General features: G+C 28.8%; 5 protein-coding genes across 6 annotated transcripts; 3 read left to right on the plus strand and 2 right to left on the minus strand.

The window, feature by feature from the left end:
* Positions 1–1,414: 1,414 nt before the first annotated feature.
* Positions 1,415–6,785, plus strand: Ir8a (Ionotropic receptor 8a). Of its 2 annotated transcripts, XM_088184201.1 has the most exons (12): positions 1,415–1,574; positions 1,635–1,817; positions 1,880–2,088; positions 2,159–2,315; positions 2,386–2,505; positions 3,864–3,968; positions 4,038–4,137; positions 4,206–4,386; positions 4,456–4,639; positions 4,699–5,024; positions 5,442–5,677; positions 5,747–6,785. In XM_088184201.1, the coding sequence occupies exons 1-12, from the start codon at positions 1,536–1,538 to the stop codon at positions 6,025–6,027; spliced, it is 2,121 nt and encodes a 706-aa protein (XP_088040327.1). In that variant the 5' UTR covers positions 1,415–1,535; the 3' UTR covers positions 6,028–6,785. The 2 variants fall into 2 exon arrangements, with proteins under 2 accessions (XP_088040327.1, XP_088040328.1); XM_088184202.1 differs by lacking the exons at positions 1,880–2,088; positions 2,159–2,315; positions 2,386–2,505.
* On the minus strand, positions 6,617–10,869 carry LOC148236032 (complex I assembly factor Egm, mitochondrial-like). Its single transcript, XM_088184203.1, has 5 exons — positions 10,803–10,869; positions 9,818–10,652; positions 7,336–8,086; positions 7,175–7,246; positions 6,617–6,930 (listed from the first exon to the last, which is right to left on the minus strand). The coding sequence occupies exons 2-5, from the start codon at positions 10,647–10,649 to the stop codon at positions 6,717–6,719; spliced, it is 1,869 nt and encodes a 622-aa protein (XP_088040329.1). The 5' UTR covers positions 10,650–10,652; positions 10,803–10,869; the 3' UTR covers positions 6,617–6,716.
* Positions 10,870–11,425: 556 nt separating this feature from the next.
* Positions 11,426–12,756, plus strand: LOC148236033 (nitric oxide synthase-interacting protein homolog). The gene is made up of 4 exons (XM_088184204.1): positions 11,426–11,495; positions 11,648–11,784; positions 11,846–12,348; positions 12,418–12,756. Exons 2-4 carry the CDS (start codon positions 11,662–11,664, stop codon positions 12,662–12,664), a joined length of 873 nt encoding a protein of 290 aa, XP_088040330.1. The 5' UTR covers positions 11,426–11,495; positions 11,648–11,661; the 3' UTR covers positions 12,665–12,756.
* A 1,603-nt stretch (positions 12,757–14,359) lies between these two features.
* nompB (intraflagellar transport protein 88-like protein nompB) lies at positions 14,360–20,179 on the plus strand. Its single transcript, XM_088184567.1, has 18 exons — positions 14,360–14,629; positions 14,696–14,895; positions 15,284–15,518; positions 16,125–16,384; positions 16,449–16,558; positions 16,627–16,748; positions 16,946–17,085; positions 17,154–17,352; positions 17,749–17,941; positions 18,641–18,788; positions 18,856–18,967; positions 19,045–19,170; positions 19,227–19,335; positions 19,394–19,507; positions 19,573–19,656; positions 19,719–19,792; positions 19,868–19,918; positions 19,981–20,179. The coding sequence occupies exons 1-18, from the start codon at positions 14,450–14,452 to the stop codon at positions 20,041–20,043; spliced, it is 2,520 nt and encodes an 839-aa protein (XP_088040693.1). The 5' UTR covers positions 14,360–14,449; the 3' UTR covers positions 20,044–20,179.
* Positions 20,180–22,285: 2,106 nt separating this feature from the next.
* LOC148236035 (1-phosphatidylinositol 4,5-bisphosphate phosphodiesterase epsilon-1-like) lies at positions 22,286–110,839 on the minus strand. Its single transcript, XM_088184566.1, has 36 exons — positions 110,414–110,839; positions 79,732–79,803; positions 55,066–55,190; positions 53,644–53,766; positions 52,877–53,022; positions 40,900–41,073; positions 40,749–40,832; positions 39,831–40,677; positions 39,514–39,698; positions 37,293–37,518; positions 37,080–37,233; positions 35,182–35,308; positions 34,900–35,106; positions 33,929–34,082; positions 33,720–33,848; positions 33,511–33,626; positions 29,295–29,447; positions 29,102–29,224; positions 28,906–29,039; positions 28,225–28,445; positions 28,036–28,163; positions 27,792–27,975; positions 27,509–27,733; positions 27,255–27,436; positions 27,070–27,194; positions 26,688–27,007; positions 26,429–26,589; positions 26,175–26,366; positions 25,886–26,111; positions 25,512–25,808; positions 25,266–25,453; positions 24,907–25,207; positions 24,705–24,834; positions 24,562–24,640; positions 23,676–23,730; positions 22,286–23,607 (listed from the first exon to the last, which is right to left on the minus strand). The coding sequence occupies exons 2-36, from the start codon at positions 79,778–79,780 to the stop codon at positions 23,398–23,400; spliced, it is 6,480 nt and encodes a 2,159-aa protein (XP_088040692.1). The 5' UTR covers positions 79,781–79,803; positions 110,414–110,839; the 3' UTR covers positions 22,286–23,397.
* Between the last annotated feature and the right edge of the window lie 32,452 nt (positions 110,840–143,291).

Consider the following 143,291-nt stretch of genomic DNA (forward strand, 5'->3'; position numbering starts at 1 on the left):
CCACTATTAGGGCAAAAATATTTCTTAATGTTGGTTTTGTTTCGCTTCCGGGAACCAGGTAAGGTCCTCGTCCATTTGGTTCCGAGAACCCTCTTCCCAATTCCTGGGATAACAGATTCGAGCCACGGTCAGAAAGTTATCGGGAATGAAAGCAGTGAATAGTGCGTTACAGGTTTGTTACACATATGTTAGTAAAAATCCTGATAAATGTTAAAAATTACCATTGCTGAAGTAAGAAAACTAAGCGATTATTCGAGAAATTATTCGAATAAAAAACACTAAATGTTATTTTCTGCATGATCAAACCTGGAAAAGAGGGATATAAAAGAAACGTCTTTGGAATACAATAAAGCATTGAGCACGAGTCGCTATTTGAAACAATGTACGCTCCGAGTTTTTGATGTACAATTATTGAATTATAAATAAGTTTTAACTATAATATATTCAAAAACCATTAAAAAAACCTAATTTTATATTTAATTGTATTATTGTAATTTTTCAAAAATTCACAGAGGAGAAATATTTTTGGAGGGGAGGGGGGTAGAAGTACCAATATTATAAAATTATTATTATATATTATTTTTGACATAAAATATGTTTATTATAAAGATCTACACCAATGGACTATTTATGATTAAAGAATACTATATCATTTTTTTTAACCTATACCGTGGGAATCAAAACTTATGTTTAGGTTATGGAAAAAAAACCTACTGATTTAGAACATTGCCACGTGAGAGTCTTTAATGTAACATTGTCGTTATCGCTCTCTGTGATAATTTAATCAGAATGAAGATTTTTCCGATTTTTCTCATTTTCGTAATGAGTTTTTTCTATGCGAAATGTTCACTACGAATTGGTAATTAATACCTCATTTATTTACACAAGGATCAAGATCGTTAGTAACTCAATAATGTGTTTCAAATTATAGTTTTGCTGTCAGAATATGAACAACCAGAAATATCATCATGGTTCGGTGACGCGTTGAGAAATTATGAATTGAAGCATATTGGTGCAAATATTTCAGACGACTTTATACAATTTAATCGAGGAGAAGAAGAAGAGAGTTATAATAAGTGTAATTAAGTAGATCACAATATATTTATCACTAGTAGATTATTAATTTAATAATATTTTTAGTATGCTCTTCATTATCAAAAGGCGTTTCTTTATTATTTGACTTTACTTGGTCAGATTGGGAAACTGGTATAAATTTATTAAAACATTCTGGTATACCATACATTAAATCACAAGCAGGCGCCACAATTACAGTTCTAGAAGCTTTATTGGATGTGTTAGAAGCTAGAAATGCTTCTGATGCTGTGATTATCTTTCAAACTGAAACTGGTATTATAAAACATCACATTATGTACGAGATATTTAAAGTAATATATAAACATATTTTAGATTTAAATCAAGCTCTGTATAATATAATAAATAAAAGTATTTTGAGAATTTTGGTAATCGTCGGACTGACTGAAGAAAATAAGGATACAATAAGGAATTTAAGACCTATACCGGGACACTTTGTGATTATGGGAGAATCTAGTTTTGTTCAAGAATCATATAAAATTGTAAAACTGATTTTCATATTAATAAATTTAAAAAATATATTAATACAATGATAATTTTAGGCTAATAAGAGTGATCTATTGCATTTGTCGGATCGATGGGTATTAGCGTTCACAGATATGAATTATGAAAAGTTTGATACATCTATATTGCGACCGAATACAACGTTTTTGAGTATTACACAATCTACTGGCTGCCGCTTACAAGATTTACAAGACACCTGTTCTGTAGAGGGAGATTTTCATGTGAGTGTATTTTTATTTTAGTATATACATAATTAAAAATATAATATTGCAATCACTTACAGATACAATTTAATCTCATAAATAAAATGGTCGAACAAACTTTGGACAGTATGACTAAACTTATGAAAAATCAAGATTATAATCCAATTAGTTTTGACTGTACACAAAGCCTGGATTTAATATTAGATAATAGTTTTAAAAATGAGTTGATTCAAGAACTATCAGAAAAAACTATTTCGAATACATCTCTCTTTACATGGGATAGTGAAAGGTTTTATATATAGCTTTAATTAATTACATATACACATTTTTGTTGTATACATCATATAATTGATTTTTAGGAACGGTTTATATTTGAAAGGCTATTATAATGTACAATTTGGAAATAGCACTCACATTGAAGACATTGCTAAATGGTCAACCGGTCAGAAGTTTAATTTAGTACCAGGTGTTGATATGACGCCGATTAGAACTTTTTACAGAATAGGTGTGACTGAGGTATATATTGGCCATAAATAAACATATTATTACAATAATGATAAAACGTTTAGTGTGTTAATATTTTTAGTCATCAATGCCTTGGACTTACCCAAAGATTGATCCAGAAACTGGATTGCCAATGTTCACTGATAAAGGTGTACCGTTATATGAAGGATATTGTATTGATTTAATTCAGAAAATCGCAGAGGTACTATAAAAGCTAATAAATGTATCATGAAGGTTTTACTTATGATAACAAAAAAAGCTAGTGTGATTCTATATATATATATATATATATATTAACTTTATATTAAATATCTATTAGTTTTCATACCTGACTTCGTCCACGTCCTCATTTATATCATATCATCCAACACTCTGGACTATAGACAATGTTTTTTTGTTGAATTATTTTTATATGCTAGTATATATACAGCGACTTAAAATTGTCACTGTAACTTATTTATTGTCATGGTCAAGGCAAGGTGAATTTGGAATTAAAACCACTTGTAGCAAAAAGGTTAATCATTTGGATTTTATGTTCTCAATGTCTTCATAACATTGTCAATCAATTAGTAACAATTTAAAATACCTATAAGGCGAAGGGGGTGAAAATAAATATGTCTGAGAATCTAACTTGTCTAATTTTGATAAAATAAAAAATCGCGATAACAACCAATGGCGACATAAAACAATTCAACTGCATAAAGTATCGGCTGATCATGTGACAAAATTCTAGTCTTTTATTATTTATTTTACTTGTATGAGTTTGATATAATTTTATGGTTTGTATTTAAAGTAACATACAATATGTAGTAATGTTGAAGAGCACTTGTCAAATTTTAAAATAAGTGTCCTACAATTCTGCTATATGAAGACATCAAGGTAATATGTCAGTGGCAAAAATGTAGTTTCGAGACATTTGAAAATTTATCAGTATTTTAAAATTTATAGTAAAAAAATTATGATTGAAATGTTTAACATTAAAACACAAGAATTTGTTATTTAAGTACATATCTTTATATCTAATATTTTTTGCTTTTTGACAAAAAACATGTAGTTTTTTCCAAAACTAAATGTGAATCAATTTTGGTCATTTAAATATTTTTATTAAATTGAAAATACCATATTTCATTAAAAACAGCTAATGATATTTTTTATAAAAGACATACATGACATAACCTCAAATATTATATTTTCGGTATAATTCAAACAAATTCTTGGCTTACCTAATTCATCCATAGACTCATGCAATAATATTTTTTTTCTGAAATCATTATTTTCGGAGCTAATTTTATGACAAGGACATGTTAACTATTTTTAAACACGTAAATTACATATTTGGCTCTCATAGTAAGATTTAGTTAATAGGTTCTATATCTTCTAGTAATTTTCGAGCAATGCGAGTTTGAAAGAGTATACGAATTTTTTCGACAATAATGTCAGATAACATGTTTTTGCCTTAAGGTCTTCATATACTAAAGAAACCATAAAACATTGACTGTTATTTATCTACGAAGCTAAAATTATTTTTTTAACATTTTTATTATGTACTATATACTCTAGCTGATGAATTTTGACTATGAAATTGTTCCTCCGAGACACGGAACATTCGGAAAAAAACTACCAAATGGCACTTGGACAGGAATCATAGGCGATTTAATCAGGGGTGTAAGATGATTTGTATATTAAATTAAATATCATATAAATCATGTAGTCATTTAATCAAATAAAATTAAGGATACTGACATAGCAGTGGCTCCTACGTTTATGACTTCGGAACGAGAAGAAGTCATCGATTTTGTGGCACCGTATTTCGAGCAAACAGGAATAGCTATCAGTTAATTATATTTCAAGAATACGGTATTAAGGCAAAATGTATTTATTTATAAACATCTTAAATTTCAGTTATAAGAAAGCCAGTGCGTAAAACGTCATTATTTAAATTCATGACAGTCTTAAAAGTTGAAGTGTGGTTGAGTATTATTGCCGCTCTCATCATCACCGCTATTCTTTTATCAATATTGGACCGATATTCACCATATAGTGCCAGGAATTATAAGCAACTCTACTCAGAATCATCATGCAGGTATCATTTTTTTCTTTGATTTTAAAATCATATTCGATTGTAGGTTCATATATGATTTATGTCTTTCAGAGATTTTACTTTGAAAGAGTCATTTTGGTTTGCGCTGACTTCATTTACTCCACAAGGAGGGGGAGAAGCTCCGAAAGCACTATCTGGACGTACACTAGTTGCTGCTTATTGGTTATTTGTAGTGTTAATGCTAGCTACATTTACTGCTAATTTAGCAGCATTTCTTACGGTCGAGAGGATGCAGGTATTGTCAATAACGATTAAAAATCACATGAGTGTTATATTAAAATTTAAAAATTTTAGACTCCGGTCGCTTCACTAGAACAATTGGCAAGACAATCTCGTATTAATTATACTGTAGTCGAAGGGTCAACAGCACATCAGTATTTCATCAGCATGCAGAATGCCGAAAATATCTTATATAAAGTTTGGAAAGAAATAACACTGAACAGTTCATCAGACGAGACCATTTATCATGTTTGGGATTATCCTATAAAAGAGCAATATGGTAATATATTGATGGCTATTGACTCAGCAAAACCTGTGAAGACAGCCAGAGATGGGTTTGATAAAGTTAACGAGCATTTGAATGCAGATTTTGCTTTCATTCATGATGCAGGAGAAATCAAGTGATTTGAAAAATTATCAAAATAATTTTAATGAGGTTGAGTGCTAAATCATTGCGTTTTTTTTATTATTTACATATATGTAAAAAAAATTATTAGTATAGTTAAACCGAGCGTATATACTAAGTGGTCTATTTTTTTAATATGATTAATTATCATTTTAAAGCTTTCATATCAAACCATAAAATTGGGCATTGTCGGCTTAATTAACGGTTTATGATTTGAAATCAGTTTGTTCAAAAATTACATACATCAACCCACTATATCTTAGTAGTTAAAAAGTTAAACTTTGTTGTAGTGTAAAGCATATTATCAAGAAAATACTTGCATTGGTAAACTGCTAATGAGCTAATAAAAAATGCAATGACTTCACTCAACCTATTAACACTTTAAAAATAATTTATTATTGTGTAATTTCAGATATGAAATTAGCAGAAATTGCAATATTACCGAAGTAGGCGAACTATTTGGTGAGAGGCCTTATGGATTGGCAGTTCAGCAAGGTTCTAGAATTCAAGACGATCTGTCTAAAATTATTCTGGAATTGCAAAGAATACGTTATTTTGAATATCTTTCATCAAAATATTGGAATGAATCTGCAAAAGGTATTTGTCCTGATGGTGATGAGTCAGAAGGAATTACATTAGAGAGTCTTGGTAAAAATGAAAGCTATAATATAAATGTTATTGCAATTTATTGTTAATAATACATTAAAATAATTTTAGGCGGTGTCTTTATTGCTACACTGTTTGGCCTCGCCTTGGCTATGATCACACTTGTTTGGGAGATAATTTATTATAAACGGAAAGAAACCAAGGTTAACGCCCCATCCGGTTCACCAGGAAAGAAATCCAAATTGGAAAATATAGGTGACAAAAACGAAAAAAAAGATAATAAAGATTTGTTCAAAAGAAACATTACTATTGGAGACAAATTTAAACCTGTGACAGAGAAACATAAAGTATCTCATATTAACGTGGAGCCGAAAATGGTTTGGAATCCTTGAAATGATAACAGAGATAGTACATAAAATGTCCCAGTGCAAACATTGGTTTTTCACACTATTTATTTCAATTTGCAAATTAAATTTGGGCATTTATAAACAAACAATAAAAAGGGAAAAAATATCCTTAATGATATTTATTTTATTAAAAAATATCAACGAATCATATAGTAAGTACAAATAAACGTTTTCGTGAATGTTAGTTATTTAAAGATTTTGAGGCATATGTAAAAGATGGGATCAAAAACAATGTGCGTATTTTTGGCAAACTCTTCCTCAATGGTTTTTGCAAAACAATTTTTTAAGGTTCGCTTTGTATCAATACTTTGGTTGATTTAAAATATATTATCTGGAATACTAATGTGCTAATCTTGCTAAATCAGGTAAAACTTATAGCGACCTCAATTTCTACACATTGTAATTTATTTCAAGTTGACTGTTAAAAACTGAATAAAAGTAAATTTTTGAATGACACTGCTAGCGGATTATTTCTCAATAACGTTACACAATCTAAAGCACATCTTAGCACTATTAATTATTAATCACAATTATACGATTTATTAGGGTAGTTATAAAAACTCATTGGTATATATTTTTTCTAAAGGATGTTTTTATTTTAATGTATACTAATCAAATTATATTATATATCTTAAAATATCTAACAACTAGTTTTATTTAATTTTGTGATTAAATTAAAAGAAAACTTTCTCTAAGCTATGTTCGAAGCATACTCTTCCATAGTTGAAGATTTTCTCACCAACGTCTATTTGAACAGCATCACCATTAATATAAATGTCGTCATCAATATTGGTAGATATTCTTTTTATGTTAAGTTTAGTGTATAATGAAATATAGGTTGCGGCATTTATCTCGAATTCACTCAAATATAATCCAATGCAATAAGATCTAAAATAAATATAAATAATAATTATTCACATATATAAATAAATATTTTGAAGACACTGAAGTAGTATGGTTTATATAATGGCAAGATTTAGATAAATAGAATCCATTCTCATGAAATAGACGTTGGAAAAGTTGGAGGTAGTGCATTGAAGACGACATATAAACAATGAATGTGTCTGTTTAGAGATCTAGTTGTGAATAGGAGTGGATGAATAAAGCAAAAAATATATGTAAATCTGTATACCTAGACGCCCGCGAAAGACTAGCAAGGCTTGCGTATAAATTTGAAGTCACTTGCGCAAGTCGATGCATGCTTCTGTAAAGATAAAAATATGTGATGTTTATATATATACATATATATGTGTGTATAATATGTGCACAATAATTTGTTATAATGATGAGAACCTGTGTTCGAATAAAATTTCTGTCCCATGTCTCGTCAATAAAAGCTCACTGCAATATTTGAGTCTCATGATGCCATATTCCATATGTTTGGAACCTTGTTTAAGACTAGGATGGAAATATTCTTCCAAATATAAATTCAAATCTGAAAAGTCATTATCCTTCTTCCGGTTTTCAAACATCTTCTTTATAGCAAACACGGGAAAACTCAAGACATTTCTTGATTTCTGAATATCTAAACTAAAAAAGTGTGAAGTGTATTGGAGTCCAGAAAGCATGGCAAACACGTTTAGTTTGTCGGAAACTTCATCCTTGGTGTATAATTTTATGGCACATTCCATACATTTGGCTAGCTCTGGGCTTACACTGTGAGCTTCCATGCACGAGAGGATTTGGCTGATCGATGACAAAGTATTTTCAACAGAATAGGTTCTGCATAAGATAACTTCTAAATCAACATCGGGATTTTCATAGTTGTCGTATAGACCACACGTCATATATATCATGCTTTCCATCGCATACGCGTTCAATGCTGCCTTGGAGAGTTTATCTTGAAAGAGTGGAAGTTCAGAAATTGGTAGTCCATTGATGAACTTTCCTCTGGTGCATTCTACAGCTTCTGATATTGCATGTTTTAATAGACCAAGACAAGCAGCCGCTATGCCAAGTCTTTTATTATTTAAAGCATCTTGAAGTATTTTTTGTGATGTTTTTATCTGGTCAAAGTCGCCAAATTTTCGTCCTAGTACTCTGGCTAAAACATAATAAAGATATAATAAAAAAAACACAAACATACCTGATGTATTTTATAGTACATTTTTATACCGCACTGTAACCGAAGTTATATAAAAATAAAATAAAATCACATATTTTAATTTGATTACTGATTAAAATTTCTACAACTCTGTGTACAAAATAAATAAGATACTTCGTTTAGGAATTAGGTTGCCATTGCTAAAGACAAATTTATGTGTTGATTTTAATTTTGCAAAGATATGTCAGAACAATGTGCGAGATCGCAATGCATGAGCATATTCCATGTAACACAATGATCAGAATTTCACAGATATAGATAAAGAATGTTTGATGACCTTAGTATGGTCTAACATTTCTATGGGAACTCGATGAGTGTTTAAATCTAAATAATTAAATCTCCATATTATAATATGCTAAGCACTAATCGGTCATATAAAATCAGCATTTTTGATGCTTTATTAGAAGTATTGATTACATGAGAGTAAAAATTCAAATCGTAATTAAATAAAAATATCAAGATATTTGTTCAAAAATCTCGCCGAGTCGTTTTTAAAAAAAATAATAAAATGCTGAACAGTGAAGGATGTTGGGTACAAAAGTGGATTTCTCTGATCAGCACGATAGACCAGTCGTATTATTGGATGACATGGTTTCCAATCCCACATGAAACAGTTTTCATTTTCTATCATATTTGGGAGATTAGAATTAATGATTACATTAATATACAAGTATAATTCCGATCAATCATTACAGATTAGGTTTACCTAGATTTTTCTAATCTCATGATTGAATCTATTAATTGTAAGCTGTAATAATAGTTTATAATTATTAAGAGATGTCATTAATTTAGAGACTGATTAATTTAGTCTGGTGTCTCTCTATTTGTTTGTAAGTTTTTATTGTGTGTACCCTGCTGTAACGCATTGGGATAATGTCCGTCATGCAGTGGCGTAGCTATGGGAGGGCGGAGGGGGCGGGGCGCCCCGGGCGGCACTTGCTTGAGGGCGGCATATTCACGATGGAATCGTCTAGTGTGGTTCTTAACCCTGAATAAACTAAAATTTATGTAAATCTACGAATACCAAGAGCTTAACAATAATCAATTTATTATTTTAAGAAATGCTGATTTTATGACCCTGCAAAAAAATGTATGGGAGGGGTGCGGCAATTTTAAGGATTGCCCCGGGCGGCACATACCCTAGCTACGCCACTGCCGTCATGTTACAACAAAAGATTTACAATAAATAAATACATAGAGCATTCACGGTCAGTAGTGTTGTAGAGACCATCATAAGTCACAGAAAATATTTAATTATAAGAAGTTGTGCGACAATAATAAAACCAACAAAGAAGCCATAAAAGCTAATATATTGTTTTATCTATTATACATCAAAGAAACGGGATTGTTAGTTTAGCTCTAGAACGAATGGATTCATATAAGTGAATATTAATCCTAGCAATATGATGCCAAGGCATTTTTTGCACAAGCGCAGATATATTCATCTCACATTAATTGAAGAATTTATAAGCAAAAAAATGTTTCTTCAATGCAATTCGTCAACTATTCTTGGGCAAGTGAATTGTAAACAAGCTAAAAATCTGTGATAATAAACGCTTATATAATACTAATATAATATGTTATTATTAGTTAATAAAAATATAAAACTATAGTAGTAAAATTAAGCTGTGTTATAATGTGCGGTTTAAAAATGTATTGTCGATATATTACCTTCGGTATTCCTAAATTTCAAAATTGGGTTTTCGTGGGTGATATTTTGTTGATCAGGTAAAACCAAAAAAGGCTCAGCTACATCTTGAGTTACAGTGGCAAGTACTACTAAGTATCTGTTTTTCAAGTCTTTTTCCATAAATATTTTCTCACCGTCAAGAACCCATCCAGAATTTAGTGTGGATTTTGCTTTGCAAGTGATATCAGGCATTTCTGGTAAACGAGCTTCGGGTTCTGCCAAAACTATATTTACCGAATATTCACCAGATGTCAATTTTGGTAAGGTTTCGTCTAGCTCTTCTTCAGTCAAGCCATTTTTTAAACATTCAATACCACACCACTGGTTTATAACTTCCATTGCGACATCATATCTACTTCCGAGTACTTCTAAAATTCTACAACGCTCTGTTAGTAACAAAGCGAGACCGCCGTGCAGTTCACTAGCTGGCGCTCCGTATACACTAGTCTTCTTCAAGTAGTTGATGACGTCCTTATCAGAATGATTTTTATTGGAAATATATTTGCTCATGTTTTCAACATTAGTCGCTAAAGATTCTAGTTCAGTTTTATTCAGAAACTCCGGAAATGCTAATATATCCGAATTGACTCGTCCACAGAATATTTCTTTCATAAATGGTAGGATGGCAGGTTTTCGCCTCACTACTCTCGGCTCAGACTTTCTGATATCTTCTTCTAATGTTTGTTCCAATATTTGCGCTTCAGATTGTTGGGACGATTGAAATCGACAGGAAGGTAATACTTTTAAATAACTGTTGTACAAACTTCTTGTAAACATTTGTTTATACTGGACACACCTCGTTAAGTTATTCATCTTCTATTTGACAAAAAATAACCTAATATTAGATTAAAATAGTCAATAACGTGAATTGGTACGAAAATACCAAGGTATGCAATAAAAATTAATTCATTTTTATTTTTATAATATCAAAATTCATATAAAAAGCATGCACGTATACATAAATACCTGAAATATTGCTTCACTCGGCGAATAACCTATGTTATAAATGACATTTACGACTGCGAGAAAAATTGTTACCAGATTTAAAAATAAACGTTCGGGAATTTGAACCAAATATTATTTTAAATACTTTATAAAAATGCTAATAAATATATTGAGTGTTTTATAATTTATTTAAAGCTGTACTGCTATTTTTTAATAAATATAATAGAGTACTAATGGTAAATAAGGAACGAGAAATATAAAAATTCGTAATAAAAGTTACAAAACAGAGTAGAGCGTTTTATGTATAGTAAGATAATTAGAAGGAGTTGCAAAAGTTTATTTGTTTTGAGAAGAACAGGAGTGTCAGTTCAGCTCTTTCCAGGAAAAGAAGAAAGGGACAAAAGTTGGCCAGTCCGTGGTCATTTCTTTATTAGATAGGTAAATAAATACGGGAATATATTATACTTCTCGTCTATCTTTTTGAGTTGTGAAATGAAAAAAAAGTAAGCTTATTATTAAAAATAAAAATATTTACCAAAAAAGATACATGTAAATATCACAAAAAAATAATTGTTTTAAAATATAATATAAAATATATATTTGAATAAAATATTATATATAAGACTGGCCGGAAATGCGCGAACTATTGCAACCGTCGCCTTGTATTTTTAGGTCGGTGTGACGGATTGTTGTGTTTGACAGTTCCCTTGGAAGGTTTGTTGGTGGTTGTCATTTTATTTTCGCGTTTTCTTTTATCAATTTTACTTAAAATAATGATATTTATTTTCCATTAAATATATACTGTATGAGGATAAAATAATATAGTAATTAGATTGAATACAACAATTGCAAGTTTTTGATCTCAGATAAATTCACAAAAATGACTCGTCATGCGAGAAACTGTACCGCCGGCGCAGTTTATACATACCACGAAAAGAAAAAAGACGCTGCAGCTTCAGGTTATGGCACATATAGCACTCGTGTTGGAAAAGATTCCATAAAAGTATGTAAATTTTTATTACATATTACCTTATCGCATATGCCTAAATAAATACAAATTTTAGGGATTTGATTGTTGTAATCTAACACTGCAACCATGCAGAAATCCAGTCATAACCAAGGAGGGTTATCTTTTTGACAAAGAAGCTATATTACAGTATGTCATTACAAAAAAGAACGAATACAGCCGTCTTCTCAAAGAGTTTGAACGTCAAAAAAAACGGGATGACGAAGATATCGCCGAACTCATGGCGGCGGCTAAAAAAACCGAACTGAAAAAGTTCGTCGATGGAGAAAGAAACATTTCTAGCTCCGCTAAGCCATCGACTAGCGGAGAAAGTTCCGATTCAGTTTCAAACATGATCAGTGGAAAAGATAAACAGCTGCCGAGCTTTTGGATACCGTCGCAACTTCCCGACGCTAAAATTGCAAAGATGAAGAAGCCAGAATCAAAGATCATGTGTCCGATTACAGGCAAACCGTTGAAAATGAAGGATTTAATCATTGTGAAGTTTACACAAGTGAACGACCCCGATGATAAGAAATCGTTGATTGCTAAAGAATGCCGGTATTGTTTTGTTTAATTCAAATTATTAATTTACACAACTGAGATTTTATACATTCATAATTTTTCTAGGTATATGTGTCCCATTAGTCACGATATATTGAGTAATTCTGTGGCATGTGTTGTTCTAAAGCCGACTGGGGATGTTATAACATTAGAGTGTTATGAGAAAATTGTTAAAAAAGACATGAAGCATCCTTTGACCGGGGAAACTTTAACAGAAGATGATATCATTCCGTTAAATCGTGGTGGTACCGGTTTTGCTGCTACCAATAATGGCTTACAAGGCCGATTTGAAAGACCTGTTTTGCAAGCATAAACTTTACATGTAAAATTATATTAAATTTGATATTATTAATTTAATGTATGTGTGTATTTTTTGTAATTAAAAATATTAATTGATCATTAAAATTATATTTATTTATATAATTAATAGAAGCTTGAAAATACAAAGCTTTTAAATAGATTACATTGTCCTTATTTTTCAATATGTAAATATATTTCTTGAATTAATATGATTCATATTCTTCACTGTTAACAAATAAAATTTTAATTTGTCGCCTGAAAAAATCCTCAATAGGCCTAATAGTGACAATACAACACTGGAGTACTCCTTTGTGGACCAGAAATTGATATGATGTTGAGAGGTGAGCAAAGAAGTATAGGTAGAACTATTGGTAATACCACGGTAAGAAAACAGGCCTATCTCAATAAGCAACTAATGAGAAAACATGTTTATTAGAACTATTTAAAACTGCTTTCGAGGAAAATAGAAAACGTAACTTAGGACTACTTTCTAAGAAATATAGTAAACGTTGGCTTAATGAAAGAAATTTCAGCAAGTGATATGCTGCTGAGAGGTTTTCCTAGAAATCCCATCCCTCGCCTGTTAGGCGCCAGGGAAAACAAACATAGATAGATTAATAATGGTGATTACTTGAATTTTGGTCTCCAAATACTAACATAAACGAAGCGCGATAATGTTTCTCTCAACGCTGAAAACTATATAATATCTATCCGGTTGGACTGGTATGCTTGAATAATCCTATATATAATTATTCTGTACACTCCAAGGCAAGGAAAAATGCGTCATTAAATTAATTACTATAAATTTTAATGAAATCAAAATATTAAGAAAACAACCACTTAGTCCACAACTTTATCCCTCAAAGAAAATCTAGAAAAAACCGTCTCGAATCAATTCCGAAAGTATTTTTTAAAATATGTCATTTCAGTGAAATCATATTGGAAAGCATTAATACCGGTAGATATATATTTTTACCAGTGAAAATATAATTTGTCTGGCAGTTGCTAGTAAAATTATATGATTTCAACTTTTTCATACTCAACAATATTTATTTACATGCAATATATGTTACAGTAAATGTGTATTTTTCGGTAAAGATATATTTTCACTTGTGAAGTCCAAATAATTTTTAACCAGTAGATATTTAGTGAAAATTTAATTTAACTGATAGGCGCTAGTGAAATTATATGCTGCTCTAAAATGTATATGAAACTCAATTTTTACGGTTGCGAACCATATATTTGTAGTTCAAACCCAAACCTAACCTACACGAATTAACCAAATCTAAGCCAACTCAACTTTCAGCGGAAATAAACGGAAAAAGTACATACTCGCATATTGCTTCATAGCTTATCTGCACTTCGATATTACACTATGTTTTAAAAATATGATAGCTATCCTTAGTGATATTACTACGGACTTCTGATATGAGAGTATTGGTCAAAGTGTATTCAAACTGAATTTTGGTTAATAGGAGGGTGCAAAAACAATTTTCACTTATCAAAAGTTAAAAATTCATGTCAAAAGCAATAAAATCGTGATGACGACGGCGACATCAATTACAAATATTATTTTTTATTCATATCCATTCCTAATATTTATATTCACTGAAATCCTTAAATTAAAGAATCATAAATATACGATATTAAATCAATTATTATGAAATGGAAAAAGATTATGATGTGTACGTTTTAGTTACCATGGAAACAATAGTACTTAAAATATTATATACAAACAGTTAAGCATATGACGTTGCTTGCTATAACACGAAAGATCATACAATTTCATCAATAAAAAATGGTTTTTAAAAGCATCAATAAATCTTTGGATCATGATGACGACGATGATATCTACACCGGCTTCGACAATGTCCCGGCTGCTTTGGATACCAGAATGTTACAACAAGATGAAATGCTTCAAGAAGTATTACGCACAACTGCTATAGGAAGGAAAGGACCTACTAGATTGGGAACTGGGGTAATTTTGTATTTGATTACACAATAGTTATACAATGTAACATTATACTATATTTTTATTTTAAAGGGTTACCATCAGGGAATTGATGTTATTCGCTTAGGTACTGGAGGTCCTCCGGTAACGGGTCGTTTGGTGACTGGTAGATTAGGAACTGCTGCACAGGCTAACGCAGCTAGACCGATGACGGCTGTAAGAGCTGTTGGTTATAGTTCTTCACCTCAGAACAAATCTGTAGCGCCTCCTCTTCAACAGCTCAAAGAAGATAAGTATGTTAATTAGATTGTGAATCAAACGGAATACTTAAAATTAAAGCATGTTTAAAAGCACGCAAGTCATTTCAAAGAGTGTAGAAGGATGTTTGAAAGCAGTGAGAGTTTTGTAACAGATTTTCCATGACGATTGGGTTAGGCAAATCAGTTGAGAAACTGAATTTTTATATCCGCTGCACTAACAGACAAAGTCCCCAGGGACATAAAACATCTATTGACACCTTTAGACTTAAATTTTTCGAGGATTCATATTAAAAGCAAACAAAGATAGATGTTACAAATGTGTTGTACTTTTACTTAATTTAGGAATATTTAATGTTTTTATTTGGCTTGTATTAAGTTATAAACATTTTTGTGTTACTAAAAATCATGTTTTATTTTTAAGCATTGATGAAAATGTAAAACAAATGGAGGCAAAGATCATGGCGCTAGTCGAAGAGTCAAGTGCTTTGAGAATATCTCCCGATCCTGATGTTGTCAAGGGAACTAACAATATAGAATGTGATCCAGCTAAATCGCTTTCTAAAGCGCAAGAAGCTTCTGCTTTAGAACGACAGTTGATTAAATTGCAAGACAATGCAGGAGTCAGTGATTCTCATAATCTCGATATAACATTCTCTGTAAGAATAATTCGTTATTGTTAATTTTTTTAGAGTATAATTTAAATGAGCAATTTATAAAATAGCTGTTCCATAAAATAAATTGTTTGTGCATTCTTGTTGGACAGATTAGGTGTGAGCAAGCATTGGTCGAAACAGTGAACACCTTATGAATAACTTTCTGCAACGAATTCTTTTCCAAAGAAAAAATTCAAAGATTTACCTTACATGAATGCACAAATAATTCGTTTAATAGAACAAAGTATTTATTTAAATGCACATATCTCTCAAAATAATTCTCTGTTAAATAGCACCCCAATGCTGGTAATGGCACATCTTGTCGATATTTATTTAGGTTTAACATTACATAGAGTTTGAGAGAGGCACAATACTATACTAGCTGCCGAGAAGGCTGATGTTGTGTGTGTGCATACGGGATTGGAATGCAGTCAAATGCATTCATATGTAGGTCAGAATTGGTTACTCAAACAACTATTCTATGAAATTTGACGCCTTATTCTGTAGACGTATAGCACTAGCTTATATTGTATGCCACGTTTGGATAAAATATTTTTCGATTGATATGTTTCAATAATGCTAAATGTATTAAAAAAATTATTTTTATAGGTAATTCTAAATTTATCATGCGCTTATGAGCGAGCTGGCTTAGGAGGCGAAGCTTTACAGGCCTTGGCTGCCTTAACACGCGGTGGAGCTGGTAGTGGAATAGGGACAGGCAGTAACAATAGCTTGCTACCAGGACGGGCTATGGCATGCCCTAGATTGAACGCAGCAAACATTCATTTTGCACATGGAGAACATAGACGTGCCTTAAAATTGTATCGTATGGCTCTAGATAGGACGCCATCCTCTGAAAAAGATTTGAAGTAAGATTTGTATTTATGATCTATTATAATTTATAACTATTTCTATAACTGTCTATATATTTAGGTTAAAAATCATGCATAATATTGGATTGTTGTTGATAAGAATGGGTAAATTTAGAGATGCCGTTACAAACTTTCAACATATGATGCATGAAGGGCCCGATTTTAGAACTGGTATGTAATATATAATTTTTATAGAGATACATAATAAAGTTTGATATTAAACGATGTGATTTCATTAGGTTTACATCTCGTTCTTTGCCAAGTGGCGCTCTCTGATATTGAAGGCGCTAAAGCTGCTTTTCAGGCTTTAATTGAAGTTGAAATGGAAGAGGAGTTTGAAGAAAAACTAATTGTGCCTGAGGTTATATTATTATTTAGCATAGTACTCATTAATGAAACAATATGTATTTAATATGTACTATTTGTTTTATATGAGAAATAAATATCTGTTTGTTGATTTATAACTTTTATATAAAAAATACAGTTAATTTTGTAACTGGAATAATGTTAATATTTTAATAATAATTAATGTAATATTATACATGTTTATTTTAATAGGATGCTGATACTGAAAGTATGGTGTTCGCTGATGTGATTCGTGGCGACAAATTGAGTACTTGGGTGCAACAACAACGAGCAATTGCAGCACGCTGTGTGCTACGTGCCGCTCATGCAATATCTTTAAATGATCCAAATGGGTGAATTTTCCATTGTTAGAACAAAACTCAACTACTATGGAATTGAACTAATCGTATTCATATTTTAGCGTTGAATGGTGTGCTGAAGCATTGCGTGGATCTCCTTGTGCATTATTAGCAGGAACGTTAGAGGCTGCTGGGGCTCATGCCGCTCTTAAGGCAGGCCGTGCTGCGCCTGCTCGGCAAGCTCTCCGTCGACTTGCTGCTCGTCCCGATCGTGTATTACGTGCATTGGCTCATGCTAACTTAGCGTTTATTTCTTTTGTGGTAAGTCTTTGTCGGCAATGCTCATAGTTTTAGATTTGTACTCAATGAGATGGGACCCATTAGCGGAGATGGACATTCCTATAGAAAGTGCAAAAGACCTTTAATCTAGATATAAAATACTTGAAAAAGTGTAGAAATATCTTGATGTTTAGTTAAGATGACACGTAAAATATTAAGCAGGTGAGTAAATAACAATGTAATTTTGTATTTTTAATTACTCTATATCTAAATGTTATATTGTTGTATATGGTCTGAATTGCTGTATTGATGGTATATCGGAAAGCAAAAACAGTAGATAGTCGTTTATGCCCTAACATTGGCATGTCATCAAAATAAATAGAAGTATCATTATAGTGTTAATCAATTATTAATCAATGTATTTTATTTATAAAATAGGAAGGTGATGTAACATCAGCAGGAGAACTGTCTGAGCAAGCTTGTTCTGGTGGAGCTGGGGGTCCAGATGCTGCAGCATTGGTAACTAGAGCTTTGTGTGAAGGTCGTGCACAAAGATGGAGAGGTGCTCGCACATTGTTACGAGAAGCGTGTTCAGCTGCTCCGTCAGCTCGCGACCCTGCTTATAATCTTGGTAAATAATTATAGATTTAGTATCGTCTATAGTTAAACAATTTGACTCAAAGATAATTAAAGTAATATCAATATTAGTCTGGTACATTTTTAATAAATTCTTTGTATTATAGTATATGCAGATATATAGATCTACTATTACACATTTTCTTTTGAAAATTTTACTTCAAATGCAAATGTGCTTTAAAAAGACGTTATATCAAACTCAGGCAAATAGAAATAACTAGTTAGAGACCAAGGACGTCATTTGAAGGGGGGGAGGGAGGAAGATGAGGGCATTTGCTTTCCCTTGTATTTGAGCAGAAAAATGCATGCCATTTAATAAAATACTATGAATTACAATTAAATCTAAATAATAAAAAAAACGACCATTGACTGGCCAACTTTTGCCCCCCCCCCTCATGGAAGAAGATTAAATAACTTCCTTTCCTCCCCTGAAAAAGCTAAAATGAAGCTCCTGACAGAGATCAGAAATTTAGCCAAATGATTGACAATTACTTTAGAGTTTGGTTGCTTGAATAACTGGTTGTTATCTGAATTGTTTTTAATTTTAGTTTGATAAAAATAGGATATGTAAATTGAAGTTAGTTTCATATAAAAATATAAATGCTACAATTAAACATAGACATTTATGATTTATGTGTCCACAAATATTTTAATACATATCTACTTTATTAATCTAAAATTATTTTATATAAAGGATTGACTTGTGAAAAGCTTGGAGAACGAACAGAAGCAATAAATTCTTATGAAAGAGCGATACGAGCTACTCCCGGAGACCCTTGTGCACGAATAAGGCTTGCAGCATGTGCTCGAGCTGCTGGGCAAATGGATTCAGCTGCTCACTGGTATTTAACTGTGAAAAATATTTTACAATCGATATATTATTTTGTTAAGAAACATTTATAAATTTAGGTACCATCAAGTTTTGGCAGATATACCCAGCGATCCTAGCGTATTGGTAGAAATGGCTCGTATGTACGAAGAATCTGGTGATATAGCTATGGCTCAACAATGCTATATGGACGTTAGAATCATTTTTATCTATACTACATTTATTTATGAATCAGATTGATTTATTCTAATATTGATTATTGTACGCAGGCAGATGCAATATTTCCAGGAAACCCTGAAGTGCTAGGGTGGTTAGGATCTCATGCAAGATCATCGGGAGATCCTATTAAAGCTTTACAGTACTATAAAAGAGCAGCTGCTCTATCGCCTGGAAATGTGAGTTTTAGATATTGTATGTATGAATTATACATGTATTAAATAATGTGTTATAGGTGCATTGGGGTTTGGAAGAAGGCGCTTGTTTAAGAGCTGCAGGTCGCTATCACGAGGCTCTCAGTACATACAAGATTCTAAGAGATCGTTTTCCAGATAATATAGAATGTAAATTCTTATTCGTTATATAAATCTCTATATGTAAATTAAAAAATATATAATTTAGGTCTGAAATTAATTGTGAAGTTGTGTGGTGATCAGGGATTGAGAGAAACTGAAAAATGGACAGCCGAATTACAGAGAGTACAACGCCAACATAATGTATCAAATCATAGTTCTGGTAAATAATATTAATTTATTTAAAAACTGTTTCTTTAAAATAAGTGTTTAATTATGGTTTTATAGGTTCTCCAATGACAATCGGAAGCGGCGGATCTTCCAGAGGAAGCTTTTCACCTCCAGGCACTGCTGCGAGTGGTCCAGCTCAATGTATGTTTTATGTAACAAAGTTTGAATTTTATATAAATATATATATTGTGTTTTGGTTTTAGTTAAAGGTAATCAGTCATCATTAAGCAGATTATCTGGACAATGGAATGGTGGTCCAAATATGGCATCATCCTACGTGCGTATGGTTATTATAAAGTTTTTAATAAATTTAAGCTGTTTTTTTATGTATTATATATTTTTTCCACAATAGAGCTCTCCACCACCGCCTTCAGCTACTTCTGGAAGATCATTAAGAAGAATGGTATCATATTATTTTAATTAATTTTAAAATATTGTTTTTTTATAATACTTTTCTTTATTCAGATGACAAATTCTGGTAAGAAGGCATCTGAAGAAGATGAAGAATTACCATTACCGCCAGAATGAAATACTTATTAAGAAGTGCTGGCCCTTGAATGTTCAGCGCCTCAGGCAAAATAATAATTTGCGAATATTGTTTTTTGTTAAGCGCTTATAATTTTATTTAATGTACATTAAATAAAAAAAATTGTTTTTATCCCAATATGGCTTCTATTTAAAACACTTATTTAAACTAATAATACCGTAGGGTTATAATCTCTACCTTTTTAAAATCCGCTTTCAATTGTGGTGTAGCTATCGCAATGTATTCATGGTAAATATAAAAGTATATAAAATTAGTTTTAGTTTTTAATTTTCAATATTTAAATCTTTTTATTTTTATAGACAATAATGAAAAAATATTTACATATGATTAAATAATGTTTTTTTATTTATTATATAAAACATTTTTACATCTTGTCTATTTTTGTTTTGTAACGAGTTTGATATGTCTTGTTAAGTTATGTAATTTTTTTATCCAAGTTTTATTGTCCTTAACTTTCAGGTTTAATGAAACGCATAGATAGAAAACTGATACACTTATATATTTTTCTCGATTTCATACAATAATAAAATTAAAAATTAGCAACAACAAAACAAGGTATAAATATAATATGTTGTAATATAATACAAAAAATTATTACCTTGGTCCCCCTACTTACTTTTTTGTTGTCTCATTTTATGCTTTATTTAATCAATATACACAAAATATTTTTTTATGCTCATAGCATATAACAATGGCGGAAATTTAATAGGCCTGGTAAGAGGGTTTTTTTATTCAATATGTATGTATGTAAGAATTGATATAGTAGTATAAAGTACATGATAAATCTTAATAATCAATTTGTTCCAAAGCCTATGCTTAAATAATTCCACCATTGGCACATTTTAGTTTTATTTATAAATAACATACTTTATTATATAACAGATGTAATAGAATAAATTATATTTATATTATTATAAATGAGCCAACTCAATAAACTATAATATATAATAGCAACGTTTATGTTTAACAATCATAACAAATAACTAAATTGCTGCAATAGGCACAGACAGTCACAAAAGCACCAGAACATGAAGAGAATATTTTGGGATTACAGGTTATGAATTTTGCTAATCATAGATAGATATAAAGTTTTATTAATATTATTTTGACTAGAACAATTATGTTACATATATTTATACATGTTTTTATCTTTGATAAAAATAACTTTTGTGATATGTTTTATTCTGAGAATATATAATATATAATAATTAAACATACGTATATGTATTGCATGATAATTCAAATAGAAAAAAGTTATCATTAATGAAAGACTATAAATATGTATTGATACATTGTAAAAATTTGATAGTAGAACCACTTACACATTATTATATTTGGAAGCTCTAGATTGACTTTATATTAGGACAATATACGTTTTGACTTTGAAGATTAGTAAAGGGTTTAAGTGTTTGTTTAGTATTTTGTGAATTTAATATAAAATTGCTATTAAAAATTTACAGCGATTCTGTTTCTTCGTTTTCAAAACTTTCATTGATCATCTCAAGTTCTACTTTATAGTAATAATTATGTACATTTTCTATTTGAGCCATCGTTACAATTTCCACACTGTCGTTTTCATCATATTCAAGAGGGGCATCGTAATCAAAACTAGTTTCTAGAGCAACGGAGACATATTCAAGTGTAACTTTATCACTATCACCACTATTTTTATTATTGCTTTCGAGACTTTCTTCCGCCTTTTCAACACAAGTATCATTGGATTCATTTAGTTTAGATTTATCTTTTAATGATTGATCTTCCTTTTTGTCTTCCTTGACTTCGGAAGAAACAGTTCTATCATAGTAGATTTCAGTCACCCCGGCTAGTCTAGCCAAATCGCGGTTTACTTCTTTGAATAATATTTCGGCACATTTCCGAAGTTCTTGCAATTGCTGAGGTGTAATTAGTCTTTCGCTTCGTAGTTCTTCAATCGGCGATACTGTTGAATTTGTAGACGTACCTTCAAAGCTAGAAACGTTTACAATATCACAATAAGTTCCTATTTCTTTGTATCTCTCTTGTGACTTTATTTTTGATGCATCACATTCTCTATCGGGACTTAATTGAAAATCGTCAGGTTTTGCTATTGCTATTTCTGTGTCGACTAGCATATTATTCTTAGAATCGCTAATCTCTCTATACTTACTACTCTTTCTTGAAAAGTTGCTAGTGTTGTTTTCATAATTATCCATGCATTTCAACATAAAATCGACTAAATTTTCCTTTTCTTTTGTTAAATCAGGACTTTCATCGATGAAACATAGTTCTGATGAGTCTTTTACAAATTTGCTCAGAATAGCTGAGAATTCCTTATCATCGTTTTTTGTTTCACCTGTGACGCCTTCGTCAGTTTTAACTGTTATATCGTCAATTTTACATTTATCGGTTGATGTTTCTTCCATACTTTGTCGTTTTTTCCTAAAAAATTTGGCACTTCCATCTGATCTTTTTCTTTCACCGCCAACACTAAATAAATATTCCAATATTGAATTTTTATCTTCTCCTTCTGAAGACCTTTTTCTAAATAATTTTCTATTCACTTTTATACTCGGACTTTTTGGTTCAGGAGTTTTAGATTCTTTATAGGGATCTGTATTTTTTAAGAAATCAACGTATGTTTCAGTTTTTGTATCTTCTCTGGGAGACGTTTCGAATGTTTCTTCTCTACTATCAAATTCTGATGGGCTTTGTTCCGACCAAAAACAACTACTTTTTCTCCTTACTTTATTACTGAGTTCAGACTTTGAGCTTTTGACACGATTCAGTATCATCTCAAATATGCCAATCAATTTGCTATTCAGTAACTTTTCTTCTTCTTGCGATGGCCTATTTTGTGTGTTTTTAATGTGTTCTGATATAATTCTATTTATTTCACTGTTATCGTCCATAGAAAATGAGTTTTTATCATCAAGATTGTTCTTGCCATATTTAAATGTGATAGAGTCATGCAAAATCTTTAAAAAGTCTTTGGCGATTTGACTTGTACTTCTAACATTGTTGGCATTAGCAATATTATTACTGTCATTATCTGCATCGTCTGTACACACTATAATATCTTCATCGTCATTTTTGTCAGCGTTTTGGGTATAATTAATTAGTTCAATGTTTTCCATTTCAAAACTCTTTTTACAAGTCTTGTTACTTTCGCTATCTTTAGAACCATTTTTAAGAAAATCCCACATAGACTCTATGATTTCCATCGATGAAACTTTGCTCGATAAATTTTCGTAGGTGTCGTTTTTTTCTGACCTTCGAGTACCATATTTAAAACGGCCTTCCCAGGTCCAAAATCCTGAATTCAAGCCATGGTAACCTTCGGTCAGAAAATGCCAAACTCATGATTTCCACTGCCTCAATTTTCTTACTGATGCCTTTTTTAATCTTGCCACAGCCGCTACGAATAAATCTTCTGATGCTTTTTGATCCGCTGAATTGGCACCACCGTATCCTGTTGAACGTTGGCTGTTTTCATTGGATTGTTCTGCCAATAGCGACGACGGCAAATAGTCATCATCACCACTGTAATATTCACCTTCTGAATGAACCTAAAATAATAACTATTGTATAAATGGAATGATTTAATAAAAAAATTTTAATTTAGGTTCAGGTTTACCTCTCTTTTTGTTCCAAATTTTCCGAACATACTTCCCATTGCCGATACTCTTCTTCTGTGATATGAAATATTTATAAAAAAATATATTTTAAAGTAGAATGTGGTAAAAGTGTGCCATTAATAATATATGTAATTATGGCACTGTAGATGTGATGTCACAATTAAGTAATTGTCAGTTTGAGCGAATATAAACTATGAGGATAGAACTTACTTTTGAAAAAAAATGTTTTTAGTGCGTGCTATGATATTTGACAAAATTAAACTACTTTTCATAGTTGACTGCAGTTACCGATTATTAAAAAAGCTTTTTTCAATGCCAAACTCAGATATTAGATCCGAGTCAATTGCAGGTGCGTACGGTGAGATACTTTTCCTTTCGCTCGCTCGCGTGTTAGGTGACGAGAGTGAGTGAGAGATAAGGGCGTGTATTTCCGCACGCCTTTATTTCTCACTCACTCTCGTCACCTAACAAGCGAGCGAGCGAAAGGAAAAGTATCTCAGCGTACGCACCTGGTTTAGTGTAAAGTCATCTGTACTGAGCAATAAAAAATATACAAAAATTTTGTTTTCACTTTTTAAAAATAGTTTTATCCTTTAAGAATATTAAAACGACCTGATAAAATAAAGAAAAAGAGCGCTAGAAAATCATTACTTTCAAGAAAAGTTGAACATGAACATATTGCCTAACAAAGTGTATATTTTTTGTATTGGTTTAAAGAAAGTTTATTACACTAATTTTACTTTATATATAAATATACATAAATCTAAGTAAATTTATAATAAGAGAGTTAAGGTAATATTTTGAATATTGAAGTATGAGATTAAATGGTTTAATTGTGTTTCACTTTACTCTGTATAAATATGTATAGCAAGTATTGAATGTTACCTGGTAGTGGATGTTGGATCACTATGTGCAGTATGTATAGGTTTTTTTCCAGTTCCTACAATATATGAATTTCCTGTATCTGAAATGATACAGAAGTAATTAACAACATTTTTCTAAGTAACATATGTTTTTCATTAACTAACTTGATAAAACACCTCTAGTCAGACTAAATCCGCGTCCTATTTTAGCAATGGCCAGTCTATGCTTTGCCGTTCCTTGTCCAGTGATGCTCTTTTCTCTTATGACAAACCTTCCAATGGTTTTCCAATTAGCCTATGTAAATATTAATATTGCACTTAATTTATAATACAATACAAGTGTAATGACAATGTAAAAGATCATTACTTGAACAGTATATAACTCTTCATCGTCCGCCAACGTTCTTCTGAATCCACCGCCTCTAACTCCCCAATCTAAATGCTCTTCCAAAACAAAATTATTAGGATCTGCTTTACTACGTCCTTTTGATAACGCTTGTTTAAGAACTGTGCCAGCTGTGGCAGCTGCTGGTACTCTTAAAATGGCATATGGTATATCTGGAGATACGTCATGAACGCACACCAAAAATCCTCCATTTCCCTGCTCATCAATATGCTCTTCGCCTTCAATTATACTTTGTTCTTGATCATCCTTCAACGGTGCTTTGCTAAATGTTATATGCAATATCAGTATGTAGTATGCTAAACATATTTTATAAAACTTACGTTATCGTCGTTAACCAAGCTCTGCTTGTTGGATCATCACCGAGCCGTTTAAGCATTAATTTACTAGCACTTAAAGGTTTTTCGTTCGGTGCTAAAACACGTGGACCTCCTGTTGCACCAGCGTCTACAAGAACGGCATGTCCACCCATCGCTCCAGCTCCAGCTAATCTCAAACATCTAGCTACCACCTAAAATTATTTATAACATCAATAAAGAGCTATTAATTTTAAATAATTATACACTTACTTCTTCGGCTGTTGTTTCTTCAGTCACTTTCAATATAGAATAAGGTTCACTATGAGTGACTCCATGAACTGTTAAGAAGTGAGCTGGTCTTCTATTGGTACCAAGACCTTCTTGTTCAGCGCGTGAGAAAATAAACAATGATGCCATACTTAATGGTTTATTTGACGGCGTTCTCAATCTAACGTGCCGATATCCAGGTCTCAAACACTTAAGAGGTACGACTCGTTGAGATAACATAAAATTTGTATCTGAATCATAGACTGTGAATTTGAGAAATGCTAAATCTAGGAATTGAATCTATAAAGTAAATTACAAAAAAAAACATGAATATGAAAACAGATATTTAAATATATGTATGTTCAATTACTAATTACCCTAAAGCTAAACGTCTCATTCCAAATAGGATTCAGCGAATTTTTCTTTACAGCGATCGTCTTTCGTTTACAGCAATCTGCTTGAATGCCGTTAATTTCTATTTCAACAATCGGATCGTGTGGTATTCCATAACTAGAGTCTCCGCCTACATATTGACCTGATATTATACTCAGAGTCAATTTCCAACTGTGGATGCCTTCAAATTCTTTTTCCAAAGGATTGAATCTAGATATACAATATATTTAAAAATAGTTAAATGATAATATGATGAAATTTATCAACAATTACCTTCTAAACATGATATGATTAGGATCCCACATGATATTTGGCTTTCTAACATATCCAACTGATCCATTTTGCTCAAACATGGCAGTATTCATAGCCATTGCCATATCTTCTGTCTGATAATTCAAAGCAACCATTTGTATGCCGCAAGCCCAAAATTGTACTGGATCAAAATTAGACGAATCTATCCTTAATCTAAAATCAATTGAACATCAATCAGCATTTGCTCTGAAATATAATTATGTTAATAAATGTACCCTGCAGGATATGTCCTCATTAGTTGCGTTTGAGTATGAGCCATAACAGCCAAAGGATGTTTTCTGCATATCTTTTTAGCCAGTGGTTCTCCGAGTGTGCAACACTGATAGCAAGGATGTCTTATATTGCGAACAGCACCACTTCTTCTATTTATTTGAGTCTGTAATATTCCATAATTAAATAAGCTTTCCAATTTTTACATTATTTTAAAGGATTTATTCTTGATCGAAACTGACTAATGAAATGTTAATAGCTTACCGAAACTGTAGTTTCAATAGTCTCCGATCCATCAAAGTTAGATATGGACGGTTGATGAAGAACAGACTTTCCTGGTGATTGACTTGATGCAGTAGGACCCAAATTTGGATTTAAGCCCCTAAATTTGATTGCCTGTACATAAGTAACCATATCGCTGAGCTCCCTCGCTATTTGATTGCTCCTCTTCCTTGGAACGGAAGAAGTAAGGTTTGGTTTTAAATCATGATCCGCTTCTCCTTTTTTTAAGCTTTGATACAATGACAACGACGGTCTTCCGGCTTTTTCTTCCATACTACTCAATATGTTATGTAGCTCTTTTTCTGTTGAAATAATTGATTTCAGTATATTTATTTAATACACAGCTATCAATTAATGATCTTACCATCTAAATCGTCATCGTCGTCGTCATAATCTTCATCAGATAAATACTCCGATACGGATGAACATCCACTCTGTGCTGATATTATAGAACTATTACGGGCTGCATCTCCAGTTTTACTACCGTTTCTATGAATGATATTAATTATTAATAATATATATTATTACCTATGTATTATTCATACTTACTTGGATGTCGTCTGAGTTGTAATATTTGGGCCACTATGTGAAAAATGAATCTCATCAACGCCTAACTTTTTGTTTTTGATCAACACTCTATATTTGAGTTGCTCTGGTGTAGGCAACTTTGGTTCTTCCAGATTGTCGGCGTCGAATAAGAATTGAGTCACTAGTTTATCACCAAAAACTGTCTGAAATGATTATGTTTTTATTATATACAATAAGTCATATTAATATATTAGGCTTAGTGACAGATATAATACCTGAAAAGTATTTGCCATTACAACTTGCTGTGGTAAACTGCAATGGTTTTCAATGCTCAATAGAAGTGGATAGGGAGAAGCTACAAAAGCACTTCTAGCTATTGCATCCACTACTCTTCTAAATGGAATTTTTGTAGTTAAAGTATGACCGTGGTAGATTACAGGACTACCGTCTTCGCCATCCCAACAGTCTAATTCTACGCATCGACATCCAGTCAGCAATACCTATAATAATGTGTTAAGATATTTTTATATAAAAATATGTCAAGACACTTTAATATACCTGACTATAAAGTTCAACAGAAGATTCTCCTTTCAGTTGATGACCAGTCAAGTAAGTATTGTGACTTGAAGCTATGTAATACTGACTCAATGGTCCATCCATTCCTTGATTCTTCAAGCTTTGATAAGAAGACGTCGTTATTGAATTTTGATTTTCTTTTTGAAAATAAGGCGATAATGCTGATCTGTAAAAGCGAAACATATTAATACTATATCTTATTTTATAAATAAAAAAATCCAAATACTTTGGTTCACTGCTGTGTCTCGTTTTCTCCGGCACGAAAGCATAATTGTCTTTATCCATCAGATAACGAGCGAATCCTTCAAAGGACAGACAATGCTCCAATCTCAAAGCAGGATCTGGTTCGTGTCTCTGTCGTTCAATCATAACAGGTTTTATTTCAATAAAATTAAATTTTTCCAATAATATTTACCTGGACTATCATTTTCAGATCTTCGTCTGTCTTGTGTTCCATTTGTCTCGTTTCAGAAAATTTTCTTAAAGTAGCCATCGTGATTACTAAATCTTCTTGCTTTTTTATATTGGATCCATTTTCTAAGATGCTAGTGGCTGCTATATGATCAAATACTTTTTTCTGCTCTGTTTTGTCTATGTTATAATTTAAGTCCAGAGAACCATTTCGAGTCAATAGACCTGTCATATAATAATAATAATATTAAATGATTGCATCGTTAATAAAACGTACGTTTTTTTTATTTAAGCTTGGCTTTAGCTTACTTTAGAAAAATAATAAAAAATGATTTGATATAACTTGAAATAGACCAGGAGTGGTTATATTTTGTCGTTTAGAAAAAAAATGGCAGTGGTGAATTTTTGATATTTCCTGATACAATATTTTTTATACTTTACTTGAAGAAAAGTTAAGAGAATTTTTTTTCTCTCTTGTCCTATTAGAAGGGTAGAAATTATTTCGCAAGCCACGTTTAATAAGCCCTTAAAATACAGAAGTTTTATTACATCGCAATTACTGATGTAAAATTTCATAATCTTAAAAAATGATTTAACCAATTAAATATTAGGACCGATTCATTAAAAATAAATAATATTAATTGTGCAACTATTTTATAGTTTGTTAATTAAAAAAAGTCTATACCGCTTTTCAACATGCCCCTCATTCTGAATAGCTCTGGCGAACTATGGCTCTTTTCTGGACATAGTGGTTGTTTGCTATAGCGCGCCATTGCTAGTTGATCGAACAAGTCTCGAAGATCTTTTCTCATTAATACACTATAAAAAGACGTAGATAAATAAATATCAATATTATATGATCACTATATATTCTAATGTACCTGAACGATTTGAATAGATAAATGAAGTCCTTGAAATCCAATTGGGTGTCGTATCCTATTGAGCACGACCTGAGATGTTTCATGCTTTGCCACAATCTCTCGCTCGACTCGAGCCTTTTCAAACTGAAACGAAGTAATTATACAAACAATGTATTAGATAATAATATGCGTAGATAATTATGTAACAAATTACTATGGTCTCGAGGTGGACTCGTCTGAAGATCTTCCAGCGTCGAACTTGCTGCGAGAATTTGATGGGGAAGACATAATGGCAGCCGTCGTTAGGGAGCTGTGTCTGTTTTGCGGTTGTTTGTATAGCAAAACGCTGCTCGCTGAATATGAACTTCTGAAATATTAAAATGGTGTCACTGGGCGACATGTGTGCGGTATCGCATAAATAAAACATACGCGAAATGGGAAATTTATGACAAAAACGTGCCCAAGCAAAGTTATACTAGTATTGGATTCGTAGGCAAATGCAACTATGGATAGCTTTAGAACAAGACATGTTTCGTATTTATATCTCCTTGATCCAACAATTATTTTATTTGCTGATATAACATCAACTAATAACGCTATATAAAAATAATATGCATTTCCTTTTCTATTAGTATATGGAGGCAAAATTGGCCAGTCAGTGATCGTTTTCTTAATATGTATAATTTCATTAAGACTCATAGTATTTTATTGAATGACATGCATTTTCTGGCCAAACTCAAGGAGGGAGGCAAATGCCCATACCTCCTCCCCCCCCAAATGACTATTAGAATCCCTATTTAGAATCCACGTCAAATGAAATAAAATTGTGCCGTCACATTGAAAATGGTTATCTAGCATTCATATTAAGAATTTCAAGAATTAATGATTAGTTCATTACATATAAGTGCTACAGTACTACGATGAAGGTTTTTCCGCATCTAATAATTAATTTAACCTGAAATATCATGGCTGTTGTGAAGATCAATGTTTTTGACCTTAGTGTGGCTTTTATTGAACACGGAAAACACATCTCAACTGCAGAAACTTTTCTAAACGAGCATTTTATCATGACAGAAAAAATATAAAAAACACATTTGCCTCAGTTCACGACAAAATGGGCTACTGCATCAATAAAAACGGTCGTTTCATTAACAATAATCAAGAATGCTTTAATACGGAGTTCGTAGTAGACTTCGAAAATACAAAAAGATCTTCAGACATGTCAACAGAATCTGGAATTAAAAGAGGTAGACCTTGTAAAGATTATGCAGAATTTTCCGAAGTAATAAATAAAAGAAAAGCCACACAATTGATTCGACATTCTGGAGTCGATCAAATTAGATTTTTAAATATGCAAGGTAAGAGATCTATTGGTGAAACAACACAAGCTAATATTATTGAAAAAATAAAATATTTGTCTTCTGAATCAATAAAAAGATTATTAATTCAACTTGAAGATCATAAACAAGATGTACAATTTTTATCCAAAAGAGAAGCCCTAGATATTTTGAAAACTATAAATATATCTAGAGATAATTACCAGCTATTAAAAAATGTTCTTGATGAAAAAACTGTAACATTCTTCCATCATACAAAAAATTAACAGAAGCTAAAGCAGAATGCTATTCTATACCTACTCGTGAAAATATAACTTTACCGAAAAATACACATTCACTGTAACATCATCGCATGAAAATAAATAATTATAAGTATGTAAATGTATATATTACTTTGTGTGGAAAAGTTGAAATCATAAAATTTCACTTAGCACATGCCAGATAAATATGTTTCCACTGGTAATATATGTCTACCGATGAAAATGTATTCTGATATGATTTCACTGAAATGACATTTTAAAAATATTTTCCGCGTAGATTCGAGATTGTTTTTTTTTTATATTTTCTTTGAGGGATAACCCGAGAAGTTATTGTTTAGAACCAAGGACATCATTTTAGATTTTTACAGGGGGGAGGTGGCAAAAGTTGTTTTTTTAATTTTTTGATTTCATTAAAATTAATAGTATTTCAATAAATGGCATGTATTTTTCTGGCCAAATACAATGGGGGACAAATGCCCTCACTTGCCCTGAATATTATGTGCAGTCGTTCTATAAAAGTACCTGTAACAATTTAAGAATTTATCCTACAAAAAATATACATAAACATAAAAGAAATATCATTTTTAGACCTTTTTAAATCATACTTTTATGGGATGAGCTTGAACTGAACCTTACGATAATATTCTCATATATTTTATTACATTCACAGTAACATCAGCATTTTATAAATAGTTATTTTTTAGATTACCCTGTATGTGAAATTTAAATATGTATCTACAGGTATATACATATATGGTACTATTCGATATTTTTGTGATATGCAAGCACTCGATCGGGTACGATATATAGGAGATTTTCTTCATGAAACATTTAAAAACTCATGTAATCATTAATAATTATTGCTACAATAATGATTAAAAAAACTTGATTTTCCAAAAAATTAAATTATAGTATAATTTTGCATTAAAAACATTATATTAACAGTAAATATGATTTTAATAACACATTTTTATTAGAATTGCTAAATTGTAAATGAGGTGAGACATAATTAACGTAATAATAACACAACTATAAATTATATTTTTTTTAATAATGTCGACGAGTAATAAATTAGTTACGTTTTATAATATCAGTGATATTAAAATTCATGAGCCTTGGAGCTGCTTTGAAGATTTGAATTATATAATGAGCTACTCAAAGGAGTATAATCAAATCGCGTATTGATTTAATATTGGAGGTCGGAAACCTTTTCACACCAGCGGAAAAACCATTAAAATTTAAGCTATGAAAAACTCACTGCGCTGCAAGAAATATTAGCGGAATTAAATTAAATGATTTTAAATAAATTTTGGGTCAGAATAAAAATCAAATCTCGGTTAGAACTTTATTACCAGCTTGTCATAATTATATTATTTAAGGTTAGAATAAATATCAAATAATTAAAATTATGGCTCCTACAGATGAAACATACCAGAAAAGGTAAAACGCTTGTCCAAATTTGGAAAACATATAAGAAAAGAGATTTCAGAATGATATTTACTTTTCTTATCAGCCAGATAATAGAGACGGGAAAAAACCCAGAACGACCGGTCTTACAATATCTCAATGTATAATGGACGATCAATACCTAATAAGCTAATATTTTGAAAAACAATTGAATAAACAAAAATGGTTGTTTTTTTATTTATTTCGATGCGCATTGTTTAATTCGTTCCGTTTCTATCAAAATATAAATCGCGACAGCAAAATTAAATTAAGAGATTTTATTTTTAGTAAGGTTAATGGATGGATGCAGAATTCAGTGCAACCTATCGATTCTGAAGACATTTCATCGGATTCTACCACATCTAGCCGTGCTGCCGGTCCACCAAAAAGGCTTTGGGATATGCTGAAAAATCATCAGCCAATACAAATAAAAAGTGGGGAAAAATATGTGAGAAGAAAATGTCACGTGGAATAAGAAAGATACAGCATACATTTGCAGAAGTAGTGAAATTCCTTTTCATATTGACGAATGTTTTTATACGAATCAATATTTTTTTTATATAAATAATAATAAAAATAAATATTAATAAGAATATAGTGTAGTTTATAAGTGTTTTTTTTTATGAAAATAAATGTGTTCGTGACAGTTGTATGCAGAAAATGGACGCCGAAAAATTTGGTGAGTGCAAATTATATTATATTATAAATAGATATTTTTTATAAATCGTTTATACAAAAAAATTATAGAAGCATTTAAATGTACATATTATAAAATTATAAGAAACTGGTTTATAACTATTGCATCCACTTTCAATTTACACGAAATATTAGGAATGAAAAAACATATTTATTCGTTCATGATTTTATTCTTCAGAGATTTTTTTAAGCGCAATATATTTTTTTTTTAATATTTAACTTAATGACTGCAATAAACTAATACAGCAATAATTTATCCGAATTGTAGATTTTCCCCCTAGTTTCTTAATCTGTGAATCATTGGTTTTCCAAATGGTGAGGAAATATCAAAATAACAAACACCCGTAAACATGTTCGTAATTTAATGGATGATATTTTTTAGAAGTTCTTTGATTACTGTATTATCTAATTTATCTACATATACCATAACGTTTTTACTTTTAAATTTTGGAATAATATACAGAATTTCAGGTTGAAAAACTTTGTTAATTGATGTATAATACTATCAACCGCGGATGTTTCGATTTATTTTGATTGGATTGCATTCGTATGTATTGGTATGGAATATGCGTGTAAATATTAGATATATTATATAGACTGTTATGACGTTGCAATGAAGTTGCGATGGTTAGATTGCAAATACATAATTTAGTGTAGAACAAGCACTAAACAATATTTAAAAAATAGTCACCTGTGTTTAGCTGGTGAACTGTGATGGGATTCGTCTTCACTTCTCGCTCCCGATGAACAACCAGCTGATGACATTCTTGGAGAGTAAGTTTTCAGTTCTGATGTAGATTTATTTTTCTAAATTAATATAAAAAAAAAGTTTATTGTACATCGTTCCGTTACATAAAATTTAATCAAATCGTTGTGCCTCGATATTGTTAATATAAATACCTTAAATTTCATATAAGAGGTATTCTTGAACGACGTCGCCATTGTGTTTTCCCCGTCCGATCCACCCCTAGGAGCGTTAGGGCCAGGCCCAACGAGTCCTGCCAGAGACCAATCCCTGCCACCGAACGCCTGTTTATTTTTTTTTTTTAACAATGTGCAAATTATCTAATTATAAATTCATCAAATTATATATACAAAACGTAACTTACTCTGACAGCGTCGGCCGCCAATGGCTCGCAACAACATCCATCTTCGTAATAGAGCTTAAGATATTTACTTCTTAACCAAGTTAAACTTCGATCTGTTAATCTCGCCTGTAGCATTAATCCGCGGATGGCCATGTGAAGGCCGATCCACCATACTCTTAAAAATCATAACCATAATATGTTTCAGATTCATTACACCAATTATTTCGACATCACATAAAAAATATCAAAGTAGATTTGTCTGTGATGGATAATTTGATCAAAATATATTTTTTTTACTGTAGTATGCTAAAATATTAATTTGTCTTTATCTATCCGTAAGTTCAAACTTTGGGACGAATCGGTTAAAGATGAAGTGAGAACGTATATGTCTTTTAATATTTTTTAAAAGGATTGCACTAAATATTTGATTACTAAAAAGTAGTGATTAGTTCATTCAATATATTTTTCTTAATCTGTTAATTGTGCTTCATGCTATTTATTATCTATAACGGCATAGGATGTTTTAATTTAGTACTAAGCCACGTTGTCTGCATCAGTTTATGCGACAATTTTCTACAGTTTTTAAAGGTAAAATTATAAAATTTCTTACTGCTCCTTTTAATATTCACTAATATTATAAAATACATGAATAACAAATATTTAATTTAAAAACTGTCACTATATTTTATATAGGCTCTAAATGAAGGTAGTTCTCGAAGGAAAAAAACGTTTCTCACTTTTATTTTCTACAAACTACGTAGGCATTATAAAAAGTGTGTCACGTGCCAAAAACCGTCAAACGTAGATACATAAAGGTGGAACACATGCGTTGAGTAATTTAGTATTAATGGTTCGAATGTACTACTTGTTTCTAAAACAGTAAATGCTGAATTACTTATTTGGCATTTTTAATTAAATTACTCAATATGCTAATTTTTCGCAATTTTATGTTTTGACAAAAAAAATTCATGCACACAAAGATAAAAAAATACCTAAAAGAGTGTGTAGGCATCATCAAATAAACTGTTCTGTTATCACTTAAATTGTTGCCATGCACTATGGTTATGATGTTCAAATCGTCATTTCCTTGTATCTCCAAACCATAGCGCTTCGCTGCCGAGGCTAATTCTTGTACTTCTTTCACTTCTAAATGTCTTCCGCCTACCATTATATCTTTTACGTTATGAAGATCCAGATACCTAGCCGTATGCACATAACCATATAAAAACACCTCATTATAATAAAAGATAATACGCATCGTATAATAAGCTCACCCTTCCTCGGCAACAATCCCTGTGTCGGCCTCGTATACTAAATTAGACGTATATTTTAATGGTACTAAATCTTCTGGATTACACGCGAGATTCACATCTATCGTGTTAGCATCAGTCGTATAATCGCCTGTAAATTAATTTTAAATTGATTTTAAGGGTTGTTTTATTTAATGAAATACTAGGATAGTTTGAAAAGTTATTAGAATCGTTACAATATACATGCATTTAATTTGTAGGGTTTTAAACAATCGCTAGAGTGTTTATATTATAAAGCGTAAAAAATTTTTTTGGGTGTGTCCAAGAAGCGATGCAATTGGCTCATAAACATCCTCATCTCTGGTTCGCCAGAACTGTCTCAAACTAGCATTATAAAAGTGACACTTGGTCTCTGAAGGGTGAGAGACATTAGCAGATCGTCCAATGAGCATTGCGATAACATATGACGATAACTGTCCATACACGCGCGGGCATATCCGACGGATCTGTGCGTCGCGGGTGCCTGGCGGACAAATCCGATCGTGTTTGGTGAGAAAAGACACAGATTTGTCTGTCCGCTGTCTGTACTCAAAAAGAACGGAATGGATACGCTTAGGCAGATCCAAGCACTCGCACCTAATGGTTAACAATATTTTTTGTTAAAATTTCTCCCTTAGGTGAATTTATGCTCGCTCGCCTTTATTAATTTGCGCCAAAGTTACCGCTATCGGTCTAAAATAAGATTTTGATGAGAATGATAAATTACTTTATGACAAGTTTTTGCGTTTTTGAAAGAGACATCAGACCACCGTTTTAAATGAACGTGTAAAAAATACCGATGTCCGAGTTTAGACACTTTGCGTGTGTGGCGAAGCTCAGTCAAATCTGTCCTGGTGTCCGGCGGACATATCCCAGCAACTATAACGAAACAGCCGACAATAATACAACTTGACACGTCAGGGAAGAGTGTCCGACTTCTGAAACCTGATATTTGAACTCCATAGCCTGTTAGTAGAATCTATATGTGGTAATTTATGAAATAAACTATTGTCATCTTTTCGGCGTCTATTTTAGCTGCAAAGTCATCCCTTTGGCATTAAAATCTGAAGCATTAAATACTAGTTTGTCTATAGAACAACACAATTTTTTGGCGTGATAAAAAAATAACATTTTTTCCGTAGTAAAATAATGCATGTGTCAATGTGCTTATTCGCAACATCACATTATGCACATACATTTACAATGCCGACATACTTTTTCAAAATTATTAAATATGAAAATGGAATAGAAAATAATATGACGACGTTACTGCGCATTTTGCTAGCATCGTATATAAAATAATCTTTTCATCTTCGTTTTTAATTACTTATTTGTCCCCTAAGTATAAACCCAAGTGACTTATATCTCATTCTAAACGTAAAAATATTTTACTAAAAAGAATAGATATTAGCTAAAAATAATATTATAGTTCTATAATAAAATACAAATAAGAGCTACATTTAAAATTATGATAGGAATGGAAAGTCATATGTTGACACTAATAACTTAAACGAATGAAAAAAAATGTTTAGATAAGGAAATAATGATTAATAGATTTTATAAATACTTTAAAGTGTTCAAATATTTAATAAAACGGTTACTAAAAAAGATCGTTCAATTGTAAGCTTGCTTTAAACTTTTATTTAAAGAGGGTGTTTATCTCAGATTAAAATGTTGTAGAAATATTTTCAAAATTCTTAGAATATTCGTTCTTAGTTTGCTAACTTACTTAAATGTTATATAAATTAAAGTTGTGCTGGCAAAGAAAAATTCTTTGATAAGATTTTGTAAAAATACAAAATAATCGAAAACAAGGGTTCGTTTTTAATTATACTCAAATCCAAGAACTTTTCAAAGAGCCCCCGTATTATAAATCCAATAACTTGTATTTGAACCGCTTTTTGGCTGTCTCCATGACGGTTTGCACCACACCAAAAGTGAACAAGATCTTTCCATCTTAAGATATGCTAATGTATGTCTGCTGCTTCCGGCGTAATCGCTTTCGCACAAGACGCCGCAACATCCATGTTGCATTATCTGAAATAATTTTCACGCTCAACATAATGCAAGATAAACATATTTACCCGACACGGTACCTGTATTATGTGATGGTTTTTCTTCTTCATGGGAAACATGGAAACTCCGTGGTCTTGCGATACAGGCTGCACGGGATTGTATGCGGGAGACGATTCTACTTCATACAAGGATTCGTCCTCTTCGTTTGGTTGCAAACTTTGTTGCATATATGCGCCTTTAAAACTTTCGGATTCGTCGTGCGAGTTGAATGAAAATACGGGATAAGTTATGCTGGAAGATGTTATTCTAAAATAATGATATAACATATTAACGTTTTTCCTTGGCTTGAAAAGGAAGTAATGACCGATTTAAATCTTGATAAGCGACCGGGAGAGAGATCATTTCCGAGCGTGCTTTGCTTTGTTGTTTCGGAAATGCGAGTCTCAAAGATGAACGCGTTCTGTTTTTGTTGACAACGACAAATTATATCCTGTATGTAGAATTTAACAATGGCAAATGTAAGAAAATAAACAGAATATTTTGTAAAGATTCAGTGAAGGCTTAGTGTTGATTTTCGTACAATATGTTAAAATATTTGAAAACTTCACAAGAATGTAAATAAATTTATCAATATATGTTGAGCAATTTTTTATAATATATATAAGAGTATCATTGGACAAATCATCGAATAATGATGATAACTTAAATAGTAAGATCATATAAAAAATAAAAAACAAGAGGTAGAAATAAATAAAATATATAAAAATGTTATTATGAAACAATTTATTAAAAGTTTTTTAATATTATATTGTAAATATTTAGAAGTAAATCAGTAGTTCAAGTAAATCAATATCTATTGGAAATCAATGGCTTAGATCTTACATAAATCCTAAATCGAATCTAGTTGTTATTTACACTTTTATTTTCGATTAACCACCTTAGATTTTTTTTTAAATTTAAAAAAAAATTATTTTCAATTGATAAAATAATTTTGATTTCGTAAATTTGCTGTTTATCTTTGTTACGATAACCATAATAAGCAATCATTTTGACAAAATAAAAATAGAAAATGGTCTAAAAACAATATTGAAAAATGTGATTCTCGGAGTATGCGGCAAGCGCGTCGCCTTGTTCTCGTCGCTTAGTGCATGTGGAACATACACGCCTTGTTTCTACGCCTTTTAAATATTTTTTAAGCTTATTTGATAGACCGTGAATATTCTGTCTTATTTTTTAACACCTGAATCGATATCTCTGTATTGGCTTTAATTTCTGCAGCTATGTATCATCGATGATTATTGGTGTCTTACTTCTGGGCTTGTCTTTGATAAAAAGAAAATCAGATTTAAATCTTTTAAGCCATTTTTTAAATTGATGAACCAGTAAAACTTAACCATAGATGGCACAAATGCTGTTGGTTGCTGTAGTTGCCGATTTTTTTTGTGAAATTCATACAACATACAAGTGAGTAAAAACACCTTACTCGGAACGAAATTTTCCATTAAAACTTGGGGTGTTTTTTGTTGTTGTTATGTTCGTAACGCACTTTCCAGATGATAATCCAAACACTATCGAGAGAAAGACATGCGAACCGAATAACCAGTAAGTCACAACTGACCGTCAAAGTTATTCAGTACAAAAATGTCCTTTCTTTTGGATCTAAAATATATATGTTATAGATGCTTTTAAAGAAAATTTAAGAATTAAATTGTCACTGAAGATAACACAGAAAAATGTTTAAGATGAACTTTTACTCATTATATATCTAATGAAAAAAAAATCTGTGTTAAGAACAGGGAAAAATGAACCTATCAAATCAAAAAATTCGTAATTTCAATGATGGATTTTGATAATTTACACTAGTGAAAAATTAAAATTTTAATAGAAAAATCAAGTTCAATCATAAAATATCATAATATAATAAATATCAATCATAATTATTAAAATAAATAAATTTAAATTGAAAATTCTTATATAAATATAAAAAAATAATACTATAACAATATTATATACGAATAATAATAATAATAAAAAAATCTTTACCTTTACTTTAAAAAAATAAAAAAAGATCATTGCTCTTTTATTTTTTGATTTTTATATCAGTGAATCAGAATTAAGTAAATTAGTTGATAAAAAAGTTTATAATACTGATTTTTAATTTCGTTGTTAAATTATATTCTTAGGCTCTATTTAATTAAATTATAAAAGCTGATTTATAGACAAGTTTAAATTGGTCATTACCTTCCGAAATAGGTCATAAATTATTACGTAATACAGAGTTTGTACAAGCCCTGTGTGTACCTTAGGTATTCTCCAAATCCGGGTGTATTTTGCTGCCTCGCTAAAGTATGATGGTGTTGATGAAACGATGCTATATGGTCCATCACGGCCTGCGTTCTATAGACCTTTTCTAAATTCAACATGCCCTCGGGACCTACCGTTCTCCACGTGCCTGACGATTCGCATCCTTCAAACGAGGCTATGTACTGAAAGCGACGGAAAATAATTAACACGACAATACATAATTTATTTTTTGATTAACCTATCGTTTAATTTGATTAGTTGCCTTTCGAAAAAATAAAACGATTATCAATAGAAAGGCTACACAAACCTCTTACCACTTGCCTACAAGGCTGAGGAGATGTGGCTGAACTACCACCGGCTACGTAGGTACCACCTTGCAAGTTTTCTGCGCCAATTCTTCGCTTCAACGATTCGCCTCTTGAACTAGAAGATATTTGACTAGTTTGCGTCTCCATTGAATTTGTCGATGTGTCTTTTTTGACGGTGGTGCAGGAGCTGTACGCGTCCTTTTTGGAAGATTCCTCGCTGGAAATTTTGTATAAAGAGTGACTTTCTGCGGAAGACGCTTGATCTAAATCGTCGCCTCTTGATGACATAGACGAGCAAGCCGTCAATGAAGCTTGGCTCTCCAAAGAAGACAGCCTCGTGCCCCATTTAGTCGATTCCTTTGAAGCGGCATTGCCGTCCAAATTGTCTTTTTTTGTGCATTCGCTCCTCGACGACGAAGTGCTCAATACGGACACTTGGCTATCTATGGAAGGAACTCTGGATTCTCTATGAACAGCTTCGTCGCATTTCGATGGCGTGTAAATATTTGTACGTTGGTTATCTACGGAAGACGGTCGCGGGAGTGGCTCTGTATTATCTGGGCAAGTCGTCCTAGGATCCTTCTTTACGGAGCTACTTTTATTTTGCTCTTTCTTAGACGTTATGTTTCGCGGCAGTGATATATCGGCTAGCGAGGGTCTCTTCAGAGAATTCGATTTTGAACCCCTACCGCTACTTAAATTTGAACTGTGTTTGTCTTTTGACGCTATGTCTTCGGTCGATTTAGCCTCGACTATGTCTTTCGTTTCCTTTTTTATCGATTGATTTCTAGAATTACATTTAGAGCTGCTCTGCGGACTTTTACCTATGCCTTTGTCTTTATTCGACGACCCTCTAAAATCACATTATACATGTTATATATAAAAACAAAGTATGATGAGAGTATACTTGAAAATAAAGTATACCTTCTAGCTGCGAAATCTTTTTGATCTTGTTTTCCTTGTCTAATTTGGCCGGGTAAAACAGCGGGCGAGGACGCTAATATTTCTCTGAATGTGAAATAAAAGTGTTATTACGTATTTAATGATAGTAAGTGTATATAAATAGACTTAGTACCTAAGTTCTCTCAGAAAAGCACCGAAAAAGGGTATAACTCTACAATCAGGCATTGCCAAAGCTCTACCTAATGCCCTTTCGTATTCGGCCGATAAAAGAGCAGCGGAAAGAAAATCTAGCGTCGGTACTGGCTCATCGCAAATACTAAACCAAAATGCCTTAAGTTTATTTGACCTGTAAAAGAAAATATTATGTATGTAGTTGTGTATGTAAGTATACATATACATATATGTAAAGGGTGAAGAACGAACGTTGCGATACGAATACATATATATTTATACATATTTATTTTTTTACAATGTTTAGTATAACATATATTTTATATTATAGCAATTTCAATGATTAAAGACGCAGTTAGTTGGCTACATTTAACTCGTGGAATGTCTTTAACGTATCCATCAATTCGAACACCACACAAAAATATTGATAAAGTAACTACCAATCTGTATACGATTGAGCTAAAAAGTTAGCTACTTACTGATTCAGCTTAAAACTTAAAAAATAAAAATATAGCTCACATATTTGTTTTTCTTAGGTCGCTATATTTTATTAGTCCTTATTTTATCTATTGGTATTTTGTAAACAGTAGGTTTGAAATTAAATTAAAATCAGTAATATCTTACCATATACAATTTCGCTTTATTTTGTCATCATGATAATATCATTTTTCTCATGTTCTTAGAAGTCTCAATTATAATTTTGAAACATTTTGATAAATAATATTTTTGCTATGGGAAAATCTAAATTCTAAGTATTGCCCCAAGTCCAAGCTATTTTAAATAAATATGTTGATCATTGAATACAATAAATGTTTTTTTTATATATTATTTGAGATAAATTCTATTTTGGCAGAATTAACTTTAGAAGTTAAATTATATGTTTTCAATATAATTTTTTTTTTAAATTATAATAATTTATTTATTTATTACTAGAAGTTTTTAAATTGGAATTTTATTTTAATAATTAAATGGAATTTAAATGATATTAATTCAAGAAATGTACTAATATTCATATTATTAGATTATAAAACTTTATTATTTATAAAAATTGTCTTATTATATTATATAGAGATATTTATATAATTAATGAAATATGTAAATGAGACTTGAATTATAATCTATAAAAAATATAAAAAGCAAAATTATATTTTTTGATAATTTTATCACAAAAAAATAATTTGAAGCATGTTTAAAACTTTCATGATAATCCTAGTGAGGAAAGTGAATAAAAATAATCTGAAAGTTGATAATGCTCTCAGGATAGGGATTGACTTATTTTAACAAATAGTGTTTAAATCTGATTATCCAATTCTACTGCTTATATTAAAATACAATTATTTTAACTATAACCGTTTCGATCAAATTTAAAAAATATCACAAAATAATTTTTTTGAAATGACACATAAATTTGACATTAGGTCGAAAATTATCCTGGCTATCCCAGTCATAGCTATGGGTTGTGTAGCACTTACTAAAGTAAAGATATAATATAATTTTCGTTTAATAAAATATATTAGCTTTATATAAAAACGGAGAAAAGTATTAATAGGTCGTTTTAAAATATGTGAAATAATTATATAGATATTTAATCATGGTGGCAAATACCTAAGCTTTATCAAACTAATTTTATTTGAACAAAGAATTAAATCTCTATAGCGTCAAAGTGGTGGAATACAACCACAAGATATCTAGAGTAGGATTTAGTAAAAGACGTTTATATGAATCATTATTAAATAAACAATACATAATCACGATTAATGTATTGTTTAATCATTCCACTGGTTACGACGTTAAAAATTACGTCGAAAAACGACGTTGAAAATAACAAACGATACACAGAAATCACGGTGAAAAAATAATATAAGGTTTCCTTTGGTAAAAATTAGCGGAAATACTCGGCGTTGCTTGAAATCTTTTTAATTAGAAACTCGGTTTAAAAAAATATTACAATGATTTTAAGTAATGAAAATATTGTTTAAATTGTATATATATGTACATTCCATACATTATTATTGTAATATTTAAGCAAAATCACCATTTTTCTTTGTTGTCTCGGAAAAAAAATATTATCCTTTGGGAGTGCTAGTTCTAGAGCGAGCTCTATATAGTACATTTATACAGTATCTTTAAAACATTGTCCCTAAAATTAATTAATGATATATTTCTAAGTCTTATTATAATTTTTAATCTTTTCAAACTTAAATTCACTCCGTCTGTATCTTTGTCTTTTAAAATTATTGCTTTTTGTTGAAAAAAAATATTAATAAGAACTACCATTTTATAATTTAGATAGATTAATGTTACAAAGTCGCATAATTGTAACTCCAACTTATGGCAATGGAAAAGTAAATAGAGCAGCAGCCATCCAGGCCTTACGATAATAAAAATACAAGCAATTAAAAATTATATTTTAAAATAAACTATAATAAATTAAGAATTAAATATAAACCGCATAAAAACGAGACTTTACTGTATGTTACTTATCGTTATTGAGAATATCATTAAAAACTATTTTATAACTATATTATAAATTTACATTTATTTTTATTGTAATATTCGTGCCACACGATTAGTCTTTCAATTGTATCTAAAATACAGTTTAATTTTATTATTAATTAAAAAAAAAATTATAATGTTTAATTAAATTAATATACTTCATGAACTTTAAGAATAAAAGTTAATTAAAAAAATAAAAAAAATATTACGCTTGGCTATGTAGCAATATTAGAACCTCACCCTTTGTGTTTCAACCGAATCGCGATTAGATCGTGTAGTATCTTAAATTACTTCTATCTTTCGATACCGCCCTACTAGCACTTGTGATGCGGTTAATTACAAAGTAAATCCAATTAGCAGATGATAACACACCTCGTGTATATATAGAAAACAATTTTACGTTTCGACACAACATTTGGTAACCTAAAAACCCGATCGATGAGAACTTTCGTACGTTATGTGAAAAATTAATCTAATATTTATTCACGCAATTATGCGGCGCTTTTGTTTCTTCTCGAAAGCTCGTGTATGTAAAATACTGTTTTTTTCTGAATATTAGAGAGGGTTCTTTATATATAAATATATAGCGTTAAGGTAATTTTCCGTTATATTGTCGACACTTAGTGTTTATTAAAATTGCAAATGTTTTACGAAGTGAATTCTCTTGTGGATTACGGGTGTGTCTCCCATGGCTGTGAACACGTGAGTATGCATTTCGATTACCTAGTCGCTAATTAATTATTTTTGTTTATATATGTCGTAATAAAAATAAAACTTTTAACATATAATAATGCAGTCTGTGAGACCGAATTTATTTTAGTGCTTCTGTGGGTTTCACACCTTGAAAATGGCATCATTAGAAGCTTTAACAATGTAATCCTTTACACAAAACATTTATTGTTAGTGTGTTTTGTTGTTCCTTTCTAGAACGACTCAAAAAGGGATCTGTGTAGAGATGAACATTTTATATTATAAATTAATTATCGTAATAAAACTGTATTTATGTTACGAAACTTAAAACTACAATACATGTTTTAACTTATTTGTAACAATCGTGTTGAGCGGTTCAATATTATGTAGTATACAATTTTTAATTAAATTATACTGGTTTATTTAGTTAAAGTTTGAGAAACATACAATAGTTAAACTTTTATTGAATTAGTACGAAAGTTTATTGCTATTATAATTTATATTGATAATTGGTAGTGACTCAAATGCATCATTATTTTATATATAACAAATTATTTTATTATATAGAAATTAGTGCTTTTTCTAGAGAATTATATTTTGGACACTTTTCAAATAAAATTACCCGAAAATATTTCTTGAGCCATTTTTTAAAAAGTATTTTTAAATTTTTTACAACACTGCATAAAATATGTAGGTCCGTACCAGATGCTTGAAAATATGCACGCTTTATTGGATGCTTCTAATAGAGGTAAGAAGCATTAAATGGCAAAGAATGTTTACGATTTTCTCAACTACTCCAATTATTCTTATCCTTATTAATCGGATAAGAAGAAACTGTTCCACGTATCAAATCGGCAGATTGCAAAAATGTATGGGAGCTTTACACATGGTTATGTCTTAAAATTTCAACAAACAACAAACTATGTTAAACAAAGAGAAGAAAATTATATGATCATGTTCTAAGTTCATACAATTTTTAATTTTATGCAACATTTATAATACAAATATTTTTAATACATAAATTTTTCAAAGGTAAAATTAAAAATATACTATTTTAAAAAATAGATTTATTTGATTTCATAATCTCTAACAATGTATAAAATTATGATTCACTTAAATCAAACATTATGAATGTTACCAAGCATATATTATAATAAATTTGGTGGACGAACAGTACATAATATTAATACACTTATTGACCCTCTAGTTTTAAAGTGATATAAATCACAAGTCAAGCAAAATTGTGACATGATTTAGGAATTACATTTTGTTGTGATTTGCTTACGTAATTTCGATTTATATTACGAAATAAAGTACAATTAAAAATGCAGGTAAAATTACAAAAAAATATTACTGGAAATTTTGTTTAATAAATCAACGGAAAGAGCTAGAAATTACTATTATTTTTATGGCAATAATGGTTCATAAAATATATAAACTTTTAACTGCAATTGAATTAACTTACATAAAATATTATTTTAGTGTTAATGTTTTACTAAAAAAAATACAAAAATAAGAATATTTATTTAATGTATTTTTTGCTACAAAAAAATATATAAAACTCACACAAGTTTTACTAAAACACTGCATTGTATGTCACAAAATTTTAATAAGCAACTGTATTAAAATCTAAAATAAAATGATAACAAAAATTGACAGCAATAATTTTTTTTATAGTAATACTTTTGTAAAAAAAGCAATTAAGTTTCTTATACTTAAATTATCACTTTTTACTTTAAACCACCTAATATTATAATATAGAGCACTATACTGGTATTTAGGTTAATTAAATATATAAAATATGTATATTTGTACATACATAGTCAATCTTAAACAATATTTAAATGGTTGAATGGAAAATATTTTGCTCAGAAAAAAATTCAGAAAAACGAAGAATGTTGAATATTGAAAATGTGGTATAGATACAAGTAATAATAAAAATGGTGCAATTTTGTGGTATTTATGGTAAAAATTGTGGTGCTATGTAAGATAATGGTGCGTTTAATGAGGTTCTAAAAATATGATCGTCACGACAAAATGCATTCAAGATAAAAATATTATAAGTAACATTGTATAAGATTTTTGCCACGGAGAAAAATTTATCGTATTTTTACAAACCAGGCTTTTCATGTTTTTACTATAACATAGCTAAGGAATTAGAACACAAATATAGTAGTAGCTTATATTTTATATTTAAAAATAACATAATTATATTATGAGGCATGGCAGCTGGTCAAAAGAGCGTGCGTCAAATGAGCGCCGTCATATGAGCGCTGCATTATAAGCGCTGCGTCATAAGAGCGTTTACCAAAGTAGCGCTGTAACAAAATAGCGTGCGTCAAATGCGCAGAGAGTCATATGAGCGCTTTAAAAAAGAGCGCACGTCATAAGAGCGCAAAAATACTTTAAAAAAATATGCTATCGATAACCAGGTAAAAAGGCAAGGAACCGGACAAAATATTAGAATATTAGACAGATTACTATCTTTTTCTAACGGTTCTATTTGTATAAATACCACCCTTTGTGGAATGGACAAAGCACGAAATTCACAAAAAAATACTTTTATCGTAATCGCGAAAAATTAAAGTCTCTAGGAATAACACATTAAAACTAAATATCAGACTAAAAAAGTATTTTTTTAAAATCATATTGATTCACCAATTACTACTTTAGTTTTAATATCGTAAAAATAATTTTACACAAGTGCGTACCGTCCGTGTAATTCACCAATGTCATGCATTGGTATGCACCTGGACAGCGGTGAATTTTCTTTGTAAAGGGTTACAATTAGGTATTCAAGTAAAAAAGCTTAACCATCTGCTGGAGAAGATCCATTACGACTAATAGAAACATATGTATTTGTATACTAACCACAATAATTGATTAAAATACTAAATTAACCCATAGTTTTAGCTCATTTCTGGCCATAGATATAGAAATTTTCGATATACAAACATATATCATGTGTGGGTCTAATAATATGTGTATGATTTTTTTTTTACAGATTAAACAATTAAAACATTAATCGTTTAATTAACAAAAATATATTATATAATAATCGTACTAAGCCGACATTAACGATAAAGTGTAGTTGTCAAAAATAAATGAAAAAAAAGGTAGCCGTATACCTGCCAAGATGAGTCGATAATTATTTGTCAATTTAATGAAACATTACAGAACAAATGTAATGATAAATTCAAAATCAGCGTTTCATTTTAGTAAAAATATATGTATATCGTACGTATGGGGATGGGGAGCCATACTTGAGTATGTACGTAATAATTAATAAATAATAATGTTTTCATTGACTAATCATTTTAATCATCATTACGCTCTGGCTCATAAAATACTAATTTTACCGCCTATATCTCGTGAATTTTTATTTTTTGAAATTTCTCACAATTTACATATATTTTGTATACCTAATTCCTAAAATATTCATTACTTGATTTTTTCCAAGTATTTTTGCGCTCTTATGACGTGCTCTCTTTTGTCAAACGCTCATATGGCTGTCTGCGCATTTGACGCACGCTATTTTGTTACAGCGCTACTTTGGTAAACGCTCTTATGACGCAACGCTTATAAGGCAGCGCTCTTGTGACGCACGCCCATTTGTCCGCGCTCATTAGTGACGTTGCCATGAGGCATATAAGCTAACTATGTATTATTAAAATAACACTATCACAATAAAATTGCATTTTTTTAATATTTTTCCAAGGCACGAATTTTATATTTATATAACGAATTTGCATATATTTTATAAAGATACATTTAAATTATATAGCTAAATAAACTGTGTAGTTTTACATATTATTCAAGTCTCAATTTTGTGGTAGAGAAACAATGCAAAAATAATATTCAATAATCTGTCTATAGCTTACAATACTTCATTCATATATAAAACTTAGAAATCAGTACAAAGAATAAATTAACTTTATTCAAGCTTCAAGCAAATATTATTCATTTAAATGCCACTAAATTTTTTCATTAATAAATTAAAATTGCTATATCGTTTTTGAAAGAAAATATTAAAAAAATCAACAACTTTTATAATTTATACTAATAATTGTTTTAACATCTATGTATTATATAGAAATATTTATTTTTTTCGTATATGTCATAAACATATTTGTTTCATACATTACTTATTATAAATTTATTATTAGGGTACATATTTAAAAATAAATACAATGCATCTAATATATACAGTGTGAAAATCATATCTTTTTTGCTAAATATTATTATAATCATTTGTATAATTAAAAATTAAAACTTTGTGTAGTACAGATTTGTGATATTCTGTGAATTTTCAGAGAACTGATCAGAGAAATTGTTGCAATAATGCCCCATTTGGATGCTTTCAGATCATATATATATATAGTAAATGAAATATTTAGAAATCGGATGCGTACAATATCCGCATAAATAAAGGTCAAAAGCAGTTAGGTCTGGTGATGCTAAATTGCACTTAGTGCCACACTATGACTTTTTCATAAAATCCTTTTAACACGCTTTTAGTAGAATTCGAGTTGAATTTATAACTCTTTCTGGTAAAAAATAAAGTGTACATTTTTTTGTTAGGTTTTAATTTTGTAGTAGTGTTCTGAAGACTTTTCTACGTTGTAATTATTATACAAGTTTAGAGGCTCATGAAATATTATTTAATACAACAAAATGACTTTTTATTTTGTTCTCGAAAAAACTGAAATTGAGTTGTCTCCTTTTATAACTGGCAGATCGATCTTTGAAATGACGCCTAATGAATATATAATATAATACAATAAAATATCCTCGACGGGAGCAAACACAATGTAGCAAAAGACGATGACCCTGAAACGCGAGGGAGGTTCTCGAGGACAATCCCCTGGGATGTTCCTCATTGGGGAGGTTTGCATAACTCACATATACACATACACATCACCACACACGTGATTGTAATAACCGGCGGCGATAATAAGTAACTGTTAAAATATTTCCGTTTTGCACACAAACATAGATAAGAGGGGTGTGGGAAATAGCCTCCCACTTCCTGTGCCGTGTATATAGTAAATTTACCCTGGCGTGCCAAATGATAAATAACGTAAATAAGGGATGCCATATATCCAGTATTCTACGCACAGCCAAAATGTCGTCCTGGACCCTTGCCTTCGTAATACATCCCCCGTCTTATTGAATGGAATTTTTTAATAATTTCTCTTTTAAATTTTTACTCAGGACTACGTGCGTAAATACGGTTTGGGGTGCGCAGAAATTACGTAACTCTCGCCATTTTGAAATATTTCATACGTCGAAAAAAATAAAGCAAAGTTTTACGCTCGTTTGATCTGCGTTAATTCAAAGGTGAATACGTTTGAAAGAGAATATTATGTATTTAACTGAGTAAATATTATGTGCAATGTTAAAATTGCACATTAAAATAATACTTAATAGAAATATATTGAATTAGCTGTAGTACAGTAGGTATTAACCTATATAATTGTATTATTCGTCGATCACTCTTCGTCGGTCCGCCCGCAGCATGACAACATAAAACCAACTAATGATTTAATGTAACAGCATGGATCTGTCAACAGATTGTTTACTTTGCTTTGATAGAAATGTCTTTGTTATTGTTCAAATTTGTTTATGAAAACAAAACATTGAAATGTATTAATTTAAGGGATAAGGGAATTTTTTACTTGTTTTTTTATGTGCAAAAGTAAATACTGCTAAACTTGTTTTTGTTCATGACTAAATGGCGTTTTTAATATAAAGTGAATATAGAATCTTTTTTTATTATTGAAAAAGCTATACTAAATGTAATTATAATTGTTTAATGTATTATGTCATGATACACACTAAGTTTTTTAAATAATCTCGAGAATTTCATCTGACGCACTCTTTTGCAACCTCTTAAAAACTGATTCATTGTTTATATACTACTAATCCTAGAAACAGTTGCATATGATTTGTCTACTTATCCATTTTAACTAGCATTTTTTTAATTAAGATAGGTTAAATAGTAAACGAACTTTAAAATGTATTTTAATTTTTAAATATACATTAGTTAACAATGATTGGTTATACTGTCATATAGTAGAACGTCAACCATAAAATGTGAGATGTTATATTAATTGAGACGACGGATTTTCTACGACGCAAAGGTTTTCTCAAGGGGTTCAAAATCTTCTAAGCCACGAAACGTCACTCAAAAAATTTAATCTTTGCAATTATATGTCTCGAGTCAAGATGTCTTCTCATTATTGTACATCGTAAGGGCGAACGTGGTTCGGATAAGGATTACAAACCAGTTGAATTTTTTTTGTATGTAAATATTTTCTGTAGAGTGGACTAAACATATATAGTATAATATTATTAATTATTATTTTGATCTATTTACGATTTACGTAAAGTGTGAACAATTATCGTTTACAATTATTTATGTATATACATAAATTACAATACAAACTAAAGCTCAATAATGGCGCCAATAAAGATATTGAATTTCATTTGCGGGCCAGATCAATGAAAAGCGCTTATACCCCAAGTACCGTATTAAAAATCGTTTCGAGTGCTTGTATTCACACATATGCATATGATGTCGGTATTTTGACCATACAAAAGTCCGCACAAAGGGCACAAGGGACTCTGATAATAAAGCCCGTAGAAATTTGCCTCTAACGCAATTTTTTTACAACCGATATCTTCTTTCCAAAGATCTTTGGAATACCCACTGGAATAAGGTTTCGTGTATTTCTTTAAGCAAAGGAGAATATCTTTTTCTCGGTCGCAATTTTTATCGCGCCGTTATGCGTAATCAAACATGAATCATTTTAATGTTGAGATTTTCCTTTATATAATAATTCGGATTAAAAAAGCTCAAAGATGCGGTTAGCTGTATATGTGTTTGTGTACACTGTATACTTGTTTTATAAATCGGTATCACAATAACGATGGTAAAGAAGCACGCCAGATGGCATAGCCGTTTCTTGCTGACGTTCGCCAACTTTGTTGTGCGAGATAAAACTTTGGTTTTGTACGTGCAGCAGTTAAATTATTAACTTGAACCAATTTTAATATCTAAAAACCTTTAGTCTATACAATATTTTATTTATCATATCTTTTCTATATTAACTAAACTGATTAAATATGATAAAGCTATGTATATAAGTATATGGATAAAGATTTCAGAATTTCACGTGCAAGTGAAGCCAAAAGAGTGACGTAGAACAGCCAGTTTAATCATATTTTATAAGAATAAGAAAAGCTTTCATGGGAAGCAATAAAATACTTTTCAAATGGATCAATATAACATAAGCATTAGATAAATTATATAAATGTCTAAGGTGATTGAAATCTTATTTTAGAATGAAAAGTTTATTCTTAAACGTCTATTAAGTATATATCACATGTTATTATCAAATCAAGCATATATTCCACGCTTATAAAAATTATTATTTTCTGTGAAAACAATAATATCATCGCACTCAATATGTAACAAATAATCAGACAATGATTTATATTGAATTGTATTCATAAATATTTTAAAGCGATCGCAAATAATACTAATTTGTGACGTTAACCAGTAGTTAATAATATAACCTATACATATGTTTTTGTTTTTTTTTATATGTATATACATTTTTTTGTGGTTTATATAAATAAGCTTATTAAAAACGTACGATTTTATTTATATATCAAAGAGAGTAATATGAACAAAATAATAATTAGACAAAAGGGCAACAACAAAAAGATTTTAAAGCCCTCAGTAACGATGTAAAATATTTTTAATAAATGTAACTAAAGATATTTAAAAATTCGTTAAATAAAACTGTTAATACAATGGATGTATAATTATTTAAAGAGTAAACATCCTTGGGCACTCAGCAGTTTAGTAAAAAATATAGATATTTTTAATAATAATTAATTACCCTATTTATTAACATTATTTTATTATTTTTTACAATATTATCATATGTATGTATATATAGCACATTTTAGTCCTTTATAAAAATTGATCTTGCCGAGCGACAGCCCCTAAGTGATCCATTTGAGCGCCAGATTTCAAATTAGTTTAGCTACTTTTACATACATTATATCATGTATATATTTGTTGCAAACAGGATATTTCAGGCATGAGGGAAAAAAGATTTCGCAAAGCTTTCAGTATTCGCGCGATGTCGGAAATTACACTCGAACCACGTGCGAAAGCCTTTCTCGTTACACATTTACATTCACGTGACTTCGCATAGACGTACATAGAAACTCGGCACACTGTATTTATTATCGTTCACCGTTGCATTTATTAACCCATCGCCTTTGTTAGATGCAATAGATTATCTCCCTAAATGTTTAGCGGCATTGTGTTGCTTTCGGCGCCCATGTTGCTAGCGGACTCCCAAAGCAAGTAGTTTCCGCCGGCCTACAGACTCTATATTCAGCTGAAGGCCGAAAGAAACCCCTGTTTTGATCATCCTGTGTGTTTTTTATTCGCTCTTAATCTTCTTTATTGTCGAGTAAAATAAACTATATCGATCGTATTGACGTTCGTCATTAATGCTGATTGTTAACCAGTTATAGCAAACGATAAAATCTTCTTACGCATACATATTATTTTAAAAACAAAATGTGTATATAATGTAAAGCATATGTGTATGTACAAGCTGCTTATGCGGCACACGTCAAAAATAATGCTCGCGTAACTTTTTTTTATGAAAATTTAGTGGTCAAAAGAAAATATAATTTCAGCAAAATAATGATTTATAAACGTTGCTGAAACGTGTTATTGTTAAAAAGTTTCATATACTACTCACTTTAATCCTGCTACGATTTCCATGGCACCGTTAAAATTGCCGTAGTTCCAACAGGATTGAGCGACTCTAAGAAGACAGGATAAACATGCTCTTCGCTCTTCTAGCGTTGGCTGCGCTAGTACCAGCTCTGTACTCCAAGCACTTACCTAAAACATGGAAAAACAATTTTAGTAACAAATATATATCTTTTATAAAAAGTGAGATTTTTAAAAATAAAATGTTTTTTTTACTTTACATACGTAAAATTATTAATAAATATTTTCTAATGTATTAAGCATTTAAAAAATGTCCAAACTTATAAGAGTTTGCTTTTATAAATAATTTAAGAATTAAAAAATCAACTCTTAGATATATTATATTATCTTTTTACATATTGTAATCTAAAATGGTATATTTTAATAATATTATTAACGTAACGTAAGTCTTTGATATTCTACTTTGTGGTGTCAACGGCTCGGAAAAAAACATTTTCACAAACACACAAGCGGAGAAAGGCTTTCATGCATTGATTGTTCTTGACATGCTTCATGCTCGCGTTATTAAATTAAACCGAAAATGTTGGTGTCCTATAATTAAATACGGTAAGGCCGTAGCATCCGACCTCGGTTGAATTATATATAACTGGCGCCGGCCCTGGAATCGCTAATGTACCCAGAGCAGATTGGCGGTGGTGCTTTTGTGTCATGGAAATATCTCGTTTTAACCCCAAACAGGATTATTTAAGAAGCGACCCCTAATGAGCTCAACAATACACGATCGTTACTTACTTCATTGAATCGTTTGATTAGATTTCTGACGGAGTTCCTTTGTGCAGGGGGGCACGGCGATCCTAAAGCGCCTTCGCCCCCCAAGTCCACGGTGACCTGTCTTAAGAAGTCTATTGGGGGCACCTGATGAATAAATAAATAAATAAATATAAAATTCGTGCATTTTGTAAAAGAGCGAAGAAAGTTAGTAAACATATTTTTACTCTTAACTGATAATAATAAGTATTTTTTGGGTCATGAGAAAAGTTTACAACTTTTAGTATAGATGTCGATGAAATATTAGATGAACCGAAATAAAACACATTCTTAAACATATTTTACACTTTATCTACAGATATATTTTTAAATTCCATTCTTCAAAAAATCTCTAATGATTTTAAAAGGTGATAATCCGAATCGTTTTTGGTAAAACTAATTTTTTTATGTGTAGTTATATTTTTGTACATTTTTAGATATTTAGCAATAATATTTTTTTACATATTTGATTTTAATATCGCTAATTAGCTAAAATAAACTTCTATTGTGTTACATTATTATTTTATAGTCAATTTAATACTCAAGTTGAGTCCAGGCTTTGCCTGAATCATACTTCGCAAAATTTAAGATTACTTTAGATAGCGTCTTTTGGATGTAATCATTGGTCAAAGAATAGGAGCATAAAATATTACAAACGTGTTTTTTCAACCTTTGCCCTTGATATTGCTCCTTTTGAAAATATATATAATAATATCACTTTAAGCAGAGTTTTAAAATTATATCAACAACAATGTTATGGTATTATTTTATACACATTTGTATGTTGGTACTTGACCTTAACCAGCGACAGATTATCTGTCTACTTAATAATAAGTACATTGTTACGTTATATATTGGTAATGCTATATATAGTAGACAAATTTAAATCATATTGATAAAATATTTTGCGGTTAAAAGTTGTTTAAATTATATAATATTTATATTCATATTTTGGTAAAATACAGTTTAATACTAATGGAGATTTTCGAAGAGATTAATATACAACTGTAAAAAATGGGCTGTGTAATCAAGGCATGGTCACTTGAGCTTAAAAAATCACACATGGTGAATGTCGTACAAGCGCCACAATTTTTTTTTTAGATATCTCAAATTAATAAAAATTGAATATCCTAATATAAGAATTAGGTAATCTACCAGCACAATTGAACGCAGCTTTTATAAGATTACGGCTTCAGCCATAATGACATATGAAAAAGTCTGGTAATAACACCAAAGCGTTTCTATATAATACTGAAAAATAAATATATTTAATAAAAATAATATTCATCTATAAGGTTGCAAATTTTTCATACATGTTTACAAGTTTAAAGGTAAATAGTCACATGTCGTTAAAATTTAGCGTTTATTAATTCATACGTGATTAGATTTATCGAGTTTGATACGTACTTGGTAGAAAAGTTGATACTCTTGATCGGTGAGCCGCAGAGCAATTTCTTCGGGAAAGCCCAGGAGATACTTCAAACTCAGCAAGTCTTCGTAATAACTCTGCTCCTGAGGATCCTTGAGAAAACCTGCCGACAAAACAGACACATTATGCCATAAATTATTTTTAACACAATTAAATTCAGTTTAGATAATAAGTCGCTAGAAACGAGGGTCGTTTTATATATTGACACAGTAATCCGTTTTGTGCGCCTCAGATATTTTCCGCATGTCGAAGAGACATTATGTAATGTGCTTTTGTGTTTCACTTTCACAATGAGGATATAATTTTAATATGACTTTTATATATCAATTCTTCAATAAAACGTCGCGTATCCAAACTGACACAGCGACGTTTTAGTTGGATGTCATATTATTTCTACGTTTACTGTGACTGCTGATTAACTAATCCAAAATCTATAAATTCCAATGTCTCATAGGTACATACATACATTAATGTAAAACGCAATAAATTTAATTGCTCATTTATCTGTCTGACAGCTCAAACATATTAACCTTACACAGAGAAAGGTAGAATCAAAACAAATTAAGCGGTATATCTTCAAAAATATTGTTTTACATATACATATAATGTACATATATGTTCAAAAGCTAAGTAATTGGCATTTTCTTTTTAATATGCATCACTGGAATACATTTAATAGCATATTTTCAGCGCTGTTCCACCATGGCCTGTATTCAACAGAATATCACTAAATATAATCATAGCCTTATCTTATGTAACGATCGGTCCGATAATTTCATTTCCTTCCTGTGACAGAGGTCTGAAAACCGATTACACACAATTTTACGCGTTGACATTTTTTCGCCAAAGAATGTGGGTTTATATCAGATTGGTTTTATTTATATGAAAGTGGTTATAGGGTATTTTTAAAACTATCGTTAAGCTATATCGTAACTTGTTGCAATTATTTGGTCTTAACCCTTTAGATTACACGATTATGTGTCATAAATTTACTGGACTGCTTACTGAATGTTTATTATTATTTATGAGGGAAATCTAAACATTGGATGATTTTTATTGGACTAAACTCTGCTTTGAAAAAATAATATGATATTTTTACATATTTGAATTATTGTTTAAAATTCTATACTAACACTAATAATAAAGAATATAAGCAAAGATAAAAAATGCATTATAATAAACGTCTACAATTGTAAGCATACTCGTCTTATTTTTATTTTTATGTTTATTTTATATAGCATATGTATAGAAAATAGTCTTGCATAAATGAAATATATATTTTTAATAAATATATTAGATACATAATAAACCAGTGGTGTGAGTTGATAGATCTAGGTTTATTTATTTTATTTTATTATCACTTGAAAAATAATTTTTAATACTAAAAAATATAATGTTTCAAATGATAAAGTGACTTATTATAGATACACAAGGTGAGTGTTGTTTTTCCGCTGTTGTACTGAATAACTTATAATCAAACAAGGCAAAAATAAATGTAAAAACATCAGTAATTTACATAAATCTTCAAAGCGAGATAATACAAAAAAATGCACGTTTCACATTAATGTTTAATAGAAATGGACATAAATCATAATTTATTGATAGTAAAAAGTATAACAATAAGGAATATTTAATATTTTAACTTTATAAATCAGGTCATGATTTGCATAATAATTTTCGTTGCACGATTTTTAAAGCAAAACATTTTTTTTATATTTTACAAGAATTTTAAGAGAATACAAAACCAACAAGTGCACATTTACTCAACCGTGAAAATCTTTTACGCATGAAAGCTTGAGATAAATTTTAATATTTACATGAACGAATAAACTAAATAGCGTTTTTTAATTTATAAATGTTTATAAATGTATATACATACTAATGAAAAATTTGCATAAACAACACAAGGTTTAATATACAGCCTGAAACAAATTTATAGAAAAAAAACGATAGATGTTTGATTAACAGAATTACTGCTTTCACTTATGATCCTGAACACGCGTTTCATAGCTTTGAATAAAAAAAAGCTCAAACACACTCATGGAAATATTCAAATTCACCAATACATTGGAGTGTTATAGATTGAAACGAGCGATAAGGTATATTTAGAAAGAAAAAATGAATAAGAAAACGTATGAATGTTTTTATAAAGAGTTTCACAAGAGAAATGTTTCTTAAATATATTTTCAATCAATCAGTACGCAATATAAAGTTAATAAAATTGTGAAGTTATTTGTAGATCATGTGATTTGATATAATTTATTTATAAAAATAATTAATAAAAACATTACCTTCGTAATGAAATTGCACAATTATATATTATTCAACTGAAAATGTAATTGAATTAATTTTTAATCTACTGGTTCTGTTATGCGAAGTATCAAATAACATATTCGAGAGACTGTTAATGGAGTCTCAGAAGCATAGACTCGTTAGTATGTAAATTAGTTCAGAAATGTAAGTTTGTAACCAAATAGCGTCTATTCATAAGAAATGCTAAGATTTACTTAATTAATATATCCGACAAAAACGACAGAATGTTGTTTAATGTTATTAATAAGTTAATGACATTATTTTGTAACACTATTTATCTTTGTATGTATCATACTTTACACACTTTTAGAGAAATTCAAAAATAGTAATGATATATTTACTACAATGTGAAAATTGTCAAATTATGATTTAACTGATTGCTGAAAAATCATTGCTAGTTGTGGTTTAATTTTTTTTCTCTCTTATTTTTTTCAAACTAATATACACATATGCTAAAGTAATTATATAAATGTTTCTAATTATTTATTATTAATATTATTTTATTTTATTAAATATATTATTAATTTCTATCTGTGTTCTAATAATATGTGAGCAAGGAGAATTCTGCAATTATAATTTAATTTTCGGTATAAACCTCTTGAGCTTAAAGTATATAGCTGTTAGTTTCTTATCACCCATAAAGTTTATGTCACTATAATAATTTATTATGTACCTTGAAAAAAATCCATACAGCGTTGACATAAATAAACCTCTAAGATATCATCACAAAAAGTCTTGGGAGATGTCTCCCCTTCGAGAAATTATTATTTTCGGAAATACGTCATTTGCAACACTTTAGATTTGTAAGATGTTAAGAATATGCTTGAGTTGTATATATAAATAGTTTTAAAGCCGATGCCATACATTTAGGCAAAAGTTTTGCATATCATGTCTTCAGATTTTTGTGAAAAAATCTCACTAAAATAAGTAAATTAATGACAAGACAATAATTCATATAAAAAAGGATTAATATGAAAAAAAGCTAAGGATCATGGCAATAGAATAGTAAAAAATATAATAACAAAATATTACGCTTAATCTCTACTGCATCGATAATCTAGAGACGGGCAGCAAAGGTTAGCTAATGATTATCTTAAAAATGAAAATTTTTAAAACGGTGTAATACAATATTTAAGATAAGATTTCATTAAAAAAATATTTTATTTAGTAAAGAAAACCTCACATCTTAATAAATCAAATATTTTGTGTGCATAATATAAGACCAAATGACAAACAAGCAAAAATTTAGTTTTAGAATTAGTATAATAATTATAGTATAAAGAGCAAATTTAAATCATAAAACATTTCTATAATTTCTTAAAGTATTCAGTAATATTTTATTTAAGAAAGTCTATTAATACTGACATATATTTATATGTACACAACTACACATATATGCTTATTGGAATTTTAATCTATAACCTCTCTACGATCTACTACAGTTGAGTTAATCTTAGTACCACTAATATTTAGAGACAAGTATATGTTAACAGACGATTAAATCTACTAAAGAAAAATCCATAAAAAGTTTGTTTAGTGTATAATATAATATTGCTTAATTTTGAGTATTCATTTATCATTTTAACGCATTTTATTCATATCCAAAACTGAAACATAATAATTAGTTCGATTTCAGTTTGATCTGCAAATCTAAAAAGCTGTTTCGAATATTCCTAACATGTATTATACGTTTAACATGTTTTTTATAATAGATAAACTACTACATTGTGTGGAGAACATACATCAAGCCTTTCCACAAATATTGAAATACATTGCATTTTTCATCCTACAATACGTTAGGGACTGTAGAGTGCAAACCAATTAATCACTGCACCGTTGGCATATAAAAACGAAATAAAAGAGCGCTAAAAAATAGAACCCCAAGCGACAGAGGCGATGTTTTTGCGCAAAAGCTTCATCCGAGCTTTCGCGTGTAATAAAATTAAAGCTTTCGCACTCGGCTATTCGACGTTAATTGAATTCGCTAAGCGTCGCACCGGTCCAATTAGACGTAAATCAGGCTTTGGCTTCGAACACATAACTCCGTTCACCTCTTGGGCGTGGACAAGATTGCGGGTCTTGTATAACCGTAGCTTTGATAGAAGCTTAAACAACAGGCATTTGTCGAGCACGCTTTCAGTCGAAAGCTTTGGCTCATTACGTCGCCGATCCGACGTACAGATTACACCCCTTTCATATAACCAATTCGTTAAAACTCCTCGAACTGCGACACCGGAATGAAAACTTTGTATACCAAGCTTCTTCGGTTGATTGCCACTTTGTGTTTGTCAATTATGTGAGGTTCGGTCGGCGAATGTGCGTGTTAATCTTTGGGATCATTAAGGTGTATAATATATTTACACGTATAACTTGTGCGTGAGAGTTTGAAAGGTAAACATCTTCAAATTTGTTAATTACAAGCTGCTGGAATCCCCGCACCTGTGGTTCCCTCATAGGATCGAAAAAAAGGCCCGCCCTCATTTTTAATTTGTTTATATAACATAAAATGTCATATTTTTGTTTATCCAGCTATCATAAATTTAATATATTTCCACGATCGACATTAAAAACAGTTGTATTATAAAGTAGAAAAATATTAAAACCCTATCTAAAATCCAAAACGTTTCAAGCTTTCCAGAATTCTAGGAAATTGTTTATAAATAATCGGCATGTAACTGCGGGGCAGCTTATCTTCAAAATGAAAGCTTATCTCTATCTAGAGTATCAGTTATACGACTAAAATTCACAATTGCCCATAAAGTTGTTTCTAAAGCTTATTTTTGCTTGCATGTTTGTTTACTATTAAGGGTAGTTAACTAATAATATTGTATGCGCTACTTAATCATTTGAATAAAAAAAATACTGTTGCGATTTTTTATGTTTGTTACGCAATTTATAGTAGTGTCTCTTTTTCTCCATGTCACAAAAAGCGTAGCTTACAGTTCTTGTAAAGTACATAATTTAATTATTATAAAGTAAAATAAATTTTATCTATAATATAAAACCTATCTTATTAAATTTTCTAGGCGAACCCTCACGTATCGACTCGAATATCCTTGAGATACGCAATTCTTACTTTAAAGACTGTTACGTAACTGATACTGTTACAATTACTACATCTATAAGGTACCCTTAAGATAAAAAAAAAACGATAAATAAATATTTTTTAAGACTTTAAATCTAAATTGTTTCAAATAATAAAGCGCATAATGTTAATATTTAAATAAATAATAATATATAAACTAATTATATTTCGATCGATAAATTCAATATAATGAATATATAATAATAATTCTAAAAATATATTGAATTCTATAAGTAAAGTTATTTTTTTAGAAATTGTTGACAAGGATTTTGTGGCTAAAATTAACGGACAAAATTCCGATAAGGTGGGGCGGAGTCACTTGTCACGTTTAATACATCATTACTTTCTATTTCTGAAATGTTTTCGAGTAAGCTGATTTCACGGTGGAGTGATGTTAACTGGGTACACGTAACCTCGATTTGACCTAATATCGTAGCATCTTTAATAAATTGGATGACATTATTAAAAAAATAAATTAATGAGAAAAACGTAGTACCGCTTCTATGTACACGAAGTGAAATAAAATATAGACAATTGAGAGAAAAGTACTTTTAGACCCGTATTATTTTTATAATGTTTTTCTTTATATCTATTTGAACTCTTGAACCACAAGCTTATATTTCGATTTTAATCTAGAAGCCATCTCAAATGGACGAGATGCAAAATAATGACAGCTTTTAAGACAGATGGGGGCTTAAAAAGAATAACGATGTCGCGGAGACACCACAAGCGTCGAACCCTCGTCAAACATTCGAAGAATTATCGATGGAACTTAGTTTCTTGTGGAATTAGAACTTTAACCGAATCTCTCTTATTTATCTGGTATTCCACCCCTTTGATTCCATTATTTAAGTCATTGGAGAATTCAATGGATAGGAATGTGGAAACCCAAATTGTGGGTAGTTTTATTATCTTTCGAGTTAATAGAAGTTAATCCAATTATTTTTTACGTACTTTCATACATGTTCATCACAAACATTGAATATTTAATTTCATTTTAACATAAAATATTAAAAAAATAATACAAAAAAGCTTTTCTCTGGCATCAACAGTATGTTTTTCATTCAAACCCAGACTGCATTTTCCAGTTCCATTATCTTCCACAGCAAAAGCATTGCCTTTCATACAAACTACAAACAATACGCATATAAAAAAAATTGTGAACATCTATACTACATGCACTATTATATATAATAATATATACAGAGCTGGCCCAGATTATTGTGAGGCCGGTGAAAAGTCATATGCGCGGGACCTTTTTGCATTAATACAATTTTTATATTATAGTCGAAATATATATTTTTTTCAATTATAAATGACAGTAGAAAAATTATTTTTGAGAAGAAGCAAATAAATGGAAATATCAGCGTATTTTTCAAAAACTTTTCTATTTGATATATACATCTCTTTCGCTATTATTCATAATTAATAAAATAATAAACAGAAAATGGGGAACCAAAAAATTGACTTAAGAAATTATTTTAGATATTTAAAAAAAAATCGGCTTACATTGTATTACTGATTTTTTATAGTTGTTTTAATATAATATTATTATTTATCAAATTTTTGGATTTTTAAAGAGCTCACAGTGAATTAGTTTTTAGTTATGATACGATAAAACATGTATTTATGTTATATTAAATTAACAAAAATATATTGATCTAGATTATTTTATAACCAAAGAATATACATAATCTAAACAGATAATTAAGATACCCAATATTGACTAAAGAATTTTTTTTTATGCTTTTAAAGCTGTATTTGGACATGAAAAGTATTTTAAATATTCTCAAAAATCAGCTTACTTAATATTCTTATTTATATATTACATCTATTAAGTAAGAATATAGCATATTACATTTCAAGTTTTCTTAGAAAGCAGGACACAAATAAATATACACCTGGAAATAATTCACTGATTGGTCAAAAGAATCGGTATTCTCAAATATTCACTTCTTGAAACTCTATATTGGTACACATAATATTTACGGTTTTCAATAATTAAAATATCTATGTATATTTCAGTTTTAAAATAGCTACAATGATAATGTCATAAATTACGATTATTTTATTTAAAGTGCAATCAATGAAACATTGAAATTATGGATCCAAATGGAATGTTATATGTTATAGAATTATATAGTACTAAAATAAATAGGAACATGCCGTCAATAAGTTGGTTGCACAGTGAATTTTTTTTTCACTACGCAATTTTGACTACAAAGCTAGATACTTCAATGTAGAAAAATATTTATTAAAAAATATTATTCTACATGCAAAAAATATATTTGGAGAGGGTAAATAATTAAAAATTAAATATGCAAGAACCCCCCATAGTCCCTACGCATCTGGTAGTATAGTTGGTCATAAATTTAAATATTATCATTCGAAATTGCCAACAGATGTTATCTAAAAAACGTTCGCTGCTAGCTTTAACGGACTACAATTGTCGCCAAAATTTATCTTTTATCGTTACTTCCTGAAATCATGAACGAAAAAACCCAGCGACAATAATTAGGTAGTGACTTATGATATGATAACTTACATTTGAAATTAGAAACTATAAAAAAAATATTTTACTCTTTTTACGGAAATAGGTTTTTTGTTAAAAAGCCGCCATTTTGTAACAATATTAGATTGCTAACGCTTTATTAAAGTATTTTTATAAAAGCTTTAAATGAAAACAACTTTATCCCATATATGAGAATGAGTCTAAAAATGCGTTTATGGTAAAATAGCAGCATTGTTACATGTGAGGTTTAATTTTCTGACAAATAGCAATACGAATGCTGCACACCATGTAGCTTAAAATAGTCGCCGCATTTGCAACATGTACTCAATCAGAGTAGCGCTTTTAGTATGATAGGTAATGAATGTTTGTTACTCTACAAGGATATCTTGTAGTATACTCTTCTTGATAAAGTCAGTCTCACTTTCAGAGCAATAGATCAAAACATATCAGACACAATGATCTGCAGTGATACAGTAATTTTCTAGGAGGAATTGATACTAGAGAGGAAACTTTGGTCACAAACTGAAACTGCAAGCAATATCTCATAACCTAAGCGATACAAATTCCGCATACAAACATTTTAAGGTACTATGCTATACGGATGAGGTACTTTTAGTATTTTTTTTCTAGCTGTATTCATGCACTATTTAAGCCCTGGATTTTTTTACAAGGTTGCTACATGACCCTCTGAAATAAATAGTATTTCTATCAAAATCTACATAGAAAGATGATTTAGTTTTTTATGGCATTTAAAATACAAATAATTTAGATTTTTAAAAATACACAATTGCTATAATGCTCTCAATCAGACTCACAGCATTGGTTTGTAGATCTGCCCTAATTATATATTATGCATTTGAACTATCGATTTTTATAGTCCTTATAATGATTAATTACGAAAGTAATTCGCAAACAGTGCTTAATTCAAACAATTGTTACTTGTATTTCTCACAATCGATGTTCTTAACAATACATATCCGATTTAAAATTCGAAAGTGATATTTCAAGACATTGACACAATTGTTCTCCACATAGCAAATTGTATTCAAACTTCATTGTAGTAAACTTTACAATGCCGTTGAACACGTAGATATCAAACGATGAAAAATACATATACATACAAACTGTTTATGAAAGCTGTAAACTTGTTTATAAGCTGCAAATTTCGTAAAGCTAGCGACAAAATATAGTTGTAACTTTTTAGGGGCTTTGCTAAAATAAACCACAGTGAAATGCTTACTATACACGCACCATCGACTCTAAAATTTGACCCGATGACATGTATATGTTATATGATTTACTATATGTAGTGGAGGTTTGTTGGTTATAATTATAGATTTCAGCATCGTATAGATTTATTTTAAGTGGTATAGGTCACAGTTGCAGCATCTTTCTCACGAATCTGGATTTACATTTCGGAATCAAATCGATCAACCAATTTGGCGTAGTATTGCCGTCCAATTGCATAATATAGAGGTCATCTAATATTAGTGTAGATATTCACTGCACAACTTCTATGCTTAGAATTGGTTTTGAAAATTTGATATTTAATATGTATGTATATTGTAATTTATGTGATAAACCTGACATTCTATTGTTATGTTATTTAGCATAAGGCTTGTTATAAAATCACTATTATAAATCCAAATAGCCTAAATATATTAATCTATTCGTATACTAAATCAACCTTTGTAATTTATTTATTTAGTCAGTCACAGATGTATACATTTTGTGGTATAATATACATTCACCGCTTAAGTAATACCGTACTTGTTATTATTCAATTATTTTTCAGTAAAAAAATAAGGGGTTGTTTTAAATATTACACAATAATAATTAGACATGGAATAATTATCTACAATGCGTTATGATATTAAGCATATTAAGAAGTAACTGACCGTTAAATTGGATTTATTTTGTGTAATATTTGTATTAAATTTGACAAGTCTTAATTATCGCATTATATTTTGTTAAAAAAAATGACAAGATGAAACAAGAACTTTGCTCGTAAAGAAGTCCATTCAAACTAATGCATTTTTTATCCAAACATTCTATCAAAGTAATGGAGCTTTAGTTCACCGTTAGAGGAAAAAGAAGTATAAACTAGCGACATGACGCTAAAATTTCCTTTAAAATATTAATGAAATTATATTTATACTAGTAAAAATATTAATTCACTGTTAAATGTAAAATGTTACAGTGAATGTTTATTACCATTACACATTTTCAACAGTAGATACATATTTTTGTAAACTAAAATATAATTTAACTTATAGCTTCTAATGAAATTATATGCTGCTATAAAATGTTTATGAAACTCAATTAATCAGTTATGGAACGTCCATTTTCTGTTTAAATGCAAACCTAACTTTTGCAAATTAACTAAACCAAATAGAAGTTCTAAAACTAAAAAATGTTTTTGTACTTTCAATAAGTTAATTTGCTTGGGGTTGGCGTATTTAATTTTAAATATAATAATACTTTGGCAAATCATGTGACGTCACAATTTTATTGGATCATGTAGATATACGCGTTTTAGATCATCAGTAAACAAATACAGTTTTGCTGATATTGAGCAGTGAAATTGTCAGTCAATTTTTAAATATATTTTAACTGGCTGAGTTACTGATATTATATTAAACTAGTACAAATTTAACTTTCCTGCTTATACACATTTACTATAACATACTATATAATATTAGATATATAATATAACTTTTAGTCTAAAAATATATTTATAATACATTTAATAAAACTAAAATTAAATGATTTTTTATAAATCAAAATAAGCAAAATATCCATCTTGAAATGAAATTACAAATCGAAATCTTGCTATCTGTTATTCATATATAACATATATTATAATATATAGAGTCTCTAAAAATCTTGGGATTTATCACAGTGGAAGCCTGGATTCCAAATGATTCCAAACAATTTTTAAAATGAGAGTCCTTAAAATATACATTATTTATAATATGTAAATATAACCCTATCGTATTTTTTTCATCTTGTATTAATTAAAAATAAACAAGTTTACTTTAATGCGAATTTTATTTCGTATTTTGGTCTTTCAAAAGTAAAACGATATTTTTTTGTATATAACGACATTACTTTATTAGGTCACGTTTGTGAACATATTTTTATGTATTATAGGTTTCGTATTTTAAAAAAGTAAACATTTAAAGCTAGCAAATTATTATCTGACAAGCAATTTTCATTAGTCACAATGAGCAATATATCATACGGTTGATAATAATTAGGCAAATAATTGGCTTGCCTATATTAGCTAATTGCTGTTTATCATGCGTTGGCAAATGTTACACTCCACGATAACCGCGTAGTTAATCTAACCGTTTGCATGAATTCCAAAATTAATGGTTTGCGTTTAGTTTAATTCTCAAAATATATTATATATAATAAAAGAGTGGAGAATATTACCGCCATTTAAAGATTTGTATCAACACTCACGGTGGTATGGGGCAAAGTGCCAAAATGGCCCAAAGCTGTTTGGCTAACGCCGATGAATTCTACTCCACGGGGGCTTAACTAAGATTTTTAACGGTGAAAGAGTAAATTTGCACCTCATCCCATTCGAAGGACGTTTTTTATGGTTATAAATTCGATTTGGAAGCGCTACAAAAGAGTGAAAAGCAACGAACGATTTGCTCGGATGACTTATAATAATTTATACGCTTTAAATATATATTTTTGGAAATTTTCTTATGCATAATATATTGGATCGATTTATTCATTGAAGGAAATTTTATCTCAGATGCAACTCCTTTGAGAGGTAATAAAAAAGTTGTCTGTAGTCGAAGAAAATAGTGTCTTTTAGTGACGACCCCTTGGGTCGTAATGTTGATAAAATAAGTGTATTGCGAAACACGTAGGAAGAGAGGAAATAAGTAGGCAAAAAGTCGCATTACAATATATTATTGTTATTTGATTGTTCAATAGCGAAAACAGAGGCTGCTTTTTCCAGCTATTGAATAGTAGATGAAATGTAAATTTGTTTACTTTATATTAAAAAATCATACGTTTTCCTGTATATTTATATTTAATACGATACATATAAAAATATAGGTATGTAAATACAGAAAACATACATTGTCAAATGTATGTAATCCCGAAATAAATGACGATTTTTTAATGAAGCAAAACAATCACTTTAAATGTTTACTTATATTTTATTGATTTAAAATATATTTTTATTCTCTACCTTATACCATAAAAAAATTTAAAACCATCATTGATATTTGCGGATGTCTAATGAATCACCTACTACATACGATTTTTTTAAAAGAAATTGATAAACCATGCAATTTTGTATATATTAGAGTCTAGATGTACACCAACACCGATATAGAAAAATATGTACTTAAATTGAAATTACTTTAAATATTAAAAACCATCTAGTTTTTAAACTTTATTTAAATTACAGCGATTGTTAAAAAATAATATGAAAATTATATTATTCGGAAATCACTAAGCTGATAAAGAAATTAATTAAAATGGTTAAGGATTTAATAGGATTATGATTTGCCATCTTGAAGCAATCCGTTTAATTTATATTACGCAATTATTTCATAATTTATATATATATATAATATGTATAAGTATGAAAGCATGACTTAACAATCTAGTTCGCTTTTGGTTAATCATTTATCTGATATTCATAGAACAATGGTAATGATTGATTTAAATTATAATTATAAATAATAATGCATCTCTGATACAATATGCTTTTTATAATTCATATTAGGGATCGGTAAACTACGGCCCACTGTTTATTTCAATATGTCAAACTAAGCACTCGACATGATATTCAAAACTTACAGAAAAGCAACGATCAGAAAAGTTGGGAGGCTTCAAATGTAATTTTTTATTACAACGCCTTTTTTTGTGGAAATAAAAAAGCAAGATGAGGCTAATAATTTATTTATTTAAATTTGAAAACCAATATTGATGATAAATTAATTAGATCTTGTTCGATTGATGCAGCTGAATAAATGTGTACCAGGAAAGTTAAATTATCAGTTTGCTTATAAGGGTTAAGCACATTGTGAGTAACATCAATAGGCAATTAAATGGCAAAGCTAATAGTTTATTTTTCTTTTTATTTTTGGCCTCATTCAACGGTTTCCAAAATTTTTTAACTCTCGGTGCCAAGTTTTTCAATGTGTCCTATGTCCAATTATAACCCTTTTGCGAAATAGTAAATGTTTTCTATAATTAAATGGTTATGTAAAATAATAAGGCAAACATATAGTTACTGATTTCACTACATTATTTTATTCGAGGAGTAAATGTTATGTTTGAATTGACTGAAGAAAGAGCTTTCATGCATAGTCTACATGAAATAACCACAAACGAAAACATTTTTAATGAAATTGAGAAAACATTAACGATGTACATTCTGAAGTCACATCCGATGGTGGTAAAAATATAAACGGAACAGGTTAAGGCTTAGTCGAAAAAAATATGAGGCTTGTGAAAATTAAGGGTGCTCGAAGCTTTTGATTATTTATCGCATTATTCACCAGGAGGTACTTTGTGGGAAACATCTTAATTTATCACGTGTTATTAAACCAGTTATGTCAGCGGTGAACTTTATTTGCTCTCGTGAACTTTACCGTCGTCTGTTCCGTGGCGCTTCTTTATCAGAAATGGAAGCCAAAGATCCTGACTTGCTCTCAATACAAGAGTTTAATATGCGGTAAATTTTTCTAAATCCATAAGAGCAATTGAAATTTTTATCAACGGAAAAATATACCACTTGCTATTATTATCGAATATTAAATGGCATATTTGTTGCAAATATCATGGGCTTTCTTAACGAATTTAAATTAAAAACAATGAAGCTTATACTGCGTTTGAAAATTTGTAAGAAATTACGATATTTTGAAGCTCACTTAATTTTGCTTCCTAAACCGTCAAGCCTAATATATTTACGATCTGGCTCGGTTACTCCAGATCTATAATAACAGCAAGATCGCAGTATATCGCAGTAAAGAATAACTAAAAGTTTACTCATTATGAATATATATTATTAAATACATATAGTACAATATTTAATTGTAATGTGAAATGACCATAACTGTATTTTATAAAAAACATATATTTCAAAATCCTTCTAATCGATTATCAGGCGTTTTAATATTGTTGTATTTCATAAAGCCAGACATCATTTATTGTTTATGATGTCAATGATAAAAATTAATATAACATCAATTTAACTCAAATTCAAAACAAATTATACATAAACTATTCAAACGGAAATATTTTTTTAAAAAATATATTAAAAAAATATATAAACTAGTTTTAATTTATTACAGTAAAAATATTTTTACAAATGCTTATCAAAATATATTTTTTAATGCTTTTTTTCAAGAGTGTATAGAATTTTTACGTGTTATTATATTAAAAATATCAGAACTTTTTGTATATATCTTTAAATCATTATAATTAACTTATCTATATTTATATACTATATGTATATGTATATATTGTATAAAAAATCAAATAATCTTATTTCAAAATAATATCCGGTTATATGTTTAGCTATAGCCTTATGAATTTATTTACGAATTTTCGATGTAGATGAAAGCAATTGATTCATTTAAATTAAACAGCGAGCTGTATTTATATATTTATTTAAGAATAAATACTTTTGAAGAATAAATATTATATATAAGATTTTGCTACTCAAGATATATATTTTTTCAATGAAAATTAATATTATTTATTATCATAATGTTGGATTTAACTGCTAAGAATAGTATACAAAAGGCTTCGTCAGCTCTAACAATAAACCTAAAGCGAAATAAAATTTCCTCTCTGCTCATTTAACGCTTCATATTCACTTCGTGTAATATTTTATTTGCACGTCAAACAAACGGAATTTTATTCGAAACCGCAGCATCCAGTTTGTTCGTGAGCATTAACCCAATTTTGTACAAGCCCGTTTAATTCTATTTATATTTAATACAAAAATCATAACTTTATTCCTACATTAGCTACTGAAAAAATTATTGCGTTGAATTTAACAACGTAATTAGATGAAAAGGCTGAAACTGTCGGACTTACTTACTATCAAGGGCCGCGTTCAATATTTGAGTTGTGTGTTTGTTAATAAATAACAACGCCGTATAGCGTTTATTAGGAAGCGAAATTTAATTACAAAGTTGCGTTGTAAATTTGTCGTCTCATATTTAGGCATAGACCTTTTAAAGTACACGGATACCACGTAATAATATTACTTTATAATATATATTTTTATTTTTGGTAAAGGCGTATAAAGATATATTGCATACGACGGAGGGTCATGTGAGATAATAAAAATAGACAACAGGCGGGTATTAATTTTTCATAACGAAAATTCCACACCGGAAAATCAATCGAGGGTCAAAAGCGACTACATCGTGATATTTCAGTGTATGGGTTGAGGCAACCATATGTTTTCTACATAAAAAATTCAATCACTATTCTTAAGCTTTTTGATAAATAGTTTTTTAAATTAATATTTTTAGTACCGCTGGTAAAAATAATAATTTGTCTTAATATTAATTGTAATTTAGTTAATAAAAAATGGTTAAGATTTTTTTCATTTCCTCATAGTTATTGCCGAAAACATTATTGTGTTCGGCAAGTTCGTTGAGAAGCTAGATGGATCGTGCAAGAGGAGCGTTCTCAAGCACTGACGCATTGACCACAACGGTAAGAATAAGGGACGCGATCGCGGCTCTCTGTAACACTCTAAAACTTGCAGCCGATAATCGCTGTGATAAACATTTCATTGAATAGACGCTACGTTAATAATTCCAAATTTTAAGATTCAGCTGAATATTTTATTTATACTCAAATACTGCAAATTAACAAAGGGAGTTTGTTTTATGATGTTTTTCTGCAATCAAAACTTAAGATTTAAAACATTTTACATAAAACAATTTACATTGACTAATAATTTTGAGTCACACTGTGTGGTACGCGTGCTACATTTTTGATCTCTTGCCACAGGATTCTCAACTATGCTTTTAAATAATAAAATATTTTTCGTGTTACATTATCTAGTTTGTGAAATTCCTGAAGAAATTCTACAGTTTTTATTTTATAACGTGAGCCTACGTTATTATATATTTTTTGGGATAAGTATATTAAAATTAAGTTTTGCGTTAATTAGTTAATTTACGGCAAAATAAATTTTGCTAATTTTTTATTATTCAAAAATAAATATATTTATTAGTGCTTCAACATTTAATAAAAGCTGACTTTAAGTGCTAGTGTTAATTACAATGTTGTATGTTATGGTTGTCAAATATGTAGCATTTAGATGTTGTTGATTGTTGTATCTATTTTTAATTATTTCTACACCTGTATAGTATATAAATGTATTTTAACGTTGTTTAACGCCATCTATTTTCGAAACAAAGTATCGCGGTTGATGTTTACGCACCGTAGTTCAGGAATTTCAGGAATTTATTATGGTATATACGTACGGATATGTTTATACGCGTTTCATATGCTTACGCTAATTACATAATATATATTTATGTATATATATATACAATATATATAGATTATGTTGATGATTTAATGGAATTTATGTGTGAAATATTTTACGAAGCTATACGCGACTTATTGCTGTTTTAATATTAATAATAATAATAATAATAATGATATATTGTATTATATTATATAATGCGATGAAAATTATTTTGGATCAAAAACTCGAATATAATTGTGTAATACAATATTTTACTTAACGATACATTTTCGGTTAACGTTAAGTTCTTTCCACAATGCATTTATACTGTCTGAGCTTATTACAATAGAAACAAGAAATCTTAGCCTGGTTTTATCCATCTCTCGTGAATTCTCCAATTGTACAATGGAAAATATACGACTGAATAATTAAGGAACAATGAATATATGTTTAATAAGCACTGCTCCATAAAACTGTAAAATAAATCACGGAACAGTACAGACTTTAATAAAATACCATCGGTGATACTTTTGAATTAATATTTACACTGTGACTTGCATTGGTATAATTCAATTACTAACCATTAAACAAATAAGTTTCCTATTTTCAATTAAAATATATAATAGAAAATATATATGTATTGGTATATTGTACCGTTTTCTTTGGGTTATTGATTTTGCAGAAACAATAAAGTGAAGTTATTGCCATTCGTGATGGCAACGCTTCATTAATTCGTAACCTAATTATTATTATATGAAATAATACTAAATACCAACATTTTTTTTATTATTAATATACTACAAAACCTTGACACAATATTTACGCGAATACAAAGAGGAGTTTTATCTGTACACAATCGTTTTTTTTTATTAGCAATTGAAAATGTGGAACGTTGAAACGTTGAAAGCAATCTGGAAATTTTCGCTAATCGCGAGTTGATCTCAGTGTGTAAAGAAAAACCTGTAGCGCTCATATTTTTGTTGTTATAAAAGTCTTTATGGTTATGGTTATGTATTTATACATAAAAAATAAATAAATAAATAGATTCTCGTTAACCTAAATAATATTATTCATTATCAAAAATTAATGGTGTGTCATGATTACTATTTACGTTAATTAACTAGGGAAGATACTATTTTCTGGTTAGATTCGCTACTTTTTAATGAGCATATGAATTCCAAAATAAATGTAGTTTTTTTTATTTAAAGTTTCACATATTTCAACGTACGACTCAACGTTCCATAATTAAAAAAAAATTGGGACTGAATTTTTACCAAGTGCACTATTTATACAAAATTGTATGCTATATGAACTTTGCCAAATAGGACTTATAAAAACACTCGCAAATATCAAAAAAGGCTTACAAAAATTCGAATAGCAAGTTACTACATCAAGTACAATTTTAGATGTGGGAGACTAGCAAAGACCAGCGATGTCATGGCTGCAGAAATGGAAGTAAATCCTACTCAAACTATCCATCACCTAGTCAGTAAACTAAACAAGTCCGATTTACCAGTTCATATAAACATAACGAATATTGAGAAGGCTTGGAAACCAGGTGTATGGATAAACACGAATTAAACGAAGATAATAAGTCAGTGCGTATCTGCAGATACTAAGAGGTACTAAGAGAAATGGCTGCTATATGACGACAATTGTCGTAAAATACAGTTTTCAAGTAGCAAACATATCTCGAAAACTGAGCTAAAAGTGAGTAAAAAAAATATTTTGTGTGTATGGTGGAATTTTAAAGGGATTGTGTAATATGAAATTCTTAAATCTAGCCAAACAATAATAGTAAGTTTTTATTGTCACGAACTGTATCTTTGTGCACAAAAAGTAAGAATAGCACTGCACTTGTCAATAGAAGTCGAATAGTTCTACAACACGACAATGTGCTTCCATATGTGATGAAATTGTGATTTGTCTGGAAGGTTTTATCCTCTCAACCTTATTTTCCAGACTTTAATCTTTCTGAATACTATTTATTTGGATCAATGCTTAATAGATGGAAAAAATCAAAATGCAGACGATGTGAAAAGGGGGCTACCGAAATATTTTGCATCAAAACCTCTAAAATTTTTGCTAGTGGATTTAATAAATTGACCGAGAGGTGGGAGAAGGTTATTTCTTGAGAATAAAATTATATTTAAAATCATTAAAATAAAATAAAACATTTAAAAATGTTTTTTTGTATCATTAAAAACACGATTACCTAATATTTGCAGTTAAAAATCATAATAATATTTTAAAGCATATCTTTATACATATATCTATATTTAATTCTCTACAATCGTTAATAAAGTTTTCACACAAATGAAAAGCAGGACTTTAAATAAAGCAGAAACTACCGATTGAATTTGTAACTAGATTTCAAAGTGTTAATGCAAAAGTCCTTATATACAAATGTATATGGTATAAATTTTGATTTGTGGCTTTTAAACTTTTCATTTATATTTTATATCAATACTAGTTACATACTTGATTTCCATATTTCATAAAAACCCTTTAACCACTTAATTTTTTTAAACAAGTTAATAAATTAATTAGAAATTATAATTTCTTAAATATTAAATATTATTGTACTAGCTTAATATATCAGTGCGCCAAGTATTTTATATTTATTTGTAAAAAGAGATACTGACCCGTGGAGAAAAATAATAGACGACTCACTAAAAAGTCGCTTTAAAGGGTTAACTATATAATTCAGATTTTTATTGATTTATTATTTTGTCAATTGAGTAAATTGAAAATGCTACAACTGCATCATTAAATTGATTTAATCGATTTTTATATTGATTACCTAAAGCTTTTTGTATAATCATACGTTAACTTTATTAAGTTAATTTTATATTTTATTTTACTTTAGACAAACTTTCAAATTTGAGAGCTATATTATTGATTTAGATACATTTATTGCAATTAGTACATGCAATTTATGCTAGAAAATTAAATGCAAGATTAAACACAACGTATATGATATAATCATCATTATTTTGATTCGCAGACCCTAAAAATACTTTACACCGGCCCCCGCAAATCGTTGAGCTGGATCTGTATGGGAGTATGGGTTCTTTGTCCTGTCCATTGCTCTTGAATCTCACAAATCGTTTGTTGTGTTCTAATTGTAATCGTCGCGTCGCGTACTCCCTTTACGACAGCGTACAATGTGCTCCAGCTTTGCGGAGCTTTAAAAGCTCTAACGGGGTCATGTGACCGAGCTTCGATTGGCCCTTTGGACGCCTCGAAGTTTTGCCTCGCGTTGATTATACTGCCAACCTATAATATGCATGAACGACGACGAAGACTATCGCGTCCATTGTTAATGCTTTCATTATCCGGCGTGACAAGTTCTCGTCACGGGCCAACTTTTAATTGTATAGTTTAATCATAATTAAAAATTTAGCTTCGAGCCTTCTTAGCCTTAACCTCTGTCCACCTTCAACCCTTTTATTTTATTGTTCGACTATCAAACTTTTATTTTTCACAATCAAAGGCGGAATTAAAAGTTAAAACGTGGCGTACATATTTATTTAAAACAACAATAAAAAGCCTTTTCTAAATATTTATCTGTGACTGTTTAATTTGAGATTGCTTTATACATCTTTTGACGTTTTTTATGAGCGATAGCTTCCGTTTTATATCTTAATAGTACGTTTCGTGAATAAGAATGATGTTTATTATGTGTATTTTATGAGAATATATGTACGTATGCTTTGTAGATTCAAGGTTGAATAAGGTCGTTGTGTGTAAGTAAGAATTAGAAATAAATCATTCGAGATAATAGCTGTAAAGCTTAGCTTCGAAATAAACATTAGGAATTGAGAATAAATCTAGCGATAAGATCGAAGACTTTTCGAATGCTGGAAAATATCCAAGAAAAAGATTTTTTTCTATAAAATTATTTGTGGAACGTTTTATAAATCCAGCGATAATCACATTTGTAAAAATTGAAATTAAAACCCTTCAAATGATGGTAATTTATGTACACAAACATATTATTATATGTTTTTATCTAACACGGAAGAAATATATATATATATATATATATATATATATATATATATATATATATATATATATATATATATATATATATATATAATACTATATACATATGTATTACAGTTAGCTAAGAAATTATTATTTTATAGCAAACGTAGTAGTTTCTCGTTTTGTTTTAATTCAATGCCATATTGGATGATAGACATTATATGGGAATTCGCTTAATTTAAATTCACATATACATAAATTTACTGCATCATAAATAGTACAATATAATGCGATAGCGCTACTTTGATAATTCAATACATAGTTCACAAATTAGATTAGCAAAATGTATCGAAATTTGAAGTGATTGATCGGAATTATATTAATTGTTTTATTAATTACTCTATAGATTGTTAATAATTAATTAAATTCAGTATTCAATTTCAAAATATTTCAATTGCCTAACGCTAATTAATGCTACTTTAATATGATATTAATTAATTAGATAAATATATAAAAATATATTAATATTTATATCCCCTCTAATCCGACAGCGTCGTGACTTTAATAAGTTTAATAATAAAAGAGCTTTTAAGCTCGTAAAAGCATTGTTATAAAAAAAAAATAACACGTATACATCACATGAAACACAATATATCTCGTATGAAATTAAACGTTACTAAATACACACTGCAATAACTATAATCAAATTACATAAACGTATTATGCAGAAGCGACCGCATCATATGGGTGCGCATTTCGAAATTTAATCGAGTTCCGCGTGACCGTGAAAATTTTCCTTTTACGTGTAAATTAAATTCTATCGAATTGAAACTTTAATTGAAATTATTACCAGACTTCTATTTTCCCATCGATTCGAATCGAGTCACTGCGAATGTAATTTATCGTTATTCAATATCGATTGAAAAGAATGTACGCCTCTGAATTCTAGTTGTAGATTATAATATATGTTTAGTATAACCCCTTGTAAGAAGATATTCATAAATGACATCATGTCCTTTTTTGGTTGAGATTTTCGACGAAATATCATTATAATAAAAGGCCAGAGAAGCGTAATACATTTGATTCGTTCGTGCAAAATGAGTATAAGGGAAGATTTTTGCCCAGTGGCGCTCAAAGACCGGTGATCGAGCGATTAAGTGATTGGCCTTCCACCAGCTGGATTTTAAGTACAATTACAGGGGTATATCGTTATTGCCTCTCACTCTGAGGTATAGGATTCGTCAAAAAAGAGTCACCACACAACACAAAGGACAATGTGACATATTATTATAAATTATCAGTAAAAATGTATATTTTTTATTTTAAAGCGTATTTTTAATAGTACCCACTATTATTTTAGACATGAACTAATTAAATATTGACGAAGACAATATTTAATTGATCTGTTTTTATTGTATTATAGCATCATATTTAAAGTATACCATCACACAAGATCATTATTTCTACTATTTCTGCTGCCAGAATCAGAATCTCGTGTTTTATTTAATGCACGAAAGAATCGGCGGGAAATTATATAACTATTGATCTCAAGTTCAATACACTTTTTCAAATAAAAGTATCACTAAAAAACCTATTTCAATACTAATTGAGAAACTAACTAATTTTTTCAATTTAAGGCAAAATATTTAACTGATCTGCTCACCGTTTGTAATGAAAAGAATGATGTTATACTTGCAGATATTTGTTTATTCTAGATACTGTTTGTACTTTCAGGTTTGAGGCAGAAGGGGTGTGACTTTGCAGACAAAGTAGATCCGAAAAATCTGGTAACAGTTTATTTTTAAGCATATATGAATTACTACATATATACGAAGATATAGATGCTGCTATCAGTTGGTAAAGATAAAATTACAACTCTTAATAGTCGCTGGAGTATCGAGTTGAATTATTGCCGGCTGTGATCTGTCGTGATTTGTTTTTGTAATGATGCTGATATGTCACGCGATGGTACTGGTGCGTCTCTGGACGCATCTTTCTCTACCTGTCTCTCTTTGTGACCGAATATCACATCTTTTAAATTGACGCTTTGAAACAGCTCTGACAAATTGCAGCTGAAAATGTTGGCGGAACCATTGCGACGCTTTCTGGACATACATTCGAAAAGTATTTACGCCTTGAAAGCGCAACAGTCAAATGGCCATTCTGGCGATCGTTAACAAAAGGGGTAGAATAACAATAGTTTTGTGCACAGGGTAGAATGCATTGTCTATCTAGCATTTTAACACAAAAAGTAGTTTTTTTGGTCCTTACGAGTGATTAAAGTCTCGAAACAGATGTGCTAATAGACGGTACGTGAAATATTAACAAATAATAAGGCAATTGTTTAATCCCGATATCTCTCCGAGAGAATGTAAGCCCACACACAACTCTTTCATTGAGTTGTGTGTGGGCTTACATTTTAAATAGATGAGATGGTTTCTCTTTTAATTTGTTTGAAATGCTCTAAAAAATAATCTCCTAATTAATTGTGCTGGTAGTTGAGCCCCCAACGTTTTTTATATATATGGGCTGTTTAAGGTATTTTTGATTATATAACATTAAACATTTTGTGACTAAATTGTTGTTTAATAATAGACTAAATTTTAGTATATTAAAGATACTGCTATTCAATAAATTCAATTCCTGCAAGAACTATAAAATCATATTCATAGTTTCAAGGTATTATTAAATTATTGAAAATAATAAAAATTTATTAAAAACATAATATACCAAGTTTTTTTCTCTAAATTAAATATTTGGACTGCAATATTTGTTTTTTTGATCAGTTTTTCAAAAAATTAAAAATCGTTTGTACTAAAACAAACTATATGTTAAACATATTTTCGTCAAATAATGCATAAGCATGGCTGCTTCGTATGAAATGATGTAAAATCGTGCTATCATTTAAATATCACTTTTATTATTTCTTTTTCTGTTATAAACAATTTGATTAAATCACAAAAATATTATACTGCACATCAGCACATCTAAATATGTATATATTTTAAAAACACTAAGGACAGCTCTTGTATTAAAAACGGAAATATCTAAGTGATTCACAAAACGCATAAAATTGCCATAAAAATGTAGTGTGAAAGTATAAAATTTAATAATTTTATCAAATTAATCAATATACGATATTTAAGTATGTAATATAATATTTTTAATAAGGACTAGAAATGATTAAAACGTTTTGAATAAACTATATTATAATATATAGAATATGTGCACATATTATATGTAGTATATTTATAGAATTACGCGCAATCAAAGGACCATAAATAAATGAGTTATTGTATACCTCAAAATATGTATGTAATATGTATAATAGTTCGTTATTTATTGGACTTTTGGTTTAATTGCTAAACTATAAAGCATTCACTCAGCAATAACGGACACAGCCTCACACCACTTCGTTAAATCGAGGGCTAGCCTTATTTAACTAGCAAAACGAAACACAATATTTATGAAGTATTTTTATGTTTGAAAACAATGCTCTGAAATAAAACAATACAGTCGAGATAGCAAATAAAACGGTACGTTTCTATTCCAATAATTCATAAAAGCATTATAATTACAAATCCAATTAAAATAAGCGACGAACTCATTGTGTTTAATTTTTTCCAAAGCTTGTTTTCTTTTAATTACATTGTCTATTGTAATATAGTATACTCTCAACTTTTATGCACGTGTTCATACTTATACATATTTTAAAAGCCAAACTGCGATATATGTATGTATTATATACACATATGTACACAATACATCACCATATATAATAGGGAAGAAAAATATTATTTTGCTTTTTTTAAGAAATATTTTATGTTATAATGCAATTAATCATAAGCCGCCGTAAAACATAGCTTTTTATTTTCCACGCTAATCGAGATAACCCAGGTGTGCTTAATTGGTCATGTCTCGTATAAATTTATATGTTATATTCAAAATTGTAGCTTAAATTCTAAATCATAAGATTTTTCCAATATTGATTTCTGTTTGGGTTAGGGCGAATACAGGATTAAAGCCCTTGAAGTAAAGAAGATTGGATAGCATTGGGTTGGAAAAGTTTTCGAGCTTTCGGCATCACTGGTTAGATCATTTAGATTCGTTCTATTGTCTTCTTGCAATTAATTCTTTCGCAAGGCACTAGGTCAGATTGAAAGGCGAAAACGATTTGCCTTTAAATATGATACGTTTTTCTTATCATAAATAACACCAATTAAAATATAAAAAATAAAAACAAGTCAAAGGCAGCTTACCATTGTCTTGCTCCGCCGATTTGTTTCCTTCCAAGTTCACCATGTTCATTGTATCGATTTGTCAGCATGGACCTGAAAAATATATACATGTTAAAATCAATAAAATTGTATAATTGTATAGTTAGAGAAAGAACTAATTTCGCATAGGTATATATTGTGCTGGTGTTTTGCTCCGTTTATAACTGTTTGCGGTGTTTGAATACAGAACGTTTTGAAGGGCAAAACAATATGAATACTGTAAGGAAACTTAAATAATATGGATGAGAACGCTGCGAAAAAACTTTATATACATAGCTCAACCCACATACGAATAAGCAAAATTAAAATTGCATACACCGTATAGCTATTTATACGTTTATATGCGTACGCATAGCGATTTTGAATTACAGGGCTTGTTTTTGATTGGAGAATACACTTTTCAAATCTAAATATGTATTATTTAATTTCAGAGGCAAGTATTTTTGTTAGATTGCAATGATTTTTGACCATACAATATATTGTAACTGAAATATTTTACTAAAAATGTATACATTATATAGAAATAGCGAAAATTTAAAAGAAATATTGCATGTTTTCCATATTCTCTAAAATAAACCATCTCTGAAATCTTTATTTTTATCCAAGCTTTACAACTATTACAAATTAAATAATATATTATATACAATATTATCGAATATTTTTTGACTGCTGATAAGTTTGACTATTGGATTAATATGAAATTTTTATCATTTTAGGGTTTTATAAAGATTTTCTTGTCTTTATAGTTTGCCGATTTTTAATAGCGCAAAATTTTTAAATGTAATGTAATGGTATCCAGAACATATATAATAAATAAATTCTGCACAATCAAAAGTAATGTTTATATAAAACTCAGTTAAACAAAGTCAATTTTATTAAATATAAAAAATGGAATTTTACATTATTATAAATTAGTTATAAATAATTTCCCTTATAATAATAATTATATAAGAATATATTATACTTGCCACGAGAAAGATTGATACGTATATTTTCGTGAATATAAAAATGAATAATCAGTATTGTAAAATACATAATACTGAGAAACTTTTAGATGTAACGTACACTACTCTACGACTTAGCTACTATAATGATCAATCAGTAAAAATATAAAATATGTGTAACTGTGTATATAAAAAAATATTACTGCCAACTCATTTTCTATAATTAATCACAAATCGCCAGTACGCTATTGGGTCAATTGCTACGCTAAATATAAGAAAGTTATTATTGGTTTCTTTTAATACTAAATCTAAACAAGTTATAAGCATTGCTTTATCTTATGATTTCTAATAATAAATCATTTAAAATTCAAGTATTAAAATTAATCATTGCAGATAAAATACTTAGAGATCGAAAATTACCATAAATCTAAACTTATTTTGTACGATGTTTCAATATGTATAAGTTTGTTTTAGAAAATGCTATGTAACGGTACGTGAAATGCTTACTTGAAGGTCAGTAGTGTGGCAAAAAAAATCGCTGGCAATACTTAATGCTGTTTCTTAATAAAAAAATGATTGAGTCGATTATTAAAAAAATGCATAAAAGTCTAATTAAGTCTTATAATATTAGTAAGAGTACAATATTGCGTAATTATGTAATTATGACAATGTTTAAATCAGTAATATAAAACTGCAAGAGATTTAGAAACAAACAACTATAATGAGATGTCACAATAGCTGCATAAAAAGGGTGGGTCTGTGACAGATGTTTAAAAATATGCATGATTTATTGGAAGCTGAAAGTATTTGAATGGCAAAAAATAATTTATGATTTTCAAAATTATATTAATTGACTCTATATTTGGTAATCAAAGAAATACATTATTAAACAGATAAAAAGAAAAAAGAATCGACAGATTAAAATAATGTATGGGGCTTTCCACAGAGTTACGCCATAAAAATTGTGTGCCGGTGAACATAAATCTCATTTTTTTAATAATTTAAGAAGGTTTTTTTATATTTTATCATATTTGAAATATGAAAAATTTAAAATTGTAACAGCTGTTTCTGACATTTTTTTACGATTCGTATGTTAGTACGGGAGCCCGGATTTTTTTACTCGTGAAAATTTCTATTATCAATGTACAATATAGAATTATTTAAGTATAAATTTTTAGTCAATCTTTTAATTAAAGAGCTACTTAAAAAAATGTTGTTTATTTTTTGCTATATTAAGATTATTTTGTATGTACATATTTTTTATATTTTTGGTTCAAATTTAAATAAGAAAAAAATGGTCTTGGCGAATGAAGGATTTAATCGGTTAAGCACATTAAGCGGCTTAAAATAAATTTGCATGAGAAAATTAAAAGACAATTACATTAATATTATTTGAGATTTCTTAGCACAAATTCTTTGTGCATGTAATCCTTCATCAACCGTTTCATCATCGAGTTTCTAGTATTTTCTCAAAAGTAATTTAATATTAAGATTGTATTTACAGCTGGAAAGTAGCTAAAACACGCGCCGAATAATATATGACCGTTTGCAAGGTTCAAAGAACCGGAAAAAAGCTTATTGAATTTCACCTTTAGCATGTAAGCGGCAAAATTAAGGCATTGTTCGGAAGCTCCTCGCATATTGGGTTTCGTATGTAAATTTCGCGTCGGATTTTCGCGCTATTGCATGCTGTACGTAATAATATTCGTTATTTACGAACTAATCTGCAAGGAAAATAATCCCAAAACCAGATTACCAATCCGTTTCGGTTCATTAACTTTAACGAAGGCGACCTTGTCAAATAATAATTCGAGTTTTGTCCTAATGCGATTGTTTTGAGCGAAGCTCCTCGGAATAAATTAAATAGCTATATGTTGAGAAGCCTCGGGTTCGGTTTTAGATTTTATATAATATTGGATAATAATGAAATCAAAAATCGTTTCACCATTGTCCGCCATTTATTCTCGGTTAATTTTGAGCGCTGAACGAGATATTAAACTGGCAAAGTTTTCGAGTTAATTTACAAATTAATACCATGAAATGAAAACCGCGTCAAAATATATTAAATGTAATAAATGTATTATTATTAATATAAAAAATAATAATACGCACACTTACGCTAAATGAGTTATAACTTTATATCTAAATATATAAATATATTATTATTAATAAACAAACTTTTATTGCTCCATTAAAGCACTAGTTGCTTTTTTATTGTATTGTGTATACGAACGTATGCATAGCTTTTTCACCACAGCCAGTTTATGACTCACATTGTCTATCTTGTGGGTGGGTTTTTCACAATTTTCCTTTGTGTGCACATTTTCTTCCCTTTTTCTATTTTAATTAAAACAATCTCCTCGTGTTTGGGTTTAGCCAATTTCGGATTTAAATTTTAAACCCTTTTTATTAATAATATTATTATTATTCGAAATATAAAGAAATCATTAAAAGTTATACAATATCAATTGACATTTTCATTCAAGCATGTGCATATAAATTTAGATTATATTATTAATAGTGGATAACGTGGAAAGTTCGCACTGCAGTCGAAATCCCCGAATTACTATTCACAGCACGCCTCTAAAAATTTGATATAACAATTATGTATTATCTTGTAACATATAGATAACATATGCTGTTTTATTATGTATCAATATGTGTTTGTAATGGGAATTATTATCTTTTATATCGCAATAAATTCATTTTGTGACATTTTCATGCCCATGAAAAGTCGAAATGTGCTTTAGTATAACAACAAGAGGTGATTATATAAATCAGGGTATGAAGGGAGATGAAAAATGGAAATTTATTTAAATACGTTTATGTACATTATATGAATACGCATGTGAGAATATACCTAATTCAAAATAACGATAGCCACAACCATTGGTAAATTATTATTACAAATTTCCAATAAATCCCATCAATAAGAATAAAAAGTAGTATATACTAATAAAATCATTACAAAGGCGAACGATTGAATAAGTGTTCATAATAGGTTCTAATAATGAAAGCTAAAAAATGTAAAATTAAATATATAAAAGTGACGATTACAATTAACGATTGTACAATTATTAGATATATTATATATTAAATAAAATACTAATATAATATTTGTATTATATAGCATGCTGTCTTTAAAATAAAGAGGTAAAATTCATTTATGGAAGCAGTACATCAACTCAACTATCCTGTAAAAAAATATAAATAGGAGAAGTTAATTTAAAGTGATATGAGTCTCAAAAAAGCTCCAGCGCATGATTTAATTACAGGTAATATGTTTAAAAAAGAACTACTGAAAAAAAGTAAAAAAATTACAAACATTTTAAACACAAAAATAATACTTCAATATTTTCCGTCACAACGTAAAATGGTACAGGTTGTTACTTAGAATAAATCCAATACTACAGAAACGGAGGATAATCCCAAGCCACCAATTTGGCTTTCTGCAAGAGTACGGTACAATTTAATAAATACACCACGTGGAAAACAAGATTAATAAAAATTTACAAGATATTATATACATACTTATATAATATATTTCAGCTGCTTTTCAGGCTTTCGACAAAATGTGGCACATGAGATTTAAAATTAAAATCAAAAAGACAGTACCGCGCTATATATATATAATATATATAAAATCATAATGAGCGATAGATCCTTTATAGTAAAATATAAAGACGAAAAACTCATCTGTCCAATAAAAATTCATTTACATCATACTGCTGTTAACGTTGTTGTGAAGCTATGTTATTTGACTTGGCTGTTAATCAATATTTTAAAGTGCAATAATGCTTTGCTCTTTTAGGATCAAAGTGAAAACACAATTCCCGAAGCTATATGAAATTGCATTTGAAACTCAATTACTATTTGCCTCAACTTATCACAAAGCCTCGTCCAGGTTGCCATGACCTTGATAGAGACTAAAGTAAAAATATTTTATTGCAATTGGCTCAATCTCAGCCGTCACAGAAAATATACGTAAATAGTGCCAGTTTTTACAAATATCATCTTACATCCATACATCACGTACCAAAACAATAAAAACCCACGCAATAGTGTCCCGGGGATTAAGTAGCTGGCGCTGCATAAAAAAGGGCGCAATGTCAGACTCGCAATTCTAAAAAATAACTCCAACCAAAAAGCCCCCGATGGAGTTTGACTATTTCGCATCGCGTTAAGTCCCTTTTTGAGTTTCTATTTCAACTCCTAGCGATGTGCTCCGCCGCATCGCCCCCTATGGCATCCCACCCTGTTTTCCTAGCCCACTCTCGTTCTACGGCAAACCTACCCCTGTTCGGCTCAAATTGAACGCACCCTCACTTCGAGTGGACAATTTCTGTGTGTGTTTCTCTCCGCGCGGTAAAAATATGCTTTTTCCTGTAATAACAAGCGAGACGCTTACACGAGAACGACGATACAAATTGCCGAAACGCTTTCATACTATATATCTTTAGAGACGTAATAATCCCTAACAACGTTTGATTTATAAGCATTTTCTCTCATTTATTCCTTAGCAAGGACACAAATTGTGACGGCCGTATTTAAGAAACGCGAAAACCATTCGTAATTAAATGATTCTTAACTCTTTCAAAAAAATTGGTACTAAAATATGGATCATAGATGCTAGATAGTTTTTTGACTTTAATATTATTCTTATACTATATAATATAAAAAAGTCTAAATTTAATTTTACGTTAAATATATTAGATAGTAAAAGGGAATACATAATTTTTTTTTAAATATTTATCTTTTTTTATATAAAACGTTTATTTCAATATTAAAAATAATTTTGTAGACATATCATTATATATTATATAATAAATGTTACTGATTTGTAACCATTTTCATGTTAACAATTTGTCACTAAATATAATTTAATAAAAAAATAAAAATAAAACGTTAGTGTATATAATTTAAGGGAAAAAAACAATAAATGCTAGTTTGAGTACATTTAGCTGAAGATCTGAAATCATTGATATGTTGTCTTCAGTCTCTAAAGCAATATATGCTTTAAAATTTTGTGTTTATATTCAAAATTAAGGTTATTTTTGTCGTAATCTTCGATACACGAGATTAGTGGATTTCTGTGGTTACGCGAAATATTTTTACAATATTTTCTGGTATGAAAATAACTTTTGATATCGTCAAGTCTATAAAGAGTAGTATACAAATATATACTATTATATAAATTATTTGTATATCTTTATTTTACATTATTTGTAATTTAGAAAAAAATAGTGTCACTGGTGTAACTTCACATAGGTTTGACTAATTGTTTATAGATTAAGATTTTATTTTTTGTTCTTTCTATTATACATCGGTCTAAGAGCCGCAATTGCAGAGAGCCCTTTATATCAAAGTTCCAAAATTAGCCTAGGTATTTAATGTCAGTTTTCTATCCTACGTGTCTGTCCTATTAATTTTAGGGTGGCGGTCGCAAAGTTTCTTTACGTTTCTGTTGTATTTTAGTTGAAATATGTATTCATTATTTCAAAAGAATTTTGTAATTCATTCGCAATTAGTTTGAGACCGTAACCACGTGCTAAAATAGATGAACGCGTATTTTTTAATTTTAGGATATTATTCGTATACAAAATAAAGATGAACTTCAGTTAGAATTTTATACAGTATCTAGTTTTCATTATTTAATGAAGCAGCAAAGATTCTACTTCTCGTAGCAGAGTTAGGGGTTTTGTGTTTGTATAATTTATAAATCAAAATGTTATGCCATACTGCGTCAAAAGCTTTTTCTATATCTAAAAATAAAAGACCCGTCCTCACATTCATATTAAAGTAGTGCATACATGGTTCGTTAAACTATTATGTTGATGTATTGTCGAATGATTATTAAGCCAAAGTTAAACTGTTCGTTATTAATTTTATTTTCCAAAGACGCATAATGATTGCTATTTTCTATTATTTTAGTAAATAAGGGTAATAGAAGAGCATATATCTTAACATTAATTTATTTAATCACCTATACTAATACATTTTGGTAATTTTTATTTAATTTACTAATAAATTATTATAGTTATATTGTACCTAATCCTTTACATACTTTCACCGTATCCAATGTAACCGTATATTTATTTTATAATAACGTTACAATAGATGTAAAAACTATTGTTTTAATAGCAATGAGTATAAAATTATTGTAAGGAGTGAAATTTATATAAAAATCACTCAGATCCTTGATAGCCTAAGAAGTTAACTGCGAGTGAAATAATAATTATTTCAATAAAGATTTTACAGTGTAATAAATTCATAATTGTTATATAAATATACATATATATTTTACATCAAGAGTATTATATCGTAAGCCTGTTTTTCTTATAAATCTAAAAATAAATCATTACATGTAAACTTAATCATTAATTTTTTTCAATAAATTTTCCAATTGGTACGATATTATAAAATTATTATAAACGGCAAATATTTATTAATAAAGCTGTGTTTTATAGTTGTTGCTTTATTAAAAATACTTCATGTTGATTTTTCAACGTTTAAATAAAACATTAACTAAAATTTTATTCCGAATATGAAATTAAAATAAACCAAGTTACGCAATGTCAACAATAAGTAATCGTTAAATTGTGAAAAGCACTTTATGTGTTAACTTAAGCTAAAATTAATTGACTAAGAAATAATGTGCTAGCTACTTGCTATATCCATTTATATTGAAATATGATAAATAATACTCGCAGTGACTCGAGAGCTTTGCTAATCTAGAATTATCAATCATTTTTTTAGACAAGCAGATTTAAGTACTACGAGCTACACGACATTAGAACGATATTTCATCTATGTCACTACGGTTAAGTGTATGTCCACACATTTAAAATGTTTGTATTTTTTTGTTATGTAGTATAATACATTGTTCGTCATCTTGAGTATATTTACAGATTAACGCGTGTGATATCCTTTGAGAAATGTGCTCGAGCTCATAAATTATATTTCAGTTTGAATTTGTATTTAGTGATCGGATCAATGAACGGCTAAGTCTGATTAAACTTTAAAGTAAACGTATTAACTAATGCCTTGGGATATCGGATTTCGTAACAGGCTAATGGCACTCATCAATGAAGCAAATCGTGTTACTGAATTATTGACAGCGATTTCCTTTCGTGGTTTATGGGTTAATACTGTAATGCTTTATAAAAAAAAAACAATCTCAATTATCCGCAAGAGCAGAGCCGACCTTGATGTTCGATTCTGAATGTGCGATTTTTTTATAAATAAAACTCTTACTTGTAACAGACAATATGAAATGGGTTAATACTTGAACTCAAGTATGATCGATATATTTAAGATATGTATATACTCTAAAAAAGATTTAAAAGGATAATGCAGATTTGTATTTGTCAAAACAGAGATAATCTTTATTTAAATGTAAGAAATATTAACATGAAAATTATAAATTAATTATAACATCTAAAATAAAATTATAATTTTGATCAAATAATTTCTTATTCTTTAATGATTAAATGTAGAGCAAATTTGTATTAATTATATAAGATATGTTCATTACAATTAAATGACAGACTTTTAAAATGAAATGTGATTTTTAGAATAACCATAATTTGGTTATAAAAAATTTTTGCCAAAATAAAATGAGTCTAATCTATTTATTATTATTGTAAGTCAACTCTCAGAATATTATTTTATAATTTTTCATAAAATAAATATTCATATCGTATCTTCATACCTAAAACAAGTCAACTTTACAACTATAACTTGTATAGCTTTACCGAAAACTATGACGCCCTAGGAGAGCAATAAAAGTTTATTTTCTATTTATATATACGTCAAGTACATTTTAACATATAATATTTAAGTCAACAAGCTCTTATTCATTAAACACTCGAATGTGATTTTGTAGGAACAAAATAGGTTTTGTTTTAGACAAAAAATATTCTAAACATGGATAATCGAAATTATTCAATGCTTAAGGGTAGATATAAAAGTAAGACGTGACTATACAATGCAAAGTTCGTGTGAGCCAACTAATAAAAAAATGTAAAACGAAGGTGTAAATGAAGTTTAAATAATACGAATTCTCATGAGATAATTTTTCTGCTGTCAGCAGTATTTTAGTAAGATTGTCGCAGTTATGAAACGAATATACACACGAAGAAGCGTCGACTAGATGTAATATTTAAAAACTGGTGACAATAATGGTACGACTGAAGAATAGCTACGGCCATTTGCAAAACGGTGGCTTGAGCACCAGGAAAAAGGTGATCCTTTATTGTATTATGTATAATGCATATGTATCATATTCATAAATGTATGTATAATATATAAGAGCGTATCCTTTATTCGTTACCAATTCTGTGTAACAAGATATAGTATACACTATGAATGATGAGAAAAAGAAATGTTTGAAGCATCTTCGAAAAACTATCGGTGAATAAGAAATAAAGTATTCTGCACTCAAGGATTGAACATGTAATGACTTATTATAAAATAAAAATAATGTGAAATAATGACCGCAATAACCTCTTTCGACATTTGTAAATATCCTCAATATTATTCTAAGGAATGAAGGTAATCTGAAAAAATCTAGTTGATGATCAATCTCAACACAAAAAAAATTAAATGATTGTGTTAAAATCATTATTAAAATTTTAATTGCATTAGCTTTTAAGCCCTTTTATTACACTTATGAAAACAATTGTAGTTTCCTATTTAATTAATTAGCTTTCAATATGTATTGTAGACTTAATCAATTAAAAAATATTAACAATATTATTGTGTTCCGTAGTTTTAATTAAGGTGATTTTTAATACATTATATTTATTGATAGATTGAAAATATATCTACATAACAGTATAATATTTACCAACAGTTTATAATTTTTAATCGGGTGAGATACAACTTATTATAGGTTATAAGATGTTTTCATTTGTAAATCATTACTTAATTAGTAACCCAGACTAGCAAATTTATTCAATCTTGAAATATTTTAGAAATGTGTATGGGGTCACTATTAATTATCATACGGATGCGCATATTTCCATTTGATCTTCATTCTGAGTTGCTAAACGCGTTTTAATTATTTCAAGTAAAGCATTTAACTGACATGAAATATTAGCTCAAGTTGATGGATAGCTGATATAAATTAGGAGAAAGCAAAGGCAAGTTCCACCGTTCAATGGAGCGTCGTTTTGGTTTAGTCTTTACTAATCAAAAATTCTGTTTTAGTCGTCATGAAAATATAATGTCATCGTCGTTACACTCGGAAGTTTTGTATTTCAGTTACATAGCAAATTTCTTGTCGCTCTTTCAAACAAACGTATAACTATATTTTTTTCTTATATAATATTCCTATTACGATGCTTGTTTCGCAAACGTTCAGAACAAAAAGAATATATGCGTATGACCTGTACATTTTCCATGGTAACATTTTAGGATTATGAAGCAGAAAGGGTTCCCATAAAAATCGTGCAAACGATCATCTCTAGGCCGAGAATTAAATCCCTACAGAACGAAGTGAATGGGTTGAAAGGATTCCGGCAAAATGTGAATATTTTTTATACTCTCGCATATTACAAGTACAGTTCTGGAGATATATAAATGCAGTAACTAAATATATTTACTTATATAATAAGCTGCGTACTGTAAAACGTGAAGTGGGATTTTATAATTAAATTTTTAACGAAAAAATGTTGTAATGCGTTGCTTATCTGATATCAAAGCTAAAACTTTTCAAATAAGTAAACAGCAAGAGTCAGACTTTGTTGTTAATTTTGGCACTCTTTAAAACTTGGACTTATTAAATAATTTTGTCATGTATTAAGCTTAGTTGAATTCGATCAATGCCTTCTGCAGAATTTTTAAGGGATCATGACAAAATATATTTCTAAAAATAATAATTTAGTAGAATTATAATATATTATAAAACATCTAATTAGTCTTTGCAATTTATTTTTTGCTATTGTTGTTATTTTTAAAGATCAAAATAACTTTAAATGTTTAAGATAAATTTCGAGCCGCTAAAATATGCTTTGGGTTAAATGGAAATTTAAGGATAACAAGTCAAAAGTTTGTGCTATGAGGTCAATTAAATCTAATAGCAATAATATTACTTCATTAGAATATATTTAATACCTTCCTACTAGTAAGTTTTAATAGTTCCTCACATATGTTATAAAATAATGGTGTAAAAAATAGAGAACTTCTGCATTGAAAATTAATTACTTTTAATATTACTTTATGATTATTAATACTTTAACTCTTGGTTGCCAGGCCTTTAATGGATTTATTTTTGAATATTGACGTATTCCATAAAAAAATATTATAAAAAATATTTTTTTGTAAAGTATGACGATTTTTAAAGATTTAGAATATTTTTACTAAAAACTCTAAAATATTATGGTGTATCAATAAAGTCATAGTCTAGAAACAATAATAATATTGTTTTAATAATTGGTTCTTTTAGGTGGTCACTAGCATAAAATATATTCTTTCATTGTTACAAATTTTAATAAAGAGCATATTAATAAAATTTCTTTACTCCAAACTAGCAGGCGCGTACGGTGAGATACATTACTTTTCGCTCGCTCGCGTGTTAAGTTACGAGAGTGAGTGAGAGATAAAGGCGTGCGTCACTAAGCACGCGAGTGAGCGAAAGAGAATGTATCTTACCGTACGCGCCTGCAAACTATTTTTTGAGTTTAACAAATTTAGGTTAGCTCTAAATTCTCTTCTGTGCTTATAATAATATTAAGGTTACAGGATACCCCAACCTAACCTAGCTTTTCTTATGTATTTTTATTAACATTTGAGTTAGGCTACAGAAAAATTAAATCTAGCCTAACTCAAAATATTTGAAAGACTTATTGGAGGAGGCAGTGGTTTAAATAAACATTTTTACAATTTGTCCAAGCATCTTTTAGAGAACATATATACTTGCTTACTTAAGAGAAAGACAAAGGCACCTACAAAGACCCAATGCTAGTAAAAAATTATATATAATGATGTTTTATAAAACACATTTTTGCGAACAGTAAATGGACTAGACGTAACAGCAATTAAATTAATCATTACACTATAAAATAGTTAATCAAGAAATATTGTTGAATATTTAATAACCAGATAGAAATAATGTAGGTAAAAATAAAAATATTATAAATCAAAATTGTGTTTTAAAATCATATGGTAGTAGAAAATATGAAAATATATACTAGAAGCTAAAGCTAAAGTGACACTTAAAATTTATACGATGCACATTATTGCATCATGTATGTATTCACATTGTTTGCAGTTTGAGGTTAGAGCAAAATTTATCGTATGCCTCATTCAAGACGAAATACAGAACGATTTATTAAACTTGAATAATATTTAATGTTACATATGTATATAAATACATATATAGAACACATGCGCAGCATTAGAGAACGCCCTGACAAAGTCAAGCGTTTAATTGTGGGTCATTTGATGTAGGTTTACCCTGGTGTTCCCTGATAAACATTTGCGACTTGAAAGGTCCTTTGTGCTTAGATTCGGACCCTGGTCGTACCAACAACAACTGTTTGTATTTTACAATGAAACCATGTCTTGCCGTATGTTATGCATTAATCATTCAAAGCCAGTTGGCTGATCGCTTCTCGGTGGACTTTATCGATTAATACATTAAGTATACATAAAATTGTTTTCTTTTAATACAAGTCGATTCACTCATGGAATACTGAAAAGACGCAATCCAAGTTCCCGTTGTGTATTACTCTGTTTAAATAATTAATCACTACGTGGGACCTCTAGATTACAAAAACTAATCTCTAACATAACGTAGGTACATAGTAATTATTTGCAATGGAATTTTTAATTTTAAACCCTTAATACAAGCTGAGCGTTCTGTGAATATTATTTTTAAACCCATACGGATTAAGTTTACAACATAAATTGTTGATAAAGCAAGATTTACTTTCATATCCCATTGTATATTTTCTTTACGGCAAGCAAAGACTAATTAAATTATCCATATATAATATGTATAAATTTCCTATTCCAATTTAAATTTGCTAAATGACGATAAGCACGATAGACGGTACGCAAGAACAAATATCGATTACTAGAAGCTCAGAAGTTCCAGAAAATAATAAACAATATGAGAAAATTAAATGTATTGTGTTATTCATCATCAAAGTATTTTTTACTTAATTTATTTTATAATTTCTCAAATGTTTTTCGATGCTATTGTAAAATATTAATTTAATTGTAAGCATATTATGTAAATTATGTATATAAACAAATAATTTAAAAATGTATATATGTATATATACATATATCAAAATATGTGTTTAATATAATATACAATAATATTTTTTGTACCGTCACAATTCATACACAAAAAGAGCATATATTTTGTCAATGTTTGATTAATGACACTCTTTAAATATACAAAACATAATAATTTTATTAATAATACATAAGATTAGGGGTTATTATTATACACTCATAAGATTAACACATATAATTATCTATAAGTGTAGTTGTAAAATTTGAAATATTTTGCCGTTTCAACGCAATGATACATTGAACGTAAAAATACTATTTTGCTCTTATAAAACAGAATAGCAATTTGAGAAAAGAATAGACATTTTTTTTCTAGAAAAAAGCAGTTAATGAGTAAAATACACGGAATTTCTGCGCTGCGGGATGGTCTTAGTTATTTTCTTTAATTAAAGTTCAAGTACATTATTTTTTGTTGTTTTCAATAATATTGTTAAGGTGTATATTATATAAAATAAAATTATCCTGAATTTTTAATTAAATCGCCGGAAGGAATGGAAAATTTAGCCACTTAATACAATAATAATAAATAAATTCATGGGTCGTGTTCTCGATTGTTGCACAAAATCTATTTTTGTTGTTTTTATTATAAGACAATGGTTTAAAAGTTAAATGATTAAAAGTTTATAAATTTTGTAATAATAACACACTGCCAAAAGGGAAAAATATATTTGTAGGACAGTTTTTTTTTAATAAAACACACAAAAATAAATGTTTATAATTTAAAACATGAATTCTAAAAATATATCTTATGCTAATTATTTAAATAAACTATAGCCGTATAAAGCTTCCAAAATGCTTTCAAGTCGAGCCGTCGAAAAGAGTCGTTATAATTGTATTCAAATGATATTAATTACTTTTTGATACGACATCATCGTATTCGCCGCGGTTTATTAAGGAATTTTCGCCCTTTTTAATTAATGAACATTTAAACGCGGAATCCTCTGGTGCGTAGGCCGAAAGACACGAGAGCACAAGATGAAAACTTGGGGGAGTCTTTGGCTCGTAATTATAAATTATTTGAAAATCTACATTCATTACCTGTTACTCTCATTACCAATTTTCTATTTACATAGCGTTCAATTATAGCAAATTATGGCGTCCGTTTATTACAACACACAGCCGAGCGCGAAAAACCCGAGCCCTTATCAAATATTTGCACATTATAAAAGCAAACGAGCTTAAACGCATTTTTACATATTTATTATCACCCCAAAGCTTTTTTATTCATTCGTGGTACAATGAAATTTAAGCAAGACTCATGAAACGAAATGAACGAGTGTCGTATATGAATTATTATATGTTAAGTGATCCTATAAGATAATATAAAATTGCTACTGATATCCGATAAACTGCGATACTTCAATAAAACTGTAATAACATTAAATAATATGGCAAAAATATGAAAATATGTAAAATGAAGCTTAACTTCTGATTAAATATATTATTGTAGTGACCTAGGTGTCAGCGTGTATATTTTTATAATAAAAATCAAGATCATTTAGGTATAAAATAATATTATTGTGCAGTAATTTTACGAGATAAGAGTCACGTAGTTGTATAATTATTATAAATGCGTAATATACTCGTAGCATTTAGAATCAAGTCGTATTTAAAGTGCAGGCTTAACTATAGGTTTCATACGTCATAGCTTAAACACCTCGGTCGATTTTTGGCGTAGTTCCGCTTGGTGTGATTTTGTATGAACTCTCATTTGTCAGGAGTATTTAGTGAAATTTATTGATTACGATTTCTGTTGGAAATGAATTCCTTGTAAATTTCTGTTGAAAATGAATATGCGTCTGGTTGAGAATGCGCCTTTTTTCTGGCTTCTATCGACAATTTGGGGGTAGAATTAGAAATGTGTATTTCTGACGTATTTCTTATAAGAATAGTTGCGTGACCGTTAAAGTTTGAACAGGTTTCAACCGTAAGCACGTTTCGTAGCCAGTTGTCAACACTCGTCAATGCCATACATTCTTTTGTGTTTGTATAATCACCGAACGGTTTTTTTGATAAATGTTGTGGGCATTTATCCCTTGGAATTTCTGATCGTCACATACAAATGCATCTGTCGGCAAGTTGTATATTATAAGACACAACATTTTCGTTTATTGCGCTTTTAACGCTTTTTCAAGCGATTAATTCGTCATTGTGATAAATGATTTTAACCTGGCCGAATGGTTTTTATATTACAGATGTTGTAATACTTTAAATTGTTTTTTTAATAAAAAAATCCCTAAATTTTTGTTGTAAAAATAAAATTATATAGCGGTAATTTCATTTTCGTTACCATGTACAGTTCTTTATGTTGTTCAAATTTACTTTTAACGGCATACTAAAAACATTTTTATCTTTTTGAATACTATATGTGAAGCGCAGGCAATATTTCACCAAGATAACGAATTTATTCTTACAAATATTTAAAAATATTGTTTACATATAAATTGCGTAATTTATCTGTGCTGATTATTAACAAAATTATTCTGCACACAAATTTTGTGAACAGAATTTTATAGACACGATATTTACGGACAGTGATTATTCCGGAAATAATTTTTCGGAGATAGACTATTCCAGAAAAAAATATTTTTATTTTTACATTGAAAAAAATTCAATTTAAAGATTTGGATTGCTGCTCAATGTAGCAATCAAAATAAACTAAGTACAATATACTATTTTTTACTTTGTGAAAAAAATTTAAAAAAAAATGTTTTTTTAAATCATATTTTGATTATTTTTATAACATTTGTAACTGATGCGTTACAATGGAGCAAATTTGTACCAAATGGGCCAATCAAACATTTTCAATCTATGAATCGGTAACATCTAAATAATTAATTTATAATCAATAGATGTCACTTTGAAGCCGAGGCCAGTTTTCAATAATAGCGTATTTTTATAAATACATATTAGAGGCTACTACCGTGGCTCGAACCCGCGACCTCTGGGCTACCAGTCAATACCTTACAAACTACACAATTCTCACCTTTAATTTTAATACAGATCATATACATACAGATTTATATCTTAATACTTTCTGTTTATGTTTATAATATGTATTAATATGTATGTTTAGCTGAATTTTTTTAGTGTAAAAATTAGCAATATTAGCTAAATAAATTATTAAAATTAAAATAAATAATAAATACAATAAATAATATATACAGATTTATATAAATGTATATATTCTTGCTTTAGGACCTTTATTTAATTAACGACTAAATTAATACAACACGATTCACAATCGTAAAAACAATAATATTATTCAATAAATATTTATCAGTATAATGAAAATGTAAAATTTTGCCATAATCATATAAGGAAATATTAAAGATAAACCAATTTTTTAAACTATAATAAGTGTATAATTTTTCATATAAATAAAGCTAGTCTTGTTGTGCAATTACAAATTGATTTTCTTTTCATATTGAACCTACAATATATATTAAAAAAATGCAAAAATAAAGACAGTTACACTTAATTCATTTATGAACATAATTTGTTAATAGCGTAAAATGGTTACCTAGTAAGCAAGCAAAAAATAGCAAGCATTTTAGAGTATATTTATATAGCAAATTACAATAAAAATGCGATATAGTTGAGAGTACCGCATTATTTATTTAAATCAAGAAGGATTCCATTGTGATCCCAGTTTGTAGGTCAAATTTCTCAGGTTTTATGTTTACAAAAGAAAAAAAACACGCATTCCAAATATCACTCGCAAAAGCGTATCAAATTCAATGCAATATTTTTTCACGTAAGATAGTGGAAATAAACGTTTTATACAAATATACTAGTAAGACATAGTTTTATGTAACAAAATATTTAAGGCTGTAAGAACTTTCAGTCTTTCTAGAATTAAAAACATGCTGAAGTATTTGCGACATTTATCTTTTCCTTCATACACAGACTGAGCGAAAAATAATACGTTTTAAGCAATGAAATAATATAAATTTTTAGTACATACTAACGGATTTTAATAAAATCTTTGCATGATAAATTACAATGGGTCCTATCGGAGTATCCCATATATTGATAGCCTTTTGTACGTGCAATATATTATATATTGTATTACAGATAATACCGATATTTATCAAACCTTTCAATGTATGAACCGTTAAAATGAACTAGCCATAAATCAAAAGAGTAAATAATACTTAACATTTTATGCGGGCTTTTATTATTATGTATTATAATATATTATTTATGATATTATTATTCCACGCCCTTTTAAAATAATTCATTCCTTTCGTAATTGCCAGCGACAATATAAACTTGTTAATTGGATTACGGTTGAAACGAAAACAATGTACGAGCATTCCTACGGGAAATTTTCTCAAAATTAACCGGGTCCGACCCCGATTCTATTATGAAAAATAATTGATATTAAAAAAATAAGCAATTAACCCCATAAAACATTAAACAAAATGCAAAACTTTTTTGTACGATGAAAGCGCTTTATCGAATTTTCATCTCTTCTTAACACAGAAAGCTCCAATTTATTTTTTTAATTTAAAATAGAAATAATGATAAATATATTAAAATTGCAATATAATAATATTTAAGATAAATATTTAAGTAAGCATATGTGAACTAGTTAAATTATTTGATAATAAAAAAAAGTAAGCTTTTCGGGGATACTGATCACTAAATGATTACAACAACAACAACAAAAATGCCTGAAATAAGCCCTGTTCTTTTTGTTTACGTTTATGACGTTGATTACAGATCTTCAAATGCAAAAAAAGCAAATGAAAAAATACTTTATTCTTGAATCAAAAACCACATTTAAAAGAAATTTAGCAAAACAACAAAATATAACATATAAAAGACAATCGCCTTAGTCTTGGAAAAGCACCAAAAAAAAGAATGGGAAATTGATATAGATACACAAAGCTAGTGAGCTTTCTACCTTATTTGCGAAAAAATATTTGTGCTTTATATTTTTTTAAATAGCAGAGCTACAGAAGAAATTTCGTCAAAAAATATTAGCCCTCTACAAAAAACAATAAAACGTTTAGTTGCCACTTTACCACTGTTACATATTTAAGCTTGCCTGATGAAGGAATTCGTTTAAGCTTAAGTTTTGCCTTTTTGTGATGTATGCCTGAAATTTATATAAACATGTCAAATAAAACTGTTTCAACGATTTCTACTTTGATCATTATTTAAATGGTTATTTTGTGATAATATTCGTGATTTTTAAATTTCTACATAATTTTACGTGTATACTGAGTATACATCATCAATTTTTTTGCATTGTAAGGCGAAGGTTGAACAAATGTGTTTTGTATTTTAATATTTGAGCAAAAAAATTCTAGATTGAGCACAAGTAAACTGTAAAGATTAAAGATTGTAAACTCCACAACTATTGATTTGGTTTGGTTTTGGATTTTTCTAAAATATAGAAAATCAAAAAATAGTTTAAAGCTTTATAAATGCTATTTTATTGCGTCAACATAAAAAAATTTACAGTGTTGCTGAATCTCTATCTGCTATGCTACGAATATTATAGAAAAGATGACAAAAAAATGAATTAATTGCACATCCAAATCTTCGTAATTGGTCGTTGTGTCAAGTATGGACAAGCAAAATAAGCATCAATATTGCATCCAAGCGTTTATAAGCACATTTATTTTCTTCAGAAATTCAGTTCCGTCGAGAACAAAAGCTCATTCAAACTTGCACTGGGCAAAACTACGTCAAACATTGACCAAGAATAATAAAACGGAAAAAGCAGCTGCTTCCCTCTTCGCGCAAATCAGGTTCAGCTACGATGTCCGAGACATAGAATTTAACCTGATTTTTGTAGATGATTGAATTTTACAGAATGGCTTGAAATAGTTAATATAATTATAGTTAAAGTATAAAATCAGTTAATTTTAATAAATTAATGTTTGCTTAGTATTTTAATACTAAAGAAGTACACCGCCATATTAATTACAAATATATGGATATTAAATTAAATTAAATTGGAACGTTATTTTTACTTTTATTACAGGTTAATTGAGACAATTTATATATGATTTTTGCCAGGTTATTGAATATGGAAATGGTAGAGTAAAATATGTGAGTCATTATTTAAGTGGTGTGATAAAAGTTGCAGCTAACTACAATTAAATAATAAACATAAAACTTTAGTTAAGGTAGTATAATTTTAAATTTAAAGCCTTAAATTTTTAAGTCATTTACTTTATTCTAAATAATACTTATCATGAAGAGAATTAACATTGCAAAAAACACACTAAAGAAAAAACTTATTCGCACGAAAGATCACTTTATTGAATTTTCTTCGTCTGAGTGGCGTCGTATTTTTTTCGTACGATATTAACCTTCTAATATGAGAATTTAGCGACGGATAATTTCGTCGATGAAAATAAAACCAGCCTCGTGGGAAAAATGCGAACAATGTAAGTTTATTAGTCGAGTCCCCGTCGTAATTGGGAACTACTCTGGAAAGTAGCTGTATACTGAGAGATAGAGATTCGTGAAACCATCCTGCCGAAAAAGAGTGGTCGGAGCCTATAAAAGCAAAACATTATTTGGCCATTAAACTTTTCCTACCCTTAGAGTTATTCTGCAATCCATTATGATTGGGGTTTTCCGCAGAGTAATATACGTAGGTGCTATTATATGCTACGTGCTCACATCCATCACACTCAGCAGCTGATGTAAAGTCAAAATTAATATTAATCCGAGCGTATAAAGTGTCTCGTATTTTTTTCAACTATGAGTAAATCACCATTAGGCTATTCCGAGACCATAAACGCGACATTAACATTAGGTACTCGACCTATGTTTGCCAGATTACAAGGTTAGAAAACGATTACTGTATAAAATATGTGTTATGCGCACGCTTTATATTAAAATAGCAAAATGCTGATTATATAATAAATAAAGTGATAAAAAAGAACGTATTTGTGAATTACTATATTACATTTATAGAAAATTTAGCTATAAAAATAATTTAGCGCATAGCTTTAAGGTATAACTTATGCATCAAACAGTATTTTTAACTTTGAATTTATTTTCAATGTGCGATGCATCAATAGAAGGTAATTTTATTAAGTTTCAATGAACTGATTATCTTCTTTATATATAAACATTTGAATTAGTGCTTTTTCTCAATAATTTATTGAGAAAAATGCCAAATCCAAAATTTTCATTTTTCAAATAAAATTCTGATTTTTCGACTAGTTTGATAAAGTCTTGCAAAAAATTTAATTTGTACGAAATTTTTTAAATGTTTTACAGTCAAATTTTTAAATGATTTATATCGCGGCATAAAAAGGATGAGTCCGTGTCAGATGTTTGAAAATATGCATACTTTATTTAATGCTTTAATAGACGAAAATATTTTAATGGCTAAAATTGTTTACGATTTTTGCAACTAATTGGTGGACTTAAATCTCGTTTTTTCAATAGTCCATAGAAGTGTGTTTATCTTTATTTTGTTTAAAATATTAAAAATGTAAACCAGCACCAAATGTTACTAATAATTGTTTCTATAATTCGAATATAAATACGTTTTATCATAAGTTTGACAATTAGACTGTCAACTTTGTTAGTGAAAAATAATGATGCCAAATCATTCACAATTTAGTTTGTAAAAAAACTGCAATATTATTATTTTTAAGTTTTAATCAATAATAAGTTCAAAGCCTTTTTTAAACAAGTGTCTAAATAAGTGCAATAAGTCAGGACAATGTGATACTATGAATGCGTTCACACTATAGGCGTAAAATTATCGTTGATTTTACCAGTGAATATTTGCACTTATAAAAAAGTAATGGTGGACGACCTTATTTGTGACTAAAATGAAGTGTATGCATTTGTATATCTGTCAAAAAAACAGCTGTTAATCATATAAATGTGTCTAACACGGATTAAATGGACCAATTGACCCAAAAGCTAAACTGTTTTGGGTTAAGGAAGAATTCTTCGATAAGAGTAAAATAAATTTATAAGGGTCCGGTGGGGTGCACTACATTTATCGTCAGGGTGGCGAAAGATATAACAAAAAATATCTCCCAGCAACTATGCAAAAGCCAAAGAAATAAATGTTTTATAGATGCTCTTAATATTTCGGAATAGAAGGTATTCACATCATCGACGGCGATGGCGATGGATTATAAAACATGTGAGCTTAAGTTTGAGTTGCAACTAAATGCATTTTTTAGCACTCGATAATTGTGTAAAAATACTTAGGTATGTATTTTTATAAGTTTGATCAATGCAAGAAATAATCCTGTATTTAAATACTCCATAATATAAGAAAAAATGGATTGCCTCTAAAATAGTCATATTTTAGAATTTAATAAATAATTTCAGATTTTTTAATTTATTATAAAATTTTACTATATAAATAAATAAAATTATTTGTTGCTTTTCAGAAATATTTTTTTAAAAAATAATATCTCTTTAGTTTATATATATATAGAAAATAATGATTTCGCAAGAGGTGTGTTTTTTTTATGTTATTATATAATAATTTAAGAATATTGAATAATAAAGTCAAACTAAGATGCGTTAATTGTTAAATTAACTGATTGTTTATATAATAAAATATAGCTCTCGAATAAAATATATATCATTAAAGATTGTATATATTATTATTTTTTATATTTTTGTATATTGTAGTTAGTGCTTGTATAACATTAAAAACTATCCTAATTTTAGAATTCATTTTTAGCTGTTCAAAAATATATTATATATTATAATCATGAAAAATTTATAATACTTTGTAACGTGTCTGAAATAATGGTACCCTTGATAAGAAATCTGCAAACTTTGTGATTTATAACAAAACTTTCAGTCTTTAAAAATTTCAAAAGTTGTGTATATATGTGTATATATATATACATATATATCAATATACATATTTGAGAACTATTTTAATAATCAAGGTACAAGCGATAAAAATGGTTTAGTAAACCTTACATATTTGTCGATTTTATTGCTATGGTCAAAACTGTGTATTTTTGACGAATTAATATAATAGCTTAATGGTCGTAAACGGCAATCACATTTGTCCATAAAAAATAAGGTGTGTATATGTACTTTTATAGTACCTAAATTTTCGATTATCCGCTTGTCGTTTGCAGGTCAAAAAAAGCCACTACGTATCGATTTCACGTAAAAACACTTCAAATAAATATAAAGCGTATCTTACATCGATATGAAAATGAACATACAGCTGCATAACTAATCGTATAATGGCTATAAGCAAAATATAATTAAATAGTATAACTTTATAATAGCCAGTTTATTAAAACTATAAGAAGAATTATACTTTCAAACAATGTTTGGTAAATATTTTACTTTTATTTTATAAAAGAACGAAATAATATTGACACGTGGCAAGATTATCAATAAAACTTTATAATAATGAAACACGTGTTCAAAACATTTATTATTGAATTTTTTTCTTAACGAATGATTATCTAATTATATGTATATCCAACATATAATATAAGTTGCGTGTTCATTACCTACGCTTGATTTAATTTCCGTCGTGTAAAAGATTGATTCAGTTTGATTTATATAACTATGAAAATGAATTGCAGTTTCATTATAAATAAATAATTGCAATATTGTAAACAAATATTCGTTTTTAATATATATAAATATCAAAGAATCGACTTTCAAAAAAGTTTATATAAAATTATGAATTTTGTCTAGATTGTTTATCATACGTACTGAAGTAAATCGGCCAGCCATTAGTATAGAAGGGTTAAGCCGATCCTTGAATTTAAGATTAGGAAGTTTTAATTGAATTCATAACTTTTTTGGCAGATGATTTGCTTTTAAGGCACATTTAAAACTAGCCCAGAATTATTTTATTACCAATCTACTGGAAACTTTTGATAGAGAAAATTAAAATAAGCATAAATAATCAGTAGTGTTTACATCAATATAAAAATAACTTCATCGTAGTTTATATATTTATAGTAAACCTCGTGATTCCTTTTTTTAAATAAGAATACCACATCCAATGCGAATTTAACCGGCTTTTAGTAACCGTGATGCGAAATTTAGTTAAAATAGGTTGCAGACAAGTCGAGATATCGCGGTCACATTTATAAGTATGAACTACATACAAAAAATATCTTATAGTGGTTTAAAAAATAAAAACACTTTCAGATCATCAAGACTTAAAATCCAGAGGGAAAGAACATTTTCTTTCACAAAAACAAAGGTAAACTCTAAATTGATTTTGTGCACGTTTAGCCATTGTCAGAATTTGCGATTGTGATTCGTATTGAAATTCCTTACTCGATAGTCGAATTTTCTGATCCTGTCATATCCGATATCGATTGAGCATAAGTTCATTACAATATGTACCTACAGGGTGTGCCAACTCACAGTTATATTTAATTTTATTATTATTAAATATAAGATATTTACATTTTTTACATCTGAATTCAATAATATTGCTACCATTATCAAAATTAAAATGCATTTTCCGTGGAAAATTAGTAAAACGAGACAATTTGAAACGTAGTCATGACTACGTATTTATCCTGGACAAAATTAATTATTTTGGCAAAGTTAAGCTACTTCACATACTTCCAGAGTAAGTGAACGTTTAATTAACGAGCGAAGATTCAATTCTCGTTAAAATTTAATAATTCTTAGAATTAATAAAGATTTAATTAGGAAACAATTAATTTATTTTTTGTTAGGACTCTTGATATACAATACATCTGAAGATATTCTACTTAATTATCGAAAATGTTTAAAAAAAATACTTAATTTATAAATAATAATAAAGTTTTTAATATTTCTATTATTTTACAAAAATAAAATGTAAAAAGTGTACCTGTTTCGATCTTCTACTTACATACAGTCCCACATAGTCATTAAAATTCTCTGTAAATAGCCCGATATTTACGGAAAGAAATACTGTGGTGTGTTGTGATTGACTATATATTATATATTTTAGAAAGGCTGTCAATAAAGCAAAAGATAAATACTCTTTTAACGTCTTTGGTTCAATTCCCGTCGGTAGGGTAATAATAAAAAAATAAGTTATTACTAAAACTATTATTACTACCAAAGAGATTTTTTTTCAAAGTGCAACATCTAATTGTCTTATATAATTATTGTAAAAAAAATACTATGCAATTAGTGAAATACTAGACTAAAATATAAGGCTGTAAACCAGTGATATCCATTTTATTATTTATAAACTATTATTGCAGCTTTAAATAAATAAATGGCATCATGCACGAACTGCTTTTATTTAATTTTCATTGTTAATTACGATGTTTATCTGTGTGATTTTAAAAATCCAGGTAAACCTTTTCTGTGATGATTGATCGAAACTGTAATTATATAATAATCACTCTGATCTCCTAGACATCTATGCTATATATTATGTACTATAAAATGTTATATACGTGTGTCTGTTTGTCTGTCTGTCACAAAACCTCCTCCGAAACGATGAATACTAACAACCTGATATTTGCACATGTCATTCTGACTGGAATTTTTAAATCAACTATGCTATTTTTAACATTAAGCTTTTAAGTTTAAAGTTGAGCTAATCAGCTACGTGCTAATGACCGATTACGCGCTATACTGCAATATACGTCAATGAAACCGCGGATGAAACTGAACAACGAGGTCCTAACGACCTATTACGTGCTACTAAAATACATAAAGACAAAAGACAGAAATATTGTATTTAGCATAGTATTGTAATAAAATAATATTGAATAAAAAATGAATTTAAATATATCCCTTATATATATAATAATTAATAATTCATCGCGATATTTATCCGCGAGATAAGGAAAATCGAGGTAAACCTAATATGTAATGATTCCTCGGAAGTGTAACAATACTCATTTCGACATGCCAGACAAGATTGAAATTGAAAAACACGAATTATATTTTTTATTTTTATTAAATCGTCCGTTGCAACCTGATAGTCGTAAGCCCAATGCGGTTTAATGTAAATATATATCAACTTAAGTAAATCAATCAGATATAATGTATTAACCACCAGACAAAGTCTAGGAATCGGTAACAATTATGATAATAATTATAAATTATTATGTGTAATATAATTTATAACCAGTAGAAACCGTTTTCAATAATAGTGCATTTTTTATTAAGAAAAATTCGAGTATCGCTACCGGGGCTCGAACTCGCAACCTCAGAGTTACTAGTTTGAGACGACTATTCTGTCCTCCGTGTCCATGTAGGATTTAAACTCGGGTCTTTCAGGTTAATAGTCAGTGAATTATATCACTCGGAAGTAGGTAATGTGACTTTTCTTATATTTTTCGTGTCAATTCCATAATTAGTAATCAATTGATGCAAATTTTTTTTTCTTATTTCACTCAAAGAAACATATATTGAAGCACAATCCATTAAATTTACAGCCGAAAATTAATACCCACAAACTTCGAATCAGAAAATAATTATCATGCGACGCGACTACCGTGACATAGATGATTTATTTATATTTTCAATTGGATCTCTTTGTTGTTTTGATGTGGTGTAATCTTAAATACAATCTTAATTTTTTGAATATTAGATTAATAATTTCTACCGTAAGCATCATAAATGTTTTTGGTGGCCACGTCGCATTATTACTTTAATGAAATTCATGAATAAAATCATGTGGTAGATGCATTAAATTAAGTTTTATATTGTTTACTGGTAAAACGTATATTTTATATTATATAATAGCTTTAAAATAGATACGAAAATACTTAATTGACAATTATCAGTGACAATGAATGCCTTTCCCCTTTTCTTTATAGTAAATTGTATTTATCTTTGCTTGAAATAAAAGCAGTTTGATTGTTCAAAACGACTACATAAAAAATAGTGACAAGCTGGCGATTGATTTTGATCAGTGAATGAATCTTTAATTTTAAATTATATTTAAAGAATCGATTTTTTTTATAAACTACCACTTCATTTGAATTCTAACAGAAATTAAATTGTTGCTTACCGAGAAAAAAATTCCAAGCGAGTTTATTTACTCTACGTATAAACCCCGTATATGTTACAGAGAAAAATTGCTTCGGTAAATCTTCTATTCAAAATTAAAAAATAAAGCTTTCTTTTGAGTACCCTATACAGAGCCGACAACATAAACGTAACCACCAATCCCACACCGTGAATTCAGGGGTACGGTTTGCATACGTGCGAATTATGGTTGATGGGGCACGTTTCGATGGTCCAATATTATATGACGAAGGACCCAGATAGAATTTTCGAGCATATTGCACCTGAGGCCCGCAGGGGCCTCGTTTACCAATAACATACAAAATACACTATGTAACATATAGTAGGTATAGCTGAGAGGGGTGCGTGCGCGTACGGTTGCTACACATTTGTGATGCAATGTTTTATTTTAGACAGGCTATTGATTCCACGGTTTAATTTCTGCCCTGACCCATTTCGTGGCCATCGAATCAACCGTCTGGTATACACCGGCTACTACTTCTGACCGTTCGGAAAAGCTTTGAATTTTGTATTGGCTGTGTTATTTTTTTACATTATTAGTACCGGCTGGCCACTTGTTTGGCTCGTGTCGATAAAATTGTTTCAGCTCCGAGCGGCGAGTAATTAGGCGGAAAATGCGAAAATTTAATCCGATACGGTATTGATTCACCTTTTCGAGATATTTTTTTGTACAAACTATGTATTATAGATATGTTTCAAATAAAAAAAAATTAAAACAAATAAAGGTAATTAGTTTACCTAAATAATTTAAAAAATCTATAGCTCTTATATGAAAAAAGTTTTTTTTAAAAACTACATTTTTGATACAAGAACGAAATTTAAAATATTATATTGAATATAATTCTACGAGTACGATAACTTTATTTAAATGCTTACTGCTCTATTAAAAAATCTACGATGTGTTCGACCAATATTTTTCTCAAAAACTCGACTGCACGTTCGATGTTGAAAAACGCTTGACGAAATATCATTCGACTTCCAATTTCCTTGCTACCCCTTAATATATTTTTAATGTGTCACTGAAACTTTATGGTTTCCTGATTTACAAAGTTATACGAAAGTTACTCTGATCCACAAAAAAAAGTGTGCTAAATCTATATACCGAAAACTTTATATCAGTCGCTGTTCCTTCAGTCCCTATAAAATTGTCCGATGTGGGTATTCCCAAGTATATCAATAATTATTGTCGGCAGACTTTAGTGGACCAGCAACATGGTTTTTACCCGTGTTGTTCCACGGTCAATAACCCTACAAGCACATCGACTTCGTCTACACAGACGTCAAGAACTACAAGTATTTTGCTCGTTATATAGTATCACAAGGGTCCAATTTGAGACTCCTGCTCTTCCTTTTGTTTATTAATAACATACACACGGCCATTGAAAACTCTGAGACCTAAAAGCGTTTTAGAGTATTCGCACAAATTAGGAGTCTGTATAGAGGTGATCGGTCAACAAGCATTATTAAAAGCATTTAAACCGGGAGACAATTATATATGGAAAATGATGAAATCATAATATATATTTTATATATATTCATAATATTTTACTATTAAGCTAGTGTTGTTAATTATTAAAATTTATCAATATATCATAAAGATTTCTGTACCATATCGTGAGAATTGTACCTGATTTTTTGAGTAAAACTTTGCGGCTTTAAACGCTTACTGTGTCATTTTCTAATAGGGCACGGATGCTGTGTGGAATTTAGCTTAGCGTCAATATTTTGATTAACAAATTGAATTTTGCATTAATTAATATACACATTAATGTATATGCTAGTAATTGCCATTGTATTTTCACTATTACTTTAGTTCATATTAAAAATTTAATAGACAACTTAGCCAAACATATTATTAATCATATTACTAATATTTTTACATATATATTGTATATTATTTACACTGACATCATAACCATTAGTTTTAATAATTGTACTGCATAATGAAAAATTAAGAACATTATTGTTTAATTTGTACAATATATAAATATTGTTTTATAGTTGATTTGCTGATCTATAAATTATTTACTTTATTATATTTTAATGTAAATATATCATAAATTTTAAGGAAAATATTGTTAAAAAATACACAAGGAAAATTTAGTATAAAATAATTATTCCTTATTATAGCAATAAAAGCGATTTAAAAGTGTTAGATAAGAAGGATGTTTTCAGTGTGAGAGAGTATCTATTAGTACATAAAATGTGACAAAGAAAAGGGAAATTTTGTACTGAGTTGTTAATATGTATAACCAATTGCCGTGAAAATTCAGAGAATCCAAATCCCAGGCAATTTTCAGTATATAACAATCGTACAAATATTAATATATAATGTATGTACATTATGTGTATTTAAGGTAAGCTGAAGTGTAAAAAATATATATAAAAGAATACGCAACATAAATATTATATTAGTATTTTTAAATCAAAACACCAACGATAATTAATCATTAATTTGGTTTCGTTGAATTACAAATATATTACATATAGTAAATATTTATTTAATGATTTTGAAAGTATGGAAAATGGAATAATAAATGATCCAGGGCTTAATATAAATACCCATATACGTACACGTTTGCCATATTCGTAAAAATACTAACATTGAATAAGATAAACGTATTTATGTAAATATTAACCAATAAGGCTACGTAGATAAAGCGATATTTAAAAACTAAAAAAAATATATATAATACTCACATCTGTAATTTATATTTTAATATATATAAGAGTAAAATATAACGTAATTTTATTTTTCATATCAAAATTACCAACCCAAAATATTAAGAAAAAACTTTTTATTATTCCCATAAAATAGATTTATTGTGAACATACTCCATATTGAAAGGATATATTATTTATAGAATAACAAGGTATTGTATTTGCTTTATATTAATTACATGCTTTTAAGCACTTATTATAAAAAAATAATTACATAATTTATTTAGTGCAAATAATTTATTTATTTACTTGTAAAAAAACGAAAGTAAAGTTGCTGTGGTTGCAAAAAATACATATTTTATATAGCTATGTTTATTACACACTCTCTTATAAACGAGAGTAAAAATATATGTGTAGATGTATAATATAATTTTTATCTTGCTAACGGCATATTTTTTATGGCGCTCAAGGGAAATGTTCATTTATATTAAAAAATATATATTCAGTTTGTGTTTAATTCATTATGTTAAAACGTGAATTATATTTTACAATTTAAAATTAAAATCAACTATATATCATTGAAAGTTTATAAAGTTTCAACAGATTAATGACTCATAAATCACTGTTAAATTTAGATCATTAAATATATTATTATTTAATATTTTAATTTTGTGAAAATTATTATCTTTTTATAACTCGGATTTCATTTTAAAATACAAAAGCTTGTGTCGAACGACAAGTAAGTGTCGCCATAATAACCACAACTTGAAAGCTCTTATCGAAGCCGATATTAAATAAAATTATTGAAAAAGCTATCAGCTTTATGTCATCTTATATTCAAGGTCGAGCTTTCACAAACAATGAAAACTTATATGGCACGATAACATTGATGCATCTCACTTAATGAGCTAGTCATATAAATTTAACGACCAGGTACATATTTTCTTTATTGTGGTATAAAAATGCATAGCTAAGTATGAAAAAGTTTTATAATGCATTCATAATAAATGCAGATTTTTCATTTATGTGAAAATACGAAAAATAAGAATTTATATTTTTTTACATAAAAAAGTACTAATAATTTAAATATACTATAACACAAAAATTAAGAATATTGGAATATTCCAATTTTGCCAATTGGGTTGTTTCAATAATTAACCTTGAGAAAGTTTCTTACTATTGATGGCGATAATCTTGAAGATGAATTACCACTTTATATCGAGTTGGCACTTTTGAAATGGGTCATATAATAAGAGCTAGACATTTTTTTATAAATAAATTTACGTAATAAAGGCCATATGCTAGTTATGAATAAGCTTTCGATAATAAAAATAACAATTATTCTATAAAATAATATACATATATCATATAATAACAACATATTCTTATAAATATTTTTTAAACATACGTTATCTATTAAAATCAATATATATTTAATAAAAAAAATATTTTCTTCTAAGCTAACATATTTCTATATCTCCTATTATTTTTAAATATAAAATAAGACATGAATTGACAAAAATAGTTATACCTTGTACGTACTAGAGAAAAACGAATAACAAATATAAGCATAAGAACTAATTATACATATAAATTCTACTATCATATATTTGTAAAGCTGTTATACTGATTTTTAAAAGTTTTAAATTAAGATATTTCAAATATATTTTAAGTTTTAAAAAGTAAGTTTTTTTACTTTTTAAAATCTACAAAGGAACATTTGGAGTATGGTTAATTTAGTTAGTTTAAAATAATATAATATAACTTACCCCGCAAAAGCGCAGTAATTAGCTTCGATGTCGAGTTTTTTAATTTGTTTTAAAAATACTATAGGCGATCAGCATCAACGACGATGAGCTTTCCACGTTTTTGAAACGAAAGAGTGCTACTTCAGAACTGATCATGATCGTTAACTTTGAATTTGCATAAATCGCGTATTCAGAAAAGCAACTCTGTGAGCTTAATTTACGACCGAACTTTGCGAACAAAACTTTCGCAGCTATTTTTTTTCTAATTCAGCAATTATTATATTTATACAGTTCTCCCCAATCCGTTTACTCTCGCCAAAGTTTGTCTAGGTTGTGAGTTTTGATACGGTGTGACATGAATATTGACCGTGAAAAATTCTCGTCCGTTCTCAGAGCGAGAGAGGGTTTGCGAAAGCGTCACCCTTGGTCAGATGTCGGGAGCGGACTGGGAAAGCTCTAGCGATCCGATTACCCGTGGGTTGCCTTCGGGAGGGTGTAATGGGGGTAAGGGTGGTTTTCGGGGGTGGCGGCATACTCCGAGGGTGGCGAGAGCAACCCTGCTCACACCTGTCTGAATATATTTGAATCGAAAACAGACGCCGAAGAGTAAAAGGAGTGATGATCGAGATTGTACCGCGAATGTGGATAGCGGAGAAGCTACAGTGATTACTCGCATCAAGTGTTCGAGGACAAATATTGTATGTAGAGATCGTGTTTTAGAAATGGAATTATTCATTGGCGATAATTGGATTTTAGCCATTAAATTTGAGGGCTTAAAAACAGGATCGTCGAGTTGCTAATGAAAGGTAACATGGAAGGTAAGCGCTGGTTCGGAAGGAGAAGCTCTCTTGATTTAGGAACATACTTAAAGGGACCTCGAAACAGAAAGTAAGTTGGAATTTACTCATGAGTACAGTTTAAAAACTTATCGACGAAGCTTGCATTAATTTTATTTAATTGCTTAAAAAGCAATTAAATAAAGAATTTTAATAAGCATATAATGTTTTTACTGATTAATGGAAATCATTTTTTTTTTCTTTCAATAACGAATATTAACTGCATCAACAAATAACATTTCAGCATTATTTTATTATAAAATTATCTAATATTTGTTTAGATTCCTAAATAAATTATATATTTAAATATCCATTGTAACTGTAATTTTAAAGTTTTGCATAAATTGTATAAAATATATAGTATAAGCATAAATTATTTGAACCATATTTTAACAATAAAAGATTATAGTTAGAAAATTGTTTATGTTCCCTAATTTTCAATCTTGCTATAAATAATTATTTTGATGTACTATTTTTTATAATATAAACAACCGATTAAGTCATAACACAGCATCAGATAATATTTTACAAAAATATAATTAAGTAATTAGAGAGAAATGAATTTTAACTCTTACATACTTTAATAGTATAGAAATTAATATGTCTTTATCAATCAAAACACAGAATAGATTAATTGAATTATATTTTAATTTAAATGATCAGTTTCTTCAGAAGTTTATTAAATCATATACAGCATTATTATTTTTGGAAAGCTAGTTAAAAAAAAGTTCGTATAAAACAAAGTAAAAAACAATATTTTAAGTAAGAATGTAATTATAAGATGCACAAATCAAATATTGTCTTTTTTGAGCTAGAATTATGAAAACCTTATATGATTAAAATTGCTTTTCTTACTATATAAATTATACAATATACACAAAATAAATATTTGTAGATTATTATCGTATACTAAATTTACATATGATTCGTTACAATATATATTTTTCATATATTAATTATAATAAAAAAAACTATTGTAATAAAATACAAAAAATGTAAATAAATATTAGTATAAGAATAAATTTTTTCGTGTAGTCGTAAATGTAAATCACTTTCAGTTAGAAATATGCATTCGAAGAAACAATAAAATGTCTTTTACTTACTCGCCGAGTGCATATGCAATTTTTCCAAAAATGTTGGAAGGCTTGGAACACACTGATCTAGACAACTAACGAAGCTCACCGAACTCCATAATATAATAAGCATTAAAAATTCTCTATGAGTATTATTTATATTGCTAGGAAGTGTTTTGCGCTACGTGCTTAAGTAGACGATATAAATATAAGTGCAATAGAGTCAAAATAATAATATTTTAATACCTAACGTTTTAAATACAAGACAAAGAGCGGCTATATAGACATACTCTTAGTCTCCAGGTCGTGATCATGAGTTTTCATACTACAATAATGCGTTAAATTTTAAAAATAGAGCAGGAGGAAGAAAATGTATTGGTTGTGAAACAGTTATTTTATTACAAATTCAATCATCATAATTTGACAGGTTTCTCCGAAACGTCATGATAACAATGATGGACAAAAAAAAATTATTCAACATTTCATATACATATGTATGATAGATATATACATACATAAACTCAAATATTCACTCATAAATACACATATTTTAAGAAATATATTTTTAATAAAAATTTCTACGAAATGTTGTAATAAATATTTTTTAAAAATATATCGTGATGCTAATATAAAAAAATGTGAGCATATATTGCTCCAGCTCCTCAAAGCTATGTCAAAAAACATACTTGTGCTTGGCAAGTTCATTGAGAAGCTAAATGGGTCGTATTAGAGGATTGTTCTCAAGCGCCGACGTTTTGGCCGTGACAATCAAGAATAAAGGACGCGATGGAGACTCTAGGGCTCTCTATAGCCAGCAGCTGAAAATTCAAGCATCGACCGATTATCGATACTATTCTTTAGCAACTTCAAAAAGTTTTTTATTCAATAGATTCTACGCCTAAAATGCAATTAATTGTATTCAAGTGCTCCTTGTAAGAAGTCACTAGAATACATATTAATGGTGCTAACCAGACCGTTTATAAAAAAAAATTTGCTTAACTTTCGAAAACTAGTTCATAACAAACATTATCGAATGATTTTATAATCAAGATACTTTGTCACCGCCTTCGAAAGGCACAAGAGGTTAGTGGCGAGGAACGACACGGACAAAAACCGTAATAATGGTCCACTAGCGCCTGCCAAGTGATTTTTATAAATTTGGGAAGAATAACATTAAATAACTTAGCAGGTGATTAAGGATATGCGATTAGTTAAAAGTTTATGATACACGATTTATCACCATTTTTGGATCGATTTTCGTTCATTTCTACAAATTAGAAAACAGACAGGAAACATGAGAATAACACAAAAGTCCTTTAATATCTAAGTCAGGGATTAAAAACTAATAATAATATATGCTATTACATCTTTAAAAACTCGCTACCCTGATTTCAATTAAAACTATGTTGAAGAAATATGAAATACCATGAAAATAGTAGTTTAATCGATATTTGACGTATATAATTTACAGACTAATTAGAACTTGCTTTGTAAATATATAAATGTAATAATAGTAATATTTAAAAATAACATAATACTATATTATGTATTAAAAATCCAACTAATATTTTATTAATAATATTGAACGTACTTATACAATTAGGAAAAATATTACTAGATTTATTTTTTCATAACTGAAAATAATAACATAAGTTGGATTTACTTATGTGCTTTAAAATAATAGTTTTATATCTATATTCACTATTTACACAATGTATCGTTTTCAAACTCCAGTTAACTCATGTGCTCTAACAAAATGTCAGCTTAAATATATTGGTGTAGATTCGTCAATGTCTTTTAACTTTATCTCTTTTACTGTTGCTGTTTTATATCAGTAAGAGAGTTTTTAGATTACATTAAATCGAAACTGTTGAAATTTGTATAGAGTTACTATAAAATATAAATATTTGAATAAAATAAAATTTTAATTACAATAACACTATTTATAACACGTTCAATTATAATTATCAGATAGTGTTATCAAATGTTATGTCATATATTGTACAAATTCAGTGGGTGTTTAATTAAAACAATATATAGTACTTCTATCTGCTCGTGGTTGAAATTCAATCGCTCGTACTAACTCAATCAATGTAATAAATATGATTGAATAGTAAATGACATGAAAAAAATCCTTTATCAAGAGTTCGCGATTTACATCAAACCTGACGAAGATTTCGTTCATGTCTTGTCTTCATGAATAAAATTTCTAGGACTTTTGCATATGTACATATATAGCTCTGTGAGAAACATGCTCACAATTCCCTGAGAAAATCAGCATTGAGAATAAGCTTATGTATATATTAATATATCACATATAATACGTTTATACGAGTATAATAAATTTCAATATGAGTTGATTATATGCATTTTTTTATTATTATATATTGATTTACAGTATTTCTATACGTGTGATATTAAGTATTTATTTAAGATATTTGCATGTAAAGAATGATCCCACTGAATGTCTCTCCACATTTATTTTTTATTTAATTGTTAATTTACAATTTTTAATTAATGATTTGCCATGTTTTTCATGTATGTATGGTCTTTTAAGTTGTCTGGTGTCGTCAGATCTACAGTCAACTAGTTCGATAGCTATTTTGTTTGGATGGATTTTTAGTCTGTCTCTGTATGCCGTGTTCGTTATTTCGTCTTTTATGAATTCTATGTTATGGTCATTATGTATATCATCATTAGGAACATACTAAGGAGCATCGATTATAATTCTTAAAACCATGTCTTGGAATCTCTGGATGATGGCGATAGTGGAAACACAAGCACTACTTCAGAGTTAAATTCCGTATATCCATACTGGTATGATTATCGATTTTTAAATTAATATTTTATTTTCCAGTGTCGTCTATGGTCTTTTTTCCATCACCCAGTGTATTTAGATTGAAACAAACATGTGTGGATTTAATCATGTTTGTTTTTATTCTCCAATTTTTCAACCACTGTTCAATTTCATTAAGGTTTCTCTTGAGGTTTTCTGACGTTTTCAATAGGTCCTGATGAGAAGCCAACACATTCGCAAATGTCGCAATTGTTGCTGAATCTATCTTTGGGAGATCAGCTGTATTTATTAGGTGGAGTACCGGTCCCAATATACTTTCCCTTGGAACTCGGGAATTGAGCTCTTAGTTGACTCTCACGCTCCTATGTAAGATTATAATATTTTATAGATTTTATTCGGCAGATTTACTTTCCTCTTAGAGAACAGTCCATTATGTCAGACTTTGTTAAAAGCCTGACTGATATCTATAAATGCAGTGGTGCAGTATCTTTTCCCCTCAAAATCATTACTGATTTTTTTTATAATCGTATGGACTTGCTGTACAATCATTTAATTATTGGACTTGCTCAAATGGGTGCTAACAGATAATCTGCAAATTTTTTTTGCATAAATTATAGTTTCTATCGCAGGATCGTGAATAAGCCACAAAGGTATCAACCTATTCCTTATCACTTCTAGCCCAAATATTATTTTTGTTTCTGATTGTCAGCAAGTAGTATATGTGTTGTTTTAGCTTTTTCGTGGCTTTCCACAAATGTGTAATAATTTCATTTTAAAGCCAATATGTTATTCAATTAATTTTGAATATAATCATTTTTCAAGTTGTGTAATAGAACTCTTTAACGGCTTTATTAAATGTTGTTTTGTCGCTTGGTAATCTTGAATGATGCCATTGTTTGCAAAGCTTACGTTTTTTTTAACTTTTTTGTGTTACATCACATTACAGGATGATTTATTATTTTTTTATTTAAATTTAGATTAAGTGTGGCTCTCCAAATTGATGTTTGAATTGTCTTTGTTAAGTGTTCGATTGCTTGTTCTACTTCTTCATTGCTTTTCAAGGGGATGTTCAATTCGATACTTTTTTTCTGAACAAATTCCAATCAGTTTTATGATTATATAAGATCGGGGTTTGATGTTAGTGGATTAAGTTCGTTTTTAATTTTTCCAGTTTTTGAAATTGATTTGATGATAGTTCAAAACACATATGCCTTTGAAAATTCAAAAGTCAGGTAGTTTTATCTGATCTTTATGATGATTGTCCTGTGGAAATACACCACAATTTTCTTATTCAATTATACAATTATTTTATTTTATTGCTTTTTAATATTGATCCTCACAGACTGTATAAGAATAAACATTAAAAACCGATAAAAGAAAATAATTGTACGAAGCGGCAGTGGAAAAAAATTTGTGGCATAGAGGAGATTAGCAATTATAATTTCATCCAGCATTAAATTGCTATTAAAATAGTTGCGCTTTTAAACATGAAAAAAAAATATTATCATTTAATGCTATTTTAAATAATATAAAAACATAATATTTTATATTAACTGATATCATATGATATTTTACTATCTAGTTAAGTATCTAATGCTCAAACTTTAATTTTAAAAGCTAACTAGCAAATGCCTAAACGATTCGACGATATTCACTCGCTAATTATCCTTTAACTTCGAATATATTTACCTTATCACTTTAGTTTCTCTACACTACCGAACTTGGTTGTAATTAATGAATTTCACGAAGTTTATATAAAATATATACTTTGACAAATACCAAAAACAAATTTACATAAATTTACCATATTTTAATTATTATAGATCATATTATATATATACAATAAAACATGGTTTGCGGCGATTGCATCCGTCAGTTAAATTGGATGCATATGTTATTGCAGTCACGATGATCGATTCCAGATCCATATCTACAGCTTATATAAATATACAAACGAGACGGGCGTGTGACGCATATGAATTAGCTAATATGTGTGACGGAAAATCCATTTATTCGCTTTTTATTCTCTCCGTCGTAATGATCGATCGCTGCAAATTGTTTTTATTAAAGACCGATCATCCCTCAACGAATGCGACATTAATTTTACTAAAAGGACTCATTGTATTTGTTTAATTTATACGAAGCTTTTCCCTAACGCGGTCGGTGTTTTATGTCACATGTAGAAAAACCTATTTTTGCAGGATTTTCTCTGGTCACCGGTACACATGAGATTTACATACGAAATCGCTCACGCTTTTTCGTATCGTGCGATTCTCTTTTATCGCGTAAATATTTGCAGCTTTTCGCATAACTTCTAATTTAATCCTGTGTGAAAAAATAAATATTCGTTTATATTTTTATATACTTTTCAAAACAAGGTGTTTACACGCCAGCTCTGGAGCTTGTGGAATTGAAGTGATGTGACAAATTGCAAAATTCGATTTCGGAAATCGAAAAAAAGTTGGAAAAAGCCAGATTTTTTTACTAAATTATGTGTCATTCAATTTAAATAAATCATAAATCAAAAGTTTTTACATTTGCTTATCAACTAAAGAACGTCCGAATTCACATGATAACATAAAATAAATATGTAACAGCAAAAAACAAAGAACATAAAAAAACAGATATAAAAGCCCCGAACACAGCGTTACAGGACCCATAATCAGCCACAAAAAAGATTTCAATTATCAGTGTGGAGTTCCAACAACCTGCACAAATAATTTAAAGGTCATTCTAACGACCATATCGAACAAATGAAAAAATACTAACTCGTCGGGAAGAGAGAGCTGGGGACTAAGCATTTGAGTTAATAATAGGTAATGTTTCATAGACCACCTATGAACACATCTGTCGCAAAACATTAATCCCCTGTAAGCAGCCGAAAAAGCTAGTATTTGTTTGGAAAGAATGCGCAATAGACAATACGTTCTATCCTACGTAAAATGATTATTGTTAGTTTTACCCATTTGAAAATGGCCGCCTGGCAGCTTTACTTTTAAGGCTGTCTCGAATCAGCAATCTAAAATATGACATTTGGTCACAGAGAGGCAGATGGACAGGTAGAGAGAGCGAGAGAGAGAGAGAGAGAGAGAGAGGCAGACAAAGGAAGATGCTCTCAAAACTCAACCGCGAAGGCATATCAGCAAATAGTCCAGCATCATTACAAGATCACATCACGACACTCCAGCGAATACGCTCTGATTTTAAAGATTAACTATTTTGACTTTACCAAAGCTACATATTCAATACGAGATATATTCAATACGATCTTGTCCGGTTCGAGCTACGGCAGAAAAATCAATTTTTTTTAAAAATAATGCGCTATTATTAAATTCTAGCCATAGCTACAAAGTGACATTTAATGATTATAAATTGCTATTATAATTTATAATTAATTATATAGATGATTTTAATACTTAGTTGTAGGTATTCTTTATGTCTGATTGAGTTACCCAGTTGATTCATATTTACCCCATTGTAACGCATTGGTTTTACGCATGTTATGTTACAGCGAAAGATAAAAATACAAAAAATAATAATAAACATGTTTCAACAGATAATAAATACTAATTTGTGCAATAAAAAATGCGTCGTAAAAGCTACAAGTTGGCAGATGTAACGATTCTGTGTAAGTCTCGCTGAATGCTAATTTTTATTCCAAATCTGAAGCGAAGTGCGAAGTTTTAGTGGAAGTAAAAATTATTATTTACGTCAGCGTTATGGCTTATATGTGATCGGGGAAAGGGGAGGAGATTAACGATTCTACTTTCTATTGATTCCTAAAATAATCTGAATGACTTAGGGTGGAATTAAAAGCTTTGATTTTATATTTTGAATATGTTATTGGACTTTCCAACTGTTATAACACGTGCTTTGCTTCTAATATTAAAAACTTTAAAAAAATAACCAGAATGCTTTTTTGTCTGTCACACTCTTTCGGTCGCAAAACCCGAAATCAGGTAAAATATCTTAATAAATATAATAAATATACCATATATAGAAACATTGTTAATTAAAATATAAAAATTTAGGATTCATTTTATGAATATTTTTATTAACAAATATGGTAAAATCAATAAATATATAAATAAAAACATAAGTTATGTTTTTATTTATTTATATATTTTTATAATTATTTGAGAATTAATCAAATTAATTACCCGTAATATACATATCAACACACATAAACGAATTTTATGACACGGAAATGTAGATAATTTGTTAGTTAATCGCGACTATAACCTTTTAAACCCTTTCGAAGTCAATACAAGTTGTAATGTTGTCGTCGATTACAATACGCTTTATTTTCTTTCGATTTATATCATGCGAGCTTGCGCGTGTCGAGATTTGATGTAACACATGGATAAAGCTCGGTTTGATTTACGATAGAACTTCTTAGGATTTCAGATGGCGAACAAACGACGCTCGGACATGTCGCGATTTTATATTTAAGGTTGAAAGCCTTTTGTGGTCATACTGTACGCGAAATGTTGAGGAAGTGGCCCAGGGCTCGGAAGCAGATGGCACTAATGTCTGCTGGCTAGCCACTATATGAACTAGGTGCCGCCAACCATTGCAATTAAAAAATAAAATATTTTGTTATATAAATATAACACTAAAAATAATTTATTTACTGCTAGATGATTTTAATTTAGATATACATTTACAATACTAAATAAAACTTAGCAATAGTCTGAATTTTTTTATAAAATATTTCTCATTTTGTTCTATATTGATAATTTAAACTTTACACAATTGTAATATTAAAATAAAACAATTGTAAAACCGTTTCTGATGTTTTATTATGTACTCGTGAAAAATCGCTATTCACCCATATACAATATAAATATTGAAAGTATCTAACCCTTATGGAGTTATATCACGAATTTGAAAGCATGAAGCCTCATGCATATTGAATACTTATTTTTATTTTTTGCAAATCTACATTATTTATAGTTGTTTCTTTCGGCATTAATACATATATAAAAAGTTTCTTTAAGCATGAAAAATATTGTTTAATTAAAAAACTCTAGAGATATACATATACATATCCAATATTATGCATATTTCACTAATATAAATTTGAAACTGAAACCTACTCTTATAATCTAAAAATGTACAATATAATATGTTATTAAAAAAAATATGCTACATTATAAAAGATTATTAAACACTCTTTCGGTCGCTATATTGGATACTAAAATTTGATCGCATAATAATTTATAATTTTAGCACAATAAATGTTATTACATGTAACATTTTACAAGTATTGGACGTCAATCGTGTGTGTCTATTTTATGATCAAATCACATGTCTGTGGAAAATCTTGTAGAACTGTCTGTAACTTTTTGTTGAACTTCGCTCAACGTTCTCACGCTATGTATTTACATTGCTTTTTTATACTGTTTGAGTTCAAAGTGTATCTAACCCGTGAGGATTTTAACACAGTGTATTTCATGGTAATAATAAACATGGTATGCTGATCGAAAATAATATCAAAATTATTATAAACAATTGTTCTCATCCCTTATAGCATACATATAATATAATACTCGGGTAAAATAATAATAAAATATTATTATATGTTAGAAGATAAAATAATACAAATTTATAATAAGAAACAGCATAAATAACTGTAGAATGTAGCGCTTTTAAAAACAGCTAATAACACAAAAAAATGGCTAGCAGACTCTTCAGGCAATAAAAAGTAGATAAACAACAAGTTTAATTCTTGCCAATATAAAATTCATTACAAAAGCACCAGTAAAAATAGCTTAAGTTCCATTAAATATTTGATATATCGTAACAGATATTCTAATTCAGCCCAAAATCACCCATATTGGAGAGTGTAATCGTTGATCTCCTCCCCTTTCTCCGATTGTATATAAGTCGTAACGCTGCCATAAAAAGTCCCTTACACTTTAATATCCGATTGGAACTTTTGCTATAACGTCCCACTTCGCTTCAGATTTGAAATATAAGCTATTTTATCCTAAATAAAAATACAAATCTAGCGGGACTTACATCTAATCGTCACATTTGAGAACGTGAAGATCCTACGATCTTTAATTGCGTATCTATTATATTGTAATAAAAATTATTGAATAAATTATTATTTAATGTATATGTGTATATCAACTGTTAAAACTTGAATTTATAAATATTTATAGTTTTAACGCGTGTTCCAGGCATTTATTAGCTCAAGTATTGAAATTATATTTTAAATATATTTTTTAATACAAAAACATAAATTATAATTTTAACTCGCAAATAATTCGTAATACATAAGTTAAAGCTTTTGTAAAAATAATTAATAAATCGCTGTCTAAAGAAATTAAATTACGTAGTTTTAGAGCTATATAAACTCTAGAGAAAGAGTCCATCATAGGTATTAAAGTATCAGACTATATTTCTAACTTAATTAATGTTAATTTAAAACTCTTATATCGTTTTTACTACTAATGTGAAGTATTGAATTAAAGTCTTTCGTTAAAAAGTTAGTAATAACTTTAACACACTTCATCCTTTATGGTTCAATAAGAATTTTCATTGAAGTGAAAACTGAAATTTACTTTTGTGAGAATAATATTAATAGCTTACGTTCACGATATAACCTTAGAAATATCAATTAAGATTTTACATATGCAGATATTATTTTTCATTGATTTTACCTCATCCGAATATATCTAATTACATAAGTAGATTTATTTCGTTGCTATGTTAAATTTAACCATACGCTACGCCAATAATGCAATAAATTTTATTCCAACGTTTTTAACAAAAAGGCATTAGGATACAAATACAGTTACGACCCTTACTCTCTCTTATAGAGAAATATCTATCTCAGAAAATAACAAGGAGTACGTTGGTTTTTTATTGAACTTTTTCTATTTTTTTAATATTTCATTATACAATTAAACTTTATGCAATATCCGTGAATTGCCTTTAACGAAAACTATCAATGTTAGATTCCATAGATTTATCTCGTATCATATTTTATAAATTCACAGTAATCACAGTCAATTAAATACTTTCGCGATATGTGCAATACATTATTTTCGGAAATCCACGATTATATGTTATTAAAAAAATATTTAAATCAATTAAAAAAATTCCGTTTTTATGGGAAATCTTGAATTGTTTACAAGAATTTTTAAATTTTTTGTAAAAAATGTTAAGGGTCACCGTTCTAGCGAGTGCTTTAAAAATGACGGATGCAATGAAAGCGCCAAGGATCGGTGGTTTAATAGTTAACTGGATGCGACCCCGCATTAAAAGGACAAAAGTTCAAAATCTCGAATGGAAAAAGGTAATTCGCGAGGGCAATTCGCGCGGAAAACTCGCTGTGTTGAAAATGTCGGAGTGGAAAGGTGTTTATTTTTCGCAGCTTTCGCTTTTGCGGCGATGTTCTGAAAATATATAAATATATGACCTCAAACACGGTGGGCGGTTATCCCGCCCCCGGACCTAATGGCTAATGGGTCATTTTCAAACGCGCATACATCAAATGATTTTAAATTTACAAACACATAATAAGGAGTGTCTCATAAAATTGCATTAATTTTTAACAAAAAATATCTGGTATTATTTAAAATACAATACTCTTATAGAGTAGTAAATAGTAAATAAGAACTTTTATTTGTAATATAAAAGAAATATCGAATAACTTTCTCAAACTGTAAATAAATAAATTTATAGTGTAATATAAAAGTTATTTTAAAAGGTTTTAAAATTATGAATTATAAGAAAATATGGACCCTTTACACAAGTCAATTTTTAAGCTATAAAAAATTCTTTGTCAATAGAAATAATCCATTTTAGTGCCTTATTCATTAAAAAATGTTTGCAATCATCCTGCCTAAATTGATTTTTCTCAATTTCTGGTATAAGTTAATCAGCTAAGATATTCTACTTTTTCATTGTATGGCGTATCAGGTAACCAAAAAAAGAAAGTTTTCTTCTTTTTATTGTCTATAATAGTTCTGGGCCTTTTTTCATCTGCGATATATTTCACTTTTACTTTTTCCACTAAACTGATACATGATACATGAGTATGTGCTAGTGGATATACTTTTCGAAGGCTTTTAGACGCTTGATCACCTTCTATCTTAGCACATAACTCCTAATACCATTTTTATTCTCAAAAACAAGCTCAAATTATGAACAAAGAAAATTATTTACTCACAGAAATGTTGTTCTGACTTTCTGTATTTAGCATTTTATCTCTGAGAAGTTTACATAGTTTCATGATTAAAATATATTCCAAATATATATATTTTGCTACATTTTCTATTAAAACAACATCTATCTAGAAAGTCAAGACGTCTGTCTTGTGTTTGCATGCGCTAACAAGTTTGGTTTTATTTACAAATTTATAAAAACAACTATAACAATTTTACGTTTTTAGTTACAAGTTTGAATTTAGCAAATTTAATGCAAATAGTTGGGTGATTTGCCACCTCATTTTTATGGGGTTATTTCAAAAATCGCGCCATAGTGTTTCAAAACCTGAGTGACAGATTCGTGAAATGACAGAAACGGTATGATGCCTATTTAGATGACATCATTTTTAAGACATGATTTTTCCAGCTGTGTTCAGTAAAATAAACATTTATTATCATACAACCTGTAGGTATTTTTATTGATTTTTCAAAAGAGCAAAAATTTATGAAGCACCTCGTATAAAACATTTCTTTTAGAGATTTAGACAAGCTAAAACCAATTTTTTTATTGAGTCATTCAGATTTTGATGAACTAATTATATAATATGTATTATATTCCAATAGAATCAATTTTTAATATAATTTAAAATGATTCTTGATAATGAAAATAGTAAAAAAAGCACGATCATTTATGTGGATTTTTATCGTAATTAATATCTAAAAAGTACCCTATAAAGTAGAAAACATTTACAATAACATGTTATTTAGTGTAAATAGACAATGCTGTCCAGAATTATATGCAGATCGAAAATTTATCACCAATTACATAATTATATTCAATAAAAATATATTATTTGCTAAAGAAAACGTGGTGAGAGACACGGAAGAGAGAACACAGATTTTCAGCAGCAAAGACTATGAAATAGCATAACACTAAAGGCATCAGCAGGTCGTCCAGAAAGCAACACTAAAATACATCACCACAAATATCAGCAGACTACAACTCGACACGCCAGCGATGCCTTTTTAACTTCCAAGACTTGTCATTTAAATTTCACCGCCTAATAGCGACATCTACATTTCTCTATATGTAATAAATATGAGGTAATTAATATGTGTTGATTAAATAAACTGTCACTCGCTTTCCCTGCGTCAATTTTAGCTACAAAGTCACACCCTTTCGATCTCACAACCCTAAAATTATATTATCTAAAAACTTTCGGCGTGACCTAATTGTAATTATTTTAACTGCATTTTTTTCTTTAAATATTGACACATTTGTATGGTACAGAGTACATGTGCAACTTTTCCATCATCAAAAGAGAATTCGCTTTTTGGAAAATTTAAGTCACATTATGAAAACTGTACAGTGTTTAGTCGTACGGATCAGTTAATTACTTCCGTTCCGTGTGACACAGGCTCATATCCCATCAAATGCTATGAAGTGATTCATTGAGCCATGCGTAATGGATGTCGCACGTATTAGATTTTCCAAATAACATATTTATATTATCTATAGATTTTATACATATGCATATTACTATTTGACTTGGAAATGTTTCACTTCGCTGCGCATTATTTATTTTCTCCACTGGCAAAGTCTTTGTTACCTTTAATGTATAAGTTATTTAATTGTCAGTTTCACAGATTTGTTTCTCTAATAAAAATAAGGATTCGATTTTTTTATATTATTATTAAGGTTATTAGGTTCAAAATGTGTAGACAAGAAAAGTGCATTTTAAAATATACTTGTTAAAAAAAATTTAATAAATATAAAATAAAATTAAATATATCATTTCAATCAAATCATATCGCAAAACTAAAAATATATTTTTATCAGTGAAAATATAATCTATCTGGCAGGTGCTAGTAAATAATAATATATACATTTATATACTTATCATTATTTATATATTAGTGAATGTGTATTTTTCTGTAGTTATATTACCACTAGTGAAGTCCAAATACATTTTCACTAGTAGATATATATTTTTACTAGCAAAAATATAATTTAAGTCATAGGCGCTAGTGAAATTATATGTTGCTCTAAAATGTCTATTAAACTCAATTTGACGGTTGCGAAACGTCCATTTACTGTTAAAACTCAAACCTAACACATACAAATTAACCAAACTCAAGTTGACCTAATGAAAGTCGTACTATTTATAGTCCAAAATACAAACTAAGTCAACTCATATCTCAGGAAACAATAAGCGGAAGAAGAAGTACAGACAGACGTCGTATCTCGCATATTGCTCCATAATTTGTCTGCATTTGCATATTACACTTTGTTTAAAAAATATTATAGCTATCATTACTGATATTACTACAGACTTTAGATAAGAAAGTATCAGTTAAAATATATTCAAACCAAATTTTGGGCAATAGGAGTTAACAAATTATTAGAGACTATATACAGCGTGGGCCATAAGTGTTTGCACTTTTAAAAAATCAATAAAAAAAAACTACAGGTCGTATGATAGTGAATGCTTATTTCACTGAAATAACACGGTTAATTAATTGTGTTTTAAAAATTATGTCGTCTAAATGTCCACCATTTCGTCGTTAGCATTCATCGAATCTGTCAATTAGGTTTTGAAACACTAAGACACAAAGCGCGTAGGATGTTGGCTATCTCTTAAGAGTGAGCGCGAAGCATGAGCTAAACAATAATATAAGAATCGTTGCTTTTGTAAAACTAGTTTACGCAAGAACTGTGAAGCGATCCATTGCGACTAAATTTCCAATGACCAAACTGTCGCCCGTGCGCATTTCTTTTGCACGGCTCTCGCTCAGAAGCAATTTAAAAAGTGCAATAACACAGCCCATCCTGTATATCAAACTCAAACAATTACAATAAAAACAAACATTCATATTAACGTAACTGATAATGATCCAATGCAGCAAATTTATGTATAATATTAATTTTAGTATATTTAAATAAGATGTTCTCGTTAATTATTTTTTAAATTCGATATTTTCTTATAATTAAAATATTTATATAGCACTAATTACGAAAAATATACTATTATAAATAAAAAAAATTAAATTTTCTTTACTATTAGAATTTTTCTAATTTACTTTTTTATCCTAATATCACGTGATATCTTATTTTTGCAGCGAAAAATCATTTTTATTATTAATAAAAGACTCATGGAATATTTTCTCATTGGATATTTCTGAGAAGTTTTTAAAATTTATAGTCCATCCAAGATGTTAACGCTCATCATCGTTGTGTTGGAAATAAGGGTGCGTGTACGCATGCATGCATACATATACAGTTTTCTACGAATTTGTTTACACCGATAGGAGAACGTTACTAATACTAAATCAGGGCTGTTTTAAGGGTAGGGAGACCATATGTTAAACATTAAATTTGAAATTATAATGTGTTATATTTTTATTATAAATTATTGTCATGTTGTGGTATTTTGTAATCAATAAAACAATTCCTGTAATATTCTATAGGTATCTTTAAAATATTATAATAAACAGATATTAAACCTGGAGAGTGATTCCAAAACTGCTCTTATGTTTTTAAATTAAATATGTATATAAACAAACAAAATAAGCAACAAAGTGATAACAACAAATTAAATTAAATAAAGAAAAAAATAATTGGACATGTAATTTCACATGGTCGCCCTAAAATATTTCTCACCAATACTATATCGATGAGCGTTCACATCTTGGACGGACTGTATCAATATTTAATATCGTAGCTGTATTAATTTTTTCAACTTATATTAATAAATTATTATATATATATTTATATATGTATGTATTTATATAACAATACTTGTATAAATTTCAATATTTGTATATCTCACTTTGAATTCAGTTTAGAACTTCCTTCAGATTTTGTTGATTTTTAGTACATACACATACAAAATAATTCTAATACAAATTGTTCTGCATAAAACTTGGCTGCTTGTTTGCTTTCGGATGACACAAGTAGTCGTTCAGGGGAGTTGACAATTTTCAAAGTTTGCTCGCAAAACAATATGCTCGTTACGCACAAATCCATAATTAAGTTCGTGTTTTAAATCATAATAGACTCATAATACGCTATATGTAAATCGCCCTTTTACGTTAACGTAATCGTTGTGTTCGTATTTGCATATGCGCGCCCGTGTTTTATGGGTATAATATGTGTATACACAATACCATGGTTTATATATGAATAGATATTAAATATTAAGTTTATTCAAAACAGAGCACATAATAATGTCTAAAATATATTTATTTAATCTTTGATCCATTAAAATAAACAATAAATGTGTTACAAAACTATTAATTAAATAATTTGTATTCAGCCTGAAATATAATGAATATTTTATGAAACGACCGGTCTCGTTTAAAATGAAGATTGCATCGTAAAGTTGTTTAATGGTATACTTAACCTAGTGCCATACAAGACCTCAAACAAAATAATTTGGAGTCATTCAAAGGATATTTAATTACGTTTTTCCCTTATATACAGAATATATTTTGAAAATACGAAGCTAAAAATTATACAATTAATTTAAACATACATGATATATGTATTTTTTTAATCCCATAAGTATAAAAATTATGGTTATTTTTATTACTAAAAAACATATATGATTTTTATACAGATTTTTTGCTAAAATTTTTGTATAATAATGCTATGTAAATAAGTAATTGATAAGTATTATTTTAATTTCGAAAATATAATAATTGTTTAGTAACAAGCATTACAAAGCCCGCATTTTTAAAATCACCTACAACTAATGGGACAGAAACGAACAAGTCTTTCACAAACAATGCACAATACTATTATAAGTTATACTTATTTTTCTTATAGACTACTAATAATGATTCAAAACAAAGCCTTTAAAATTATATTGAAAACAATTAATTTCAAGACCTATTATACCTGATTTGTTGCCAAAAACTTAAAAAAATATAGCATATAAATAAAATATCCAGCACAAAACAATAGTTTAAATCAGTGATTCCCTAATTTTTTTGCCTAACGATGCAAAAGAAGAAATCTAGAATTTTCGCGTCACACCAATGTATAAATTTCTAAAAAATTACAAAAAAATTGTATCAGAAATCTAATTTATTTTTCAAAATAACTCTTATAATCAATATTAATAAATTTTTAAAACACAAAAAGATATTCTTTATATATAAGTTAAATGTGCTTGCTATCGTGAGCAAATCAATTCGAATCGTGGTTCAAAATTTGATAAGCATGTACGCATTTCATCATCGAATCTCAGTGGTCTTTTTTTTTTTTTTAAGAATTTCAGTCAATGCTAAAAATCTTAACTCGCATAGCCAAGACAAAGAAAATGGTAAAAGAATTTTTACTGCTCTTAAGCTTATCAATAGATGTTTCTGTAAGTAAAGCAAAAATTCATTCAACTTCAATTCGTTAACTTTTGATTTCAAAAAAATATTGTCGTTATATTGTTGAAAAAATTGTAAGAGACCTTAAAAATCAACATTTATTCAACTCACTATTAAAATATGTAGTTTTTTTTAAATATTTAGGCTAATAACACACAAATTTTTAGGTTCTAAAACACGAGTTAAAGACCACAAAAATTTAAAATAAACTAATTAGGTATAAACACATGTAGCTACTAAGAAATATTTTAAGGCACAACACATTAGGTTAAAGGTCTACAACGATTGTAAAAAACCTTAAATATCATCGCTTATTAAACAAAGTTTTGTAAAATCCAACATTAATTTGTCGTTATAGGGTTAAAAAACGTTTAAAAGACCTAAAAATCAACATTATTTCCACTCGCTATCAAAACATGTAGCTTTTTATAAATATTTAAGGGCACTAAACACAAATTTTAGAATTCTAAAACACGACTTAAAGCCCTCAAAAATTAAAAAATAAATTGATTAGGTATAAAAACATGTAGCTACTTAAAAATATTTTAAAATACAACACACGAATTTTAGGGTCTAGTACTATATCAAAAGACCTTGCATACAATCGCTTATTAAACAAAGTATAGTATAATCTAGCTTTTAATTGTCGTTATAGGGTTTAAAAACGTATAAAAGACCTTAAAAATCCACAATAATTACACTCACTATGAAAACAGGTAGTTTTTTATAAATATTTAGGAGCACAAAACACAAGTTTTAGGGTTCTTAAATACGACTTAAAGCCCTTAAAAATAGAAAATAAAATAATTTAGTATAAAAATGTGTAGCTAATTAAAAATATTTTTTAACAAAACACAAACTTTAGGGTCTAAAACTATACCAAAAGACCTTTAATATCATCATTTATTGAACCAAGTATAGCGAAATACAACTTTTTATTGCCGTTATAAGGTTAATAATGTCACTCACTATCAAAACAAGTAGCTTTTTATTAATTTTTAAGAGCATAAGACACAACTTAAAGGGTTCTATAACACGAATTAAAGCGCTCAAAAATATAAAATAAATCGCTTAGGTATAAAAACATCATGCTACTTAAAATATTTTTAAACACAACACATGAACTTACATGTCTAAACCTATATCAAAAGACTTTTATTTGTCGTTATAGGGTTGAAAAACTTGTAAAAGACCTGAAAAATCAACAATAATGTCACTCACTATCAAAACATGTAGTTTTTTATAAATATTTAAGGGCACAAAACACAAGTTTAAGGGTTATTATAAACGACTTTAAGACCCCAAAAATAATTTTTTTTTTTGCTAAGGTATAAAAACATCGAGCTACTTAATATTATTTTTAAACACAACACACGATCTTAAGGGTCTTAAACTATATCAAAAGACCTTGAATATCATCGCTTATTAAACAAAGTATAGCAAAATAGAACTTTTTATTGTCGTTATAGGGTTAAAAAATTTGTAAAAGACCTCAAAAATCAATTATATTACCACTTACTATCAAAACATGTAGCTTTTTATAAATTTTTAGGGAAACAAAACACAAATTTTAGGGTTCTAAAACACAACTTTAAGCCTTTAAAAATAAAAAATTAATTGCTTCGGTATAAAAATATCGAGCTACTTAAAATTATTTTTAAATACAACACACGAACTTTAAAGTTTAAAACTATATCAAAAAACCTTTAATATTATTGCTATTTGAACAAAGTCTAGCAAAATAGAACTTTTTATTGTCGTTATAAGGTTAAAAAACGTGTAAAAGACCTCAAAAATCAACAATATTTATACTCTTTATTAATACGTGTAGCTTTATATAAAATTTTAGGGCCACAAAACACAAGTTTAAGGGTTCTAAAACACGACTTCAAGCCCTCAAAAATTTAAAATAATTTGCTAAGGTATAAAAACATCGAACAGTTAAAAAATATTTTTAAATACAACACACACACTTTAGGGTCTAAAACTATATCAAAAGACCTTGAATATTATTGCTTATTGAACGAAGTATGGCAAAATAAAACATTTTATTGTCGTTATAGGGTTAAAAAACGTGTAAACCACCTCATTAATCAAAAATATTTCCACTCACTATCAAAACATGTAGCTTTATATAACAATTTTAGGGCACAAAACACAAGTTTTAGGGTTCTAAAACACGACTTAAAGCCCTCAAAAATAAAAAATTAATTGCTTAGGTATAAAAACATCGAGCAATTAAAAAATATTTTTATATACAACACACTAACTTCAGGGTCTAAAACTATATCAAAAGACCTTGAATATCATTGCTTATTACACAAAGTATAGCAAAATACAACTTTTTATTGTCCTTATAGGGTTAAAAACGTGTAAAAGACCTCAAAAATCAACAATATATACTCTTACTATAAAAACATGTAGCTTTATATAAAAATTTAAGGGCATAAAACACAAGTTTAAGGGTTTTAAAACACGACTTAAAGCCTTAAAAAATAAAAAATAAATTGCTTTAGAATAATACATCGAGCAACTTAAAAATATTTTAAATACAACACACGAACTTTAGGTTCTTAAACTACATCAAAAGACCCTGAATATCAGTGCTTATTAAACGAAGTATAGCTAATTATAACTTATTATTGTCGTTATAGGGTTTAAAAACGTGTAAAAGACTTCAGAAGTCAGCAATATTTCTTCTCACTATCAAAACATGTAGCTTTATATAAAAATTTTAGGGCACAAAACACAAGTTTAAGGGTTCTACAACACGACTCAAAGCCCTTAAAAAATAAAAAATAAATTGCTTTGGTATAAAACATCGAGCTTTATAAAAATATTTTTAAACACAACACACAAACCTTAGGGTCTTAAACTATATCAAAAGACCTTGAATATCATTGCTTATTAAACAAGGTATAGCAAAATACAACTTTTAATTGTCGTTATAGGGTTAAAAAACGTGTTAAAGACCTCAAAAATCAACAATATTTACACTCACTATCAAAACATGTAGCTTTATATAAAAATTTAAGGGCGCAAAACACAAGTTTAGGGTTTCTAAAACACGACTTAAAACGCAAAAAAAATTAAATATAAATTGATTAGTTATAAAAACATCGAGCAATTCCAAAATATTTTTAAATACAACACACCAACTTTAGGGTCTTAACTATATCAGAAGACCTTAAATATCATTGCTTATTAAACGAAGTAAAGCAAAATAGAACTTTTTATTGTCGTTAAAGGGTTAAAAAACGTGTAAAAGACCTCAAAATTCAACAATATTTCCACTCACTTTCAAAACATGTAGCTTTTATTAAAAATTTAAGGGCACAAAACATAAGTTTAAGGGTTATAAAACACGACTTAAGGCCCTCAAAAATAAAAAATAAATTGCTTAGGTATAAAAACATCGAGCTACTTAAAAATATTTTTTAATACAACACACGAACTTTAGGGTCTAAAACAATTTTAAAAGACCTTGAATATCATTGCTTATTAAACAAAGTATAGTAAAATAGAACTTTTTATTGTCGTTATAGGGTTGAAAAACGTGTGAAAGACCTCAAAAATCAACAATATTTACACTCACTATCAAAATATGTAGCTTTATATAAAAATTTAAGGGCACAAAACACAAGTATAAGGGTTTTAAAACACGACTTAAAGCCCTCAAAAATAAAAAATAAATTGCTTAGGTATAAAAACAAAAAGCTACTTTAAAATATTTTTAAACACAACACACGAACTTTAGGGTTTAAAACTATATCAAAAGACCTTCAATATCTTGCTTATTGAACGACGTATAGCAAAATTGAACTTTTTATTGTCGTTATAGGGTTAAAAAACGTGTAAAAGACCTCAAAAATTAGCAATATTTCTACTAACTATTAAAACCTGTAGCTTTATATAAAAATTTAAGGGCACAAAACACAAGTTTAAGGGTTTTAAAACACGACTTAAAGCCTTAAAAAATAAAAAAATAATTGCTTAGGTATAAAAACATCGAGCTACTTTAAAATATTTTTTAATACAACACACCAACTTTAGGGTCTAAAACTATATCGTAAGACCTTGAATATCATTGCTTATTGAACGAAGTATAGCAAAATAGAACTTTTTATTGTCGTTATAAGGTTAAAAAACGTGTAAAAGACCTCAAAAATTAGCAATATTTCTACTCACTATCAAAACATGTAGCTTTATATAAAAATTTAAGGGCACAAAACACAAGTTTAAGGGTTTTAAAACACGACTTTAAGCGCGCAAAAATAAAAAATAAATTGCTTAGGTATAAAAAAAATGAGCTAATAAAAATATTTTAAAATACAATACACGAACTTTAGGGTCTAAAACTATATCAAAAGACCTTTAATATCATTGCAATTTAAACGAAGTATAGCAAAATACAACTTTTTATTGTCGTTATAGGGTTAAAAAACGTGTAAAAGAACTCAAAAATCAGCAATATTTCTACTCACTATCAAAACATGTAGCTTTATATAAAAATTAAAGGGCACAAAACACAAGTTTAAGGGTTCTAAAACACGACTTAAAGCCTTAAAAAATAAAAAATCAATTGCTTAGGTATATAAACATCGAGCTACTTAAAAATATTTTTAAATACAACACACCAACTTAAGGGTCTAAAACTATATCAAAAGACCTTGAATATCATTGCTTATTGAACAAAGTATAGCAAAATACAAGTTTTTATTGTCGGTATAGGGTTAAAAAACGTGTAAAAGACTTCAAAAATCAGCAATATTTCTAATTACTATCAAAACCTGTAGCTTTATATAAAAATTAAAGGGCACAAAACACGAGTTTAAGGGTTTTAAAACACGACTTAAAGCCCTCAAAAATAAAAAATAAATTGCTTAGGTATAAAAAAAATGAGCTACTAAAAATATTTTTAAATACAATACACGAACTTCAGGGTCTAAAACTATATCAAAAGACCTTGAATATCATTGCTTATTGAACGAAGTATAGCAAAATATAACTTTTTATTGTCGTTATAGGGTTAAAAAACGTGTAAAAGACCTCAAAAATTAGCAATATTTCTACTTACTATTAAAACCTGTAGCTTTATATATAAATTTAAGGGCACAAAACACAAGTTTAAGGGTTTTAAAACACCACTAAAAGCCCTCAAAAATAAAAAAATAATTGCTTAGGTATAAAAACATCGAGCTACTTTAAAATATTTTTTAATACAACACACCAACTTTAGGGTCTAAAACTATATCGTAAGACCTTGAATATTATTGCTTATTGAACGAATATTAGCAAAATACAACTTTTTATTGTCGTTATAGGGTTAAAAAACGTGTTAAAGACCTCAAAAATCAGCAATATTTCTACTCACTATCATAACATGTAGCTTTATATAATAATTTAAGGACACAAAACACAAGTATAAGGGTTCTAAAACACGATTTTAAGCCCTCAAAAATAAAAAATAAATTGCTTAGGTATAAAAACATCAAGCTACTAAAAAATATTTTTAAATACAACACGCGTACTTAAGGGTTTAAAACTATATCAAAAGACCTTTAATATCATTTCTATTTGAACAAGGTATAGCAAAATACACCCTTTAATTGTCGTTTTAGGGTTAAAAAACGTGTAAAAGACCTCAAAAATCAGCAATATTTCTACTTACTATCAAAACCTGTAGCTTTATATAAAAATTTAGGGGCACAAAACACGAGTTTAAGGGTTTTAAAACCCGACTTAAAGCCCTCAAAAATAAAAAATTAATTGCTTAGGTATAAAAACATCGAGCTGTTAAAAAATATTTTTAAATACAACACACTAACTTTAGGGTCTTAAACTATATCAAAAGACCTTGAATATCATTGCTTATTAAACGGAGTATAGCAAAATATAACTTTTTATTGTCGTTATAGGGTTAAAAAACGTGTAAAAGCCCTCAAAAATCAGCAATATTTCTACTCACTATCAAAACATGTAGCTTTATATAAAAATTTAAGGGCACAAAATACAAGTTTCAGGGTTTTAAAACACGATTCAAAGCCCTCAAAAATAAAAAATCAATTGCTTAGGTATAAAAACATCGAGCTGTTAAAAAATATTTTTAAATACAACACACTAACTTTAGGGTCTAAAACTATATCAAAAGACCTTGAATATCATTGCTTATTGAACGAAGTATAGCAAAATACAACTTTTTATTGTCGTTATAGGGTTAAAAAACGTGTAAAAGACCTTAAAAATCAGCAATATTTCTACTCACTATCAAAACATGTAGCTTTACATAAAAATTTAAGGGCACTAAACACAATTTTAAGGGTTCTAAAACACGACTTAAAGCCCGTAAAAATAAAAAATAAATTGCTTAGGTATAAAAACATCGAGCAAAAAAAAAATATTTTTAAATACAACACACCAACTTTAGGGTCTAAAACTATAACAAAAGACCTTGAATATCATTGCTTATTGAACGAAGTATAGCAAAATATAACTTTTTATTGTCGTTATAGGGTTAAAAAACGTGTAAAAGACCTCAAAAATCAGCAATATTTCTACTCACAATCAAAACATGTAGCTTTATATAAAAATTTAAGGGCACAAAACACAAGTTTAATGGTTCTAAAACACGACTTTAAGCCCACAAAAATAAAAAATAAATTGCTTAGGTATAAAAACATCAGGCAAAAAAAAAAAATATTTTGAAATACAACACACCAACTTTAGGGACCTTAAATATCATTTCTATTTGAACAAGGTATAGCAAAATACAACCTTTTATTGTCGTTATAGGGTTAAAAAACGTGTAAAAGACCTCAAAAATCAGCAATATTTCTACTCACTATCAAAACATGTAGCTTTATATAAAAATTTAAGGGCACAAAATACAAGTTTAAGGGTTTTAAAACACGACTTTAAGCCCCCAAAAATAAAAAATAAATTGCTTAGGTATAAAAACAATGGGCTACTAAAAATATTTTAAAATACAATACACGAACTTCAGGGTCTAAAACTATATCAAAAGACCTTCAATATCATTGCAATTTAAACGAAGTATAGCAAAATACAACTTTTTATTGTCGTTATCGGGTTAAAAAACGTGTAAAAGACCTCAAAAATCAGCAATATTTCTACTTACTATCAAAACCTGTAGCTTTATATAAAAATTTTAGGGCACAAAACACAAGTTAAATGGTTCTAAAACACGATTTAAAGCCCTCAAAAATAAAAAATAAATTGCTTAGGTATAAAAACATCAGGCAAAAAAAAATATTTTTAAATACAACACACCAACTTTAGGGTCTAAAACTATATCGAAAGACCTTGAATATCATTGCTTATTAAACGAAGTATAGCAAAATAGAACTTTTTATTGTCGTTATAGGGTTAAAAAACGTGTAAAAGACCTCAAAAATTAGCAATATTTCTACTTACTATTAAAACCTGTAGCTTTATATAAAAATTTAAGGGCACAAAACACAAGTTTAAGGGTTTTAAAACACGACTTAAAGCCTTAAAATATAAAAAATAAAATGCTTAAGAATAAAACATCGAGCTACTTAAAAATATTTTTAAATACAACACACGAACATAAGGGTCTAAAACTATATTAAAAGACCTTGAATATCATTGCTTATTGAACGAAGTATAGCAAAATACAACTTTTATTGTCGTTATAGGGTTAAAAAACGTGTAAAAGACTTTAAAAATCAGCAATATTTCTACTTACTATCAAAACCTGTAGCTTTATATAAAAATTTAAGGGCACAAAACACAAGTTTAAGGGTTCTAAAACACGACTTAAAGCCCTCAAAAATAAAAAATAAATTGTTTAGGTATAAAAACATCAGGCAAAAAAAAAATATTTTTAAATACAACACACCAACTTTAGGGACCTTAAATATCATTTCTATTTGAACAAGGTATAGCAAAATACAACCTTTTATTGTCGTTATAGGGTTAAAAAACGTGTAAAAGACCTCAAAAATTAACAATATTTCCACTAACTATCAAAACATGTAGCTTTATATTAAAATTTAAGGGCACAAACACAAGTTTAAGGGTTTTAAAACCCGACTTAAAGCCCTCAAAAATAAAAAATAAATTGCTTAGGTATAAAAACATCGAGCTGTTAAAAAATATTTTTAAACACAACACACGAACATAAGGGTCTAAAACTATATCAAAAGACTTTGAATATCATTGCTTATTGAACGAAGTATAGCAAAATACAACTTTTTATTGTCGTTATAGGGTTAAAAAACGTGTAAAAGACCTCAAAAATCAGCAATATTTCTACTCACTATCAAAACATGTAGCTTTATATAAAAATTTAAGGGCACAAAATACAAGTTTAAGGGTTTTAAAACACGACTTTAAGCCCCCAAAAATAAAAAATAAATTGCTTAGGTATAAAAACAATGGGCTACTAAAAATATTTTAAAATACAATACACGAACTTCAGGGTCTAAAACTATATCAAAAGACCTTCAATATCATTGCAATTTAAACGAAGTATAGCAAAATACAACTTTTTATTGTCGTTATAGGGTTAAAAAACGTGTAAAAGACCTCAAAAATCAACAATATTTACACTCACTATCAAAACATGTAGCTTTATATAAAAATTTAAGGGCACAAAACACAAGTTTAAGGGTTCTATAACTACTTAAAGCCCTTAAAAATAAAAAATTAATTGCTTAGGTATTAAAACATCAAGCTACTTTAAAATATTTTTAAACACATCACACGAACATAAGGGTCTAAATCTATATCAAAAGACCTTGAATATAAGTGCTTATTGAACGAAGTATAGCAAAATACAACTTTTTATTGTCGTTATAGGGTTAAAAAACGTGTAAAAGACCTCAAAAATCTTAATATTTCTACTTACTATCAAAACCTGTAGCTTTATTTAAAATATTGAGGGCACAAAACACAAGTTTTTTGGTTCTAAAACACGACTTTAAGCCCTCAAAAATAAAAAATAAATTGCTTAGGTATAAAAACACCGAGCTACTTAAAAATATTTTTAAATACAACACACCAACTTTAGGGTCTTAAACTATATTAAAAGACCTTGAATATCATTGCTTATTGAACGAATATAGCAAAATATAACTTTTTATTGTCGTTATAGGGTTAAAAAACGTGTAAAAGACCTCAAAAATCAGCAATATTTCTACTCACTATCAAAACATGTAGCTTTATATAAAAATTTAAGGGCACATAACACAAGTTTAAGGGTTTTAAAACACGATTAAAAGCCCTCAAAAATAAAAAATCAATTGCTTAGGTATAAAAACATCAGGCAAAAAAAAATATTTTTAAATACAACACACCAATTTTAGGGTCTAAAACTATATCAAAAGACCTTGAATATCATTGCTTATTGAACGAAGTATAGCAAAATAGAACTTTTTATTGTCGTTATAGGGTTAAAAAACGTGTAAAAGACCTCAAAAATTAGCAATATTTCTACTTACTATTAAAACCTGTAGCTTTATATAAAAATTTAAGGGCACAAAACACAAGTTTAAGGGTTTTAAAACACGACTTAAAGCCTTAATATATAAAAAATAAATTGCTTAAGAATAAAACATCGAGCTACTTAAAAATATTTTTAAATACAACACACGAACATAAGGGTCTAAAACTATATTAAAAGACCTTGAATATCATTGCTTATTGAACGAAGTATAGCAAAATAGAACTTTTTATTGTCGTTATAAGGTTAAAAAACGTGTAAAAGACCTCAAAAATTAGCAATATTTCTACTCACTATCAAAACATGTAGCTTTATATAAAAATTTAAGGGCACAAAACACAAGTTTAAGGGTTGTAAAACACGACTTTAAGCGCGCGAAAATAAAAAATAAATTGCTTAGGTATAAAAACATCGAGCTGTTAAAAAATATTTTTAAATACAACACACTAACTTTAGGGTCTAAAACTATATCAAAAGACCTTGAATATCATTGCTTATTGAATGAAGTATAGCAAAATACAACTTTTTATTGTCGTTATAGGGTTAAAAAACGTGTAAAAGACTTTAAAAATCAGCAATATTTCTACTCACTATCAAAACATGTAGCTTTATATAAAAATTTAAGGGCACTAAACACAATTTTAAGGGTTCTAAAACACGACTTAAAGCCCGTAAAAATAAAAAATAAATTGCTTAGGTATAAAAACATCGAGCAAAAAAAAATATTTTAAAATACAACACACCAGCTTTATGGTCTAAAACTATATCAAAAGACCTTAAATATCATTGCTTATTGAACAAAGTATAGCAAAATACAAGTTTTTATTGTCTTTATAGGGTTAAAAACGTGTAAAAGACTTAAAAAATCAACAATATATCCACTCACTATCAAAACATGTAGCTTTATATTTAAATTTAAGGGCACAAAACACAAGTTTAAGGGTTCTAAAACACGACTTAAAGCCCGTAAAAATAAAAAATAAATTGCTTAGGTATAAAAACATCGAGCAAAAAAAAAATATTTTTAAATACAACACACCAACTTTAGGGTCTAAAACTATAACAAAAGACCTTGAATATCATTGCTTATTGAACGAAGTATAGCAAAATACAACTTTTAATTGTCGTTATAGGGTTTAAAACGTGTAAAAGACCGCAAAAATCAGCAATATTTCTACTCACAATCAAAACATGTAGCTTTATATAAAAATTTAAGGGCACAAAACACAAGTTTAAGGGTTCTAAAACACGACTTAAAGCCCTCAAAAATAAAAAATAAATTGCTTAGGTATAAAAACATCGAGCTACTGAAAAATATCTTTTAATACAACACACGTATTTAAGGGTTTAAAACTATATCAAAAGACCTTAAATATCATTTCTATTTGAACGAGGTATAGCAAAATACAACCTTTTATTGTCGTTATAGGGTTAAAAAACGGGTAAAAGACCTCAAAAATCAACAATATTTCCACTAACTATCAAAACATGTAGCTTTATATTAAAATTTAAGGGCACAAAACACAAGTTTAATGGTTCTAAAACACGACTTAAAGCCCTCAAAAATAAAAAATAAATTGCTTAGGTATAAAAACATCAGGCAAAAAAAAAATATTTTTAAATACAACACACCAACTTTAGGGACCTTAAATATCATTTCTATTTGAACAAGGTATAGCAAAATACAACCTTTTATTGTCGTTATAGGGTTAAAAAACGTGTAAAAGACCTCAAAAATTAACAATATTTCCACTAACTATCAAAACATGTAGCTTTATATTAAAATTTAAGGGCACAAAACACAAGTTTAAGGGTTTTAAAACCCGACTTAAAGCCCTCAAAAATAAAAAATAAATTGCTTAGGTATAAAAACATCGAGCTGTTAAAAAATATTTTTAAACACAACACACGAACATAAGGGTCTAAAACTATATCAAAAGACCTTGAATATCATTGCTTATTGAACAAAGTATAGCAAAATACAACTTTTTATTGTCGTTATAGGGTTATAAAACGTGTAAAAGACCTCAAAAATCAGCAATATTTCTACTCATTATCAAAACATGTAGCTTTATATAAAAATTTAAGGGCACAAAATACAAGTTTAAGGGTTTTAAAACTCGACTTTAAGCCCCCAAAAATGAAAAATAAATTGCTTAGGTATAAAAACAATGGGCTACTAAAAATATTTTAAAATACAATACTCGAACTTCAGGGTCTAAAACTATATCAAAAGACCTTCAATATCATTGCAATTTAAACGAAGTATAGCAAAATACAACTTTTTATTGTCGTTATAGGGTTAAAAAACGTGTAAAAGACCTCAAAAATCAGCAATATTTCTATTTACTATCAAAACCTGTAGCTTTATATAAAAATTTAAGGGCACAAAACACAAGTTTAAGGGTTCTAAAACACGACTTAAAGCCCTCAAAAATAAAAAATAAATTGCTTAGGTATAAAAACATCAGGCAAAAAAAAATATTTTTAAATACAACACACCAACTTTAGGGTCTAAAACTATATCGAAAGACCTTGAATATCATTGCTTATTGAACGAAGTATAGCAAAATAGAACTTTTTATTGTCGTTATAGGGTTAAAAAACGTGTAAAAGACTTTAAAAATCAGCAATATTTCTACTCACTATCAAAACATGTAGCTTTATATAAAAATTTAAGGGCACAAAACACAAGTTTAAGGGTTTTAAAACACGACTTAAAGCCTTAAAATATAAAAAATAAATTGCTTAAGAATAAAACATCGAGCTACTTAATAATATTTTTAAATACAACACACGAACATAAGGGTCTTAAACTATATTAAAAGACCTTGAATATCATTGCTTATTGAACGAAGTATAGCAAAATACAACTTTTATTGTCGTTATAGGGTTAAAAAACGTGTAAAAGACCTCAAAAATCAGCAATATTTCTACTTACTATCAAAACCTGTAGCTTTATATAAAAATTTAAGGGCACAAAACACGAGTTTAAGGGTTCTAAAACACGACTTAAAGCCCGTAAAAATAAAAAATAAATTGCTTAGGTATAAAAACATCGAGCAAAAAAAAATATTTTAAAATACAACACACCAGCTTTATGGTCTAAAACTATATCAAAAGACCTTAAATATCATTGCTTATTGAACAAAGTATAGCAAAATACAAGTTTTTATTGTCTTTATAGGGTTAAAAAACGTGTAAAAGACTTAAAAAATCAACAATATTTCCACTCACTATCAAAACATGTAGCTTTATATTTAAATTTAAGGGCACAAAACACAAGTTTAAGGGTTCTAAAACACGACTTAAAGCCCGTAAAAATAAAAAATAAATTGCTTAGGTATAAAAACATCGAGCAAAAAAAAAATATTTTTAAATACAACACACAACTTTAGGGTCTAAAACTATAACGAAAGACCTTGAATATCATTGCTTATTGAACGAAGTATAGCAAAATACAACTTTTTATTGTCGTTATAGGGTTAAAAAACGTCTAAAAGACCTCAAAAATCAGCAATATTTCTACTCACAATCAAAACATGTAGCTTTATATAAAAATTTAAGGGCACAAAACACAAGTTTAATGGTTCTAAAACACGACTTTAAGCCCTCAAAAATAAAAAATAAATTGCTTAGGTATAAAAACATCAGGCAAAAAAAAAATATTTTTAAATACAACACACCAACTTTAGGGACCTTAAATATCATTTCTATTTGAACAAGGTATAGCAAAATACAACCTTTTATTGTCGTTATAGGGTTAAAAAACGTGTAAAAGACCTCAAAAATTAACAATATTTCCACTAACTATCAAAACATGTAGCTTTATATTAAAATTTAAGGGCACAAAACACAAGTTTAATGGTTCTAAAACACGACTTAAAGCCCTCAAAAATAAAAAATAAATTGCTTAGGTATAAAAACATCAGGCAAAAAAAAAATATTTTTAAATACAACACACCAACTTTAGGGTCTAAAACTATATCAAAAGACCTTGAATATCATTGCTTATTGAACGAAGTATAGCAAAATACAACTTTTTATTGTCGTTATAGGGTTAAAAAACGTGTAAAAGACCTCAAAAATCAGCAATATTTCTACTCACTATCAAAACATGTAGCTTTATATACAAATTTAAGGGCACAAAATACAAGTTTAAGGGTTTTAAAACACGACTTTAAGCCCCCAAAAAATAAAAAATAAATTGCTTAGGTATAAAAACAATGGGCTACTAAAAATATTTTAAAATACAATACACGAACTTCAGGGTCTAAAACTATATCAAAAGACCTTCAATATCATTGCAATTTAAACGAAGTATAGCAAAATACAACTTTTTATTGTCGTTATAGCGTTAAAAAACGTGTAAAAGACCTCAAAAATCAGCAATATTTCTACTTACTATCAAAACCTGTAGCTTTATATAAAAATTTAAGGGCACAAAACACAAGTTAAATCGTTCTAAAACACGACTTAAAGCCCTCAAAAATAAAAAATAAATTGCTTAGGTATAAAAACATCAGGCAAAAAAAAATATTTTTAAATACAACACACCAACTTTAGGGTCTAAAACTATATCGAAAGACCTTGAATATCATTGCTTATTAAACGAAGTATAGCAAAATAGAACTTTTTATTGTCGTTATAGGGTTAAAAAACGTGTAAAAGACCTCAAAAATTAGCAATATTTCTACTTACTATTAAAACCTGTAGCTTTATATAAAAATTTAAGGGCACAAAACACAAGTTTAAGGGTTTTAAAACACGACTTAAAGCCTTAAAATATAAAAAATAAATTGCTTAAGAATAAAACATCGAGCTACTTAAAAATATTTTTAAATACAACACACGAACATAAGGATCTAAAACTATATTAAAAGACCTTGAATATCATTGCTTATTGAACGAAGTATAGCAAAATACAACTTTTATTGTCGTTATAGGGTTAAAAAACGTGTAAAAGACCTCAAAAATCAGCAATATTTCTACTTACTATCAAAACCTGTAGCTTTATATAAAAATTTAAGGGCACAAAACACGAGTTTAAGGGTTTTAAAACTCGACTTAAAGCCCTCAAAAATAAAAAATAAATTGCTTAGGTATAAAAACATCGAGCTGTTAAAAAATATTTTTAAATACAACACACTAACTTTAGGGTC

The sequence above is a fragment of the Plectrocnemia conspersa genome, unplaced genomic scaffold, assembly GCF_051122295.1.
Source record: "Plectrocnemia conspersa isolate PC_06_02 unplaced genomic scaffold, ASM5112229v1 ptg000004l, whole genome shotgun sequence".
NCBI lineage: Eukaryota > Metazoa > Arthropoda > Insecta > Trichoptera > Polycentropodidae > Plectrocnemia > Plectrocnemia conspersa.

What these genes read in the sequence shown, in the direction of transcription:
- LOC148236032 (XM_088184203.1), bottom strand. Translation starts at nt 10,649, where the DNA reads ATGAATAACTTAACGAGGTGTGTCCAGTATAAACAAATGTTTACAAGA. An exon ending in GAAATTTAGGAATACCGAAG is followed by an intron (nt 8,087 to 9,817) that starts GTAATATATCGA and finishes ATTATGTTTTAG; the next exon opens with CCAGAGTACTAGGACGAAAA. An exon ending in GAAATTTTATTCGAACACAG is followed by an intron (nt 7,247 to 7,335) that starts GTTCTCATCATT and finishes TTATCTTTACAG; the next exon opens with AAGCATGCATCGACTTGCGC.
- Ir8a (XM_088184201.1), top strand. Translation starts at nt 1,536, where the DNA reads ATGGGAGAATCTAGTTTTGTTCAAGAATCATATAAAATT. An exon ending in TTTACATGGGATAGTGAAAG is followed by an intron (nt 2,089 to 2,158) that starts GTTTTATATATA and finishes ATTGATTTTTAG; the next exon opens with GAACGGTTTATATTTGAAAG. An exon ending in GCAAACAGGAATAGCTATCA is followed by an intron (nt 4,138 to 4,205) that starts GTTAATTATATT and finishes CTTAAATTTCAG; the next exon opens with TTATAAGAAAGCCAGTGCGT.
- nompB (XM_088184567.1), top strand. Translation starts at nt 14,450, where the DNA reads ATGGTTTTTAAAAGCATCAATAAATCTTTGGATCATGATGACGACGAT. An exon ending in ATCTCGATATAACATTCTCT is followed by an intron (nt 15,519 to 16,124) that starts GTAAGAATAATT and finishes TTATTTTTATAG; the next exon opens with GTAATTCTAAATTTATCATG. An exon ending in AGGGCCCGATTTTAGAACTG is followed by an intron (nt 16,559 to 16,626) that starts GTATGTAATATA and finishes TGATTTCATTAG; the next exon opens with GTTTACATCTCGTTCTTTGC.
- LOC148236035 (XM_088184566.1), bottom strand. Translation starts at nt 79,780, where the DNA reads ATGAACATGGTGAACTTGGAAGGAAACAAATCGGCGGAGCAAGACAAT. An exon ending in CCTCTTATATGAAATTTAAG is followed by an intron (nt 33,627 to 33,719) that starts GTATTTATATTA and finishes ATATTAATTTAG; the next exon opens with AAAAATAAATCTACATCAGA. An exon ending in ATGAGGACATATCCTGCAGG is followed by an intron (nt 26,367 to 26,428) that starts GTACATTTATTA and finishes AATTGATTTTAG; the next exon opens with ATTAAGGATAGATTCGTCTA.
- LOC148236033 (XM_088184204.1), top strand. Translation starts at nt 11,662, where the DNA reads ATGACTCGTCATGCGAGAAACTGTACCGCCGGCGCAGTTTATACATAC. An exon ending in TTGGAAAAGATTCCATAAAA is followed by an intron (nt 11,785 to 11,845) that starts GTATGTAAATTT and finishes TACAAATTTTAG; the next exon opens with GGATTTGATTGTTGTAATCT. An exon ending in TTGATTGCTAAAGAATGCCG is followed by an intron (nt 12,349 to 12,417) that starts GTATTGTTTTGT and finishes TAATTTTTCTAG; the next exon opens with GTATATGTGTCCCATTAGTC.